Source organism: Cajanus cajan, chromosome 7 (genome assembly GCF_000230855.2).
Source record: "Cajanus cajan strain Asha chromosome 7, NIPB_CcT2T_4, whole genome shotgun sequence".
Taxonomy (NCBI): Eukaryota; Viridiplantae; Streptophyta; class Magnoliopsida; order Fabales; family Fabaceae; genus Cajanus; species Cajanus cajan.
Window position 1 is genome coordinate 16,800,395 of NC_138523.1, and position 124,573 is coordinate 16,924,967.

Genomic DNA, 124,573 nt, shown 5'->3' on the forward strand with positions numbered 1-124,573 from the left:
ATAGCCACTAAGGCGGTGTTGTTATTTCCGCTATGCGGTGCTGTTATAGCCACTAGAGTGGTGTGTTATTGCTGCTATGCAGTGCTAGAATTGCTGCTTTGCGGTGCTGATATTGCTGAATTGTTGTGGTGTTGTATAAGCTGTGCTGATGTACTGATAATTGTAGCTGTTTACCATTCATATTGTTATATATGTATGTTGACTTCTTTTCACTAGCTTACCCTTTGTTGTTTCCATGGTGTTTGGACTGCAATGATCATACTATGTATGAGAACAGAGCAGAGATAGGTTGGTGGCTAGTGGCAGAACTATAGATGGCAGATAGGGCTGATTTTCTATTGATCTTTTGTTGTGTTAGCTACCTGATGTAGTAGCTTTTGATGTATTTTGTACACTTTAACTCTATCCAGATTTGGATCTTGTATATGTATATATTCTAGACCCTATATGTATACACTTGTTCCTTTCTGTGTGGTGTTTCTAGTGTGTTGTGCAGTGTGTAGTGACCAGCTGGGTCGTTACACTTTAGTGGTATCAGAGCGTGGTTCGAGTCTAGTGGACACTGTGTGGGGGTGGTTCCTTTAGGCTTTGTTTGTGCTGAGCTCTGTGTTGTGCTGTCTCATTGTGTTGTTTGCTGTGCTGATTGCTGTGATGTTTTACTGTGCTATTGATTGTTGTTTGGTTTAGTTATTGTATACTAAAGATGTTGTTACTTTTGTAGACAATGACTAGAACCAATGAGCAGATAGCCCGTGCCATGGAGATGATGGCTATGGCTATGCAACAGCAAAATGCTTATTTTGTTAGAGCGGAGGCTGATAGAGCTGCAGCTGGTGCAGCAAGGCCCACGGGGTCACAGGAGAGCCAGGATCCAGCTGAGTTCCGAAAATGCCATCCTCCATAGTTCGGGGAGATGCAGATCCAGAGGTAGCTGACCACTAGGTTTGCGAGCTGGAGAAAATCTTTACAGTGCTGGGATGTTCGCAGGAGAGGAGGCTGGCATATGCTGTGTACATGCTGGTTGGGGAGGTTGAGCATTGGTGGAGAGGTACCCATCACATGCTGACCGCCAGAGGGGTGGTTGTTGACTGCGAGTGCTTCAAGAGGATGTTCCTGGAGAAGTACTTCCCTGAGAACGTGAGGCACGCCAAGGAAGCTGAGTTTATGCGGTTACACCAGGGAGGGATGACAGTTTCTGAGTATGCGATGAAATTTGAGCACCTGGCTCGTTTCTATTCGCAGGGGATAGTTGAGGCCTGGAAATGTAGGAAGTTTGCTGAAGGTCTGAAATATGAGCTGAAGAGAGTGGTGGTGCCTATGGCCATCACTGAGTTTCTGGCCTTAGTGGAGAAGGCGAAGGTTGTTGAGAGGTTGGAAGGTGATAACCGTGTGGTGAAGGCTGCTGAGGGACCAGCTGGGTCCAAGAGAGGTGGAAATCAGAGGAAGCCATATGATAGGCCCCAACCGCAGCAAGGGGGTCCTGTCATTAGGCAACCTTCTAGTGCTGCTGGTGGAGGTAGACAGGGTGAAGGTGCCACTCTGAGATGTTACAGGTGTGCTGGGCCCCATTTTGTCAAGGATTGTCCACACACGGAGAGCCGGTGCTTCAAGTGCCATCAGATGGGTCATGAGTCGGCCAATTGTCCTACTAGAAGCAGACCAGAGAGGGGTGATGCTCAGAGGGGTGGTACCTAGAGAGGTGATGCTCAGAGGGGTGAAAGACCCACTACAGTTGGTAGAGTATTCACTTTGACTGGGGCTGAAGCTTCTACTTCTTCAGATCTTGTGAAGGGGAAGGGTAGAGCTGCTAGTAAGGATGTGATGATCCTTTTTGATTCTGGTGCTTCTCACTCATTTATATCTTATGCTTGTGCTGCTATGCTGGGTGTGCCTGTGTGTGATTTGGGGTTGAGACTGCTAGTGTTGACGCCCGCTTCTGCTTTAGTAGTTGCTTCCGAGCTGTGTGCTGGTTGTCCGATTGAGGTGAATGAGAAGAAGTATAAGGTGAACTTGATTTGTTTACCTCTGGTGGATATTGACATAATCTTCGGGATGGATTGGTTGTCTGCCAATCACATTCTTATAGATTGTGCCAATAGGCGGTTGATTTTTCCTCAGGTGGAGGATGAGCTGTTGATTTCAGCTGGCCAAGCTGAATCATTGCTGAGAGATGGAGCAGAGTGCTGTCTTCTAATGCTGCTTTGAGTGTGGAGACCGAGAGGGTCATTGCTGAAATAGACGTGGTGAGAGACTTTGTTGAGGTGTTCCCTAGTGAGGTGTCGGGGTTGCCTCCTATTAAGGAGATGGAGTTTAGCATTGACTTGGTTCTAGGTGCGAGGCTAGTGTCGGTGGCTCCCTATAAGATGGCTCCTGCTGAGTTGGTTGAGCTGAAAGGTCAGTTGGAGGACCTACTGGAGAAACAGTTGGTGCGGCCAAGCGTATCGCTGTGGGGTGCTCCTGTGTTGTTGGTGAAAAAGAAGGATGGCGGTAGTCGACTTTGTGTTGATTATTGGCAGTTGAACAAGTTGACAATTAAGAATAAGTATCCACTTCCTCGGATAGATGACTTAATGGATCAACTGAGGGGAGCATCCATTTTCTCGAAGATTGACTTGAGGTCAGGATATCACTAGATCAGGGTGACATACCGAAGACTGCTTTCAGGACTAGGTATGGTCACTACGAGTACATTGTGATGCTGTTTGGTGTGACCAACGCCCCAGCTGTGTTCATGGATTACATGAACATGATCTTCCAGCCGTTCTTGGATAAGTTTGTTGTGGTGTTCATTGATGACATCTTGATTTATTCAAGGACCCGGGAAGAGCATGGAGAGCACTTGAGGGTGGTGCTGGAGATTTTGAAGGCGAAGCAGCTGTACGCTAAGCTTTCAAAATGTGAGTTCTGGTTGGATGAGGTGAAGTTCTTGGGACATGTGATCTCAGCTGAGGGGATTGTTGTTGATCCGGCTAAGGTGGAGTCGGTGTTGCAGTGGGAGCGTCCCAGAACTGTCACTGATATTAGGAGTTTTGTGGGTTTGGCGGGTTACTATAGGAGATTCATTGAGGGATTCTCCAAGATAGTGGCCCCTTTAACCCAGCTGACAAGGAAGGAGCAGCCGTTCATTTGGACAGATGTCTGTGAGCGGAGTTTTGATGAGCTGAAGAGGAGGTTGACTACTTCTCCTGTGCTGGTGTTGCCGGACTCTGGTGAGCCCTTTAATGTGTATTGTGATGCTTCTCACCAGGGTCTGGGGTGTGTGCTGATGAAAAACAGGAAAGTAGTGGCATATGCTTCAAGGCAATTGAAGACCCATGAGAGGAATTATCCCACTCATGACTTGGAGTTGGCAGCTGTGGTGTTTGCCTTGAAGATATGGAGGCATTACTTGTATGGTGCTCGGTTCAGTGTCTTCAGTGATCACAAGAGTCTGAAGTACTTGTTTGATCAGAAGGAGCTGAACATGAGGCAGAGGCGGTGGATAGAGTTTCTGAAAGATTATGATTTCCAGTTGATGTATCATCCTGGCAAGGCCAATGTTGTGGCAGATGCACTGAGTAGGAAATCCATCCATATGTCTGGTATGATGGTGAGGGAGCTGGAACTGGTTGAGGAGTTCAGAGATCTAAATCTCCATGTGGAGTTAGCTTAGGATCACATTAGTTGTGGGATGATTACCATAACTAATGAGTTCTTGAGGCAGGTTGGACTTAAGCAGTTACAAGATGTTGAGCTGGTGAAGCTTCTTGGTTTGTTGGGTACCGAGAAGGCTGTTGGTTTTGAGCTGGGAGAAGATGGAATCTTGAGGTTCAAGGGCAGAATTTGCCTACCTCAGGATGCTGAGTTGAAGAGAGCTGTATTGGAGGAAGGCCACAAGAGCAGACTTAGCATACATCTAGGTATGACTAAGATGTACCAGGACCTCTAGAAGACTTTCTGGTGGTCTGGTATGAAGAGAGGGAGATAGCTGAATAATTAGCAGCCTGTCTGACCTGTCAGAAGGCGAAGGTTGAGCATCAGAAGCCGAGTGGGTTGATGCAGCAGATTGAGATTCCAGAGTGGAAGTGGGATAACATTACTATGGATTTCATTGTGGGGTTACCTAGGTCAGCTAGGAATAATGATGCTATCTGGGTGATTGTTGATCGGTTGAACAAGTGTGCGCATTTCTTGCCTGTCAACATCAAGTGGTCCTTGGAGAAGCTGACACAATTGTATGTGAGGGAGATAGTACGGTTGCACGGGGTGCCTTCCAGTATTATTTCCGACCAAGATCCGAGGTTCACTTCCAGATTTTGGCAGAGTCTACATCAAGCCCTAGGCACGAAGCTAAAGCTGAGTTCTGCTTATCATCCGCAAACGGATGGTCAGTCAGAGAGGACAATCCAGTCCTTGGAGGATTTGCTGAGGGCTTGTGTGTTAGACCACTTGGGTAGCTGGGAGGAGGTCCTACCGCTGGTGGAGTTTACTTACAATAATAGCTTTCATGCTAGCATTGGGATGGCGCCGTTTGAAGCCTTGTATGGCAGGAGATGTAGGACCCCTCTGTGCTGGTATCAAGATGGTGAGTCAATGGTTGTGGGACCAGAGCTAATCCTACAAACTACTGAAAAGGTGAAGCTGATTCAGGAGAGGATGAAGACTGCTTAGAGTAGGCAGAAATCTTATGCTGACAAAAGGCGTAAGCCTTTGGAGTTTGCTGAAGGGGAGCATGTGTTTCTGAAGGTGACTCTGACTTCTGGTGTGGGCAGAGCGCTGAAGGCAAAGAAGTTGACACCGAGGTTTGTGGGTCCCTATTAGATCATATAGCATGTGGGTCCGGTTGCATATCGGTTGGCCTTGCCACCGTCTCTTTCAAACCTACACGATGTATTTCATGTATCCCAGTTGAGGAAGTATGTTCATGACCCTGGTCATGTGGTGGAGCTGGATGATGTGCAAGTGAAGGAGAACCTAACGTTTGAGAAGTTGCCAGTAGCTGTGGTTGATCATAAGCTGAAGGAGCTGAGGGGCAAGTCCATTACTCTGGTGAAGGTGTTGTGGGATGCAGCTACTGGTGAGGCTACTTGGGAAGGGAAGCAGCAGTGCAGGGAGCGGTATCCGTTTCTCTTCCCAAGTAAGTCTGTTTTCGGGGACGAAAATTCCTGTTGTTGGGGAGGTTGTGAGACCCGCTGTTCTTTTTCTCTTTCACTATCTTCTCCCTCACTCCATATCACTTTCTTCTTAATTCTCTTTGCCTCCTTCATTGATTTCCTTTATTCCTTGCTACCTCAAGGTGCTGATTCTTAGAGGTTGGACTTGCTGAGGTGTGGGCATTTCTTTTCTTCTCTTCCCCCGTTCAAGCTCTTCTCCATTTTTCTTCTCCGTTCCCCTTCCCAGAAGCTCGGATTCTCGCACCGAGGTAAGGGAAGTTAGGTTTTCGTTGTTTCTGGTTGTGGATGAGTCTTAGAAACTCATTAGATGCTTGTTGATGGCTGATTCGTGGTTGTGATGGAAGAGAACTTGTTTTCGGGAAGTTTTTGAAGAAATTTGGGTTTTCTTTGATTTGAGGTTGCATGCGGAAAAGATAGTGTTTTTCTTGATGATTGATGAAAATGTGGTATTTTGGTAACATTGCATGTGGGTTTTTCTGGCTGTTTTTGCAGGATTTGGTGAAGTTTTTCGAAAATGGAGTGTTACTACTGAACTTCGCGCTGGGCATAGTTCTTCGCGCCGGGCGTGGGACCACCTGGAGGCTCCTTTTAGGCAAGCCGCCGGGCGCAAAGGTGCAAGCGCCGGGCGAGCTTGAGAAGGAGAGCCTCTGGATGGCCCACGCCAGGCGTGATGGGGACAGCGTCGGGCGCGATATCAGTTGTGCCATGTTTTGGGTTTTCTGGTGCTGTGTTGGGCGCCACCATTGTCGCGCTGGGCGCGGAGGCTCCTTGGGAGTCTCTCCCAAGAGGGCGCTGGGCGCAATACGAATTGCGCCGGGCACGAGACCTTGGTAGGTCTCTGCCTTCCCCACGCTGGGCGCGGGTTAGGCCATGCTGGGCGCATGAGACTCCTTGGAGTCTCTGCCTGGGCATGCGCTGGGCGCAAAGCTGAATTGCGCCAGGCGCGTGAGAGCCTTGGGCTCTCTGGTTGGGTCACGCCGGGCGCGAGCACTCTTGTGTCGGGCACGCTGGCCCTTGGTGCTCTCTGGTTGTGCCACGTCGGGTGCGACCATGAGTGCACCGGGCGCGTGTGATGATGATGACTTATATGCGGATAGCTGTTAAATTTTGCTGAAATTGTTGATAGATGTTGTTTAATGCTGAACTAAGCTGTAATTGATGAATATGCTGTGCTGACTAGATGTTAATGCTGAAAAATGATGTTAAGCTGTAATGGATATATATTGCCGTGCTAAGCTGAGCTGTTATTGATGATTTACGATGCTGACTTATATTATTGTTATACTATAGAATGATGAGCTGAGTTGTGAGTAATAAGCTATGTTGAATACTACTTAGCTGTGCTGTATGTTGATTTGTTGTGCTGTGCTGTGAGCTGATTGGCTGTGTTGTATATTGCTGAGCTGTATGCTGTGTATGGCCACTATTGTTGTGTTGTTCTAGCCGCTATGTTCGGTGTTGTTATTAGCTACTATTGTGGTGCTGTTATAGCCGCTAAGGCAGTGCTGTTATTGTCGCTATGCGGTGCTGTTATAGCCACTAGAGCGGTGCTGTTATTGCTACTATGCAGTGCTGGAATTGCCGCTTTGCGGTGCTGATATTGCTGAATTGTTGTGGTGTAGTATAAGTTGTGCTGATGTACTGATAGTTGTAGCTGTTTACCATTCATATTGTTATATATGTATGTTGACTTCTTTTCACTAGCTTACCCTTTGTTGTTTCTATGGTGTTTGGACTGCAATTATCATACTATGTATGGGAGCAGAGCAGGGATAGGTTGGTGGCTAGTGGCAGAACTGTAATGGCAGATAGGGCTAATTTTCTGTTGATCTTTTGTTGTGTTAGCTACCTGATGTAGTAGCTTTTGATGTATTTTGTACACTTTAACTCTATCAAGATTTGGACCTTGTATATGTATATATTCTGGACCCTATATGTATACACTTGTTCCTTTCTGTATGATATTTCTAGTGTGCTGTGCAGTGTGTAGTGACCAGTTGGATCGTTACATCTAGAGGCCAAAATCATTTTTTTTTTAATTTATCTTCTCAGGCCGGGTTGAATTTGACTGACTATACAAGAAATTTCCTGCGTTTTGGCCGCATAATTCATAATTTTTAATTTAATTTTTAACAAATAAAATAAATTTGTATTGTTTTTTTTTATTAATATAACTATTACAAATAAATAACCATCCCCTCTACCAAAGAGTGGTGACATGGAGGTTTAGGATTTGTGGGGGAGGGGAGAAAGATTGGAATACATGTATAAAAAGTTTTATTTTTACTTTTATGAGGCCATCTTAATAATATTTCTCCTGGATAATTTTTTTTTATTTTTATAACTACATGCATCTTTTATTAGATATAATATTGTTTGAGTTAAATAAAATTATTTAATGCAAAAAAATACTCATCGACTAGATATATTTGTAAAATGACTTAACATCATTTTAAATTTTGGTAAAATTTATTTTAAGAAAATTAATTTGTGTTTGTTAACGTGTGTATGATATTTTAAAAGTGGATGGAGAAGGATTGATTTTATAAGAAAGAAAAAACTATTTTTCTGTAATAAAATTTATTCTACATAATTAATTTTCTCAAGATACAAAAAATCTAAACATATTATCAATCTCTCTCAAAATACCACCGAACATGTAATGAATGATTATTCAAAGTTTAATTAAAGTATACTAGTGTATTAAATACTCGAAAAGAAAGATTTATTGTTTATATTAATCTTACTCAACTCAAACATAATTATCTTTATAAAAGAAATACTTATAATTTAGGAAAAAAGAATCTCTCAAAATTGATTTTAATGCTCCTAAAATTGATTAGGAGAGGAAATTAACTAAACAAAGGCAAATGCTGAGTAGGTAAGATTTCCCCACCTTATGTTTGTTTTTTCCCGTCTCTTGAATAATAAACTTCGAATCATGGACAGTTAATGCAAAAGAAACCTTCAAATGCCTTTCTGCTTACGCTGATTGAAAGGTTTGAAAACTGAAATGCTAATACTAATAATCTTACCGTAAAAGGGTTATTTCCTTTCTTGGCTTATCTCCTTAACTCCATTCGTGATACTTTCCCTCTCTCTCTCGTTAGGTTTAAGCAAAAGAGAAATGATTATTGAGTACAAAATTAGGATAACATTTTACTATTTTGTAATTTTACCATATATTTTAAGATGTGTATATAGAAATCAATAAATTGCATACAATATTGTGCATTTTTTTATTTGGTTCTGTAAAATAGGGAGGTTTGTTTTAGAGAATAAACTAACATCATAATCTATGATTACAAAATTAATAATCAGGAATTGTTATAAAATCAAATAAATAGTTGCCAAAATTTAAAATTAATTATAATTACTATATCAATCATTAATTTTTTAATTTATAATTAGATAGTGTTTGAAAAAATTCGTAAATTCTTATATAAAATAAGATTAAGAAAATCATCTCAAATTTAAAATTAACTTTTTTAGAAAAGCTAAAATCATTTCACCTTTTTCAAAAATAAATTATTTTGACAAATAAATAAGTTAATTTCTAGTTTAGGAAAAAAGTTGATTTCACTATAAAAAATTATTTTATTTTTATTTTATTAACGCATATGATCGTAAAAAGAATATTTCTAAGGTAAAACTTAGATATAAAATTATAAATATTATTGAAATCTCCTTTAAATATAAATACATTCTATAAATTCTATTAGTTTAAGATATGATATTGAATTTTATATTTTAATTAATAGGATACTATTAATATAGTAAATTTTAATTATTCATGGATGTATTAGAAAAATGTGACGCGCTTACAAGTTGCATCCTTCACCGGTTCAACCCATCCACGTCAGCCTAAACCCAACGTTGACTTCTAAGCACTCTCTGTGTCTACGCGGTAGTAGTTGAACGAAATTGAATCCATAATAACCCCTCAGAATCACAATTCCCAATTCACAATTCACTACTCCTCTTAACTCATCGTTCAATCTCTGAAAGCCACAAATGAACGACCTAATCTCGGGTTCCTTCTCGCGCTTCCGCGGCGAGCAGGCCTCGCCGGAGCACCACCAGCACGTGGTGGAGATGTCGGGCATCGGGCGGCGCGGCGGGGAGGTGAACCTGGACAAGTTCTTCGAGGACGTGGAGGGCGTGAAGGAGGAGCTGAAGGAGCTGGAGGAGCTGGCGCGGAGCCTCAAGAGCGGCCACGAGCAGAGCAAGACGCTGCACAACGCCAAGGCCGTCAAGGACCTCCGCTCGCGCATGGACGCCGACGTTGCGCTCGCCCTCAAGAAGGCCAAGCTCATCAAGCTCAAGCTCGAGGCCCTCGACCGCTCCAACGCCGCCAACCGCAACTTGCCTGGCTGCGGACCCGGTTCCTCCTCCGACCGGACCCGCACCTCCGTCGTCAACGGCTTGAAGAAGAAGCTCAAGGACTCCATGGAGTCCTTCAACGAGATTCGCCACCTTGTGTCGTCCGAGTACCGGGAGACCGTGCAACGACGCTACTTCACCGTCACCGGCGAGAATCCTGATGACAACACCCTCGATCGCTTGATCTCCACTGGTTAGCTTTTGCTTTCTCCTAATTTCTTCTCATTTCCCCAAAATTCCTGGGTCAAAGACTAATCCTTATTTTCTATATTTATTTGCGGGAAAATAATGTTTGATTACCAAAACTCATATCTGATCTGGTGAGCGGTTAATTAGTCCTTAATTGTTAATTTTGAGATAGTGATTAGACTATGTTTATAAAATAAAACAAAGAGACTAATTCATTACTATAGAGGGGTTATTTTAGTTAGAATTTATTCAAAATTACACTATGTTGTCATGTGGATCTACTTAATGTGGGGTTATTTTAGCTTAACTATTGAGGGATTGATTTAGTTTAACTAATTGTCTCGAATTTAAGTGTTAAGTATGCTATTGTAATCAATATTCCGAAGAATAATTTTGTTTTGTATAATGATTCTTTCGGGCTCTAATAGGATTCTCTCCTGAAATATACCTTCGGTGTGATTTCTTCGTGATTTTTTGAAGCGAAATCCTAAAAAATACTTAAGGTGTGATTTCGTCATCTTTGTTTGAAGATCAATTATGTTTGGACTCTTTTGTACAAGACAAGGAGATAGAGATAAAAAAATAGAATAGTTTGAGATAAGGATGATTGATGTGATAACGGGGTAAATAAAAAAACATAATGTTGAAGAAGCTTGGTTCGTTAGGCAAGTTCTCAGCTTAGACTCTTCCGTTGTCTGCTGCTGCTCAATTCTATTTTATTTGGCACTCAAAGTGGATTTTGGATTTAGATATTAAAAAATGGAAATAAACTATTAAATTTAAATTAAAAATATGAGAATTTTTACTTGTAGGAAAATTGATCTTTCAAATTCTAGTGTGCTAGGACATAGTCATGATTAATTTCTCATTTTCTCCATCACTGTTTCAATTGAAGAACAAATAGAACTTAATGGAATTAGTGGATAGTTTATTGAAATTCGAAGTGCTCTTCCAAATTCACGTCTGTGAAGCACTATTCTGTCCTCGTGATTTTAAGTTTGGGTTCAATTTTGTCTAGATTTTATTTGATGCAAGTTTAGGAGGTCCTATAATAATCTGTGTTTTTCACTTTTACGCAGGTGAGAGTGAGACCTTCCTTCAGAAGGCCATTCAAGAGCAAGGCAGGGGTAGAATTCTGGACACCATCAATGAGATTCAAGAGAGGCATGATGCTGTCAAAGATTTGGAGAAGAGTCTCAAGGAGTTGCACCAGGTGTTCCTTGACATGACAGTGTTGGTGCAACATCAAGGTGAGCAATTGGATGATATTGAGAGCCATGTGGCAAGAGCTCATTCGTTTGTGCGCACTGGAGCTGAGCAGTTGCAGACTGCACGGAAGCACCAGAAAAACACCAGGAAATGGACCTGTTATTGTATCATACTTCTTCTGGTGATCATCTTGCTTGTGGTGCTCTTCACTGTGAGGCCGTGGAAACATAGCAGTAGTGGCGGCAGTGATGGTAGTCAACCTGCACCAGCTCAAACACCACCTCCACCCCCTGTTAATGCTTAACCTTTGGGGTTAGGAGTCTATATAATTCACAAAGCATGCTGGTTTCTATTATATTTATTTGAAGATTGAGCTATTTTATTTTGGGATCTAGCAAGGGTGAGAGAAACATGGATTGGCTTATGATTTGAAAGGGAATCTGGTGGGGCGTACAACAGTATTATTTCAATCCATGGAAAGGTTGGATGATTAATCTGACTGTAGAATCTGGGAAGGAAATGGTTGATGGTTCCATTGAGGTAGATTTTTGGAGATTGTTATTTTGAGCTTCATATTCTTTTTCTGTAAGTAGCTTATCTGTTTGAACATTGTTTACTGATGTTTTATATATGTATACGGGATCTTTCCCTAAATATAATGTACAGTATCTTACTCTTCCCTTGTGCTATCTTACTATTCCCTTTCTCATTTCTCTTCTCTTGGCGAGGGTCCATTGAACTTAGAGGCAGATTTGTAGCAAGTATTCCAACAGATGAATATGTTATTGCTAATTATCTACTTGAAAAGCTGTATCTGCAGCTGCAAGTATAAAGCAAAATCTCAACTTCGTTTAAACCGAATCCGGTGATATTATATAATACACAAGTTTATATTGTCCACTCTTCTAGTAGTTTTGGAACTACAAGATAGAAATTATTTAATTCAACAAATTATGAGGGGTATCAATGTACATCTCCATAATTTGTCATCGGTAGAGCAGATAAAAACAAGTTGGTGGGGATTGGAGAATGATAATGGTGGTAAAGTGCATATTCATGAAATTATCTGTAGGGTTTTTATTTGCTTATTTATAATTCACTTTAGACAAACAAGCAGTAAATTCTTATTTTTAGTGTCCCTGAGGATGATTTTTTTATAGGCAATTAGTGAAACGAACCTTGGGAATTTGTAGCATTGTAGACTTTCAGTGCAATTCTGTTCTGCTTTTGATCTGTCATGGTCATAGGGATGAAACTTCTATTAGTATATGTTAAAATTCTTGATTGACTTATTGACATTTTTTAGTCTTTCCTTATTGTTCTGGAAACCTATCCAAAGCCCCATTGGCTACAAGGAAATTACATTCGAAACTTCCGTTCTTGTCACATCAGTACAGTAGGGACTGCTTGACCATTCTCAAGTGGACCCGCCAGCTCAATTCACCAAAATAATCCCCACCTTTGTATGGAAATCCACTTGTCCAGTTAGGTGTATTATTAAATTTTAGGGTAACATTTAGTAACATCGCTTGAGATTTTTATTCATTCAGTTAATTGTTTTTTTCAAAACATGGTCGACCTTTCTCTCCTTTTCTAACCTCACACTTGCATTCCTCAATTATATATCATTAAAATCTTTTAAAATTTATAAGACTTTTTCATATTAAAATAATATTTTAGAGAATCTCAATTTAATACATCGATATTGATGGAAATATGCCAAAGTCAAGGAATTCAAAAGGTGATACATTAAAGGAATCAAGAGGAATGAGATGACTTTGAAGACCTTTTCATATGTCTGTAAATATAGTAGTTACTTGTATAGGTTTATTTTGCCTTTGTATTTATGAGACACTTTATTTTCTTTTTATAGATCATTGTATAGGGAATTTAGAGTAGGTTCTTTGGAGACTTTTACTCCATTTGACCTTGTAGTAAAGGTCATTTATTTTTACTTTTTCAGTAGTAGAAATAGGGTGACAATTAGCAAGGCATAAGGGTGTGACTAGCAATTGGGCCAGAGTTGGGCCTAGGTCAAATTTTACATATTGGACTTCTTTTGTTCCATATTTTTCAAGGAATTGATTTAGCTAGGTCTCACCATCATCGAGTGAACCTATCTAAACCAATTTCAAATTATTTGGATTGGATCCATAGAGAAAAACAAACCAAGGCCGCCCACTCTCTCCTTTGGCCAAATTGGCTTCTTAGCCTTGGTGCCTTGAGAAGCTTGTGCTACAAGCTTCTAACTTAGCTTGCTTCCCAAGCAAGCTAAGATAGAAGTTTGCTCCACAAGCCTCCTAAACTAAGGTGGACGGTCAAGACTAAGCCAACCATGATTCTCTTGAACCATGGTTAAGCTTAGCTTCCTCCACAAGCTACCTACTTTTATATATTTCTAAACCTTTCATTTGTACACACTTTTGGATGTTAATGAACAAAATTTTCACTCAAAATTCTCTCTTCCAAGAGTCAAAACCGTGGAGAAACTCTTTCCCTTAGGAACCTTCACAAAGGACTTTCTCCTTTGTGCCTTGGTTTCTCACTTCTTCTTCTTCTTTGAGAAGAACCAAACCACTAAGTGGCTTCTACAAGCTTTGAGGCTTGTCTTGCTTCCGCCATTTTCAACCATTGATGAACCTCCAAGAGCTAGATTGGACAATGGATGGAGCTTGAGGAAGAACAACAATCACTTCTCCAAGTCACTTCCATCAGATCTTTATCTCCTTTAACCTCACGCTTGCATTCCTCAATTATATATCATTATATTTTACAAAATCTCTTGAAATTTATAAGACTTTTTTCATGTTAAAATAATCTTTCATAAAATTTTGATTTAATATAATTCTTAAGATTTATCTAAAATTAAATACACTCACACTCCCAATTTGGAACGGGTCGTTCCAAGTTCCTAAAAGGGCCAATAACCTTAATTTGGAACGGGCCGTTCCAAGATTGGAACAGGCCATTCCAAACTCTTCAAAAGAGGGCTAAAGCTTTAATCGGAACGGGCCGTTCCTAAAATGGAACGGGTCGTTCCAAGTTATAAAAAGAGCCTAAAGATCCTTGTTTGGAACGCCCGTTCCAGTATACCAAATGATGTGTTAATCTTATCTCTGGAACGGGCCGTTCCAATTTCAGAACGGGCCGTTCCAGTTACAAAATTTACACGTAACGGCCATATCCAGAACGGGTCGTTCCGATTTTGGAACAGGCCGTTCTGGACCCTTTCTAAAATCTATAAATAGACAGCTTGGGCTCATTTCTCGGGACTCCAAAATTTCGTTCAGACTCCTTAGAGCACGAAATTTCTCTCTTTTTTCTCTCTCTTTCTCTCTCTTTTGTATTTCTTGAGATTTTGTGAGGCATTGTAGTGTGAAAGGTTGCCACATAGCACCTAAAATCTTCCTATTTTGAAGATTCAATAGAGCTCATTCAAGAGGTATTTCAATTAAACTCTTTCTCTTTTTTATTTTTTATCTATAATTGTTCTTACCGGAAATCTGTTGTAGAGCTGATCCGCCAGGTAAGATCGGTGAGCCTCTTTCACTGGTACGCTGGTGCTCCAAGATGGGGGTGGTACCTGCAAAAGAGACTCTGATGCTAAAGTTAGGGTTTGTATGAGTATATGTCTCGTATAAGTAATGCACGTACCTTGGTATGATTTTGGGTTGTCTTGGGCCTTGGGCCTGAGATAAGATATAACATGATTAGCTAACGGATCTTGTCCGGGGCGAGATCCTCGAGAATCAGTTGTGATTCACTTAAATGCTGAGCTGACGGCACGCGGTGCGCGTCCGAGGTCGGCTTGCGTTGTGGTGCCGAGCTTGGAGCTCAGCTTCGCAGTATGGATAGTACACTAGTCCCCTGAGCTCCGAAGACCGCAGGTCGAGGAGTTAAGACCAAGCTCGCTGGGGGGAGGTGACCTTTCGCGTACGCCTGCCTGTTGAGATGCAATGTGTTGTAACTGTTCATTTCCCGAAATCGTGCAAGTGGCGCGTTAATGGGAGTGACGGTTATGTAATGATGGTTTGCCTTTGTCATGATGGTTTTCAATTAATGTGTCGCCAGGCGTGTCCCCTGGCCGACACGTGGCGTGGCGGTTTTGAAATGTGGGAAAAACCCTTTTCTTATTCTCTCCCGCGTCTCTTCCCACTCACTCCACTTTCTTCTACTCTTTGGCTTCTTGGGTACGATAGTCCTCTGTGCCTTCTCGTTCCTAGATTTCTCACTTCCGTTCGTCTTTCGTCTTCGTTTTCATAGTCTTTCTTTGAGTCTTCTTGATGGATGGTGGTCGTGGCGCCGGTTCTTCTACGCCTACCAGGGGCAAGGCGCGCGGCAAGGCAGTGGCTACCGGGAAAGGCGCCGCCGAGAGGAAAGACCCGCTCCCGCCTAAGGACCTGGAGCCGGGTGTTCCTGGTTACGACTGGGTCAAGCGCGAGATGGGAGGCATCCAAAGTGTGTTCAGGTCGCGCCTGGAGGTCGATGCAGTTTGGGAGACGCACCAGATTTGCGACCCCACCATTTTGTGGATGATTCGGCTCGAGCCTTGTCCGACTGGTGAGGGTGTGTTCATGGGGAAGTCAATCGACCCCCCCACTTCTATGTCTATCAGAGTTTCTTCAGGGACCTGGGCGTTTGTCTTCCTTTCACTCAGTTTGAGTGTGATTTCTTGAACTACAACAATGCGGCCCCTTGCCAGCTGCACCCCAATAACTGGGGTTTTTTGAGGGCGTTTCGGGTCCTGTGTGCGGTCCTAGGGCTGGAGTTGTCCCTTCACATTTTCCTTCATTTCTACCAGTTGAAGCTGGGCGTTCCGCCGTATGGCATTCTTTCTTTGAACGGGAGTAAAGAAGGGGGTTTATTCACTCTTTACTCCCAATCTTATAAGAACTTCAAATTCGAGTTTTTCCGGGTAGTCCTCGTGGACGTCGACCCTTTGGAAGATGGGGATTTCTACTTTGGTGGACTTCCGAAGTTCCCCTTTTACTGGTGCCCTAAACCGTCTAGGTTTCACGGGGTGAACCCTTTGGAGTTGACGGCTTCAGAGGCTTCCGTCGTTAAGAATCTCTCGGCTTTGCCTCGCCCGTTGGATTGCAAGTCGATCTTGTCGCTTGCGAACTCGGCGCACAGGGAGAGGGTCCTGGAGGGTGAGTATTTTGCATCTTGGTAGTTTGTTGAGGTTTGTGTAATTCTTCTTTGCTGATGTGCCTTATTTTCTGTCTGTAGGCCTTATAGGAAAAGACTTGTGACTTGAGGTGAAGCCCTGCTTTAACGTGACCGAGCTCGAGGTTTCCGAGCTTCTAGAGGAAGAGGTTCCCCCTCTGAAAATCAACCGAAAATGAAAGAGGGGTGGGAGAGAGATCAGGGGGACTTCTGCCCCTCGTGAGATAGGGGAGGGTGCCTCCCAGGTTGTTGAAGCTGGGGCGGTGGACCTTGCTGGGAGTCTGCCATCGGAGGGGATCGACCGTGTGGCTACCGAAGGGGTGGCGTCGACTGCTGAGCCAGTCGTTCAGCCCAGCGACGTGCCGGCTCAAGCTGTTGAGTGGGTTGCCGTGGTGAGTATTTTTCTTTTCGTAGTCTTGTTTCTATTTTCTTCATTTTTTTTCACCTTTTGACTTGAGGTTGTTTTCTATAGGCAGGGGATGCTGCTGAGGAAGTGGTCCTTGTTGCCTGGCGGGCCACCTCGGTCGCTGAGGAAGTGATCCGGGGTGCAGTACCTGCTGCTCCGGTTGGAGAGGTAAGTCGTTGGCCCTTCTGTGGTATTTGGCATTTTACCCTTCTGTTTACTTTTGTTCTTAGAAGAGTGTCCTTGCTTTTTGCAGGCGGGGAGCGGCACTGGGGTATCTGTGCCTACTTCCGCCGAGGTCCGTAGGGAGGGGTCGAGCTCCAGGCTCCCTACCCCTGGTCCGGTGCCGAGGCCAAAGCGGCCGTACCTTGCGTATCACTATGCGCAAGAGGGCGCGCCCATGCGGCTGGAGCACTTGAGTGCGTCAGAGGAGGTCGACTCTCTGTGGAGCGCCACGGTGACTCCGAAGAAGTTTTTCCCAAAGGGGTCGTTGAGCACGGCTGATCAGGCGATGATCGAGTCGGCCGGGCCAATGGGAAGTTTGGATGCCGCCCAGATCTTCCTTCAGCGAGGAACAACCATTGTGGATTACTGGAAACACAAGTGGTTGAGGTAGCAGGAGGACATGGCGAAGCTGAGGAGCCTTGTTCAGCCTCTGAAGGATGAGAATAAAGTCCTGAAGGAGGAGAACGGGTTCTGACTGCCGCCCTTGGTGAAGCGAAGATGCAGGGGGCCGAGCTCCAGGCGACGAGGGAGGGCCTTGCCAGGGCCCAGAAGTCCTTGGAGATCGTCCTTCGCTCCAACGAAGAGTATGCTTCTCGGGTGGGTGAGCTGCAAGGGCTAGTTACCTCGCCCCGGGGTGAGGTGATGTCTTCTCGGGAACAGGTTCGCTCTCTAGAAGATGAAGTCGCATTTTTGAAGGGCGAGCTAGTGTCGGTAACCGAGGAGCATCTCCGCGATGAGGTCATTATTGGTAGCAAAGAGCAGGAGATTGCTGCCCAGAGAGTAGACCTTTCGTCGCTGGAGGCCGAGAAGGCGGCGTTGCAGAGGAGACTTGAGGAGGTTGAGCGCTCCATCGTGGTGGAGCATAAGAGGGGCTTCCTCAAGGCTACTCGTCAGGCCAGGCTCCTTGCGCCAGGGTTTGACTTCTCCGGCATGCATGTGGAGAAGGTCGTTCGCTTTGGGAAACTGGTTAAGGAGGACGACGTTGAGGATAGCTCTAGCGATAATGCCTCTGTGTAGGCCGATTTTGTAATCGTAATTTATTTCTGTTTTGAACTCAAGTGTTGAATCCTGGGAACTTTGCTTGTATATATATATATTTTTTACGTGAAGGTTTAAATTTTACCGTAATAAAACCGAGGTTCGAACTCGACCTTAGCTTTTCGTGATGGTTCAAACTTGACTGTAGATTTTTGTGAAGGTTCAAACTTGACCTTAATCTTGCCGAGGTTCGAATTTGACCTCGGACTTGGAGTGATACATTTCATCAAGGTTTGAATTCGACCTCGGATAAGTGGTTCGTGTTCGACCTCAGATTTGGAGTGATATGTGTTTCATCAAGGTTCGAATTCGACCTCGGATAAGTGGTTCGTGCTCGACCTCAGATTTGGAGTGAGATGTGTTTCATCAAGGTTCGAATTCGACCTCGGATAAGTGGTTCATGCTCGACCCCATATTTGGAGTGATATGTGTTTCATCAAGGTTCGAATTCGACCTCGGATAAGTGGTTCGTGCTCGACCTCAGATTTGGAGTGATATGTGTTTCATCAAGGTTCGAATTCGACCTCGGATAAGTGGTTCGTGCTCGACCTCAGATTTGGAGTGATATGTGTTTCATCAAGGTTCAAATTCGACCTCGGATAAGTGTGTTAAACATAGGGCATTTTGTAGGAAGACGGTGAAGGTAAAAGAGTGCGAATAAAAGGGAATGAGTTATTTTATTGATGGAAAAATGTGCCTCGTTAAAAACCTCTCAGCTAAAACCCATCTTTCAGTTTTTTGGGACAAAAGACTGAGGCGGGAAAAGAGTGCACAACTCTTTCGTACAAAGTTCAACTGAAGTAAAACTTGAGATGCGTAGCATTCCAAGTTCGCGGTATAGGTTTCCCGCTGAGTTCTTCCAGTCTATACGCTCCATTTCCCAAGTCTTCTATGACTCGGAAGGGGCCACCCCAAGTGGGTGCGAGTTTCCCCTCTGACGTGTCTTTTCTTGTTTCGCCTAGTAATCGCCATACTAGGTCACCTACTCGGAAAGAGCGAGGTTTTACTCTGGTGTTGTATCTTTGGGATGCTCGGAGCTTGCAGGCTTCCTCATGGATTTGAGCTTCGTCTGTAAGTTCGTTCACTAAATTGAGGTCAGCTGCAAGTTTTCGGGCATTCTGTTCGTTGTTGAAAACTTGGCGTCTGTGGGATGTTTCTCCGACTTCTACTAGGATCATTGCGTCAGCTCCGTAGGTCAGCCTATAGGGCGTCTCTTGCGTGGTTGACTGGGGAGTGCAATGATATGCCCAGAGGATGCTGGGGAGTTCATCAGGCCATTGTCCTTTGGCATTTCCTAGTCGCTTCTTGAGTTCCCTAAGGATGACCTTGTTGGCAGCTTCGGCTTGGCCATTGGTCTGGGGGTGTTCCATCGAGGTCGGAAGGTGTTTTATTCCGAGTTTGTGGAGGAAGTCCTCAAATTCCTGTGCGATGAATTGTCGGCCGTTGTCAGTAACGAGGGCGTGAGGGATTCCGAACCTGCATACGATATTCTTCCAGGTGAACTTCCGCACGTTCTCAGTGGTGATTTTGGCGAGTGGGCACGCTTCGATCCACTTGGTGAAGTAGTCGATCACCACCAGGAGGAACTTCAGTTGGCCTTTCGTAGGGGGGAATGGCCCGAGGATGTCCATTCCCCATTGGGAGAAAGGCCACGCCGACATCATGTGGTGGAGAGTTTCGGGCGGTTGTCGGTGTGCGTTGCCGAACTGCTGGCATTCTTTGCATTTTTGGATGTGGTTTGGCAATCCGACTTCAGAGTGGGCCAGTAGTATCCAGCTCGGAGTACTCTGGTCGCCATTGAGTGCGCCCCGGAATGCATGCCGCATATTCCCTGGTGAATTTCCCTGATGACATAGGCTGCCTGAGACGCAGTCAAGCATTTGAGCAGTGGAGAGGAAACGCCGCGCTTGAATAACTCATCTCCGATGATGATGAACTTAGCTGATCTCATCCTTATCTTCCGAGCTTCGTCTTTGTCCTCGGGTAGGGTTCCTTCTTTCAAGTAGCCCCAGATGCCTGCCATCCATCCCAGGTCTTCGTTGTCGCTGACATTGATGACTTTGTCCTCTAAGCTGGGTGAGTGCAAGGTTTCCTGGATGATGGTTCGGTGCTGTCCAGGCCTTTTGGTGCTGGCGAGCTTTGACAGGAGGTCAACGCGGACGTTTTGTTCTCGTGGCACGTGCTTTATGGTGAATTCGTCGAAGGACGAGATTTGGTGGGACGTAGTGTGAAAGTACCGCTGCAGCAGGGTGTCCTTTGCTTGGTACGTCCCGCTAAGCTGCTCCACCATGAGTTTTGAGTCGTTGTTCACCTTTCGAGCTCCGAGGTCGCGAGCTAGCCTTAGTCTAGCGAGAAGTGCCTCGTACTCCGCCTGGTTGTTGGTCTCTTTGAAGCCAAATTTGAGGGATTGCTCTAGGGTGACTTGGTTTGGTCCTTCCAATATGATGCCTGCGCCACCACCCTTAGAGTTGGAGGATCCGTCAACATGTAAAGTCCATACCTGGGGTTCCTCGATAGAAGTAGGCGTGAGCTCGGCTACGAAGTCGGTCAGGCATTGGGCTTTCAGGGGTCCGCGACTTTCGTACTGGATGCCGAACTCAGATAAGTCTACTGACCATGCAATCATCCGTCCGACGAGCTCAGGCTTTCGCAGAATTTGCTTGATGGGATAGTTAGTTTTCACTACCACCTGGTGGCTCTGGAAGTAAGGTCGGAGACGTCGAGCTGCGGTGACAAGTGCTAGTGCCAGCTTCTCGATCATCTGATATAGCTTCTCCGCATCTTGGAGGACTCGGCTGATGAAGTAGATTGGTGTCTGCGCTTTCTGGTGCTCTTGTACTATTACCGCGCTAATAGCGCCTTCTGCTACGACCAAGTAAAGGAGGAGGTCAGTTTTGTGATCCGGTCTCTGTAAGATCGGCGGGGTTGTGAGGAAGGTTTTGAAGCTTCGGAAAGCTTCTTCGCACTGATCCGTCCACCAGAAATCTTTGGGTTTTCGCAGCAGGGTGAAGATGGGTCCTGCCTTTTCCGCGAGTCTGGGGATAAAATGGGATAATGAGACCAATCGTCCAGCTAGGCGTTGGACCTCTTTTACCGTTTGTGGGTTCTGCATCTAGATGATCGCTTGACACTTCTCAGGGTTGGCCTCAATTCCTCTGCTGGTGATCATGAAACCGAGGAATTTGCCTCCTTGGACGCCGAAGACACATTTCTCCGGGTTGAGGCGCATGTTGTGATTTCTGACCTGGGCGAATACTTCGGCAAGGTCGGCAACATGGTCTGTCACCGAGGTAGTCTTGACTATCATGTCGTCGACGTAGACTTCCATGTTCCTCCCGATCTGTTGGTGGAAGACCTTATCCATCAGTCGCTGATAGGTTGCGCCTGCATTTTTGAGGTTGAAGGGCATCACCGGATAGCAGTAGTTGGCGTGGTCGGTGATGAAGGATGTATGCACTTCGTCAGGCGGGTACATCATTATCTAATTGTACTCGGAGTAGGCATCGAGGAAACTGAGGAGGGCGTGTCCGGAGGCTCCGTCGACCAACCTGTCAATGCTCGGCAAGGGGTATGAGTCCTTGGGGCATGCTTTGTTCAAATCAGTGTAGTCGACGCACATACGCCACTTCCCCGAGTTCTTCTTTACCAGGACCACGTTCGCCAGCCATGTGGTGTACCTGACCTCACGGATGAAGCCAGCATTCAGTAGTTTTTGTGTTTCGGTGATGATGGCCTCTCGCCTTTCGCCGCCGACCTTTCTTTTCCTCTGGGCGACTGGTTTTGCTTCCTTGTGTATTGCTAGCCTGTGGCAGATGAAATCAGCATCTATGCCTGGCATGTTGGCGCTGGACCAGGCGAAGAGGTCGGCGTTTCTGAGGATTTCCGCTTCGAGCTGCTGTCGCAATTCTGGAGTCAATTGTCTGCTGATTTTTATGGATTGCCCGGGGAGTTTCCCGATCTGGAGGTCATCGAGCTCGTCGACGGGGCTAGGCCGTTCGTTGTGAGAGTTGGATCTTGGATCGAGATCGGCGATTTCTTCGTGATCGGTGTGAGCCACGGTGGGAGGGTCGTTCTTGCACTGTTCGCCGAATGAGGCGACTTTTAGGCTTTCGGTGTAGCATTGCCGTGCTGTCTTCTGGTTTGCCTTGACGGAGATGATCTTCCCATCATGCCCCGGGAATTTTATGGTGAGGTTTGGAGTGGACACTACTGCATTGAGTTAGTTCAAAGTCGGCCTCCCGATGATTATGTTGTAGGAGGTGTCGGCTTCCACGAGGAGGTATCGAACCATGACCCACCTTGTGGCCGGAGGTGCTCCCAAAGTCGTCAGTAGGTCCACGTACCCCCGAGTGTGAATGCTTCTTCCTGCAAAATCAACTAGGGGCTCTGTGTGAGGTTGTATGAGAGAGTGGGGGACGTCTAACCTGAGGAACGTTGGCCAATATAGGATGTCGGCCGAGCTCCCTTGGTCGATCAGTGTCTTGTGAACCTCCCAATTAGCTAGCGCCACGGCTATGACCATAGGATCATCCTGGTTGGGATTGATCCTAGCATAGTCGTCGTCGGTGAAAGTGATCGTCGGCGAGCTCTGGTGCGAAGCCGAGGTGGTGAAGTGTGTGTGGTTGACGTTACCTAGGTGTTTTTTCTGGGCCAAACTACTGGCGCCCCCTCCTGCGAAACCTCCTACGATCGTACTGATTATTCCCTATGGGGGAGTTGACCCTGTTTCCTGGCTTTCCTTGGCTCGTATTGCTCCACCGGGTTGGAGTTGAGAGCCGGGGGGATGATTAGAGTGTCGCCGCTGGAGTTGAGCGTAAATCCTCTTGTTTTCCACGCACAGAGCCGCTAGGTCAGCCTCATTAGCGGCCCGTACTGCGGCTAGGTTGGTTTCGTGCTTGGCACGCATGTCCTGCATATCGGCGTCGTGCTGTTGTCGCGTCAGTTCGACCTGATCAATCAGCCTCCTTATTGCTGCTCTGCTACTCGTGGTAGGTGGACGATCTGGATCGTCTGTCGTGCGTCTATTATGGCTTCAGGTGAATACCATGAGCGTGGCCGATAAGAGCTGTCTTGATCAGCCCCACGGTGGGCGCCAAATGTTCTTACCGAAAATCTGCTGTAGAGCTGATCCGTCAGGTAAGATCGGTGAGCCTCTTTCACTGGTACGCTGGTGCTCCAAGATGGGGGTGGTACCTGCAAAAGAGACTCCGATGCTAAAGTTAGGATTTGTATGAGTATATGTCTCGTATAAGTAATGCACGTACCTTGGTATGATTTTGGGTTGCCTTGGGCCTTGGGCCTGAGATAAGATATAACATGATTAGCTAACGGATCTTGTCCGGGGCGAGATCCTTGATAGCTCAGTCGTATCACTATCAAACAATTCTAGGTTCCTCAACAAATTTCTGTAATATAGAGGACTTAACCTAGGTCATCTCTCAAGGACACAAGCACATTATATTTTGAATTTAATCATGTATGTAAATCAATTTAGAACTCAGGGGGAAAAGATTTTCCAGCAAACAATTAGAGCAAAGCATTAAGAAAGCAAAGAAATCAAATCAACACAAAATTTCAGTAGTATAGAAATTCGGTTCAAGGTTTCAATTCCTACGGTATAATCATCATTGTTCACAACAAATACGAATTATTAATCCATCTAATTCAATCCGAAATTAATCCAAACAGTAATCTAAATCTAGATTGTGAATTTTATTAAAACAGAAACTACAATCGCACATTCCAAATTTCAACAAAATTCAAGAAAGTAACCGATTGAATTAGGGATTTAGGTTATTTCTAATTAGAAAATACTTCTTCTCATTTTCATTTAGGGTTCAAAACAGAGATTCAATATCATGAAAAAACAGAATTTACACTAAACAAAAAAAAAGAGAAGAAGAAAGAATTCGTTCGGTAAAAATTAGAAACTCAAATTTACCGTAGTTCTTGAAACCTTAACCCGATTAAGGAATTAGCCGTGCCTCATTATCATGTTGCAGCAAATTCCAATTGAGAGAAGAAATTCAGTGAGACAGAAAAGGATTCGTGTAAAGAGAGAGTGAGAGAGAAGATGAGAAGTTTCTAAAGAGAGAAGAGAGACTTTTGAGAGAAACTTCTTGAGGAAGTTATCTCAAATCTGAAAATCTAAAAAAATGAATTGTCCAAGACCCAACTCCTGAGTCATTACATGCTTTTAAAGACAAAATAATGGGCCTAAAACCAAAGGTCCAGTCCACTAATTACAATTCAAAAGCCTAATTAACTAAACAAAACAGTTTCATGACAAGCTGAACAATCAAGTGCAGCGCCGCGACCTTAAAGCACAATTTTGGGTCTGAAAATGTCCAAACTGGGCTTTTCGTCCAACATGTGAATTGTAGATCTCCGTCTTATCTTTACAGGGACACCAAGTTTGCCAAATTCCGAGTTGAATAGCTCTAGATATGGCTTGTACAAGAAACTGTGTCAAAACAGGAAATTCTTACGGAAAATTAGTAAAATTTATAACTAATTCCTAAATGATTCACTAATGCAAATCTGAACTAAAACATGAATAAAGGCTACTAAAAAGAATCAAACAAGGTAAAATCACATAAAGAAAGATATACTAAAATATGACTATCAAATACCCCCACACTTAATCTTTTGCACTCCGGGGCAAAACTAAAAATCAATCTAATTCAACTTTTCTAAAACTTTATCAAAGAATGAGCAAAACTTCTTAAAATTTTCTAATGAATTCACAAATGTATAAGAAGAAAGAAAGAATACAACATTCAAGCATCAAGGTAAAACAACAATCCATGAACACAAATGCAACATTAAAAGCTAGCAAGGTGATAAGCTCAATTAAAGAATGATTCAAAAATAATAGAACCCTCACAAGGAAGTGTTTACACTCATCACTCAAGTGTTTAAGTTTGTTTTTACACTCAAATGCATCATGTAGAACTAGCACACCCAAGCTTTGACAAACCTCTAAATTTCACAACTTGAATCACATGCAATTAAAGATCAATAGGACTTTTATTAGGTTGTAACTTGGCCAAGGTAAAGGTTAGATGAGAAAAGAAAAAAAAATGTCATTTAAGCTTTATAACCAAAGAGAAAAGAGGAGCAATGGGGAATAGGTTCAATAAGCATAAAGATTACCCCTAGAAGAAACTCCTATAAATTGTTATGCTATCCATTTTCATATGTATTTATTTATTTATTATTATTTTTATTTTTTTTTCAGTTTTGAATTTTGAATTTTTTTTTTTCTTTTCCCTTTTTTTTTTTTTTTTTCCCTCTTTTTTTTAAAGTGCCAAATAACTCAATATCAACAATATAGAAGCATTCCCTAAAAGCACCCCCACACTTATAAAGAACCCATTCCCAAAACAATTCCAAAGCTCCTTTAATCCCTAAGGTTATGGGATATCATGGTTTTTCACTTTTGGCTTATAATGAGCTAAAATCAAGGAAGGGATATAAAGGCTCAAAGAGGGAAACTAAGGAAAAAAAATTGTGAGGTAGGCTATTTGGCTAGTAGTTTAAGAAACAAATGCCTAAATGCCTAAATCATATCAATAGAGCATGTGAACAAGAAGCTTCAAAAGAGTTAAGGCAAAACCTAGAGTAATCTAGCAATCATGAGCAAATTCACACAAGAAAGAAATTGGAATGGAGTGATGTATTCCATCCATCAATATAGGCTCAAATCTCACAAGGTTAAAATTCTATTATCAAAGAATCAAACTTTAATTTTTCAAATCAACTAACAAAACTAAAAATGCACAAATGGTTTTCACTTCATGATGTTCAACCAATCAACAAAAATGATGCAACTTTCTAAATCCATACATCTACAAATCCAAAGAAAAAAATAAGAATTTTTTTTTTTCATTCTATTTTCTATTACAAAACAACAAAACAGCAAAACAACAAAAACAGAAAATAAAGACAGAAAATAAAACAAAAATAGAATACAGAATACAGAAAACAATACAAAATAGAATACAGAAATGCAAAAACAGAATATAGAAAACAGAAATAAAATGCAGAATCAGAATGCAGAAAACAGAGGGTTGTATCTGTTGAGCGTCAGCAGGGAATCACGGGCGTGATTGGAAATCAAGGCCGTGATTCTCTTTGTGAGTTTTCAAAAATTCAAACAGAGGAGATCACGCCCGTGATTTATAATCACGGTCATGATTCTCTCTGGGTTTTTTTTCAAAAATTTTCCAGAGAAGATCACGCCCGTGATTTAGAATCACGGTCGTGATTCTCTCTGGGGTTTTTTTTCAAAAATTTTCCAGAGAAGATCACGCCCGTGATTTAGAATCACGGTCGTGATTCTCTCTGAAACTCTGAATTTTTATTTTTATTATTTTTTTTTATGCAAACAACTCCCCCTACACTTGAAACACACATTGTCCTCAATGAAACAAATAATGCAATCAATAAAGACAATTGCAAATTATAAGATAAGGGGTAGAACTCCCTCAAGGTCCAAGAGTTGGCTCTTCTAATGAAATGTCCTCCACATCTTTGTCCTCCAACTTTGGACTTTGATGAAATTCCTTAAGTTGATGCCCATTCACTTTGAAGGTTTTGCCGGTAACTTCATTTTTAATTTCTACTGCACCATGGGAAAACACATTAGTAATAACAAAAGGACCATCCCACCTTGATCTAAGTTTACCGGCAATGAGCTTTAGGCGAGAATTGAACAATAATACTTGTTGGCCCACTTTAAACTCCTTTCTTAAAAGATGACTATCATGAAAGCGCTTGACTTTCTCTTTATAAATCTTGGAGTTTTCATAGGCTTCCAACCGAAGCTCCTCAAGTTGCTGCAACTGAAGCTTCCTTTGCATACCAGCTTGGTCAAATGCCAAGTTACAATTCTTCACTGCCCAATATGCTCTATGCTCAACCTCAACAGGTAGATGACATGCTTTACCAAACACAATCCTATAAGGAGACATCCCAATAGGTGTCCGGTAAGCTGTCCTATGTGCCCACAGAGCATCCTCCAAAAGCTTGCTCCAATCCTTCCTATTGGGGTGCACTATTTTCTGCAAAATTTGCTTGATTTCCCTGTTAAAAACTTCAGCTTGCCCATTAGTTTGAGGATGATAAGCTGTAGACACTCTATGCACCACCCCATACTTATGAAGCAAAGCCTGCATGCTCCTATTACAGAAATGGCTCCCCCTATCACTGATGATGGCTTTAGGCACACCAAACCTGCAAAAAATATTGGATCTAACAAAATCCACAACAACTTTAGAATCATTAGTTTTTGTGGCCTTAGCCTCCACCCATTTTGAAACATAATCAACAGCTAATAAAATATAAGTGTAACCAAAAGATGGAGGAAATGGACCCATAAAATCAATACCCCAAACATCAAAAACCTCACAGAAAATGATAGGATGTTGGGGCATCTCATGCCTGCGTGTAATGGCCATCCCTGCTCTCTCACACTGCTCACAGGTGCTGAATAAAACCCACTGTCCAACACCTTCCTAGCTGTCCTGTATGAACCATAATGCCCTCCAACAGGTGAAGCATGACAAAATTGAAGCACAGACTGGATCTCATGATCTGGAATACACCTGCGGATCACCTGGTCACTGCAAAATCTCCACAAATAAGGGTCATCCCAAACATAATATTTAGCTTCACTTTTCAGTTTAGCTATTTGTGATCTAGATAAATCCAGGGGAAGAACACCTGCAACCAAATAATTTACAATGTCAGCAAACCAAGGAGCAGTATCATGTAAGTGCATCAACTGCTCATCAGGAAAATCATCTCTAATAGGCAGGGGATCAATACGCCCCCCCTCAATCCTGCTCAAATGGTCTGCTACCAAATTCTCTGCACCACTCCTATCTCTGATCTCAATATCAAATTCCTGAAGAAGAAGCATCCACCTGATCAATCTGGGTTTAGCATCAGGCTTCTTCAACAGGAATCTCAAAGCTGCATGGTCAGAAAACACAATAATCTTGGAGCCAAGCAAATATGAACGAAATTTATCTAAAGCAAATGCAATAGCTAAAAGCTCCTTCTCAGTGGTGGTGTAATTGACTTGAGCTGCATCCAATGTGCGAGAGGCATAAGCAATGACATGCGAAAGCCTCCCAACCCGCTGAGCTAAAACAGCCCCAAGTGCAAAGTTGGATGCATCGCACATGAGCTCAAATGGAAGCTCCCAATCAGGCGGCTGTACAATAGGTGTGGTGGTAAGCCGCTTCCTCAACTCCTTAAAGGCTAGTTGACAAGGCTGGTCAAAAATGAACTCCACCTCTTTTTGTAGAAGCTTGGACAGTGGCAGTGCAATCTTGCTAAAGTCTTGGATGAACCTCCTGTAAAAACCTGCATGTCCAAGAAAAGAACGTACTTCCCGCACAGAAGCGGGGTAAGGTAAAGAAGCAATGATATCTATCTTAGCCTTATCAACCTCAATGCCTCTACTAGAGACTAAGTGACCCAAAACTATACCATGTGTGACCATAAAATGACATTTTTCAAAATTTAACACAAGGTTAGTTTGGATACACCTATCTAATACCCTAGATAGACTCTCTAAGCATGCATCAAATGAAGAACCATAAACTATAAAATCATCCATAAACACCTCCATGCAACTCTCCAATAGATCAGAAAATATACTTACCATACACCTCTGAAAAGTGGCCGGAGCGTTGCATAGACCAAATGGCATCCTAGTGTAAGCAAATGTGCCAAATGGACAGGTGAATGTGGTCTTGTGTTGGTCCTCTGGTGCAATATGAATCTGCATGTACCCTGAAAATCCATCTAAGAAGCAATAATGTGATTTACCTGCCAACCTCTCCAACACCTGATCGATGAATGGAAGAGGGAAGTGGTCTTTGCGAGTTGCCTGATTAAGTCTTCTATAGTCCACACAAACTCGCCAACTATTTTGAACTCTGGTTGGAACCAACTCAGCATCCTGGTTCCTCACCACAGTCATCCCAGTCTTCTTGGGAACGACCTGCACAGGACTAACCCACTTACTATCAGAAATAGGATATATTATACCTGCCGCCAATAATTTTGTGACCTCTTTCTTCACCACATCTAAAATAGTAGGATTAAGTCTTCTCTGTGGCTGCCTCACAGGTCGGAACTCATCCTCAAGTAGAATCCGGTGCATGCATATGGCAGGACTAATCCCAGGAAGGTCAGCAAGAGTCCAACCAATGGCTTTCCTATGATTTCTCAAAACCTGCAACAGTCTCTCCTCCTGATCAGATTCAAGAATGCTAGCTATAATGACAGGAAGCCCTTGATTATCCTCTAAATAAGCATACTTCAAATGTGCAGGTAAAGGCTTTAACTCTACTGATGGTGCCTGCACAGTGGATGGTACTGGCAATGAAGGTAAAGATGGAGATAATGTCTCAGATGCTGGTGGTGGAACATCTATTGATGTGGCTAAATCTGCTACACCTGAAATAGCAACACTAATTTATGCACAAATAGCACACATAGATGAATCATCATCACAAGTACATAATGGGTCAGTAAAATCAGAAAAATCAGCAAGTAGATCATCATCAAAATCTGTGCAATCATCAACTAATAAATCAATAACATCCAAACTAAAAACAGAATGGTTTTCTATTGGATGTCTCATAGCCTCAAAAATATTAAATTGCACCAGATTATCTCCAAACTCCATAGAAAGAGTCCCTGCATGCACATCTATCTTTGTCCTTGCTGTCCTTAGGAATGGTCTCCCAAGGATCAATGTAGCATGACTGGATGACTCATCCTCCATCTCAAGAATGTAGAAATCTGCAGGGAAGAGAAGATCTTCTACTTTGACCAGCACATCCTCTACTACTCCAAGTGGCTGCACAATGCTCCTGTTTGCCAGCTGAATGCTCACACCTGTAGGAATCAAGTCTCCAATCTGCAATGATCTAAAAACAGATGCAGGCATAACATTTATTGAATCACCTAGATCCAGCATAGCATTAGTAAAAATTTCTTCCCCTATAGTACAAGGGATAGTAAAAGTTCCTGGATCTTTGCATTTTTGTGGCAAATCTGGAAGTAGATCATGTGGAATAATGGCAGACACATTTTTCTTCTGGAGTAATGCAGAACCATTTCGCCCCATGTTCACTCTCTCATCACCCTTCAACTTTCTCTTATTAGTACATAATTCCTTAAGGAACTTTGCATATTTTGGAATTTGTCGGATGGCATCGAGGAGAGGAATGTTGACTTCCACCTTACTAAACATATCCAGCAATTCAGTATCAATTTCTAATCTCTTCTTTGCTGGTCTATTTGGAAAGGGGAGTGGAATCTCTGATCTCCTCTTTGCTGCATCATTATTTTCAGCTGCACCTGCAAAGGAAGAATCACATTCCACTGGTGCTACAACTGATTGTTGCTGCACTGGTGGTAACTCTTTTCCACTTCTCAAAGTAATGGCACTCACATTCCCCTTTGGATTTAAAACTGTTTGGGAGGGAAGTTTGCCAGAACCTTGAGATTGAAACTGATTTACCTGAGATGCTAACTGGCCAATTTGAGTCTTTAAATCTTGGACAGTGGCATCCATATTTCTCTGAAACTGCAAATTTTGTGCAGCCATCTGTTGCATCATCTCCTCGAATGAAGGTCCACTCTTTTGTGCAGGAGGAGGTGTAGGTGCTGGTGGTTGTTGTTGCTGATGCTTGAATGGAGGCTGATATTTTCCAAAAGGTTGGAATGAAGGTTGTTGTTGTTGTTGCCCCCATTTCAGATTTGGATGATCTTTCCAACCTGGGTTGTATGTTTGGGAGTATGGATTGTAATTTTGTTGCTGTTGTGGCCTATATTGTTGTTGCTGGTTGGTGTAAATTCCAGAAACATTTGCATCTGTTTCTTGTAGAGTGGGACATGAATGTGTATAGTGCTCCTCTGAAGAACAAATGCCACAAACTGTTGCTGGACATTCACTTGCTGCATTCGCCTGTTGTTTTTGTTCAATTGCTAAATGTCTCACCATGGTGGTCAGCTCATTAATTTTGTTTTCCAGCCTTTGATTATCTACACCACAAACAGAACTAGAACCAGCACCAATTGCCATCTCATTTACTCCCTTGACAGCTCCTCTAAATCCAAATTGCTGAGTGTTGGCTGCCATGTTCGAAATGAGTTGTCTTGCAGCATTTGGTGTCTTATCCATCAGTGCTCCTCCACTTGCTGCATCTATCATGTTCCTATCCATCAAGGTTAGTCCTTCATAAAAATATTGAATCAATAATTGCTCACTAATTTGATGTTGAGGACATGTAGCACACAGCTTGTTGAATCTCTCCCAGTATTCATACAAAGTTTCTCCATTCAGTTGCCTTATACCACAAATCTCTTTCTTAATTGCTGCTGTTCTGGATGCAGGAAAGAATTTCTCTAGAAACAATCTCTTCATTTGATTCCATGTAGTGATTGTTGCTGGTAGAAAGTAGAGCCAATCTTTTGCAACACCATCCAGAGAGAAAGGAAATGCCTTCATTTTGACATGATCTTCAGGAACTCCTTGAGGTCTCATGGTGGAACACACTACATGGAACTCCTTTAAATGCTTATGAGGATCTTCACCTGCAAGTCCATGAAACTTGGGCAACAAATGGATAAGTCCAGATTTAAGCTCATAATTTGTTTGATTATCAGGATATTGGACACACCATGGTTGATACACAACATTAGGTGTAGCCAATTCCTTCAAAGTGAGTTCACGATTATCAGCCATGATATCAAATTCAGAATCAGTTTCAGAAGAAGAGCAAGATTGAAAATTAAAAATATCACTATCTAAGCAGGATTGAGGATTAAAAGTAGAATTAATAACTACTTCAGAATCAACTACACTACTATTATTATTCTGACTAGACCTACACCTTAACCTATGATGAAGTGTTCTTTCTATCTCAGGATCAAAATCATGTAATGTACCAGGGTTGGACCTAGTCATGCAAATAAGAACACATACAAGGTTATGAAGTCAAAAGTCAACAGAAAAGTCAAAAGTCAACAAAAAAGTCAATATTTACTATATAAGCAACTATAACATGCAAAACTATACCAAATGAATTTTAAAAAATATTTCACCACCAGAACATCATTTCTCACATGATTTCCTAATTTTGAGAATTTTTTTTGTGATTTTTAAAAATATCAAAAACAGTAAAAAATTGAAAAAGTGGTCTAAATGAAGGAATTTGGCAAAAAGGACCCCCAACACCCGTAGTTATTCCATAATAGGGGTGCCTTGATGTGTGAATTTTAGCCACCTTCCTACCAATTTTCAGCCCAATCTGACAACTTTCGCAAAAAAGACCAAAATACCCCTACAAAAAATTATACAGAACTCATAGAAGATGAAGGAATTTCGTGATTTTAAGCCCAACTTACCCCCAATAGGGGGTAAGTTTGCTCAGAATCACGTTTTACCTTTGGAGACCAAGTTTCAGCTCAATCAGAGAATCTTTGAAAATTTTCGGAATGGTTTCATGGAGAGCCAAAATCAATTTCTTCAGGAAATGATTTCTACTAGTCCTCTGTTTTCAGAATGTGTTTTCCTCTGTTTTTCCTCTGTTTTCTTTCCCTGTTTTTCCAGCTAAAATACAGCACAAAGAAACCACAAAGAAACCGCAAAGAAACCACACAATATTGCTACAAAAACACTACAAATTACCTAAACAATACAATTCAAGACAAACACAATAATATTGAAAACTAAACTGCAAAAACTACAATGAATTAGAGACAGAATTAGTGATAGAATCAGACATAGAATTGAATTACAAAATACTGTACTATAAATTCAAAAACATTTCTACAAACAGTTAGTATACATGATAAAAAATCAAAACAAAATGACTTATGTCCCCGGCAACGGCGCCATTTTGATAGCTCAGTCGTATCACTATCAAACAATTCTAGGTTCCTCAACAAATTTCTGTAATATAGAGGACTTAACCTAGGTCATCTCTCAAGGACACAAGCACATTATATTTTGAATTTAATCATGTATGTAAATCAATTTAGAACTCAGGGGGAAAAGATTTTCCAGCAAACAATTAGAGCAAAGCATTAAGAAAGCAAAGAAATCAAATCAACACAAAATTTCAGTAGTATAGAAATTCGGTTCAAGGTTTCAATTCCTACGGTATAATCATCATTGTTCACAACAAATACGAATTATTAATCCATCTAATTCAATCCGAAATTAATCCAAACAGTAATCTAAATCTAGATTGTGAATTTTATTAAAACAGAAACTACAATCGCACATTCCAAATTTCAACAAAATTCAAGAAAGTAACCGATTGAATTAGGGATTTAGGTTATTTCTAATTAGAAAATACTTCTTCTCATTTTCATTTAGGGTTCAAAACAGAGATTCAATATCATGAAAAAACAGAATTTACACTAAACAAAAAAAAAGAGAAGAAGAAAGAATTCGTTCGGTAAAAATTAGAAACTCAAATTTACCGTAGTTCTTGAAACCTTAACCCGATTAAGGAATTAGCCGTGCCTCATTATCATGTTGCAGCAAATTCCAATTGAGAGAAGAAATTCCGTGAGACAGAAAAGGATTCGTGTAAAGAGAGAGTGAGAGAGAAGATGAGAAGTTTCTAAAGAGAGAAGAGAGACTTTTGAGAGAAACTTCTTGAGGAAGTTATCTCAAATCTGAAAATCTAAAAAAATGAATTGTCCAAGACCCAACTCCTGAGTCATTACATGCTTTTAAAGACAAAATAATGGGCCTAAAACCAAAGGTCCAGTCCACTAATTACAATTCAAAAGCCTAATTAACTAAACAAAACAGTTTCATGACAAGCTGAACAATCAAGTGCAGCGCCGCGACCTTAAAGCACAATTTTGGGTCTGAAAATGTCCAAACTGGGCTTTTCGTCCAACATGTGAATTGTAGATCTCCGTCTTATCTTTACAGGGACACCAAGTTTGCCAAATTCCGAGTTGAATAGCTCTAGATATGGCTTGTACAAGAAACTGTGTCAAAACAGGAAATTCTTACGGAAAATTAGTAAAATTTATAACTAATTCCTAAATGATTCACTAATGCAAATCTGAACTAAAACATGAATAAAGGCTACTAAAAAGAATCAAACAAGGTAAAATCACATAAAGAAAGATATACTAAAATATGACTATCAATCCTCGAGAATCAGTTGTGATTCACTTAAATGCCGAGCTGACGGCACGCGATGCGCGTCCGAGGTCGGCTTGCATTGTGGTGCCGAGCTTGGAGCTCGGCTTCGCAGTACGGATAGTACAATAATAAATATTGTTATAATAAAAATAATCATGTAGACATTTTAGGGTTAATTGTATAATTTAAATTTCAAGCATATAAATAATTATTAATAAAATGGGATTTAATATTTCTATTATTATCATTTATAATGCTAACTTCATCATAAGGTACCGATTAAGGGCATTGTAGGGGTGCTTAATACCTTCCCTACACGTAACCGACCCCCAAACCCAATTCTGGTTATCAAGGCCATTATTGGATTTTTAAAAACCTTTTCTTTTTCCAATATTTTTGAGTAAAATATTGGTGGCGACTCCATGAACCTATTTTCAAAACCATTAATTAAGGATTAGTCTGGTGTCCGGGCATTCCTTAATTGATGAGACTTTTAAAAGGTGTCTAAACCATTAGTCGCGAGATCGAAAATTTTCGGGTTGCGGTAGATGACGACTCTACTGGGGACGTTTAAAGAGGGTCAGACCCATTTAATTGATGAAGTTAATAAAATAAAAATAATAATTTAAATATTTTCCCCTTTACTTTATTTTTTTATTTGTTTGTCTTTAATACCTGTTTGTTTGTTTATTTAAATTCTGCACCTGTTTGAATAAAAATGTACACAATCCTTTGCACACAACAGTTCCCCCTACACTCGGGGGCATGAGGGTAATAAACATAGGGAGTGGTTGACGTACGACCGGCCCAAGTTTGGCCTTGGAGCCTGTGAGCCTTGTCGGAAATCACACTCAAGGTGATAACCGGTTACTCTAGCCCGAAATACTGTGACAGACCTTAGAGTTTGCCAGGTGACGACGACAGAGATACTGGGTCCCTATAATGGGGGCACCTTGGGGGCCTTAAGACCAGTGAGATTAGAACTGTTCGCGGGTGTACATTTGTTTGAGCATATGTGTGTTGCATTTGTTTGTGTTTATTTATTTCAAAATGGATAAGAATTACAAACAAATAGATATTAATAAAAAATATGATAAAAATTTTAACTCCCTTCTGTATACCCTAACTCTAAAGCATCATATAGGGTAGTTTATTTAAAAAATAAAAAACAAAAAATATAGCAAAAAAAAAAATCATACATCATAACCTTTAGTCAAAAACATGATATAATTTAGGTAGAAAACAAATATCATGCATCTTTTAGTTTAGCATATATATTCACTAGAAAATGGAAGGCACATAGTATGTAAAAAATTTTGAGAAAGGAGAAAATTCTAAAGTACAAGAATCGTGTGCCCTTATACTAAGGAGACCTACTAGACTTTGGACTCTCGTCATCCTTTCAACAGAAGGCAAAGTCTACATCTTCTCAGACTTCTTCCAATTTAGAAAGATTTCATTCCTCAACCCAAATAGGAGATTATTTGAAATTTTGAAAAGGAGGCACGCAAAATAGGAAATTGAAGCAAAAAGAAAAAAATAAATAAGAATTTGCTTCAAAAGAACATAGTTTGGGAAGCTAAAGAAAACTCCACTGATGAACGAGAAATCATGAACCTAGGGAGTTTAAAAAAAAAATTGATGATAAGCTCCCTTATGATAGATCATGGACCAAGGGTCCAGTCACTAGAGCTATGGCTAGAAGAATCCAAGAAGAGTTGGACCTTGTGAAGACTAGTGGACTTGTCAAGCCCAAGGTATTCTTCACTTGGAATGCTTTATCATGAAGAGAAGGCCTAGTTCTATTTGTATATATTGTATAGTTTTCAAATAGTCTTTTGTATAGGTTATTTTTGCCTTTGTATTTGTGAGGCACTTTATTTGCTTTTGTTAGTGTTTGTATATTGATTCTGAGGTAGGTTACTTGGAGAGTTTAACTCCATTTAACCTCCCTAGTTGATACATTCATTTTGTATTTTTTCAGTAGGGAAAAGGGGGTGACATTTAGCAAAGCTTGAGGGTGTGCTTAGAAATTGGGCCTGAACTGGGCCTAGGCAAAATTTTCCATATTGGACTCATTTTGCTCTTAATTTTTCATAGATTTGATTTAGCTAGGTATCATCATCATATGATGAACCTAACTAAACCAAATCAAATATTTTTGAATTAATTCATGGAGCCAAATTATCCCAAGGCCGCCTAGCCTACTACCTTTGTTCTTGGCCGAATTTCTCATGTCTACTCTTCAAGGTTTGAAGCTTGCCTTGCAAGCTTCTAAACCTTTGTAAGGTTAGCTTACCTTACCATGGTTCTTAAGTGAACCATGGTCAAGGTTGGATTCTCCTACAAGCTAGCTAAACCGTGGGGGTTAAGTGTACCTTACCATGGTTCCTAGTGAACCATGGTTAAGGTTAGCTTCTCCTACAAGCTACCTCTCCCTATATATTTGTAAATACTACTCTTGTACTCACTTTTGACAAATTTGAGAAATAAAATCTGAATTTCTCTCCCACTCAAGAGTCATAAAACCATAGAGAGTTCTCTCCTAGGTTTTTTATCCAAGGTTTTGAACCTTCACTTTGGTTCCTCAAGCTTCTACACAAAGCTAGGAGTAACCGAATTACCTTGAAGACTTCTCATCCATGGAAGGTTTCTTCGTGGAGCTTCAAAGTCTCTAAGAACACCTCAAGAGTTCACGGTCCTAAGCATGGAACTAATGGAGAACTTCAATCCTCTTCATCCTAGCTCCATTATTTTTGGTATCTAGAGCCTAGTGCTCTTGAGGTTTTGTTTCTAACTTGTTTTACTTGAATCCGTGTTGTATCTTCCACCTATTACATGTCTTCTTATGTTTGCTGAATGGATCTAGATTTTATTCACACTTTGATGGATCCAAAATGTCAAATAATAATAGTTTGATTCATATTTGCTTGTTCTTCTAATTCTTGAATCAAACCGGTTTTGTTGTGCTTTAGGTTCCTATACTTGTGGTTTTATTTTGCTTGAGTATCTCCATTCATTCACATGTGTCCGTGATTGGACAACATGCATTGAGTATAGATTTTGTTTCTTAATCAATTGTTTTGTCTTAGAAAGTCATGTATAGTCCTTTGTATGTTGAAACTTCCTAGATTAGCTTGTTTGACCTAATTTTTTTTTGTTTTGTGTTGTGTCCGAAATTTGTGTGTCTTTGCTTATTAAATCTGTACCTTACTATATGTGCTTTTGCTTTACATGTTTGAGTTCTTAATTTGCTATTAGTTCTAGCAAATTTCCTAGAGTTAGGTTTCTATTATGTCTTGTTAAAAGTTTTGCAAAAAAAAAAATTGTTAAACACTTCTCCTATTAGGTTTCCTTGTGTCTTGTGTTGTGGCTGAAACTTTGTGCAATTTTTTTAGCCTTAAAACATAGCCAAAACAGAGGTGTGAGTGTCTTAAATGCATGAGAAAAACAAAAGAATGAGTGCTTAAAAATTTGACCTAAAAATAATACAAAATAGTGAAGCACTAGTTATAACATGCATGAAAACACCTCTTGTTTTGTATGAAATTTTTTGCTGCAGTATTTTTACATTAAATTCGAGACTTCTAAGTGTTTAAAAGGCATTGAAACTCCTGAACATCAAAAGAAAAATAAGAGAAAAATATTTTGCAAAAGAAAAAGAAAGAAATAGCCAAAGAAAAAGCCAAAAAAAGGAGTGAAAATTGGTGAAGTGTTGCTCTCGGATTTGGTGTATTTTTGTTACATCTTTGCATTGGTCCAGCCACATCTTTGTGTCTTGTTTGGTTTATAATCTTAGATTTTGATTTTTGTAATCCAATTCTAGTGCCATTCATAGATTATTCTTGTGAGTGCTAGCTTTCAAAATTATCCTTAATTGTTGCTTGTCATTTGTGAAACTCTTTCTAGTCTTGTCTCATTCTTTTCTACCATTTGGTGTAGCTATTCTAAATTTTTCCTTTTCAGTTTTAGCACTAATATTCTAGTCTTGAAGGTGGTTGAGTGCTTCTTAAAAGGTGTAGGAGGCCAAGACAAAGGACATCCACTTGAAGGCTTTGGTGGTTGCTTAGGGAGTTTGTTCTCTCTTGGTGGATAGGCTCTTGAAAACACCTAGAAGTGACTAAAATCAAAGTTACTTCTAAAAAGAGGAGTGAAACACCTTGTGAGGCAGCAACTTGGTGGCTGGAGTGGAGCAAGAAGGAACTATACCATTTGTAAAATTTTTGTGAAAATTAGAGACTAATTTAGTAACGGAATTTTTGGTTCCAAAACTAGTTTTCCTCACAAAATCCGTTACTAAATTTGTTCCTAAATTAGTGGCAATTTGTTTTCTTTGAAATTAAAGTGCAGCCACTAATTTCATTTGAATGTGAATTTACATTTCATTTGGAGTGTGAATTTGCATTTCATTTGAAGAAAATTTGAATTTCATTTTCTTGTAATTTTTAATTTCCAAATTTTTGTACAAGGCCTTTATTAAGGAGTGTCTTGGAGTGGCTTTGGTGTATCTCCATCTCTCCTTAAGAATTCTTATAAATAAATTTCGTGTAGTACTTGTGAGAGTGGTCCTTGAAGGTCTTTGGTGCCTTTCAAGCTCTCACCTAGGTTTAAATTGCTTACCACGCCTAGTTTATGTTTTCTTGTCTTTAAGTTTTCAAGCACTTTATGTTTTAAGCAATTTATGTTTTCAGTCATTTAAGTTTTCAAGAAATTTATGTTTTCTTGCTCTTTATGTTTTCAAGCATCATATAAATTGTACACATAGGCACTTGTTTGTTATTTTTGAGAAAAGAACTTTGTGAAAATTGATTTGTGCAAGGCAAAAGTACAAGGGGGTTTAGAGATTTTTACTTGAAGAGACTTGGTTATTAAGTGGCTCTTTAGTAGCTCACCTCCCTCCAAAGTTCAATTTGTACTCTTAGACCTCCAAGTGCCAAGTCTAAAGCACTTCAAAAAAATATTATTTTCATAAAAACTATTTTTGTGTGAAAAATATTCTTGAATTAAAATGTCTCAAAATTCCTCCCATAGTGAAAGTGATGGCTCTCCAAAAAGTCTTTCATATATCACTAAAGAGCTCAAATCACTTAAACTATGGAAAAAGCAAGAGTCCATTCAAAGAGAGAAGGAAAAGATTGAAAGAGAAGGACAACTTGCTTATTTAGAGGAAGAATTGAGGATTTTTAGACAAGAAGAAGAAAAATTGAAAGAAGATATGAAGAAACATAGGAAAAAGAGTAGGAGCTCACATTCCCGATATACATCCCCTAATGAAAGCATGAATCAAGGGGATCACTACCAACACACTCCTAGAAGGTCCATAAGACCTAGGGAAGTCAAAGTTGACCTTCCACAATTCTTTGGTAAAGATGATGTGGAAGTATACTTAGATTGGGAGATGAAAGTTGAGCAACTCTTTGCTTGCCACAGGGTAGGTGAAGAGAGAAAAGTCCCTCTGGCTACCCTTAGCTTCCAAGGGCATGCCATGTATTGGTGGACTGCTCTAGAGAGAGAGAGACGCCTCCACAATGATCCTCCAATTCAATATTGCAATGATCTCAAAAGTGCTATGAGGAGGAGGCACATTCCCACCTATTATGGAAGGGAGCTTATGAATAGGCTCCAAAGGCTCCAACAAAGAGACATGTCTGTAGAACAGTACAGGCAACAAATGGAGCTTTTAATGATGAGGACATGCATTAGGGAAGAGGAAGCTACAACTGTAGCTAGATTCTTAAGTGGTCTTAATTTAGAAATAAGAGACCAAGTGGAGCTACTACCCTACAGGGACCTAAATGACTTGGTCCAACTTTGTGTAAGGGTAGAACAACAAAGAATGAGAAAATCTTACAAAAAAGATAGCTCCCACTCTTCATTTCTAAAGAAAGATTCCAAGAAGGAGGGAAAGACTTTTGAAAAGAAGAAAACTTTTGAACCCTCCAAGAATCAAGCTACAGAAAAAGATAAAGGAAAGGGAAAGGACACTACACACACTAGTTCTAGGACTAGTGACATTAAGTGCTTTAAATGTTTAGGGAGGGGTCACATTGCCTCCCAATGCCCCACAAAGAAGGTCATGATCATGAGGGGGCATGACATTTATAGTAGCCAAGATGAGGCTACTACTTCCTCTAGTAATAGTGAGGAAGAAGCAAGTGAGCAAGAAGAAGGTGTAGAGTCTACTTTTCCTTATGAAGGGGAGCTCTTAATGATTAGGAGACTCCTCAACAACCAACCTAGTGATACTCTATCACAAAGGGAGAACATCTTTCACACTAGATGCAAAGTTTCAAACAATGCATGTTCTGTCATTGTTGATAGTGGTTCTTGGTGCAACTGTTGTAGCACTAGGCTGGTTGAGAAGTTGGGATTAACTACTAGTCCCCATCCTAAACCTTATCAACTCCATTGGATTAATGAGGATGGTGACCTAGCAGTTGACCAACAAGTAAAGGTCAAGCTTTCTATTGGGAACTATGAAGATGAGGTGCTATGTGATGTAGTACCAATGGAAGCTTGTCATATCTTATTAGGAAGGCCATGGCAATTTGATAAGAAAACCATGCACAATGGCCTTACTAACGAGATTACCTTTACTCATAGGGAAAAGAAATTTGTGCTTCATCCTCTTACTCCTCAACAGGTGGGTGAGGATCAAGCACAAATGAAACTCAAAAGAGATAGAGAAAAAAGATTTTAAAAAAAGAGGAAAATAGAGAAAAAAAAAAGTCCGTGAAAACTAAGGATAGAGAGGAATCTAGGGAGAAAGGAGTTCCCTCTCTAGAAGTTGTTACTCAAGAGAATGTAATTTCCAAACAAACCCTCTTGATTCAACAACCCTCTTATATCCTTCTCTGTAAAGGAACTCTATCTTGCACTGCCACATCTAGTGGACATGAGACTTTACCTAAGGGGGTAAAAACACTCTTAATGGAATTTGATGATCTATTTCCTCCCGAGGGTCCAATGGGCCTTCCTCCTTCTAGAGGAATAGAACATCAAATTGATTTGGTGCCTGGGGCTAGCTTACCTAATAGGCCTGCCTATAGGACCAACCCCCAAGAAACAAAAGAAATTGAGTCTCAAGTCCAAGAGTTGTTGGAGAAGGGCTGGGTTCGAAAGAGCTTAAGTCCTTGTGTTGTTCCAGTGTTGTTGGTTCCCAAGAAGGATGGCAAGTGGAGAATGTGTTGTGATAGTAGAGCCATCAACAACATCACTGTGAAATATAGGCATCCTATCCCTAGACTTGATGACATGCTAGATGAGCTTCATGGATCCATCATATTTTCCAAAGTTGATCTTAAAAGTGGTTATAATCAAATAAGAATTAAAAAGGGTGATGAATGGAAAACCGCTTTCAAGACCAAGTTTGGATTGTATGAATGGTTGGTGATGCCTTTTGGGCTAACCAATGCTCCTAGTACCTTTATGCGTCTCATGAATCATGTTCTAAGGGATTGTATAGGTAAATTTGTAGTAGTTTATTTTGATGACATTCTCATATATAGTAGGTGCCTAAGTGATCACATAGGACACTTAAGGCAAGTTTTTGATATTCTTAGGAAAAACCAACTTTTTGGAAATTTAGAAAAATGTACTTTTTGTGTAGTGTTGTTTTCTTAGGGTTTATCATTAGTAAAAAAAAGGGTTCATGTGGACCCCGAGAAAATCAAGGCCATCCAAGAATGGCCCACTCCTAAGAATGTTGAAGATATTAGGAGCTTCCATGGTTTGGCAAGCTTCTATAGGAGGTTTGTTCCTAATTTCTCCACACTTGCCTCCCCATTAAATGACTTAGTCAAGAAAAATGTGGAATTTATATGGGGAGAGAAACAAGAAAATGCCTTCACAACCTTAAAGCATAAGCTTACTCATGCACCACTTCTAGCTCTACCTGATTTTTCAAAAACTTTTGAGTTAGAATGTGATGCCTCTGGAGTTGGCATAGGGGCGGTTTTGTTACAGGGTGGGCACCCTATTGCATATTTCAGTGAGAAACTCAAGGGTGCCTCTCTTAACTATCCTACCTATGACAAAGAGCTCTATGCTTTGGTTAGGGCCCTTCAAACTTGGGAACACTACCTTATTCACAAAGAGTTTGTCATTCATAGTGACCATGAGTCACTTAAATATTTGAGGGGCCAAGGCAAACTAAATAAAAGGCATGCTAAGTGGGTAGAGTTCTTAGAACAATTCCCATATGTGATTAAATACAAGAAATGGAAAAATAATGTTGTGGCTGATGCCCTTTCTAGGAGACACACTTTGTTAGTCTCCCTTGGATCTCAAATCTTGGGATTTAATCACATTAAGGAGTTGTATACTAATGATCTCGAATTCAAAGAAAATTATACCCAATGTTTAGCAAAGCCTCAAGGAGGTTTCTATATTTCTGAGGGGTATTTGTATAAAGAAGGAAGAATTTGTATACCCCAAGGATCTATAAGAAAACTCCTTGTTAAAGAAAGTCATGAGGGTGGTCTAATGGGGCACTTTGGAGTTGAAAAGACTCTAAGCTTTCTAAAAGAAAAATTCTTTTGCCCCCATATGAGAAGGGATGTTGAGAGGTTTTGCTCTAGATGTATAACTTGTTTACAAGCAAAGTCTAAAGTAATGCCTCATGGCATCTATACACCCTTACCTGTTGCTAACTCTCCATGGGTTGATATCAGTATGAACTTTATTTTGGGCTTGCCCAAGACCAAGAGAGGCATGGATTCGATTTTTGTGGTAATGGACAGATTTAGTAAAATGGCCCACTTTATACCCTGCCACAAAATAGATGATGCAAGCAACATAGCAAGACTCTTCTTCAAGGAAGTGGTTAGACTTCATGGTCTACCCAAAACCATTGTCTCAGATAGGGATACTAAGTTCCTTAGCCATTTCTGGAAAACTCTTTGGAGTAGGCTAGGAACTAAATTGCTTTTCTCTACTACTTGTCACCCACAAACTGATGGGCAAACAGAAGTAGTTAATAGATCCCTATCTACAATGTTAAGGGCAGTCCTTAAGGGTAACCAAAAGTCTTGGGATGAGTACTTGCCCCACATTGAATTTGCTTACAACAGGGTAGTTCATAAGACTACCAAAATCTCACCTTTTGAGGTTGTGTATGGTTTTAACCCTCTTACTCCTTTAGACCTAATACCCCTACCAGATTCTTCTCATTACTTTCATAAAGAAGGGGTATCTAGGGCTGAATTTGTTAAGAAATTACATGAGAAGGTTAAAACTCATATACAACAACAAAATGAGAGAACTGCTTTAGATAGAAGCAAGGGTAAGAAAACCCTCATTTTTTAGGAAGGGGATTGGGTTTGGCTTCATTTGAGAAAGGAAAGGTTTCCTTCTCAAAGGAAGTCTAAACTCAACCCAAGAGGAGATGGTCCCTTCCAAGTCCTCCAAAGAATCAATGATAATGCTTACAGGTTAGAGCTTCCCAGTGATTATGGAGTAAGCAACACTTTTAATGTGAGTGATCTTATTCCCTTTGCAGGTTATGATGAGGAAGATGAACCTACAGATTTGAGGACAAATCTTTCTCAAGAAGGAGGGGATGATAGACCATGGACCAAGGGTCCAGTCACTAGAGCTATGGCTAGAAGAATCCAAGAAGAGTTGGACCTTGTGAAGACTAGTGGACTTGTCAAGCCCAACGTATTCTTCACTTGGAATGCTCTATCATGAAGAGAAGGCCTAGTTCTATTTGTATATATTGTATAGTTTTCAAATAGTCTTTTGTATAGGTTATTTTTTTCTTTGTATTTGTGAGGCACTTTATTTGCTTTTGTTAGTGTTTGTATATTGATTCTGAGGTAGGTTACTTTGAAAGTTTAACTCCATTTAACCTCCCTAGTTGATACATTCATTTTGTATTTTTTCAGTAGGGAAAAGGGGGTAACATTTAGCAAAGCTTGAGGGTGTGCTTAGAAATTAGGCCTGAACTGGGCCTAGGCAAAATTTTGCATATTGGACTCATTTTGCTCCTAATTTTTCATAGATTTGATTTAGCTAGGTCTCATCATCATATGATGAACCTGATAGACCATGGGCCAATGGCCCAGTGACCAGAGCTATGGCTAGGAGGATACAGGAAGAGCTGGATATTGAGAAGACTAATGGGCTTGTCAGGCCCAAGGTAATCTTCACTTGGAATGCTCTATCATGAAGAGAAGGCCTTAGTTCTATTTGTTTATATTGTACAGTTTATGCATAGTATTTTGTATAGGTTATTTTGCCTTTGTATTTGTGAGGCACTTTACTTGCTTTTTCCTAGTGATTGTATATTGTTTTTAAGGTAGGCTACTTGGAGAGTTTAGCTCCATTTAACCTCCCTAGTTGATACTTTCATTTTGTATTTTTTCAGTAGGGAAAAGGGGGTGACATTTAGCAATGCTTGAGGGTGTGCTCAGAAATTAGGCCTGAGTTGGGCCTAGGCAAAATTTTACATATTGGACTCATTTTGCTCCTAATTTTTCATAGATTTGATTTAGCTAGGTTTCATCATCAAATGATGAACCTAACTAAACCAAATCAAAGATTTTCAAATCAATTCAAGGAGCATTTTGAACCATGGGCCGCCTAGCTTGTTCCTTCTCCTTGGCCGAATTTCTCAAGCATTCCTTCTTGAGTTTGAAGCTTGTCTTGCAAGCTTCTAAACTCAAGCAAGGTTAGCTTACCTTACCATGGTTCCTAAGTGAACCATGGTCAAGGTTAGCTTCTCCTAGAAGCTAGCTAAACCGTGGGAGTTTAAGATAACCCTACCATGGTTCCTAGTGAACCATGGTTAAGGTTAGCTTCTCCTACAAGCTACCTTACCCTATATATTTGATTTTCCTACACTTGTACTCACTTTTGACAAATTTGAGAAATAAAATCTGAATTTCTCTCCCACTCAAGAGTCATAAAACCGTAGAGAGTTCTCTCCTAGGTTTTCTAGCAAAGTTCTCCAACTTTGCTTTGGTTCCTCAAGCTTCCTTCACAAGCTTTAGGAAGTGGCCGAACCTCCTCTTCAAGGCCTTTCCTCCATGGAAGCTTCTTTCATGGAGATTCAAGCTTCTCCAAAGGATTAACCTCAAGAACATTCTGTCCAAGCATGGAGGAGTTGAAGTTCATCAATCTTCTTCAACTTAGCTCCATCATTTTTGGTATCTAGAGCCTAGTGCTCTTGAGGTTTTGTTTCCAAACTTTTTCTACTTGAATCCGTGTTGTTCCTTCCTTATTTTTGTCTAAACTTGTGTTTGCTGAATGGATCTATGTCTTCTAAAATTTTTGATGGATCCTATATGTCTAATATGAAGTAATTGATTCATGTTTGCTTGTTCCTATTCTTGTGAATCAATTTCGGTTTTGTGCTTTAGGTACTCTTGTGCTTGTGCTTTTGGTTTTTGCTTGAGTCTTCTCCATTCATTCACATGTGTCCGTGATTGGACAACATTCATTGAGCATAGATTTTGTTTTTGAATCTCTTGTTTTGTCCTAGAAAGTCATGTGTAGTCTTTGTATGTTGAAACTTCCTAGACTAGCTTGTTTGACCTAATTTTTGTTTAGCATTTTTGTGTCCGAATTTGTTGTGTCTTTTCTTATTAAATCTGTACCTTACTATATGTGCTTTTGTTTTACATGATTGAGTTCCTAATTTGCTATTAGTTCTAGCAAATTTCCTAGAGTTAGGTTTCTATTATGTCTTGTTAAAAGTTTGTCAAAGAAAAGTTCATAAACACTTTCCAATTAGGTCTCCTTGTGTCTTGTGTTGTGGTTGAAACTTTGTGCAATTTTTTTTTTAACCTTAAAACAGAACCAAAACAGAGGTGTGAGTGTCTTAAATGCATGAGAAAAACAAAAGAATGAGTGCTTAAAAATTTTCTCTCAAAATAATACAAAATAGTGAAGCACTAGTTACAAAATGCATGTGAACACCTCTTGTTTTGTGTGAAATTTTTGCTGCAGTATTTTTACACTAAATCCGAGACTTCTAAGTGTTTAAAAGGCATTGAAACTCCTGAACATCAAAATAAAATTAAGAGAAAAATATTTTGCAAAAGAAAAAGAAAGAAAATAGCAAAAGAAAAAGCCATAGGAGTGAAAATTTGGTGTTGTGTGCTCTCGGATTTGGAAAATTCTTGTGACATGTTTGCATTGGTCCAGCCATATATTTGAGTCTTATTTTGTTTTCTAATCTTAGCTTTTGATTTGTTAATTCATTCTAGTACCATTCCTAGGTTATTCTTTTGTGTGCTAGCTTTCTAAATTTGCCTTAATTTTTGCTTGTCAATTTTTGTGGAATTCTTTCTAGTCTTGTCTCATTTGTTTTCCACCAATTGGTGTAGCTATTCTAAATTGTTCTTTTTCAGTTTTACACTAATATTCTAGTCTTGAAGGTGGTTGAGTGCTTCTTAAAAGGTGTAGGAGGCCAAGGCAAAGGACATCCACTTGAAGGCTTTGGTGGTTGCTTAGGGAGTTTGTTCTCTCTTGGTGGCTAGGCTCTTGAAAACACCTAGAAGTGACCAAAGTCAAGGTTGCTTCTAAGAGAGGAGTGAAACACCTTGTGAGGCTGCAACTTGGTGGCTGAATTGGAGCAAGAAGGAAGAAAGCTAGTTGTGAAAATTTTTGTGAAAATTAGTGACAAATTTTAGTGACGGAATTTTTGGTTTCTAAAATTTGTTTTCTTTACAAAATCCGTCTCTAAATTTGTTTCTCAATTAGTGGCTAATTTGTTTTCCTTGAAATTAAGTGCAGCCACTAATTTCATTTGAAAGTGAATTTACATTTCATTTGGAGTGTGAATTTGCATTTCATTTGAAGCAAATTTGAATTTCATTTTCCTTGTAATTTTTGTTTTCTAAATTTTTGTACAAGGCCTTTATTAAGGAGTGTCTTGGAGTGCCTTTGGTGTATCTCCATCTCTCCTTAAGAATTTTCATAGTAAATATCGTGTAGTACTTGTGAGAGTGGTCCTTGAAGGTCTTTGGTGCCTTTCAAGCTCTCACTTAGGTTTAATTGCTTTCAACGCCTAGTTTATGTTTTCAAGTCATTTATGTTTTAAGCAATTTATGTTTTAAGTCATTTAAGTTTTCAAGCAATTTATGTTTTCTTGCTCTTTATGATTTCAAGCATCATATAAATTGTACACATAGGCACTTGTTTGTTATTTTTCTTTAAGAAAAGATCTTTGTGCAAGACAAAAGTACAAAGGGGTTTAGAGATTTTTACTTGAAGAGGCTTGGTTATTAAGTGGCTCTTTAGTAGCTCACCTCCCTCCAAAGTTCAATTTGTACTCTTAGACCTCCAAGTGCCAAGTCTAAGCACTTAAAAAAAAATCTTATTTTCATAAAAACTATTTTTGTGTGGAAAAATCTCTTGAATTAAAATGTCTCAAAATTCCTCCAATAGTGAAAGTGATGGCTCTCCAAAAAGTCTTTCTTACATCACTAAAGGGCTCAAATCACTTAAACTATGGAAAAAGCAAGAGTCCATTCAAAGAGAGAAGGAAAGAATTGAAAGAGAAGGACAACTTGCTTATTTAGAGGAAGAATTGAGAATTTTAAGGCAAAAGGAAGAAAAATTGAAAGAAGATATGAAGAAACATAGGAAAAAGAGTAGGAGCTCACATTCTCAATATACATCCCCTAATGAAAGCATGAATCAAGGGGATCACTACCAACATACTCCTAGGAGAACTACTAGGCCAAGGGAAGTCAAGGTTGACCTCCCACAATTCTTTGGCAAAGATGATGTGGAGTCTTATCTAGATTGGGAAATGAAGGTTGAGCAACTCTTTGCTTGCCATAGGGTAAGTGAAGAGAGGAAAGTCCCTTTGGCTGCCCTTAGCTTCCAAGGGCATGCCATGTATTGGTGGACAGCCCTAGAGAGAGAGAGACGCCTCCACAATGATCCTCCAATTCAATATTGGAATGATCTTAAAAGTGCAATGAGGAGGAGGCACATTCCCACCTACTATGGGAGGGAGCTTATGAATAAGCTCCAAAGGCTCCAACAAAGAGACATGTCTGTAGAACAGTACAGGCAACAAATGGAGCTATTAATGATGAGGGCTTGTATTAGGGAAGAGGAAGCTACAACTGTAGCTAGATTCTTAAGTGGTCTTAATTTAGAAATAAGAGACCAAGTGGAGCTACTACCCTACAGGGACCTAAATGACTTGGTCCAACTTTGTGTAAGGGTAGAACAACAAAGAATGAGGAAATCTTACAAAATTAGCTCCAACTCTTCATTTCTAAAGAAAGATTCCAAGAAAGAGGGAAAAACTTTTGAAAAGAAGAAAACTTTTGAACCCTCCAAGAATCTAGCCACAGAAAAAGAAAAAGGAAAAGGAAAGGACACTACACACACTAGTTCTAGGACTAGCGACATTAAGTGCTTTAAATGTTTAGGGAGAGGCCACATTGTCGCCCAATGCCCCACAAAGAAGGTCATGATCATGAGGGGGCATGACATTTATAGTAGCCAAGATGAGGCTACTACTTCCTCTAGTAATAGTGAGGAAGAAGCAAGTGATCAAGAGAAATGTGTAGAGTCTACTTTTCCTTATGAAGGGGAGCTCTTAATGATTAGGAGACTCCTCAACAACCAACCTAGTGATACTCTATCACAAAGAGAGAACATTTTTCATACTAGATGCAAAGTTTCAAACAATGCATGTTCTCTCATTGTTGATAGTGGTTCATGGTGCAACTGTTGTAGTACTAGGCTGGTTGAGAAGTTGGGCTTAACTACTAGTCCCCATCCTAAGCCTTATCAACTCCATTGGATTAATGAGGATGGTGACTTAGCAGTTGACCAACAAGTAAAGGTCAAGCTTTCTATTGGGAACTATGAAGATGAAGTGCTATGTGATGTAATACCAATGGAAGCTTGTCATATCTTATTAGGAAGGCCATGGCAATTTGATAAGAAAACCATGCATAATGGCCTTACTAACGAGATTACCTTTACTCATAGGGAAAAGAAATTTGTGCTTCATCCTCTTTCTCCTCAACAGGTGGCTGAGGATCAAGCACAAATGAAACTAAAAAGAGATAGTGAGAAAAGGTTTAAAAAAAAAGAAGAAAATAGTGAAAAAAAAAGTCTGTGAAACATAAGGATAGAGAGGAATCTAGGGAAAAAGGAGTTCCCTCCCTAGAGGTTGTTGCTCAAGAAAATAATTCTTCAAAAAAAAACCTCTTGATTCAACAACCCTCTTATATCCTTCTCTGTAAAGGAACTCTTTCTTGCACTGCCACATCTAGTGGACATGAGACTTTACCTAAGGGGGTAAAAACACTTTTAAAAGAATTTGATGATCTATTTCCTCCCGAGGGTCCAATGGGCCTTCCTCCTTCTAGAGGAATAGAACATCAAATTGATTTGGTGCCTGGGGCTAGCCTACCTAATAGGCCTGCCTATAGGACCAACCCCCAAGAAACTAAAGAAATTGAGTCTCAGGTCCAAGAGTTGTTGGAGAAGGGCTGGGTTCGAAAGAGCTTAAGTCCTTGTGCTGTTCCAGTGTTGTTGGTTCCAAAGAAAGATGGCAAGTGGAGAATGTGTTGTGATAGTAGAGCCATCAACAACATCACTGTGAAGTATAGACATCCCATTCCTAGGCTTGATGACATGTTAGATGAGCTTCATGGAGCCATCATATTTTCTAAAGTTGATCTTAAAAGCGGATACAATCAAATTAGAATCAAAGAAGGAGATGAATGGAAAACCGCTTTCAAGACCAAGTTTGGATTATATGAGTGGTTGTCGCCACCCGCCGAAACGGACCTTGGTATTCGCGACGATGGTTGGACTCTTTTTAAGTTTGAAAAATGGTGGATTGTTAGAACGACTTATTCTCAAACTGAGACCTCATCGAACTAACAATTTTATTAAATGATTCACCAATCCATGTTAATCCCAAGCGGGACCCTCCATGGATTAGTGGTTTTTGCAAAAAGAAGGGTTCTTGGAGTCGCCACCAATGTTTTACTCAAAACATTGGAAAAAGATATAAGGCAATTGATTTTCGCAAATCAACTTTGGCCATTACAACCAGAGTCGGGTAAGGGAGTCGGTTACGTGCGAGGAAGGTGTTAGCACCCCACAACGCCCCTTTCGGGTTCCCTATGACGGATTATTTCATGAATAATAGTGTAAAGTTACTAAATTACCCCTATTTATTAGAAACGATTATTAGTAAAATATTTACATTATGAAAATTCTAAACATGCAATGCAGCAATCAAAAAAATAAATAAAAGCGATAAAAGAAAGGATTTGGGAGAAAACCTTCGAAGCGGGCTTTTATATATTCAGAACGAAGTTTTGGGAGGCTTTTTGGCGCTCCTTCTCACTACACGGCCGCTCGCTTCTTTCCCCTTAAGATAGTTTTTACTACGGAAATCAAAGAGATTTCCCTTCGACTTGTTCGAGTCTCAAGCTAATGGCTCATGACTCAAGAACTTCGTCGGATCGGCTCTCGGAGAGACTTCTAGGGCAGAGAATAGCTCAAAAACCCAAGAATACTCAGCACGAGGGTCTTAAAATGTGGAAAAAGTGTGGGAGGACGTGCCAATGACGTCCTATTTATAGGATTGAGGCGCAATACGGCCTGGGAGGTCAATACGGCCCGTACTGGGTTTTTGAACTACAGTACGGCCGTATTGAATTTGGTACGGCCCGTACTGAAGTTTTTTGAACTACAGTACGGCCGTATTGAATTTGGTACGACCGTACTGAAGTTCAAAAACTTCAGTACGGCCGTATTGAGTTCACTACGGCCGTATTGCAGTTCAAATGGCTCAGTACGGCCGTACTGAACCTCTGGGAGGGTGTATTGAGCTCCAATCCTCGCACACCCTTATTCTAAGCTATTCTAAGACTTCTAGACCTACAAAGAATCATCCTAGGGTCTTCCAGGAGTCCTTCCGGCTGACTTTCCTTCGGTCTTCGAGAGTCTTTGAGTCTTATTTCCGACCCGGACAATTTTAGGGGTCTACAGCTGCCCCCCCTTTACTTAGTCGAACGGCTTTTTGGTGTACCGGTTGACAAGTAAAGGAGTTGACCCAATTGTCCGGGGAGTAAGCCATCCTTCCGACTTGTAGTGTCTTCCGGTGGGAAAATTGTTGAGTGGCCTCTCCAGGTTGAGTATTAGTCGTCGCCTCTCCAAGCTCGTGCATACCTCGGTGTTTCTGACAACCTCGGTAGCGTGAGTTTGCCCTCTCCAGGGTCTGCATACCTTGGTGTTTCTGAAAACCTTGGTAGCTGCATACCTCCGTGTTTCTGAGGACGGGGTAGCTGAGTATTAGTCGTCGCCTCTCCAGGCTCGTGCATACCTCGGTGTTTCTGACAACCTCGGTAGCGTGAGTTTGCCCTCTCCAGGGTCTGCATGCCTCCGTGTTTCTGACGACGTTGGCAGCTGCATACCTCCGTGTTTCTGACGACGTCGGTAGCTGAGTATTGGTCGTCGCCTCTCCAGGCTCGTGCATACCTCGGTGTTTTTGACAACCTTGGTAGCTGCATACCTCCGTGTTTCTGACGACGGGGTAGCTGAGTATTAGTCGTCGCCTCTCCAGGCTCGTGCATACCTCGGTGTTTCTGACAACCTCGGTAGCTGCATACCTCCGTGTTTTTGACGACGGGGTAGCTGAGTATTAGTCGTCGCCTCTCTAGGCTCGTGCATACCTCGGTGTTTCTGACAACCTCGGTAGTTGCATACCTTCGTGTTTCTAACGACGGGGTAGCTGAGTATTAGTCGTCGCCTCTCTAGGCTCGTTGCATACCTCGGTGTTTCTGACAAACTCGGTAGCTGCATACCTCCGTGTTTCTGACGACGGGGTAGCTGAGTATTAGTCGTCGCCTCTCCAGGCTCGTGCATACCTCGGTGTTTCTGACGACCTCAGTAGCGTGAGTTTGCCCTCTCCAGGGTCTACGGTTTGCCCTCCCCAGGGTTGCATACCTCCGTGCTTCTGGTCACTTTGGTAGCGTGAGTTTGCCCTCTCCAGGGATTTGTGATGATTTTGTCTCCACAGTCCACGATGCTGCTTCGACGGTTGTTTTTGATTTTGGTGCCGCTGAGGGCTGGATAGCGCAGGGATCCGTCTAGGGGATGTGCAGTTACTCATAGGTTCTTGTGTCCCAACTTTCCATTGCGTAGTTGGTGCCCACTGGGGAAATTCTGATTCCTTGGGGATGTAGACACAAAGATGCTCTTTCTGATGTGAGCGGTGCCTTATGGTTGGCTGACGTCCTTTCGACGTTGGTGGAGTATCCCGGTTATCCTTATTCGGGTGACTCTTTTGATTTTCTGGTTTTGTTGTCTCTGTGTAGGCTGTTATCCGCTGGGGGATTCTGTTGTGATGATTTTGTCTCCACAGTCCACGATGCTGCTTCGACGGTTGTTTTTGATTTTGGTGCCGCTGAGGGCTGGATAACGCAGGGATCCGTCTAGGGGATGTGCAGTTACTCATAGGTTCTTGTGTCCCAACTTTCCATTGCGTAGTTGGTGCCCACTGGGAAATTCTGATTCCGTGGGGATGCAGACACAAAGATGCTCTTCCTGAGGTGAGCGATGCCTTATGATTGGCTGACGTCCTTTCGACGTTGGTGGAGTATCCCGGTTATCCTTATTCGGGTGACTTTTTGATTTTTGGTTTTGTTGCCTCTGCATAGGCTGTTATCCGCTGGGGGATTCTGTCGTATGATTTTGATTGGCCTCTTCTGTTAGGCGGATTATCTTGACGTTCGGTGTTTGGTTGAATACCGAATTCCGCTTGGGGAATGGGTATTGATCTTTTAGGATTTTCCTTTTTTTGGAGGAGTGCCTCTGAGTAGGCGAATGGGGATTGAGGATCTTATGTATCACAGAGTATTATTTAGAAAGCCTCTGCAGGCTTAGCTTCACTTGTCGCTCGAGTTGGAAAGCTATCTTCCACTGAGGAAGTCTGAGTCCTTTGACTCGGATATTTTGTTTGGATGATCGTGCTTCCATTGGGGAATCTTGCTGATCTTCCTCTGATAGCTTTCACTGGGAATTCGGCCCAAGAGTGCAAGCTGAGATGTCTCTGGGGAGTATTATTTCGGCAAGCCTCTCCAGGCTCAGTTATTCTTCGATTTGTTGGATTTTCTGAATTTTTGCCTTTTTTGTTGATTTCGGCTTTTCCTGTTGGCTGCTGTCATACACAAGAAATTTTTCCTATTTTCTATTTTATGCGACTGCCTCATGATAAGGTCTTTGAATGTGCAACTAATGTGGTGGACGTTATGGCCAATACAGCCGTATTCATTTCAGTACGCCCGTATTGAGTTGAAAATTTGTTCATAACCCTAATTTTAGTACGGGCGTACTGAACATGGTACGGGCGCATTGTTTTTTTCTGAAGTTCATTTTTTTTTCAATAAACAGAGAATAAGTGATCTTCCAGTACACCTATCATCTGTATGCATGTATGTGGTATGATGCACCTAATTCTATTTGATTTATTTTTCAAAAGAATTAACCGATGCGTTTCTTTGCTTGGATTTTTGCCGTTCCTCTAGACGGGCTGTGCGCTGCCGATTTCTGTAACCGAGGAACGATGCGTGTTATATCGAGATTGGTGTCATTGACCCAGTGATCATTCCCTTCCTTTAGAAGATGTATTAACCTTCCTATTGACCACTATATCTCCATGTTTCCACTAGATTATTCTAAAATCGTTTGGGACAAGAGAAAAGAAGGGAAAGGTATTTTTGTTCAAAAGTTTGTGTTTTAGAGGGGATTATTTATTGTTTTGAAAACGGTTTTTTGTAAGAATGGCTGGCCAAGGTAGGCTCATGTGTTTAGGCTTGTTTGATTAAACACTTATGAAGTTAAGAAAGTCTTGTTATTGACGTTGTGATTCGACAACTTAGATAGTTTCCCTTGAACCTTTCTTTTTGAATTCAGCTCATGGTACCATCATGGATTTCTTTTGCTTTTTGATTGTCCTTATTTTTTGCCTAAAACACCCCTTTGTGGCGTCTCAGCAGACCTTTGTTTTTGTTCGTTTTGCAACCCTAACTTTTGCCTAGGTCACCCTTTCGTGGGATTCCTAGCGGGTTCTTTGCTCTTATTTTTGCGCAGCCCCCTTTTTGGGTTTCTTGCCGAGCTTTTTTGTTTTTAAAGGATTTCTTTTTTATCCATGATGGCACTTGTCGAGGCCAAGGAATGGTGCTCCAAGTTGTCATACACACTTCCACATAAAAATGATGCGGGTTTATTGTTATTAAGACAATTTTAACCTCATTCATGCTTATTCAAACAGGGTTAAAATAATGTGGTCTAGAAATTTATTGCAAGCTAGAAAAGAAGCAATAAGAAATAATAAAGAATGATTTTATTATAATTCTAGCGGAAACATGTGCCCTATCGAGGCTCGGGGGTCGGGCTGTCCCCGAGGAGTAATCTCTAACAGTCATCAGGTCTATACATCCCTATCGGAAGGAGAAGAGCACTTGATGACGACGACCGGCCTTGACGCTTGTGAACCGGCCTTCCTAAAGATCTGGCTTAAAGAACGTCGAGAAGGATCTTGGTTCCTCTTCGTCCTTTGATCTTTATCCTCAGATTCTTTATTTTCCTCGGTTTTTTTCTTTTTCTTTTTCTTTTCCTTTATTCTTGGGAGCTTTATCATGAAGATCTTCGGGAGTGTAGATCCTGCCACTCCTAGTCATGCCCCCAAGTCCAGTGATGTTAGAGATATCGCTGTCGATAGAAGAATGGATGTCGTATATCCATGGCACAGCCTTATTCGATTCGTAGGGAAAAGGTCTTGGAGCAGTGATCCTTAACGGTGTCGGACCTTCCCCTTTATTCGTCTTGATTACCAACAACGGAGTTGATGTGCGTTCGCTTGGCGCGGTTGTTGGCTTACACTTAATAACAAACGGCGTGCGATCCATTCTGAACATACGCATCGGTTAATTCTTTCTTTTTATTAATGTTTATTAATGAATTACTAGGAGGGATGTATGCAAATGAATGACTATGAAATGCAAAGGCAATTGAAAGATTTCATAGATCTCAAAAATTCGATTTATTAATCAAAGAAAGTGTACAACTCATTATACAATGTTTCGAAGCAATTTTTTACAAAATGAGAAAAGCCAATAGAAACCCACAGGCGGGTTCATGTTTCTTCTCCATTCATCTTCGGCTTCCTCTACATGACGGGCCATTGCTTCGGCTTGCGTATGGACTGCTTGGCTCATATTATCGCTAAGCTTTTGAGCGTCCTTCGCCTTTTGAATGTGGTAGTTGATCATGGCTTGCAGTTCTTTAAGCTCGTCTTCGGCTCGATCCTTCTCCTCTCGGAGCTTAGCCATCTGTGCTAATCCTTCCCTTTCCTTCTTGCGAAAATCGGAAAGGCTTGCGGTTTGTTGTTGAGCAACTTCCCGCCATTGCTGCGCATCGGATCGAGTCAAGAGTAGATCATCTTGCATGTCCTTGATCAACTGTGCCTGCCTTGCGTACTCGGCTTCAAGGTGTGCTATCTTTGCGTCAACATCTCGGAGTTGACTATTCGGTTCGACCTTTGGCATTTTGGATGCCCGAATAGCCTTCTCATTAAGGTTAGCACACTCGTCCTTGAGCCGCTCTATCTCATGGTCTTTTTTCTTGCACTGCCTTTGTAGACCGTCAATGGCGAAACTGGATTCTTCGTTTTTCTCTTCAAGAACCCTCATCTGAGCTCCCATGATTTCCAGCTTCTTGGTCAAGGCATCGACTTGTTCTTGCAGCACCCTCCTCGTGACTGCGGTCGCGCAAGAGGTGGATGGTTGGGGCACCCCCCTCTCGCTCCTCCAAATCTCGTAGTCGGTGGAGACGGATACCCGAGGCTTTCCAAGCTCTCGATCTCCCTCATAGATTGGTCTCTCCCACGCTCTAATGACAGCGTGCATGTCTCTCTGATACTCGGAATCAAAGGAGAAACGCAATCCTCCAAGCTCCTCTTTGGTAAGAACAATCTGAGTCCTCATAAGTTGCCTCATAGCCAATCTAGGTGAATAAGCTATGCAACCTCTGAGGCCCATCAAAGGTATGCTTGGGTAACTGCCGCATCTCATCAATACACTGCTCGGACAGAACCAAGGACAAACCCATGTGAAGTGCTCAATGCTCCACTGTTCCATCTCTTCCTTCCATTCGGAAGCATAGCGGCGGCATACGGGGATCTTCGAAAAGCTCCTCAACGGATCGGGCAAAGTCCCCATGTGACTAGAGGCGTAGAAGTGTGTGATGCTCCACACATATAACAAGGAGGTGCAGCATCGGATAATCTTCCCTTGCTTCTGCTGAGATATGTTCACAGAAAGCAAGGTGTCGGCAAGAATGGCAGGCACGGGACTCTTCATGTGCACGTCCCAGGCGAAGAAAGCGTCCATAGCGGCATGGTCCACTGTGTTAGCGTGAAAGGGGAATAGGACTGTCCCAAACACGGCTAACGCTAGAGTCTTGTTGAAAGCTAACCAATCTCCCTCACCAGCTAAGGAAGAAAGGTGATCCTCAATCATAGCGAGCTTCCAACCTTTGATACTGCCGTTCCCCACTAAGGCAGATGATCGTGATGGTAGTTTGACTTGAGTAGCGACCCTCTCCACGACCACATAATTACCATGAAAAACATAGACCCTTGCTGATTTGGGCCATCGCAACATGAGCTCGTACTCCTCGAGAGTAGGAACTAAGTCAAACTGGGGGAACTCGAAGCAATGCAGATCAAGACTCCAAAAGTGAACCAATGCTCTCAGAAAGGCCGGATCCACACATATCTTCATCAAATCGAGGACTCGTCCATATGATTTCTCGAACTCAACACGAGCCTCACGTGGCATCAAAGAACAGAGGTGGTCCAACCTCTCGGCACGGTATAACAAGAAGTCCACTTTCTTCAACTGCCCTTGCACTCCCCTAGATCCCTCCATGATCTACGATAAGAATGCATGATATGAGATGATGGCGTTGAATATGCATGCATTGTGTTTATTCAACTAAGCATTATCATGTTTTCGGGATGCTCCTAAGATGATGCATGATATTGCTTGGTTTGGATAAATATCTTTTTTTTGGATATTTTGTTTTTTGTATTTTTTTGGGTGAAAAGGGAAACTACCTATATGAATGTGATGAAGGTAGATGTTAACACCATGTAATGGAAGATTCTTATTCCTATTTATTCTTATTTTAAAAGGGAAAGTTGTATGTTTAAAGAATGCAATGTATGCTCAAACAATGTCACATAAACAATGCACAAACAATTCACTCATCCACGAACAGTCACGAGCGAATTACGAGGTAGGGGTATCCTGCAGAAAAGTGCATATTCAAGGAGGTTCTAACTGTTCTCACCGGTCCAAGGCCCCCAAGGTGCCCCCATTATAGGGACCCAATTCCTCTCGTCGTAAGTCGATGGAAAGCTCCAACGCACTGTCGGACTTGAGTTCATGGTTTTCACCTTGAGTGATACTTTCCGACAACGGTCTACGGGCACCTATAGACCCATTCGACAACTGGCCGTACTAGCATCCACTCCCTATGGCTTTCCACTCATGCCCCCGGGTATAGAGGGAACTGTTGTGTGCAAAGGTTTGTGTGCAATTTATATTTCAAACAATTGCGAAAATTTAAACATCCAACAGTTATTAAAGCCAATTAGGAAAACATATTATCATACAAGCGAGGGGTAACAAAGTAATTTTAAACTATTATTTTAGAAATAATCCATCACTAAATGGGACTGACTCTCGAGGCTTCCCCAGTGAAGTCGCCATCTGTCGCCACCCGCCGAAACGGACCTTGGCAATCGCGACGATGGTTGGACTCTTTTTAAGTTTGAAAAATGGTGGATTGTTAGAACGACTTATTCTCAAACTGAGACCTCATCGAACTAACAATTTTATTAAATGATTCACCAATCCATGTTAATCCCAAGCGGGACCCTCCATGGATTAGTGGTTTTTGCAAAAAGAAGGGTTCTTGGAGTCGCCACCAATGTTTTACTCAAAACATTGGAAAAAGATATAAGGCAATTGATTTTCGCAAATCAACTTTGGCCATTACAACCAGAGTCGGGTAAGGGAGTCGGTTACGTGCGAGGAAGGTGTTAGCACCCCACAACGCCCCTTTCGGGTTCCCTATGACGGATTATTTCATGAATAATAGTGTAAAGTTACTAAATTACCCCTATTTATTAGAAACGATTATTAGTAAAATATTTACATTATGAAAATTCTAAACATGCAATGCAGCAATCAAAAAAATAAATAAAAGCGATAAATGAAAGGATTTGGGAGAAAACCTTTGAAGCGGGCTTTTATATATTCAGAACGAAGTTTTAGGAGGCTTTTTGGCGCTCCTTCTCACTACACGTCCGCTCGCTTCTTTCCCCTAAAGATAATTTTTACTACGGAAATCAAAGAGATTTCCCTTCGACTTGTTTGAGTCTCAAGCTAATGGCTCATGACTCAAGAACTTCGTCGGATCGGCTCTCGGAGAGACTTCTAGGGCAGAGAATAGCTCAAAAACCCAAGAATACTCAGCACGAGGGTCCGGAAATGTGGAAAAAGTGTGGGAGGACGTGCCAATGACGTCCTATTTATAGGATTGAGGCGCAATACGGCCTGGGAGGTCAATACGGCCCGTACTGGGTTTTTGAACTATAGTACGGCCGTATTGAATTTGGTACGGCCCGTACTGAAGTTTTTTGAACTACAGTACGGCCGTATTGAATTTGATACGGCCGTACTGAAGTTCAAAAACTTCAGTACGGCCGTATTGAGTTCACTACGGCCGTATTGCAGTTCAAATGGCTCAGTACGGCCGTACTGAACCTCTGGGAGGGTGTATTGAGCTCCAATCCTCGCACACCCTTATTCTAAGCTATTCTAAGACTTCTAGACCTACAAAGAATCATCCTAGGGTCTTCCAGGAGTCCTTCCGGCTGACTTTTCTTCGGTCTTCGAGAGTCTTTGAGTCTTATTTCCGACCCGGACAATTTTAGGGGTCTACAGTGGTTAGTGATGCCTTTTGGGCTCACCAATGCTCCTAGTACATTCATGCGTCTCATGAATCATGTCCTTAGGGATTGTATAGGTAGATTTGTTGTAGTTTATTTTGATGACATCCTCATATATAGTAGGAGCCTAAGTGATCACATAGGACACTTAAGGCAAGTTTTTGATATTCTTAGGAAAAATCAACTTTTTGGAAATTTAGAAAAATGTACTTTTTGTGTAGATAGTGTTGTTTTCCTAGGGTTTATAATTAGTAAAAAAGGGGTTCATGTGGACCCCGAGAAAATCAAGGCCATCCAAGAATGTCCCACTCCTAAAAGTGTTGGAGATATTAGGAGCTTCCATGGTTTGACAAGCTTCTATAGGAGGTTTGTTCCTAATTTCTCCACACTAGCATCCCTATTGAATGATCTAGTCAAGAAGAATGTGGAATTTATATGGGGAGAGAAACAAGAAAATGCCTTCATAACCTTGAAGCATAAGCTTACCCATGCACTACTTCTAGCTCTACCAAATTTTTCAAAAACTTTTGAGTTAGAATGTGATGCCTCTGGAGTTGGCATAGGGGCGGTTTTGTTACAGGGTGGGCACCCTATTGCATATTTCAGTGAAAAACTCAAAGGTGCCTCCCTTAACTATCCTACCTATGACAAAGAGCTCTATGCTTTGGTTAGGGCCCTTCAAACTTGGGAACATTACCTTATTCCCAAAGAGTTTGTCATTCATAGTGACCATGAGTCACTTAAATATTTGAGGGGCCAAGGCAAGCTAAACAAAAGGCATGCTAAGTGGGTAGAGTTCTTAGAACAATTCCCATATGTGATTAAATACAAGAAAGGGAAAAATAATGTTGTGGCTGATGCCGTTTCTAGGAGACACACTTTGTTAGTCTCCCTTGGATCTCAAATCTTGGGATTTAATCACATTAAGGAATTGTATACTAATGATCTCGAATTCAAAGAAAATTATACCCAATGCTTAGCAAAGCCTCAAGGAGGTTTCTATATTTCTGAGGGGTATTTGTATAAAGAGGGAAGAATTTGTATACCCCAAGGATCTATAAGAAAACTCCTTGTTCAAGAAAGTCATGAGGGTGGTCTCATAGGGCACTTTGGAGTTGAAAAGACTCTAAGTTTTCTGAAAGAAAAATTCTTTTGGCCCCATATGAGAAGGGATGTTGAGAGGTTTTGCTCTAGATGTATAGCTTGTTTACAAGCAAAGTCTAAAGTAATGCCTCATGGCATCTATACACCCTTGCCTGTTGCTAACTCTCCATGGGTTGATATCAGTATGGATTTTATTTTGGGCTTGCCCAAGACCCAGAGAGGCATGGATTCTATTTTTGTGGTAGTAGACAGATTTAGTAAAATGGCCCACTTTATACCCTGCCACAAAATAGATGATGCAAGCAACATAGCAAGACTCTTCTTCAAGGAAGTGGTTAGACTTCATGGTCTACCCAAAACTATTGTTTCAGATAGGGATACTAAGTTCCTTAGCCATTTCTGGAAAACTCTTTGGAGTAGGCTAGGAACTAAATTGCTTTTCTCTACTACTTGTCACCCACAAACTGATGGGCAAACAGAAGTAGTTAATAGATCCTTATCTACAATGTTAAGGGCAGTCCTTAAGGGTAATCATAAGTCTTGGGATGAGTACTTGCCCCACATTGAATTTGCTTATAACAGGGTAGTCCATAAGACTACCAAAATCTCTCCTTTTGAGGTTGTATATGGTTTTAACCCTCTTACTCCTTTAGACCTAATACCCCTACCAGATTCTTCTCATTATTTTCATAAAGAAGGGGTATCTAGGGCTGAATTTGTTAAAAAATTGCATGAGAAGGTTAAAACTCAGATACAACAACAAAATGAGAGAATTGCTTTAGATAGAAGCAAGGGAAAGAAAGCCCTCATTTTTGAGGAAGGGGATTGGGTTTGGCTTCACTTGAGAAAGGAAAGGTTTCCTTCTCAAAGAAAGTCAAAACTCAACCCAAGAGGAGATGGTCCCTTCCAAGTCCTCCAAAGAATTAATGATAATGCTTACAGGTTAGATCTTCCCAGTGATTATGGAGTAAGTAACACTTTTAATGTAAGTGATCTTATTCCCTTTGCAGGTTATGATGAGGAAGAAGAGCCTACAGATTTGAGGACAAATCCTTCTCAAGAAGGAGGGGATGATAGACCATGGGCCAAGGGCCTAGTGACCAGAGCTATGGCTAGGAGGATACAGGAAGAGCTGGATATTGAGAAGACTAATGGGCTTGTCAGACCCAAGGTAATCTTCACATGGAATGCTCTATCATGAAGAGAAGGCCTTAGTTCTATTTGTTTATATTGTACAGTTTATGCATAGTATTTTGTATAGGTTATTTTGCCTTTGTATTTGTGAGGCACTTTACTTGCTTTTTCCTAGTGATTGTATATTGTTTTTAAGGTAGGCTACTTGGAGAGTTTAGCTCCATTTAACCTCCCTAGTTGATACTTTTATTTTGTATTTTTTCAGTAGGGAAAAGGGGGTGACATTTAGCAATGCTTGAGGGTGTGCTTAGAAATTGGGCCTGAGTTGGGCCTAGGCAAAATTTTACATATTGGACTCATTTTGCTCCTAATTTTTCATAGATTTGATTTAGCTAGGTTTCATCATCAAATGATGAACCTAACTAAACTAAATCAAAGATTTTCAAATCAATTCAAGGAGCATTTTGAACCATGGGCCGCCTAGCTTGTTCCTTCTCCTTGGCCAAATTTCTCAAGCATTCCTTCTTGAGTTTGAAGCTTGTCTTGCAAGCTTCTAAACTCAAGCAAGGTTAGCTTACCTTACCATGGTTCCTAAGTGAACCATGGTCAAGGTTAGCTTCTCCTAGAAGCTAGCTAAACCGTGGGAGTTTAAGATAACCCTACCATGGTTCCTAGTGAACCATGGTTAAGGTTAGCTTCTCCTACAAGCTACCTTACCCTATATATTTGATTTTCCTACACTTGTACTCACTTTTGACAAATTTGAGAAATAAAATCTGAATTTCTCTCCCACTCAAGAGTCATAAAACCGTAGAGAGTTCTCTCCTAGGTTTTCTAGCAAAGTTCTCCAACTTTGCTTTGGTTCCTCAAGCTTCCTTCACAAGCTTTAGGAAGTGGCCGAACCTCCTCTTCAAGGCTTCTCCTCCATGGAAGCTTCTTTCATGGAGATTCAAGCTTCTCCAAAGGATTAACCTCAAGAACATTCGGTCCAAGCATGGAGGAGTTGAAGTTCATCAATCTTCTTCAACTTAGCTCCATCAGAACCTAACTAAACCAAATCAAATATTTTTGAATTAATTCATGGAGCCAAATGATCCCAAGGCCGCCTAGCCTACTACCTTTGTTCTTGGCCGAATTTCTCATGTCTACTCTTCAAGGTTTGAAGCTTGCCTTGCAAGCTTCTAAACCTTTGTAAGGTTAGCTTACCTTACCATGGTTCTTAAGTGAACCATGGTCAAGGTTGGCTTCTCCTACAAGCTAGCTAAATCGTGGGGGTTAAGTGTACCTTACCATGATTCCTAGTGAACCATGGTTAAGGTTAGCTTCTCCTACAAGCTACCTCTCCGTATATATTTGTAAATACTACTCTTGTACTCACTTTTGACAAATTTGAGAAATAAAATCTGAATTTCTCTCCCACTCAAGAGTCATAAAACCGTAGAGAGTTCTCTCCTAGGTTTTTTATCTAAGGTTTTCAACCTTCACTTTGGTTCCTCAAGCTTCTAGACAAAGCTAGGAGTAACCGAATTACTTGAAGACTTCTCCTCCATGGAAGGTTTCTTCGTGGAGCTTCAAAGTCTCTAAGAACACCTCAAGAGTTCACGGTCCTAAGCATGGAACTAATGGAGAACTTCAATCCTCTTCATCCTAGCTCCATCACCTTACACCTCCAATTCGTTATCAAATCACTCCAAACTGCATCTTTCTTCTCTGACTCATGAACCTCATCAATAAAGATAAAAATTTTGGCAATCACCAAAATAGTGGTGAACCCGAAGATCCTATTGACGGTTACTTCTGATGGAATAACAAGAGAATCTGAGAAGAAACAAGAACTAATTGCAAATCAAAGAACGAGCAAGCATGTCTATAGGGACATCACTCCAGCATTAGCTTCTGCAGCCTGTTACAACATCGTCAAAATGCACCGAAAGATTTGTACAAAGAATGTTCTCTAAACAAACAAATCAATGAGAATGATATTTGTTGAATTTCTCAATCACCTTTGCATCTTATTTTGCACTTCATATAGATAATATGCCTTCCTTGTAAATAATAAATAAGAATAAAAAGGGAAAATTAATCCGTGCGTGTTAACCAAATAATGTGATCACTGGTAATCAAGTGCAAACTCGATACATCAAATTGGAAGCACTTAAAAACCAGTAATTGTGCAAGAAGACTGGGGGGCATAACACGCCTAAATTGACGATTCAAACACCAAGAGTTTCCCATGCGGAAACGACAATTTTCGGGATAGGAAGAATGATCAAGAATAGACGAATCCTTGCTTCTAGGGAATTACAAGACAAAACCCAACTAAAGAATAAAGGCATTGCATGATGAGGACCCGCTAGGAAGAAAACTCGCATGGGGCGTTCTAAGCAAAAATTAGGGCAAAGAAAAAAAGAATCAAAATCCCGACAGGATACATCCTATGCAAAAATTAGGGATACATAAAAATAAAAAAAAGGCAACGCCTGCTCGAGTTAAAAAAAAAATCGAAAGGCAGCTTTAGTATTCCCTTTGAGAAGCAAGAATCTATAAAGGTCTCACTTCAAATTCAAAACACCGACATTCAAGTAAGTGGGAATGTGTTCCTAAAGTAGTCCAACCAACCATCAACGATGACTCTCTAGGGGACAACCTCCGTTTATCTCTCCGTGTACGAATCACAAACTCGGGGCATGCCCGGGCCTCCGAGCTTTGCTAAAGGGGCACGTGTAAATTGGAAGTATTGTTTTAAATTCCATAACACTCCTTCATTTCTTTTCTCCCTTTTAATATTCACTTTAGGCCTCATCCATCAACCCTTAACAAAAAAAATGTATTTACGACAAAGATGTTACTCGATAATAGCACGGAAAGGATAACAAAGGAACAATCAGGAATCCAAGCATGACTAGGGTTCAATAAAAATAAGGGCGTCCCACATAGCCGCTGTAAAAATGAAAGCTTGGCAGAAACCCACTAAGGGGGCTGCACAAAATTAGGGCAAGATCTGTTAGGGGATCCACAATCAAAAAGGGTAACCTAGGAAAAAGTAAGGATCAAAAGAAAAATGTCTGCTAGGAAACACATCCTAAGTGACCTAGGAAAAAGTTAGGACGTTAAAGCAAAAACCTGAGTTGAAAACCGAAAGGCAGCTCCGGAAAATCATTCAATTAGAGCACGACCCCAAGTCATCACTTCACTTTCCAAAAAGGCTAAAACACAATGATAGCTTCCTTGTAGCAAATACGTTTTGTTTGATAACCCAAAACACCAAAGCCTACCTTGGCTAGCCATTCTTCTAAAAACCCCTTTTGAGAAAATCCCTTCTAACAACCCTTTTGAAAAAAAAAATACAAACATCCCTCCTTTCTTTTTTCTTAACCCTTATGGCATTAAAATGATACCGAAAAGATACATGGAAAATTCACAGTGAATACTCACAGAGGGAAGACAAAGATGTCCCTGAACAGAGTCTTGAGACGTTTGACCAGATAATTAAAGGAGCTACTAAGATCTTGGGTTCAAAAGAACATACCCCGACAATGATCACAAACGGCATGGATAAAAAGGAATCGTCAACATTAACCTTAACGCGCACAGGTTAATTTCCCGACATTAAATTTTTTTTTGAATTGCATGTTTAGGACTAAACACATGAGCATAAATTGCATCGCATGCATATGCGGTAGGGGCATATGGAAGGGTGTTACACAAAAAAAATGGAATAAATAAAAGAATCATTCCTGTCTTGCATTTTCATTGCATCCATGCATTCATGCATTCTACTTCCTATGGGTCAGAAGGAGTCATCAGGACGAAGCACAAACTAAACAGCCAACCATGAGCCAAGTAGTGGCAAACGACAACCCCAAGTGATTCTATGTGCCCACTAAGCAAAGACGTATCAACAGTGGAATAGAATAGAATCGACCAAACAAGCAAGTTTGTAAGCATGAAAAGGCCATCACACCTTACTCCTCAACTAAATGAAGGATGATCCAAAAATGTCAAGGCTAGGAATGACTTCCTAACCGAAGCCAGGAGTGGCTTCCAAAATAATACTCATCAATAAAGATTCAACAAATAACATCATGGGAATAGACCCCTCCACCAATGATGACAATAAAAACATGAGAAAAAGGCAAGCTTCGAAAATGATGAAAAAGTTTAAACATTTTAAAAAATAAAAAATAAAGCATAAAAGGCAAGCTTCAAACATGAAAAAGTCGAAGCTAAGAAAATAAAAAATATTCTTACCACAAGATCAGCACCTGGAGAGGCATCACGATACTCACCTTGACAAGAACAAACTCTTACCAACCATCCTATAATGAAGGCGCCTGGAGAGGCATCACAATACTCACGTGACAGGGGCAACACTGGAATCCCTGCCAACCATCCACTTCTCTGACCATCTACCTAGGGGCTGTCTTTCATCGCACAACACCATTGAGAAGACATCAAGTACAAGTACAAAGTGGGTTACCTGACCTTAGTGAAAGGGTTGCTAGATCCCCAAAACTAGTACAAAGTGGGTTACTTGACCTTAGTGAAAGGGTTGCTAGATCCCCAAAACTAGTACAAAGTGGGTTACCTGACCTTAGTGAAAGGGTTGCTAGATCCCCAAAACTAGAACAAAGTGGGTTACCTGACCTTAGAGGAGGCCGGTTGAAGCCTTAAAATATCAGTCCAGCTTGGAAAGGCTGAGCTACGAAACTACTTCAACAACAAAGTGGGTTACCTGACCATAGAGGAGGCCGGCTGAAGCCTTAAAATATCAGTCTAGCTTGGAGGGGCTGAGCTACGAAACTACTTCAACAACAAAGTGGGTTAGCTGACCTTAGAGGAGGCCGGCTGAAGCCTTAAAATATCAGTCCAGCTTGGAGAGACTGAGCTATGAAACTACTTCAACAACAAAGTGGGTTACCTGACCTTAGTGAAAGGGTTGCTAGATCCCCAAAACTAGTACAAGGTGAGTTACCTGACCTTAGTGAAAGGGTTGCTAGATCCCCAAAACTAGTACAAAGCGGGTTACCTGACCTTAGTGAAAGGGTTGCTAGATCCCCAAAACTAGTACAAAGTGGGTTACCTGACCTCAGTGAAAGGGTTGCTAGATCCCCAAAACTAGTACAAGATTGAAGAGGGTTACCTAACCTCAGAGTGAAAGAAGCTATAAATGAAGGAACACATTATCACAAGGGAAACAACACAGAAGCACCAAAGAGACGAGGAGAAGACCCGGATGGAATGTCTACGTCTTTTCTTGCCTTTGGAAAAGCAACACATTACTATTCCAAAGGACAAGTAAAGAGGGGCAGCTGTAGACATCCAATTTCGTCCGGGGGCATACAAACAAGGGAATGGACCTTTGTTATGAAGGGAAGGAGCTCCTGAAGCATGCAAACAACAAGATAGGACTTTAGAAGGACCAAAAGCCCAAATAAGTTAATTTTAGAAGACCGGAACGGGCTGTTCCAAAACTGGAACAAGCCGTTCCCAATTTGGAACGGGCCGTTCCAACTTCCTAAAAGGGCCAATAACCCTAATTTGGAACGGGCCGTTCCAAGATTGGAACGGGCCATTCCAAACTCTTCAAAAGAGGGCTAAAGCTTTAACTAGAACGGGTCGTTCCTAAAATGGAACGGGCCGTTCCAAGTTATAAAAAGAGCCTAAAGATCCTTGTTTGGAACACCCGTTTCAGTATACCAAATGATGTGTTAATCTTATCTCTGGAACGGGCCGTTCCAGTTACAAAATTTACACGTAACGGCCATATCCAGAACGAGCCGTTCCGATTTTGGAACGGGCCGTTCTGGACCCTTTCTGAAATCTATAAATAGACAGCTTGGGCTCATTTCTCGGGACTCCAAAATTTCGTTCAGACCCCTTAGAGCACGAAATTTCTCTCTTTTTTTTTCTCTCTCTCTTTTGTATTTCTTGAGATTTTGTGAGACATTGTAGTGTGAAAGGTTTCCACATAACACCTAAAATCTTCCTGTTTTGAAGATTCAATAGAGCTCATTCAAGAGGTATTTCAATTAAACTCTTTATCTTTTTTATTTCTTAAATATAATAAATATTGTTATAATAAAAATAATCATGTAGACATTTTAGGGTTAATTGTATAATTTAAATTTCAAGCATGTAAATAATTATTAATAAAAGGGGATTTAATATTTCTATTATTATCATTTATAATGCTAACTTCATCATAAGGTACCTATTAAGGGCGTTGTAGGGGTGCTTAATACTTTCCCTACACGTAACCAGCCCCCGAACCCAATTCTGGTTATCAAGGCCATTATTGGATTTTTAAAAAACCTTTTCTTTTTCCAATGTTTTTGAGTAAAATATTGGTGGCGACTTCATGAACCTATTTTCAAAACCATTAATTAAGGATTAGTCTGGTTTCCGGGCATTCCTTAATTGATGAGACTTTTAAAAGGATGTTTAAACCATTAGTCGCGAGATCGAAAATTTTCGGGTTGCGACAAGCACCTCCAGTGGGGGGTGCTTATCGTGTTGCTTAAAAATAAGAACCGGTGCTTACAAGAAACTCCCAATGGAGTCATCCTACGTGGCAAGAGGAGATCTAAATTTTTTTGCAGAGTTGCTTGTGGAAGCAACGGATCTTAACACTATGAATTGTAAAAATGAAGGCTTTTGATTAGTTCTTCCATAAAGAAAAGATTCAGCAAAATAAAAAAAACCTCTTCTTCTCCGCGATCCGACCAGCGATGAAGCGGTCTGACCAGGCACACGGTGCGTGGACCTTTGATCTGACGCACGTAAACCTCCGCGCCACGCGTTCTCCTCCACCGCTCGCGCGAAGGTCTAGGTCAAGCAACCTCCAGCCAGCCACTCAGATGCGTACACGGCTCCACCCCGATCAGACCCCCTTGGTGCATGCGGCAACGTCGACCAGACTCCCTCTAGTGCGCGCACCTGTCCGCCTGACCAGACCCCCTCCGCAAAAACCTCCGGTCGACGAAATCTCAGCCATCTCCAAGGTCTCTCATGGTGGAATTTTTGAGAGAAAGAGAGAGTGAAGAAAAAGAGAGAGTGAAGAGAAAGAGAAAGAGACGTGAGATGTGAGAGTATAGAGAAAGAGAAAGAGACGTGAGAGATGTGAGAAAAGTGAAAGTTGAATGAAAAAAAAATATTTTCATTTATGCTTATATTTATTTTCATTTTTGATTATATTTAATTTTGTTGTTATTTTTTATATTTCTTTTTTATTATGTAATTTCTTTTTATTATTATAATTTTTTATTATATAATTTCTTTTGTTAGTTATTCATATTTATATATTATCCATAATAATTAATTTTATAAAAATTTATCATAAAGTGTAGTGTGAGGTGTCAAAAAGTGTAGTATGAGTTGTAAAAAAGTAGGGATGCTTGTAAGCAATTTTTATTGGAGCAAAAGCTGTAAAAATATAATATGAGTTGCTTATGAGTGACGTGGCACAGTAGGACCCATTTAAAGTGGTTGAGAGTTGCTTATAAGCAACTCCCATTATAGATGTTCTAATTGTCTATAATCTAGCAATAAAAAAAAATTTTAAAAAAGCAACATCTTTCTAAAAATTAGTAGGACGACATATAGTGTCCAAAAATAAGGTGTCAAATTTGAAAAATAAAATATTTAGACAAAAAAAGTGTTTTGTTGTGACATCTTTTCTACTTATTGTCACAACATTGGAAGAATACACTTTTAGGGTAACCTCCATTTATATATTTTTTAAATTTAAATCCTAATCCTAATAAAGAAATAAAGCCTATTAGCATATATTCATTTTTAACGTCAATGACACATTGTATGTATTGTTACTTTAAGTATATTTGAGTAGTATATCTACCATCATTATGTTGAATTTGCAATTAAACGATTCAACAATTTCATAGCATTTTATAAATACCATGGTTATGTAGCATGCTCATAGATATTTTCACTCTCTTGAGATTATCAAATAGTAATATGCATCCTATAAGAACTCAATTTTTTAATTTATATATTAATAATATTTAGTAAATATATTTATTTTGATAATTTTGATTAAATAATAAATGTTTTGAAATTAATGAGCTAAAAAATTAAAATAAAATGTTGATTTTAGTTAAATAATAATGTAATAAGTTGATGTGTTTTCTTTAAAAAACAAGGGTTGGGCTTTGGACTTCTTGAGCCCAAACTATCTCTAGAGTAGTTAGGGTTTTATGACCTAATTTCTTCATATAGCATACATGTTTGCCTTTTCCTCTTAGAAACATGTGTCATTAGAGCTGCAAGTAGAGGATCAAGATGTTTGAGAAGAAGATCGTTGTTGCACAATTGTCGTTGTGAAAATTGGTGTGAGATTTTTGTATGGTCCATCATAATCCCATGAGATCAAAGTACCTTGTAAATCGTTTTGAATCCACATTTAAAAACATTCTGTTTGCAAGTTGCTACTTATTATTTGTAAATTGTAGACACGATCTATAAGAGAAGAGATTGACTAATGGAATTGTGAAGACTTTTCAAGTTAGAATTATTTCACATAGTATATGAAAAGAATATTAATTGTTTTGGAGTAATCTCATGCTCGTAAGAAATGGAAAAACAAAAGAGCCATTTTTTGTTAATAATTTTACTTGATGTTAAGGGGTCACATGGTGAGTGTTTTCTAAGATCAAATAGAACATACTAATTTAGTTTTATCATGTTAAATCTTTATTGGAGGAAAAATAAAGCATATACGTGAAATTGAACTAGGAATAGTATTTCATTATGTCCGACTAAGAAAAGTTTCAAAGTAGAATAGGAATTATCTTGTACATGTGATTCTCAAGATAAATGCGAAGGTTAAAGGTATACAATAATTCATTTTTGTTTCAGTAAATTTATTTGATTACTTTTAAATTGTCAATGAGTCTTTGTTGAGTATATAAGTCGCTGGTAGTAACACAATGTTTAGTGGTGCAATTTTTAGATGAGTCCCTTATATGTATGAAAAACCAAGATTAATCTTAGGTGTGACTGTAACATATCCACATTTTAGGAAGACTCTAATCCTTTTATTGCTCCAATTATTTGTTTTTAGTCCTCTTTGAAGATTTTTATTAAGTACTTTCTTTACTCTATCTAATTGTTGAATGTTGGTGTTGGTAGTGGCATCCGTGGATTGGCTTTGGGTCATAAGAAACATAAAAGTTGTTTCTACTTAGGCACACTGTGAAGAACTCATCCAAAATATTTACAAAGTGCTTTAGATCCTATGAATGGACTTGTGTGCATTCAGGAATTATCAAGTACTTGGGATTGATATGTTATTGCTACTTGTCTAGAGGAATTCAATTGATTTTGTTGCATATTTTTTCCTGATGATTTACTTTGTGCTAACCATATTTCAACCAAGTATAATCTACTCAATAGAGGTGGAGTAAGTGAAGGTTAATTTTGTTAGTTTTGTTTCATGAGATAGATACAATAAGAAATTTATGACTCATTGGAAAATAGCTTTCTAATTAAGGATTGCAACAAATTTTATAACATAGGTATATAGTGAACCCCTTAAACCTTAACTATTTTTTGTTTATGCTCCATGTGCATGTATTATGGTAAACTTAAAAAAATCCCTTGTTGCTCTTCTTGTAGATAAATTATTTTCCATCTTTGTGAATGAAGGGACTTTAACATTTCTTGTTTCAAGATTATACCTCATTATAAGAAGGCTTTCTAATTTGGATGTGTTGTGTCACATATGTTTCTTAACTTTCTGAGATGTCCTTTTACATTTATTCTTATGGAATGTTATCATACCCTCTCATGAGCATGTTTCAATATCTTTATTTTCTTATAGACCAAATTTGAGTTTCTTTCTCAAACCTTCAAGTTTCATGCTCTAAGGGTGTGTGTGAAAGCCATGATTTTACTTTGATTAGTTCCTACATCCATCCATAGACCTTCATACAACTAATAAAGAAAAGACATAACAAAGTGAAATTGCCTTAGTTTTCTTTTTAATGGACATTTATTTTGGAACTAATATGTTCCATGTGCTCATAATGTAAAAGAATTGATGATGCATAACGATGATGACTTCATTAATTACTTCTTGTTGACAAAATATATGCAGATAATGACATTGAGGATGCCTATCCCTTGTCATGGTTATGCCAAAAAAAAATGAAAAATTAGGTACATTTTATCATTATGTATATGGGTGGAGTGTGATGATCAAAATTGGAGAATATAGACCTTACCTAAAATGCATGAATCATACTCTTATACAAATCTTTTTACTTTACCCCCAATAAAATCGAGTGCATCTTCCAATTCTCTTAACTTCTCACTTTCTCAATATAATACTTAGTCATCTCTTTTTCCCTTTAACCCTTAGTTTATTCTTTCATTACATTTAATTTTCTAGTATAATCTAATTATTACAAGACGGGAATTTTTTCTTCTTCAATTAATTACCTATTAAAACATTACTAGTAGTAGTATTGATACTAGTAGGTAGGCACATTACCTTTATTTATGTATTTCTTTAATTTTGTGATCATGCTTTGTTGTAGTTAACTTTTTGACATAGTATAAGTTTTAGTTAAATATTATTTTATTTGTATAATTTTTTTATTTTATAGCCTAAAAATGAATTGGTCCAAAGGTATGAGAACACTCATAATAATTGTTGATCCAAATTCATTTTTGTCTTTTGTCTTTAATGTTTATTCTTTTTTTCTCCTCCAAGTTCATTGCTAATTCATCTAATTTTAAGTTTCACCGTTACAAGCTCACATAAGATGCAACTAGGTTTTGAAAGAGAATTTTATTTGGATTTTTGGTATTGAGTAAATCATATGCATGTGATGAATGTGAAGTTATTCAATCAAGATCAATAGGTAAACAACTTATAAATGGTCAAATAAACAATTTGATTAGATTATAATTGGTATGGATAATTAACAACATTTTGGGATAGAGTTTATGCATTACATGTACTATTTGAAATTTTAATAAGTATTTATTTTAGAAATACTTAACAAAATTTGATTACAAGGTTACAATCAAACTCAAACAAAACTAGATAGGCTATACTTATGTGCTTATTTATATTTCAATATTCAATCTATCTATATTTGTATCCATACTCGACATGATTAAAAGGAATATTTAATCCAAAGTTAACGTGCCTATATTTATTCATGTACTTGCTTTAAAAATTAATTCACATTTGACAACTTCTATATTTTAGTTTTAATATAGAAGTTTATGATAAAAATATAAAAAGTTATAACTTTCTTTGAGATATAGTTTATATTTAATGATTATGAATAAAAATATTATGTTTACTATTATTTATTTAACTCACTAGTACCTTTTGTGCTGTTGTGGTAGATGTTCATTGGAGCTTTTGTACCTTAAATTTATTACAATCCCTCTCTATATAAAAAAAAATAGATGTTGCAAATGGGAAATGGAAAAAAAGTAGAAAAAGGTCTACAAATTAGGCATTCTCACAAACAGGTGTCTGGGAAGAGGAGCACTTGTATATTTTGGGAAGACAACGACAACAAATTCCCCAAAAACAAATTTGGTCATGAATAAGTTCCACCTTCCTTTCAATCAAATCCATCTATGAGGTCGGGAATGCATATGTACGACTTATTCTAGATAAAAGGAAGAAAAAGAAAGAAGGTATGAGTGCTTCAAAGGGTGGCCTTTGCCAGTTACAAGATGAAGAAGTTATCAATGACACACCCACTATCATTGATTTCACACAAGGGTGTGGTAGCATCGCTGATACTCCCCCACTAGTTCCCCAGGTGATGGAAGAGCATGGGCTAAAGGCCCAACCACTAGAGCTATGGCCAGGAGATTACTTGAAGACTTGACTGCTTCAGAGCTTAGTGGGCCTAGGGTGCTTCTCACTTGGACCTTACTTGAATAAACACCATGTTTTATTGCATTTTCTTAGCATAGGAAGTTACTTTGATTGTTGGTCTTGTATTTTGACCATTGATTAGGGTTTATGTTTTTGGGCTTGTATTTGGGCTTCTTAGGCTTTGGGCTTTTGATACCCAATATTAGGCTCATTCTTCTTCTTGTAATTTTTCCTATTCATTGTATTTCTTTGACCAATGTATTTCGGTCATTAGATTAGGTTTATATGAAGTATACATTAATAGGTGCATTAGGATTCATTTTTATGTCATTTAGAAGTAATTTGATTTGAATTTGAGTCACATGGATTGCATGGTGAGGATCCGGCCATGTGAGCTCTAAATTCACATCAAATAACTTCCAAATGACATTAGGATGAAGGTGCCATCCGGATTAGTCACATGGTTGGCTAAAGTTTGAATTTCAAATTCAAATTTGAAATTCAAACTTGGCGCCAACTATGCTTACTCGGATTGGCGCCAATTTGCCTTAGTCTCCCACCTATAAATGTATTTCCCATGCCTTGTACTAGCACTTTTGAATATATTGAATTTCTGATTGAATCTTCAGCAATTCTTCAAGAGTCACCGAGTTTAGAGAGAGAGCAAGAGAGAGCCTTCAAACACCATAGGAATTTCCTAATTCCTTCTCTTTGAAGTGAGCAATCCTTTGCTCTTTAAGCTTGGATGCTTCCATCCAAGGCTTTTCCTCATTCCATCCGTGTTTCTTCATCCTTCTTTGGTTCATCACTTCGGTTTCAATTTCCTTGAAGAAGATCCGAGCTTAAGGAGAAGCTAAGGAGAGGTTCAACCATCACTTCTCTCACCTTCTCCATCAATTTTGGTATCAAGAGCAAGGTCTTCAAGGAGATAAGTGTTCTATCATTTTGTGTGTCCGTGTCTTGTGTTCTTGTGTTCTTCTTGTCCTATTTGAGTTTCTTTTTGGATCTACTTGATTTGAATCAACTTGTGTTCCATAGATCCATTGCTTGATTGTTTTTGAATTTCTTCCACAATCAACATGTTTTAGGACCTTTTTGCTTGTGCTTAATTTTGATTTTCTTTGAGTCTCTCCATTCTTGTATGTGTCCGTGATTGGACCTCATGCATTTGCATTAGATTTTGGTTTTGAATCTATTTTGTATTAGAGTTTGTGTTTAGTCATTATGTGTTACAAAATTCCTTGAATAGCATGTTGACCTAATTTTTCTTTGAGTGCATTGTTCATATTTTGGGTCTCGGTTTGCTTTCATTTTTGCGTACCTATATGTGCTTTTTATTTTGCCTTATTGAGTTCATAATTTTCTATTAGTTCTAGCAAATTTCTTTAGAGTTAGGTTTCCATTGTGTACTTAAGTTTTCAAATCACTTTCTATTAAATTTCTTTAAAAAAAAATTGTGTTACTCAAAATCTCAAGTGTTTAATCCTACTTCTAGTGCACTAATTCTTGTGGATTCAAATTTAAAAAAAAGAGAGTAAAGAGGCTGAAAACAGAGGAAAATACAGAGCCTAATGTTCAAAAGTTCAAAAGAAAAGTGTACAAAAAGAATCCAACACAAAACCTAAAAACTAGTGCACTAGTTTCATCATTTTTCACTTGATTTTTGACTAACTTGTAGTCTCGGTTTCTATAGCTTGGAATCTTAAAAAAATTGAAAACAAAAGGCAAATACCTTCTCTGGAATCTTATCTTGAATTTGGAAAAGGAAAGAATAAAAAAAATATAGATAAAGCAATTTAAAGAGAAAAAGCCGAGAGGTGTACAACTACAAAATTCACTTGATTCCTTAGCTTGTTTGGACTACTATTTGGTGTGTTCTTATCCAATTGCTTCTAAATTTTGTGTGTGTTGTTAATCTACTCTAGTACCTATCTAGGAACCTTCCTAACTGAGTGCTAGCCTTCTTTGGAGTCTTAATTTTCAGTTTTATTTGTTGAACCTCTTTGAGTCTTGTCATATACACATATTACTCTTCACTTTTGGTATAAGCTTTTCAAATTGTGCTTTTATTGCTTGTCTTGTTTTCTTTCATTAAACTTTCTATGCTGGAAGTGGCCTCAAATCCTTGCTTAAGGATCAAGCATTGACTCAACAAAGAGTAGGAAAAGTTTTGGACACTAAGACTACAAAATTTGACCTAATTTAGTGACCAAACTCTTCCTAAACTTCCTTCACTTGAGTGACCATTCCTTTCACCTTGTGAGCAGCCTTCTTTAACTATTTTTGTTGTGTTCATTGTGCAGGTCCAGGAGCAACCTAAATCAAGGGTTAGTGGTGGATTAAAACACTTGAACAAGTGTTAGAAAAATTGGACAACAAATCCGTCACTAATTGGTCACTAAAGCCGCCATTTATTGCTTTCTAGGCTAGTTTAAATTTTTTGCAATCTCTCTTGTATTTTAAACCAATTTGTAAAGCTTGGAGGGAGTATTAAGAAGCTGGTCAGGTATATCTAACTCTTTGGTAGCCTACTCACATGTAGTACTAGTGGAAGTGGCTTGGAAATTTCATATGTTTCAAGCTTCCACTTAGGGCAAACCGACTAGTTGCTTATCCTTGCTTCCTTTAAGTTAATTGTCCTTAATTGTGTTTACTTTGCTGCCATGAGACGTCTAGTATTGTGTAGCTTTTAATTGTTCACGTTTAGATAAGTTTCAAAAACAAATTTGTGAAAAGCATACAAAAATTTTTGTGAAAAGTTTTTGAGAATTGAAAGTACCACAAAGGAGTTTAGTGATTTCCACTTGAACCCAAAGTGAGGGAATCAAGGGTTGATCTCCCTTACTTTCATGGTAAAGAGGATGTAGATGCCTACTTGGATTGGGAGATGAAAGTGGAGCAAATCTTCACTTGTCATAAAGTAGGTGAGGAGAGAAAAGTTTCCCTAGCCACCCTAGCTTTACAAGGACAAGCTATGTATTGGTGGACATCCTTGGAGAGAGAGAGAAGACTTCACAATGACCCTCCTATTACTTATTGGAATGAGTTGAGGAGTGCTATGAGAAGAAGGCACATACCTTCTTATTATAGTAGGGAGCTTATGGATAAGTTCCAAAGACTCCAACAAAAAAACATGAGTGTGGAGGAGTATAGACAGAAAATGGAGTTGTATCTCATGAGGGCTGGGATTAGGGAAGAAGAAAGATTGACCATTGCTAGATTTTTGAGTGGTCTAAATTTTGATATTAGAGATAGAGTTGAGTTACTCCCTTATAGGGACCTTGATGATTTGGTCCAACTTTGTATAAGGGTGGAACAACAAAATTTAAGAAAAAGTTCTTTCAAAGGCAAAACTCAATCTAGCTCTTATATCAAGAAAGACTACAAGAGGGAGGGTCAATATGATTCCTCTAAGAAATTTAGCAAGGGTCAAGAAAAAGAAAAAGAAAATGAAAAAGAGAAAAATAAAAATGTTGTCACTTCTAGTAGTAAGACTAGTGACATCAAATGCTTTAAATGTCTTGGGAGAGGCCACATAGCTTCTCAATGCCCCACTAAAAAGGTGATGATTTTGAAAGGGCAAGACATTTATAGTAGTGTTGATGAATCTAGTTCTACCACTTCAAGTGATAATGAATCAAGTGAGGAAGACCATCCAATTGAAAGTGCATATCCTTATGATGGTCAACTTCTTATGATTAGAAGGCTTCTAGGAAGCCAACCTCATGAGTCTCACCTTTCACAAAGAGAGAATATTTTTCATACAAGGTGTAAAGTTTTTGATAATGCTTGTTCTCTCATTGTGGATAGTGGGTCTTGTTGCAATTGTTGTAGTACAAGGTTGGTGGAGAAGCTTGATCTTACTCCTATTCCCCATCCGAAACCATATCAACTTCATTGGATTAATGAAGATGGGGATATCAATGTAGATAAAAAAAGTGAAAGTCAAGTTCTCTATTGGTAACTATGAAGATCAAGTGGTTTGTGACATAGTTCCAATGGAAGCTTGCCATATTTTGTTGGGAAGGCCATGGCAATTTGACAAGAAAACCATGCATAATGGCCTTACCAATGAAATTACTTTCTCCCATAAAGAAAAGAAGTTTGTACTTCATCCTTTGTCTCCTTCACAAGTGATAAAGGATCAAGTACAAATGAAAATGAAAAGAGAAGAAGAAAAAAAGCTTGATAAAAAAAAAGCATAAATCATCAAAGAAGAAGAAGGAAGAGAAACCTCTTCCTATAGAAGGAATTCAACAAGAAACTTTAAAACAAACCCTATTTGTTGAAAAGTCTTCTTACTTTCTTCTTTGTAGAGGTATGCTTAATTGTCATAATTTAAGTATTGAGCCTAGTTCTCTACCTCTTGAAGTTTCTCAATTAATAAAAGAATTTGATGATATATTCCCTAGTGATGGTCCAAAGGGCCTTCCTCCTTTTAGGGGTATAGAACATCAAATTGATTTTGTGCCTGGGGCTAGTCTACCCAATAGACCAGCCTATAGGACAAATCCCCAAGAAACTAAGGAGATAGAGAACCAAGTTCAAGAATTATTGGATAAGGGGTGGGAGCAAAAGAGTTTGAGTCCCTGTGCTGTGACTGTATTGTTAGTGCCCAAGAAATATGGAAAATGGAGAATGTGTTGTGATTGTAGGGCCATTAACAATATCACAATCAAGTACAGGCACCCAATCCCTAGACTTGATGATATGCTTGATGAATTACATGGTGCTACTATATTTTCGAAAATTGATCTTCAGAGTGGTTATCACCAAATAAGAATTAAAGAAGGTGATGAGTGGAAAACTGTTTTTAAGAACAAATTTGGATTGTATGAATGGCTAGTTATGCCTTTTGGTTTAACTAATGCACCAAGTACATTCATGAGGCTTATGAATCATGTCTTGAGAGAGTGTATAGGGAAATTTGTTGTTGTTTATTTTGATGACATATTAATCTATAGTAGGTCTCAAGATGATCACTTAGGACATCTTAGACAAGTTTTGATGATCCTCAGAGAAAACCACTTATTTGCAAATATTGTAAAATGTACTTTTTGTGTGGATCATGTGGTTTTCCTAGGGTTCATTTTAAGCAAAGATGGGGTTCGTGTGGACCCCGAGAAAATCAAAGCCATTCAAGAGTGGCCAAAGCCTAAAAATGTTAGTGAAGTTAGGAGTTTTCATGGACTTGCAAGTTTTTATAGAAGATTTGTTCCTAACTTCTCTAGCATTGCTTCACCATTGAATGAGCTTGTCAAAAAAGATGTGTTATTTAAATGGACTTCAAAGCATGACCAAGCATTTCAACTTCTTAAGGACCAACTTACAAATGCACCCATACTAGCTTTGCCAAATTTTGAAAAGACTTTTGAGCTAGAATGTGATGCATCTGGAGTTGGCATAGGGGCTGTGTTATTGCAAGGAGGACACCCCATTGCATATTTTAGTGAAAAACTAAAAAGTGCCTCCCTCAATTACCCCACCTATGACAAAGAGTTATATGCCTTGGTTAGGGCTTTACAAACTTGGGAACACTACTTAGTGTCCAAAGAGTTTGTCATCCATAGTGACCATGAGTCACTTAAATATTTAAGAGGTCAAGATAAGTTAAATAAGAGGCATGCCAAATGGTTAGAGTTCCTTGAACAATTTTAATATATTATTAAATTCAAGAAAGGAAAATCAAATATTGTAGCTGATGCTTTATCTAGAAGGCATACTTTGTTTATGTCTCTAGGTACTCAAATTCTTGGATTTGATAATATTAGGGAGTTGTATGAGGAAGATCTTGATTTTGGTGATAATTATAAAAAATGCCAACAAAAAGCTTTTGATGGTTTCTATATGGCTGAGGGGTATTTGTACAAAGAATGAAGGTTATGTATACCCCAAGGATCCATTAGGAAACTATTAATTAAAGAGAGTCATGAAGGTGGGCTTATGGGGCACTTTGGTGTTGATAAAACCCTTAGTTTGCTAAAAGAAAAATTTTATTGGCCCCATATGCGAAAGGATGTCCAAAGGCATTGTTTTAGATGTTTGGCTTGTTTACAAGCCAAGTCTAAAGTAATGCCTCATGGTACATACACACCTTTACCTGTTGCTTCTTCCCCTTGGGTAGATATTAGCATGGATTTTGTGCTAGGTTTACCTAGAACCCAAAGGGGAATGGATTCTATCTTTGTGGTTGTGGACTGTTTCAGTAAAATGGCTCATTTCATTCCATGCCACAAAGTAGATGATGCAAGCAACATTGCAAAACTCTTCTTTAGAGATGTGGTTAAACTCCATGGACTTCCTAGGACAATAGTTTCAGATAGAGATACTAAGTTCCTAAGCCACTTTTGGCGTGTCTTATGGTCAAGACTAGGAACTAAACTCCTCTTTTCAACTGCTTGTCATCCCCAAACAGATGGCTAAACTGAGGTAGTGAATAGATCTCTGTCTACTATGCTTAGGGCAGTCCTAAAGGGCAATCACAAATCTTGGGATGAGTATTTGCCTCACATTGAATTTGCCTACAATAGGGTAGTTCACAAAACTACCAATATTTCTCCTTTTGAAGTTGTGTATGGGTTTAATCCTTTGACTCCTTTAGACTTGATACCTCTTCCAAATGTTGAACATTTCATTCATAAGGAAGGGGCTTCAAGAGCTGAATTTGTTAAAAAAATTCATGAAAGGATTAAAACTCATATCCAACTCCAAAATGAGAAGTATGCTCAACAAGGAAGTAAAGGCAAGAAACCTATGATCTTCGAGGAAGGTGATTGGGTTTGGCTTCATTTAAGAAAAGAACGTTTTCTAAAACAGAGGAAGTCCAAACTCAGTCCTAGAGGAGATGGTCCCTTTCAGGTCTTACAGTGTATCAATGATAACGTTTATAGACTTGATTTACCCTCTGATTATGGAGTAAGCCCTACTTTTAATGTTAGTGATCTCAAACCTTTTGTAGGTGCTAGTGATGATGAGGAAGAGTCTTCAGATTCGAGGACGAATCCTTCTCAAGAGGGAGGGAATGATGGAAGAGCATGGGCTAAAGGACCAACCACTAGAGCTATGGCCAGGAGATTACTTGAAGACTTGACTGCTTCAGAGCTTAGTGGGCCTAATGGGCTTGGTGGGCCTAGGGTGCTTCTCACTTGGACCTTACTTGAATAAACACAATGTTTTATTGCATTTTCTTAGCATAGGAAGTTACTTTGATTGTTGGTCTTGTATTTTGACCATAGATTAGGGTTTATGTTTTTGGGCTTGTATTTGGGCTTCTTAGGCTTTGGGCTTTTGATACCCAATATTAGGCTCATTCTTCTTCTTGTAATTTTTCCTATTCATTGTATTTCTTTGACCAATGTATTTCGGTCATTAGATTAGGTTTATATGAAGTATACATTAATAGGTGCATTAGGATTCATTTTTATGTCATTTAGAAGTAATTTGATTTGAATTTGAGTCACATGGATTGCATGGTGAGGATCCGACCATGTGAGCTCTAAATTCACATCAAATAACTTCCAAATGACATTAGGATGAAGGTACCATCCGGATTAGTCACATGGTTGGCTAAAGTTTGAATTTCAAATTCAAATTTGAAATTCAAACTTGGCGCCAACTATGCTTACTCGGATTGGCGCCTATTTGCCTTAGTCTCCCACCTATAAACGTATTTCCCATGCCTTGTACTAGCACTTTTGAATATATTGAATTTCTGATTGAATCTTCAGCAATTCTTCAAGAGTCACCGAGTTTAGAGAGAGAGCAAGAGAGAGCCTTCAAACACCATAGGAATTCCCTAATTCCTTCTCTTTGAAGTGAGCAATCCTTTGCTCTTTAAGCTTGGATGCTTCCATCCAAGGCTTTGCCTCATTCCATCCATGTTTCTTCATCCTTCTTTGGTTCATCACTTCGGTTTCAATTTCCTTGAAGAAGATCCGAGCTTAAGGAGAAGCTAAGGAGAGGTTCAACCATCACTTCTCTCACCTTCTCCATCACCAGGCTTTTAAAAAAAGGTTATTTATTTAAAAAAGTTGGGCTTATGCTTATAAACATGTTAGGTCTAATAGGTTAGTCTATTTATCTATATGATATAATAAAAAATAATATAAATAATATTATTAAATATTATTAAATAAATAAATTTGTAATACAAAAAAAATTAAATTATCAATATTTTTGACATTTTCACTTCTCTTCAATATTTTACGTATCTGTTCATACGAAATAAAATAAAAAAGAAAATTGAAAATTTAGCAGCCACATATCTTCACCTACTTTTTTCCTTTATTTTCATGATTGGTTATTTATAGAGGCGTTAAAACGAGTCAAACTCGATAGGCCAACCTGGCTCACCACATGTCCAAGCCAAGCTAAGTTAAGAGAAAAAAAAACTTATCAATTGTTACTTAAATTCAACTCGACTCACTTAACTCGTGAGTTAAATGGGTTTGAACCTAACCTGAGTTAGCCCATTTAACTTATTAAAATTAAAATAAAAAAAAAACAAAAACAAATAAGTTACCACCTATCTTTGATCTCCCACTCACAATACCAATAGAGTCACTTAGAAAAGAGAGTTTCATTTTTAAAAATAGAAAGGTGAAAGTGAAAACGAAAGTTATGAAGTAGAAAAAGGAGAAACTAGAAACCCTATCACCTTCGCTTATCCCTATCCGTGCAACTTCCCAACTTCCCAACTTGTTTTTCCAAATGAACAAGATTTTGTATTAGAGGAAACCTAAGGGATGAAAGATATGAATCCATATAATGTAAGTTAAATTAATTTTTAATTATTTGTATTTGCATTTGTTAATTTATTATATGATATTTCATATTTGTTAATTTATTTTATTTTTACTATAATTTCATAATAGGAACACATCAACTATGTGAGCCAAAATGTTAATATTACTAGCAAGTTTGAGTTAATTCTTTATTTGACTGAAACACCACTTGAGCCAAAGTTTTTTCCCATGTTGGATGTTTTGAGCTATTAGAAGGACCGCTAAGAATCACTACTACAGGATGTATCATCTACATCAGTTCTGTGAGGTAATCTACATCGGTTCTAAAACCGATGTAAAATAAGGCGATGTAGAAATACATACACTTCTACATCGGTTTTGAAACCGATGTAGATTTGTGCAAAATCTACATCGATTTTGCTGATAACCAATATAGATTTGTGCTAAAATCTACATCGATTCTACTGACAACCGATGTAGATTGCATTTTTTTTTAAAAAAAAATTCATTTATTTTTTTGATTCTTTCTAATTACCTGTAATAAACAAATATATATATATATATATATATATATATATATATATAAAAGAGACAACACCATCTTCTATGGAATCTTTGCAAGCACACCTAATGCAATTTCAACAAAATAATACAGGAAGAGGTTAAAATTTTCATCAAAAGAGGTCAGTTTCAAATTCAACAAAACAATAGAATAAAAGGAAAATATTTCAACAGAGAAGGAGGTATATTAAACAAGCCTTAGTGCAGGTTTGGTCACATTACTACTGCAGGGAAAAAGTAACTCTATAAGTGCCAAATCTATGCTTTAAGTATCTTTAAGAATTGATATTGAAATAATTACAATATGTGAATGATAGAAAAGATAGAGAAAAGTTTATCATTTCAGCCTAAAGCCTATTTGGACAAAACTTCTTAAGAAACATATATAGAGGAAGAAAATAAGAAAACATAATTAAACTTCTATCGCATGTTAAAATTTACATACGCAAAAGTTAAAATTCATTTTTAAAGAAGTTTCTATATAGTAGTATATGCATCTATTAGTTAATTTTAATTTACGAGAGAAACTTAGTTCATTTTACTTTTTTATTTTATTTTATTATAAGTGTCTATTGGAAAAACAGGACTGAATATAAAATAATTTCTAGTGTTGGTGAAACTCGGCGTATCAATATTCGATGTGTTAAAAAGCAAAAGAGAGAATTACCAGTTAATTCAATAATTCATTGAGGCAATCAAACTCTAGATTTGCGACTTTGCAAATGATACAAGCAAACATGCAGACAATAGTTATATGCATTATTATGTTAATCAAATAATGTACTACGAAGGCATAGATTAAAATCAATTTGACATGACACTTCTCGACATGATTTATGTAATGAGAGATAAAAATCTAACGGTGGATTTCATGAAACTTTTATCTTAAATTATGTATTCCCTATTGTCGATTGTGAATCCAAAGGCTGCCTCTAACATCCATTGGAACGGCACAACCCAAAAAAGGGTTTTTGAAAAGAAGGTTTGTTAATCTCCTAATAGTAAATAAACTTGTCCATAGTTTTCAATTTATTTTAGAAAATGACTAATAACTACCTGGGTTATTTGCCTTAAATCAAATTGTTGCCTATCCACCATTTGGTTTAAAGTTTTAAACCCCAACATATTTACAAGAGAGTTTCAGCAAGATCAATTAATAATAGAACAAACCATTGATAATCAGAAATTTTATAGACTAACTTCACCTGTCAATCGACACCACAGCTCAGAACTGAAGGAGGCAATGGAGTTGCACTTGCATACCTTGAAACATCAATAAAAGCACTAGTTGATACATTTTATCAGCAAAAATACTTATGATTTAATCAAATTAAATTCATTTTTCCTTAGTGATTAAGATGATCTAATTAAATAACAAAACAAGTTTCAAGAATCATCAACCGTGTCCTCCAAAATTTACTGCTACATGAAGAAGAAGCTGTTACTAATTCTATCATTAGAAAAATCATAAGACCCTTACCAAGGTGCACTACTTATAATACCAACACGATCAATTCTGCAAGTATCCTGAGTTGTTTGTGGTACATTTTTATAAGCCCCTCCCACACTGAGAAGATGAGCATAAATCCACACAATTGTCACTGAGAATAAAACTGCAAATCGATAAACGATAGGCTTTTCTCCTTTCATCACGTGAGGAATGTACTGTGCAAAGAAATGTCACTACTTTATAATGCAACATTTAAATTGAAGAAAGTAAAGAAAAAGAAATTAAATTTATCATAATTTTGTCTTTGGTAGGTTAGGTACTTGGGGTTATTTTTAAAGATGTACGAAATGATGCAAGGCAATTTAACATCATGAGAATCATAGATCACCTATAAAAATACAAGTAAGATTACAATTTTTGGCAGCCCAATCTCCACACATTTTGCAAGCTAAAATTCAAAATACATGATCAAGAAAGTGTGAATCATAACAGTCATATAATTCGTACATGTAGGAAAGAAATAAGGACTAGTTCTTGTTGCAGATATCAATACCACAGGAAAGCCCAACTCATAAAGTCCAAAACCTGACAGAGCAACCAAGGGAACAGCAGAGAGAGGGCTCAAGAACCTGAAAAGATATAGTAAATTACTCACCAACATGATTTTAAGAGGCTGAAAGTCTAATTAACCAAGTTCTCAATTGTGCTTCAATAGGAAGAGAAAGCAAAAGTGATCCAGACTCAGCTGTTTGTGGCTGGCATAAACACATTTTTCCACATTCATTTCACAATTCACAGATAACTAACCATTGATAATAAGAAATTTTGACACCAGCCTTGGCAACACAAGGATTAACTAGCGGAACTACATCGAATTCATTAGGCACCGTTGTCCTCAGAGACACCTCAAACACCTTCACCAACTATTTTTTAACACTCGTTAGACAATCCAATTCCTATATATAGATAGATATATTTCATTTCAAACACAAACTAAAATCAGCGTGCACAACACCACAACCACAAGTAAATGGAAATCGACAATTGCAAATTAAAATCAATGAAATGATGATTAATTGATTAATTAATTTTTAATTTGGAAATGGAAGCTCGGTGAACTCACAATATACGCCATGGAATTGGACTGTGGTTGCGGCTGTTGAATTGAAACGTTCAGAGAAACTGTTTACACAACAACAACATTGGAAACAAAACTACGTCGGGTTAGTGAATTGCGTAAAAAATGAAAAGAGAAAAAGAGAGGCGCGTTGAGAGAAGACGAACCTGAAGCAGAGAAGAAAGAGTTTGCTGAAATGGGAGCGCACGATAACGACGCAACTATGGGAGTCATCATCTAGTGAAATGGCTTCAACCTCAACCTCAATCTCCTTGAGAACCCTACCTTGTGGCACCTCCACCATCGCCTCCCTCAACCTCGGAGCGCCCCACCCCCGTCGAAGAGGATGTGACACCCTTACTACCCCAACACATACATTATAATAATCTAATTAAATTAAGAAGAATACATTTTTAAAGTTGGTAAAAGGGTTCACATGAGAAACTTTAAAAATCGTTCTCCAATAATCACAATATTAAAGATTACAAATTATTTTAAAAATGATATTTACAATTTCAAATCCATATAAAAATTTTGTCCTAAAAGTCCTCTGCCCCGATGTTACAATATCAGAGCATACCCCTAATTTAACTGTTGGCATTCTAGATGTCACTCGCAGCCGGAACTTCCTCACCTAAAACATCCACAAAATTGTACGGTGAGAAAAGAAAACATTTATATATAAAGTACATACAAACACACAATATATCATCTCATTATAACTCGATACTTAACAAAATATTCATAACCATTTCAATGTATCATAATTTATCAATCCAGCATCACGTCACAATTCGCAATCACAACAATTATCACAAATCTTGCAATCAACCCTATGCCAAGGTCACGCCTATAGCATCTCTTGCCCAAGGTCGTGCCACCCCTGACATAAGTATTAATTGTCTCACACATCCCACCCTATGCCAAGGGTACACGTCCTTGATATATCACCTACCCAGGGTTCGTATCATCCCTGATCATCTAGGAGTACGCTCGTCCCTGAAGCATCACCTACCCAGGGTTCGTATCATCCGTGATCATCTAGGAGTACGCTCGTCCCTGAAGCATCACCTACCCAGGGTTCGTATCATCCCTGATCATCTAGGAGTACGCTCGTCCCTGAAGCATCACCTACCTAGGGTTCGTATCATCCGTGATCATCTAGGAGTACGTTCGTCCCTGAAGCATCACCTACCCAGGGTTCGTATCATCCGTGATCATCCAGGAGCGCTCGTCCCTCAGCATTAGTGTGAGGAAACACATCGCAATCACATTCATAATCATGTCCATACAACATCTCATCCAATATCACGATTCCATATCACATACACAATTCCATATCACATACTCAACAGATACGTCTAACAAAATAAGGGTTTACACATTCCTCAAGCAATTCACATCTAGATTATCAATTCTTATTAAATAATATAACATTAACATTCATAAATTAATATAATACTCAACAAAATTACCAATTTAATATAATTTCAACATAACGGTAAAACCCCCAATTGTTCCAAAATCTAGCCCACATGCACTTTTCTACAGTTTCGTTCTCCCTCTCAGATCATCATTCTTACAAATTAAATATATATTTCTAGTCCTCAACACATACAGAATCTAATGGGATCCTCAATTTCTCAAACAGAAATAGTCAAATTTTTCCCAAAACTTAACTTACAGGCACTTTTCTATAATTTCGTTCTCTCTCCCAGAGCATCATTTTTACAAATAAAATATATATTCATAATCCTAAATTCATACAGAATCACACAAAACAATGAATTCTCTAAACAGAAATAATTATAAAATTAGGGTTCTTCCTCTACCCAATTCCCTCGTGTAACTCTACATATAAATAGTCCCATTTTCCCCCGTACCTGGATATGTAGAAGTTGAACCTACACAAGATTTGGTTGGTCTCCCTCGCTGGGTTCCCCTGGGTCTAAAGTAGAAAGTAGAGAGAAAAGAAGAGAGAGCAGAAGAAAAGAAATCAGAAAGTGAGAGGTGTGTCTTTTTAGAGTGGTAGAGAGCTCAATTTATAGGCCTCAGGCTTCGCCGGAACTGCCCGTTCCAAATTCGGAACGGCCCGTTCTGAACCATAAAAACATGAGTAAAAATCACACCCAGAACGGCCCGTTCTCAAACCAGAACGGCCCGTTCTAGTGTGCATTTATTACCCACAACTGCCATAGCCCGTTCCCACTTAAAGTTTAAAGCAGTTTTTAATAGTCCGGAATGGCCCGTTCCAACTTGAGAACGGCCCGTTCTAGGCTATTAACTCACCTACAATTTGGTAGTTTGGAACAACCCGTTCCAAACTACTAAATCACACACATTTTGGTAGTTTGGAACGGCCCGCTCCAATTCCGGAACAGCCCGTTCCAAGCTACTAAATCACCCATATACCTTTATAAAATTACCAGAATACCCTCAATTAAAATAAATAAAAAGTGAAATAAAACTTGGGGTGTTACAGGGGATGGCGTTGATTTCTGGAAGAGATGAAGCACGCTTGCAAAGCCTCCCAACCAAAGATGAAGCACCATAAGGGTGGAGATCGATGGCAGAGATGGGGAATCCACCATTCTCTCCTAATTAGGGTTTTGTGGCTCGAAGGTCAGCACCAAAAGAGCCCGCGAGAGTGCTGTGTCGAGACAGTTGCGTGTGTGTTGAGGGTCGTGGAAATTTTCCTTCACTTCTACATCGGTCAAGTGTAAACCTGATGTAGAATAATTTTGTAATTTCATTTCTACATTGGTCAATAATAAAATTGATGTAAAATTTTTCATATCTACATTGTTTTTCCACAAAACCGATGTAAATATGCTTACATCTTTTATTTATTTACAAAATTTCCACCGCATTTCTTATTTACGTCATTTCTATTGGAACCGATATAAATATAGCGATGTTAAACAGTGTTTTTCTAGTAGTGAATGTTATTCAAATCTTTGTAGGCTGGCATGTGATGTATTAAGCATTCCTATAACAACAATTGTGAGTCTACATTTAACATTAGTGCTTGTGTACTTAATAAGTATCATTCTTGTCTTCTTCCGACCAATGTCCAAGCATTAATTTTAACCCAAAATTAGTAAATTGGCTTTGAAGATTTGGGTAATTTATACCACTTGTTAATTGTTTGTTATTGTAATAATTAAAAAAAATCATTAATCATTACTAAAGCTACCTTCTCTTCTTTTGATGAAAACCTACCAAGGATCACTTTGGAAGTGATAAATCCAACAAGGGTGAAGGTTAGAGTCTATGATGTAGGACCATTCTTAAAGGCCATAGGACCTTTGACAAGGTCTATGGTTAGGAGGCTAGAGGAAATTACTAGAAAGGATGTGATTCTTAAACCTTTGCTTATCTTAAGCATAGAGTATGTGTTTTCCTCATAGTTGCTTAGTCTTATATTGTATATACTTTGTATAGATTGCTTTCTATTCCTCTATATGTAGTAGTTAAGTGTATAAGTTATTTTTTCCCTTATATCTAAGGGTGTATGTTTCTTTATTTTTTAGGTCATGCCTTTATGATTTATAGGCATGTTTCTTTTTAAAATGTATTCTATTTGACCTTGTATTAATGGTCACCAAATTTTAGTTTTTGGAGTTTAGTAGTTGGAATAGGAATAACCATTCTAGTGATGTGACAATAGTCATTCTAGGGAGTGCAAAAATAAAGAAGGTTGGGAAATAGGCAAAAGTGATATTAGATTTTTTTTCTTCTTATTATTTTGGTCTAAGGAATTGATTTGTCTTGGTTCAACCTTTATTTGGTTAACCAAAGCAAACCAATTCCTTAGTTTTTGGTTCCGCCAAGACAAGCCTAGGCCACCATGGGCCACCTTTTTTGGCTACTTCTTTACTTTGGAGCTACCTCTCCAAACCACCTAGAGACAAGAGAACACTTGACACTTTCTCATTGGCTCTTATAAATATAGTTGTCACCTACATGTCTTAAACATGTCCACTTGGCTTGTTTGTGATTGGTAGAAGTAGACCTAAGTGTCTCCTAATTGTCTCCTAGATGTTTAGCTTCCTCTCTAAGCTACCTAGCTTTATACATAAGAGTTTTGACCAATTTCGTACATACTTTGAGATTTTATAGTGATTTATTTGAGACTTTCTCTCCAAGTTCTCTCTCTCTAAGCTTATTTCTCACTTTGACACCTCTAATTATTTAGAACTATTCTAAATGTGATATAAGAGATATTTGAAAAGTTTTTCTTAGAAAAGATTATCTTTTATCATCACACCTATGCATGAGTGTACATGAGTTGTCCCTCTTACATTAGTTTTTTATTTTTATTTTAAACTATAAATTTTAATAAAAATATAGTAAACTATTTTTTATCATGCAAATTAAAAAAGACTTGCACATGTATTTTAAAATAAATTTGCTAGCTTATTTAAAACTAATTTTATTGACTTATTTAATGTTGTTAATGTAAAATAGAGTTTAAAATATGCTACTAGGCCAAGCCAAACTTTTAAAAAGATTAGATCAAGCTTATAAAAAATACCTATAATAGATAATAAGTTAGGTTTGAGCTTTAATTTTATAGAACAGGTCCAACTTGTATATTCAAAGCCTAACTTGGTTTTGCTTATTCCCATACTTAGTGACAATAGGTTTAAAATCAATGTTTTCAACGATTAGATTGATAGTTTTAGGCTTGGTTCTACTTGTGTAATTTTCATACATTACTTTTGCAGGTTGTCATGAACTGGTATCACGTCAGGCACAAATTATATTACATTGGGCGTTAGAGTAACAAAAAGTATGGGTTGCTCTCCATGGCTTATGCATCAGGTGTGGGGTAGTCCATGCTAGGCACAAGAACTCTAAGGGTTCCCTATGATGAATTCGTTAGGTGTGAACTAGGTCATGCTGGGTGTGGGACCTTCAAAGAGAAACATGTATTCTCTAAGTCCAAACACACACTAGATGCATAATGAGTTTCATCGAACCTTAAGAGAGGATATATTTATGTGGTTGAGAAGTAGCTTGATGATGTTTTACTTGAGAATGTTACTTCGATAACAATATGAGTATAATAAGAATCTTACTATGTTATAATTATCTGTTTAAGGTTAAAGTTAATGACTTGAATTTTTATTCTAAATGTGAATGAGATTGGCATGATAATATATGAAAGTGAATTAGTTATAATTATTTGTTTAAGGTTAAATTTGATTATTTGAATTTTTATTCTAAATATGAATGAGATTGGCATGATAATATGAGTAAGTGAATGTGATGAGAATGAGGTGAGTCAATGAGATACAATTCTGCATAGAGTATTGTACATGAAGCATGCATCATAAGCATGAGTATTTGCCTTCGGTCTATGAGTATACGCCTTTAAGATATAAATAATCACCTTTAGGCAATGAGTATTAGCCTTTAAGCCACAAGTTATGAGATCCTTAGTGCCACATGCATGTAGATCTAGATGAGTCCATGTTCATTACATTGAGTGTATGAATTGTGAATGTGAATACTTATGTTAGTGTGATGTTGATATTAATTAAAGTTATATTGTTTTTTTTTTATATTCTTAATACTCTTTTTACATGTACGTATGAATATGTTATGTTTGATGTGTGTGGATGTCCATCTATATCTCACACACCAGTAGCTAGAGTTAGAAATTTCTCACTCCTTTTTGTTTTGTTGTGTCTCTATGTGTATTTTATAGGTGAGGATAATCATGATGATGATGTTGGTGACGAGACATGAGCCTTGTGATATGTTATAGGTTGAGCTCTAATAGGATGTGACATTGGGGTTCCTAGGTTTGGATATGTAATTTGTTAGAGTTCTCTATTATGTTTATGAATTATGTTTGATCCTTTGGAATTGTAATAGTTCCTCACTAATCATGAAGTTATTTTGTTAAATTCAGTATCTCTTTTATTTAAGTATATGTATTCAAGTCTTGACAAATGTGATTTCCTCAATCTATAGAGGTGTTTTGCAAATAGTTTTCTTTTTTAAATTAAAGTTTTCTTCGAATCAAATGGAATTTATTTATGAGTATTGGTGTATGAGATAAAGGGTGTAACACCAACAGGTTAGAAAACTTCAATTCAAAGTAGTACCAAAATAATACAATTTAGTTCAATTTAGAATTTAGATTGCAATTCAATTCAAATTTTTATAGTGCAATTCATTATAGTTTAATGAAGTAAAAAATAGTTCAATTTAGTTTGTTTAAATTAATTTCCAGTTCAATTCAATTCAGATGAACTTCGTTTATTTTTTCTTTTCTTAGTTCAATGCAATTTTTATAAGTTTAACTTATTTTTCCCACCTTTAATTATGGCTAAGATTCTTCTTCAACTAGTATTGTCTTTTGAGAATGACTTATATATCAAGTTGTGATTAGGATACAAAAAGGATAGCAATGATGGTGAGACTCGTGTGCATGATTGTGAGCCAAGCAAGCCTATCATAGTGAAAATCAATTGATTTCTCCCCTTACATGCGAGATAGACATGTTTTTTTTTGCAGATTTTGTCTTTTATTGATATTTTATAAATATTTTCAAAAATCAAGGGACTACTGAAATGTAACAATTTTAACATCTTTAGAAATTAACCAAACCAATAAGGTATGTCATCACACTTTACTTTGAGCATCATCTAATGATATGTTCGATGAATATTTTCCTACAAGAAAAGTAAGGACATTTGGGAGTCTCTCATCCTCGAATATACTACTAAGGATGTGGTTAGGCAAAGGTTCATTATTGGCAACTATTACTATTGGATGATGATTGAAGAAAAATACATCAAAGTTCAAATCAACATGTACCATAAGCTCATTGAAGATTTAAAGGCTACAAATATAACCCTTCCAAACGAGTTTGTATCCAAACTGTCACTAGTGCAAAAATTGGATTTAAAATCGGAGTTTTAAGATCGGTTACAAGGTAACCGATCTTAAAAGTGATGCGATGACAATTTTGTAAATAACATGAACACTTTTAAGATCGGTTAAAATTTAACCGATCTTAAAAGTACTTTTAAGATCGGTTATTTTATGACCGATCTTAAAAGTGTTACTTTTAAAATCGGTTATTTAAAAACCGATTTTAAAAGTGCTACTTTTAAAATCAGTTATTTCAGAACCGATTTTGTATGTGGTATACAAAATCGGTTCTCAAATAACTGATTTTAAAAGTATCGTTAGAAATCTTTTATATTCCCCTCCATTTTCATTCTCTTTAATCTTTCCCTCCATTCCTTTTTTTAATCTCTGATGCTCTCATTTTCTAAAGTCTTCAATAAGGTTATAAAACAACCGATTTTAAAAGTTAACTTTTAAAATCGGTTGTTTAACCGATTTTAAAAGTCTAACTTTTAAAATCGGCTCTTTCAAAATCGGTTACGGAACCGATTTTAAAAGTCTTTTTTCCACTAGTGTATTGATTGAAAAGTTGCTCGAATCCTATACGGACTATAAACAATAGTTGAAACACAAACACAAGTAAATGTCTCTATCAGACCTGATCACTCATATCATCATAGAAGATACCAAAAGGAAAAAGTGTGCTCCTACAAGATTGAAGGCATTATCTGCAAAAGTAAATATGGTGAAAGATAAACCAACTCAGAAAAGGTATGATAAAAAAATATGATCAAATAGAAAAAAAAATATTATTAAATGTCCCACGAAATGTTTCATAACTCCTCCTTTAAGAAAAAACAAAGGAAATTTTTATGTGTGTGGAAAGTCAAGACATCATGCATCTCAATGAAAATATAGAATCACAAGAAATGACAATCTTCCTAAGCCTATGGCCAATTTGGCTGAAGGAGATGATATTATTGTTGTGATCATTTCTCAAGTAAATGTTGTGATTGATGAGGCAAGTGGGTGGTTGATTTTAGATCTACCAAACATATTTGTGCAAACAAAAATGCATTTACCTCCTACACTACTATGAGCAATGAAGAAGAAAACATATTCCTTGGTGATTCTAGTGCTACTTTAGTTTTAGGAAAAGGAGCACACCTACGAAGACACTAAATTTTAAGTCATGTGTTGCATGTGCCCACTATTAAAGCTAATATAATTTTCGTAGCACTATTAAGTAAAGTTGGAGTTAAAGTTTCTTTTGAGTCTGAAAAAATATTTATGACTAAGAATAATGTATTTGTGGGAGAGGGCTATCTTGATTAGGGACTATTTTTCTTAAACCTCTTAGAAACTATGAATGAATCTACCCCTTCTACCTATGTGATTAACTCGTATAAGATATGGCATGTTAGATTCACTACCAAAAAAAGTCAATTTAGCCACCGAAATTAGCGACCGATTTCTTTTTGTCGCTAATAATGACATAATTAGCAACCAAATATGATTTGGTTGCAAATTTTAGTTAGCGACCAATTTAGCGACCGAATTTTTTAGTGGCAAATAATCGGTCGCTAAATCGGTCACTAAAATAATAATTGTTGATTAAAATAGCGACGTAACGGGTTTCAGTCGCTAAAAAAATAAAAAAAATTATTATTTATAATAATTTTAGCGACCAAATTAAAATCGGTCGCTAAAAAAATAAAAAAAATTATTATTTATAATAATTGTAGCGACCAAATTATAATCGGTCGCTAAAAAAATAAAATATAATTATTTATAATAGTTTTAGCGGCTAAATTAAAATCGGTCGCTAAAAAAACAAAAAAAAATATTATTATTTATAATAATTTTAGCGACCAAATTGAAATCGGTCGCTAAAAAAATAAAAAAAATTATTGTTTATAAGAATTTTAGCGATCAAATTAAAATCGGTCGCTAAAAAAATAAAAAAAAAATATTATTTATAATAATTTTAGCGACCAAATTAAAATCGGTCGCTAAAAAATAAAATATTATTATTTATAATAATTTTAGCGACCAAATTAAAATCGGTCGCTAAAAAAGTAAAAGTATTATTATTTATAATAATTTTAGCGACCAAATTAAAATCGGTCGCTAAAAAAATAAAAAATATTATTATTTATAATAATTTTAGTGACCAAATTAAAATTGGTCGCTAAATGTAAAATTTTTAAAAAATTTAGAAAAATATTTCTTTTAAATGAAAGCAAATATAAAAATATATAATATTATTTTTATAATGATAAAAATATTAATGATAAGAAATAAAAATCAATACCCTCCTAATAAAATTAATTTTTTTTAAACTAATACAAATAATTTAAAATAGATAATTAATATATCATGATGTATTAAAACATGAGAAACATAATGCTATAAATGAAAATTAAATAATAATCTTTTTATTGAATCTTTTTTTAAAAAAACTTGACTAATTTAAATAATAATTTATCTAGAAAATTTATTTATTTTTCTCTTGAGAAATTTATTTCTCTTTTACCATGCTTAATATTATTACATTATCATTTTCAAAATTGACTAAAACATCTAGTTCAATTGATATAAATATGTTAGTTCCATTAAATTAAAAATAATTGGCTTATATAAGGATTAATAAAAATTTATCAAACAAATATAAAATTGATAAAATATAATTAATGTTCCATTAGTTTAATAAATAAAAATTATAAAATAAATTATATATATATATATATATAAATATATAAACCAATAACACATGAGATCAATTACTTAAAATACGTTATACCATCTATTTTCGATTATGCTCGTATTACTTTGGGGTAGATATCGCTTCTTTGAGGAGACATGATTCTATTATTATATATGAATATGATCCCACCATGGGAAACTGATTCAACAACACCATATTTTGAAATATTTTTATTTTGTTTAATGATAAATTAATTTTTAATATAAAAATATTTATTTAAAATATATCTAATTATACATATATATTTTAAAATTATATTAATTAAATATGTATATAATAGTTTATCTTAAAAATCAATTCATTTAGATATTATAAAATATTTTATTTTAAACATCAATTAAATAATACCTTGCTACTTATAATTTATTTAAATATTTATAAATGAATATTACATTAACTTCATTGATTATTTTAATCCTTGTCTTTAATTTTATTATATATAAAAATTATTTACCTAATATATTTTGAAATTATTTTCATGAATCTTATTTTATTTCAATTGTTATTTTAAAAGTTAAGCTTAATCATTCAATTCAATTGATAAAATCGTGTTAGTTTCATTGTTTAAAAGCAATTGACTTATACAAAAATTAGTAAGAATTTGTGAAACAATTATAAAATGAAATAATTTTTTAGTAATTTAAAAAAATTATTATCCTTTGATTTTAATTTACTCATAGATATTCATAGTATTTAACTTATGATATATACTCATCCTTTTTATTACAATTACACCTGCTTTGTTTAAAAAGGCTAAAATTGCTGACAATAGAGCTCGAATCCACACACATACTTACGTGGAGAAAATCTTAAGTTTTCCCCCTTAACTAATTGGGCAAACCACCCACTAGTTCTTTTTGATCAGTTTTTAATACATCACAATGTGTTTCCTTGCTTTTTTCTCTATCAAATAGAATATGTGACTGCTTTAACGAAGTTTTTTTTATTCGCACATTTATTTTAAAGTTTCATGTTGAAATAAAATTCCAACACAAATTAACATATTTTATAACTAATATCTGGTTTTAAACTTGATATGAAAATATTATGATATAACTTGATAAGATTTTAAATTAGTATTTTATTAATGGTTGATAATTAGAAAATAAAACAAGGATAAATACATTTTTTGAATTTTATATCTTAGATTTAAGATGAATAAATATATTAAGTTAATTAATAATTTATTTAAAATTTTAAAATTTAATTTATAAAAATAATATTTTAAAAGTGAAGTATTATAATAACACAAGTGTAACTTTTACTAAGTATTACATCACTCAATAACTTTATATTAAATGTGAATTTTATAAATTCAACCGTTAGATTGAAAGTTTTTTATTCTTAGATCATATATACAAAATTTTATATGAATTCAAGATGATTTGATACTTCATTCTTGTAAAATAAAATTGACGTAACATATACATTTCAAAATATATTAAAATATGGACACTTTGATTACATTCAAGTTGTTGTTCAATTTTAACAAAACTTGATATAAACATATAAAGTGATATGAACTTTCAATTTAACGGTTGGATTTACAAAATTCACATTTAATATAAAGTTATTGAACAATGTAATACTTAGTAAAAGTTATACCAGTGTTATTATAACCCTTCTCATATTAAAATATAAAAATTATTATTTAAATTTTTAAATTTATAATAGATAATTTAAATTGTATCATAATATTAATTTTAAATAGAAATAAGTAGATTGTTAATTATAAAAGTAAGTATATATAAATAAAGATTAATTAAATATAATATAATTATTATTATTGGTAATATAATTATTAAATATATTATTATATTTTTATAACGGTTCGGATACACCAAAATGAGAGGGATCCAAAGATAGTATAAGTATGAGATTGTATATTTGAGGATGACTTAAATGAATTAATTTGTACTACCTATACTGACAATATGCATATGTCTTTCTGTAGCTTATCTCATAAGAATTCCACAGTTAAGCGTGCTTGACTTGAAGTAATATAGGGATAGGTGACCTTCTGGGAAGTTTCCCAAAAATTGTGTAATTAAGGATAAAACATGCTGAAAAGTGAAGTATTGTGAAATAGAATTCTTGAGAGGCCAAATATGAGTATTTCGTAGCGACCGAATTTGCAACGTCTATAAAATTTAATAAAATAAAACATAAATCTTTAGCGACCGATTTAGCCGGTCACTAATTTGGTCCCCATACACATCAACGACCAAAATCATTGCAACCATTTTGCGACTGAAATTTTCGGTCGCTAAACAGTGACCAAAATTTTCGGTCGCTAAATAGCGACCGAAAATTTTTTGGTCGCTATATAGCTTTGCGACTACTTAAATTCGGTCGCTAAGGCAAATAGCGACCGATTTTAGCAATTTAGCGACCGATTTTGGTGGTCGCTAAATCCAATTTTTTTTGTAGTGTTAGGACATACAAATTATTTTTATATTATTAAATTGCAAAGTTTGAGCTTAATTAATTTACATGAAAAAGATATTAAAAAATGTGATATATGTGTTGAATAAAATTTAACTAAGACGCCTTGCCCTTCTATACAATGTGATATTGAATTGTTTAGTTTAACTCATTTTGATTTTTCTGATTTAAAACAAACTATGTGTAGAGGTGGTAAAAATTACTTTATAACTTTTAAGATGATTTCTCAAGATATACTAAAGTTTATCTTCTTAGACATAAAGATGAAGCTTTTAATATGTTTTTATCTCATAAAGCTAAAGTAGAAAATCAACTTAATAGAAAGATTAAAAGGATTAAGTCTGATAAGGGAGGTGAATACACTTTGTTTAATGATTTTTGTGAGAAAGAAGGTATTGTCCATGAAGTAACTCCACCTTATTCATTAAAGTCAAATAGAATAGCTGAAATGAAAAATAGAAGTCTTAAGAAAATGATGAATTTTTTGCTTATTAGTTCCTCTTCTCCTAATAACCTTTAGGGGGAAAGTCTTTTAATTGTTTGTTTCTTATATAATAGAATCCCACATAGTAAAATTGGTAAGACACCTTATGAGTTGTGGAAAAGGTACTTCCCAACTTAAAGTATTTGAGAGTGTGAGGGTGCCTAGCCAAAGTATTATTACTTGATCCTAAGAAAAGAAAAGTAGAACCTAAGACCTTTGATTAAATGTTTACTAGTTATACAACACATAATACTGCCTATAGGTTTCTTTTCCTCAAAAGTAATGCCATTGAGTGCAATACTATCTTAAAAAACAAGAATGTTGAATTCTTAGAGGGAATATTTCCTTTAATGATTAGAGCCAATGCTAGTACTAGAGAAGATCTTGATGATAGTCTGAATAACCTAGTGAAGCATGTGGTGAAGATATATGTAAAGGTGTTAGACGGAGTAAGAGACAAGTGAAAGAAAAATCTCTTGGAGATGATTTTTTTACTTATCTCGTTAATGGTGATTCTTTAAGTTATCCTAAGGCTATTACTTTTTTTAGATATATATCCTTGGAAACAAGCCATTAAGATTGAAATTGATTCTATATAAAAGAACAATAATTGGACATTAATGGATTTTCTTAAAGGAGCAAAACCAATTAGATGTTATGGATCTTTTAAAAAAAAGTATAACCTTAATGGATCTATAGACATGTATAAAGCTAGATTGGTGGCTAAAAGGTTTACTCATAAAACAAACATAGATTAGTTTGACACTTTTGCTCTAGTTACCAAGATTTCCTCTATCCGTGTTTTAATAGCCTTGGTATTTATCTATAAGTTAAGGGTTCACCAAATGAATATGAAGACAACTTTCTTAGATAGTGAGCTAGAGGAGGAGAGATATATATCCGAATTTGAAGGGTTGTGTGGTTCTTGATGTGACACCCTCTATCCCGCATACCATAACACATAAATAATAAAATATGAATAACATAATTCCTTAATAACTAAATACTAACATGTTTAGATAGAGAGCACCGCATTTGTAAACTTGAACAAAGTAACATAATTAGCAGAAATTACAAAAGAAATAAAACAAAGATTTTCCAAAATAAATTGATAGAAACAAAATCATAATCTAATCATATCTACTCCCCGATGTCACATGTCCTATCAAAGCAAAGCCCAATACTAAATCCTAAGCTTCATCACCAACATCCTCAGCCTTATGCTGATAATTACCTACATAGTAACCAAGGGAAACAACACAAAAAGAAAGGGGGTGAGAAACATCTCACCCTGGCTCACGGTGTAGGAATGAACATCGGATAGCCAAACACAAACAAGACATGTATATATATATATATATATATACATACATAACATACACAAGTTAATAAGGATATCACACTTTTAGTAACAATATCACACTTCATTCATCCATGACATCAAAATCAATTAACACATAACATTAAAATGTATATGCAATGGACACGGACTACATGTTATCATGCATGTGGTGCCGGTAAAATTGAAGTTAGTAGAAAAACACATAGAAGAGGGTTTGAATATGTGTGTGTGTACGAAGGAATTTTCAAATCATTTTTGCATGAGTAATGTTCTTCGTCCGATGCACTTTTAATCGTTAGACTGTTAAGTTGTTTAACATAAGGTCAATGCATCTTAAGGGTTTATCGTATGCTAAGAAAAATGTTTCATAATGATAATTATTGAAGTTCTTACATTTTTCTTTTCAAGATAGTTTCGTTTAAAGACAAACAATAGATAAAGCTTTTCAGTGTAATACATTTATTAAACGAACTTGCGTCTTCTTCTGAAAATTGGTTTTAACTGTATGTAAATATTGGACGTAGTTTTTCACAAAGATTTACTCAGTAAGGAAGATTTGTTCCTAATTAAACAGGAAAAGTAATGCAATCATTTTATACTGGTTCGCTCAACTGAGCTACGTCCAGTCTCCTTCAATTGAAGGGTTCCACTAGATATCAAAATGAAGAACATTGAGTATTATCGTCCACTCCTGGGCTTCACTCACCAATTCTAGTATTCTTAAACCACTTCTGGTTCTCCAAGTATTCTCGACCACTCTTGGCCTGCCAGCTTCACTCACCAGCGCTAGTATTCTTAAACTACTTCTGGTTCTCCAAGTATTCTAGACCACTCCTAGCCCACTAGCTTCACTCACCAGCGCTAGTATTCTTAAACCACTTCTGGTTCTCCAAGTATTCTCAACCACTCCTGGCTTGTCGGCTTCACTCACCAATGCTAGTATTTTCTTATCAGCCACTTCTGGCTAGAAGTGAGTATCCTTTGACAAGCCCCTCTAGGATTTACAAGTATTCTTTTCCTAGCCTCTTCAGGCTTTACACATGATAGATGTGTAGTCGGGTTTGCGTGTTTTGGGTTATTCTCACAGAGAGGATACATATATGATCTACACTCACTAAGGTTTCACTACCTTAGTCTTACAGAGATTCTGAGTGTGTGATTTACTCTTTTTCAAAGAGGATATATACGATTACTACACTCACTAAGGTTTCCTTCCTAAGATACACTTGAAACCCCTTAAACTACAGAGACGAATACAATGATACATTGTATGTTTGACTATGAAGAACTGATCTCTAATCTCTCTGTTTTTCCTTTGGGCTTATTATTACTTTTGGTCCCTAACATTCAGAGCCCAGGGCAACGCCATCCTTTTCGGTTTGAGGTTATTGCATACTTATAGGCCTGTAAAATTTTCCCGTTGCATATGTCCGTTGAAGCTAATGTAGTCGTTCATGACTAGTTTGATCCTTTCATTTAATGCATTTGGTCTTGCATTAAATGTTGCTTCTTGTTCTTAGACATTGCGTGTATTCTTCTCTATCTTGTTGCCAGCAGTGTTTGACTTTATCTAAGACCTAGAAATTATTTGTCTTTTTATGGTCATGCTGCAATATAGCCGTTGTCCTTTTTTGAAAAAGTAATACTTTTTCTGACACATGCATGCTCTACTTTTGCGTGCTTCTCTTCTTCTTTGTTCATTCATTTAGATCACACGTTTTACGTTGAAAACACGTATGTGATCGTAGACAATGCTTTGAGTAATCTTTTGAGACTTGATAAGTGCTTGCACAATAGTCTTCGTCTGCATCTATTAATCTCATGTGTCTCACGTCTTGTTCTCCATCTGAGTATTTTGACGTTGGTGCTTTAGCATCTTATATGGTCTGGTCAACATTATAGACAGACTTGTCTTAACTATTCCTCATAGGCTTCATTTGATACTTCAGTGTCTTATTCTGGTGGTAGTCCTCTTCCGTTCGTGAGCAGACTTCATTTTTATGCTTGACTAGCCATCATTTGATTTTCTCATGTAGTTTGTACAATCTTCATGGATTGTTGCATTTAATGCCTTTGATTTTGCATTAAATGTTTGCTTGCTGAATCTACGCTTCATGAGATCTTTTGTATTGTATGTTTGTTTTTTTGACTGGCATTAAGATATCTCTGTACTTTCTTGATATTGCAGCGATGGAGGTGTTGTCCTTTGCTGACTGGTTGTCCTTTGTTGACTGGTAGGTGTACTTGCTCTCACACACGCAATTTTGATTTGTAGATAAGCGCTCGCCCATTTTTTTTTTCTTCCTTCTTCTATTTTGATGTCTTCATGTGTTCTTCTGAGAATATGTATGCTAGGTAGTTCGTCTCGTTGTGTCTTCAGAACGCAATCCATTTTTCTTTATCTTTGTCTGTATCCGAGTCTCCGTCTTTTGGTTCTAAGAATATTTTTATTTATTTTGTCCATCATCTTGGTTACTCATGTCCTTTTCCTTTATTTCTTTTGTGTCTGTGTTTGTGACTGTCTTCGTCCAGTGCTTGGCTCATGTCTCTTTGTCCTAGTATGGATGCATATCAACTTGCTTGTACTTATATATGAAACACTAGCACACTTGTTAAAAATAATAATACATATTATATTTGTCTCATTCAAAACCTTGCTAGGAATTGTTTCTGTCTTCGTCTGACTTAACAAAAACATCACAATGCATTGTTGCTAACAACACACATAGAGTAGTCTAAGAGTACATGCCAGGTCACACCCTCTACGCACTCTCACTAGAAGGACATACTACTAGGATTTGGTCGGGATAGCTAAGACACGCAAGATACATCCCATGCACACAATGGGCAAGACTGGGACTTACAAATCGAGCTATCCCCAAGGACTAATCCCCAAGCTTTTACACAAGGGGGCCTTCCCTGACGGTGTATTCCATATTATACCCTTAAAAAATTTATGCAAATGATGAATGTAAATCAAGACTTTATGCATTATCATACCACATTATCACGTCTCATTATCATATAACATTATCATGTCGTTTCAATCCTATGAATTTATCTCACATCGTATAATTATCCAATATATTCATTTAAGGTTAACATTGAATAACAAAATAGTTTCATGTCACTGCCAATCGTAGATCACAAGTGAGAAGTAACATACGATTTACATTGCACAAATAGAATTCATCAAATAGAGAAGAAAGAAAGCACAACAGGGTAACTAGCGCTTAGCCCCAAACTGGGTGCTCAACGCAGGGCTTCTAAAGAGTGACTTGAACTCTCTGGTTGAGCCACGCATAACATGAGGGTTATAAAGAGCACTACCAGCTCTTTGTCACCTTGACGCTTAGTGCCAGAACTGACGCTCAACGTGGTTTCTACGATCAAAACTCTACATATCTATGATTTTTTGCATTCTACATCCAAATCATGAATCTCTTCATAAAATAGGTAAAAGTGTTCTAAATCATGCAATAAACATAAAAAATAGTACAATTTACTCAAACAATTACATTTCTCAATCATCTTCTCTTACAACTACCAATGCATTCCCTTAGGGTTTCCCATAAGAACCCATAGGAACACTGAGATCTACAATTTACTATTCATACATACATATTAATTACACCAATTAGAATATCTGAAGAGACATAGAGCTGAAAAAGACACATTTGAGGAAAACCCCTCACACATAGGCATATAATAGAGACAGGATTGGGGGCCAATCCAACTTCCCAATATACATTCCCACACCCAGAGTGAGGTTTCTCACCCCCTTACCTCGATGAGCAAAAGAAGATGGGTGATCGACTCTAGGGTAGTTTCCTCCTCTAGATTCTATAAGCTTTAAAGCGTAAACGCGTATGTGAAAAGAAGCGTAAAAATGTAAAAAGAAATATGATAAGTTCTCTTTTCTTTTTAAAACTTAACCCTGCCTTTAACCCTTTAGTTAAAAATGTTAACCATAGTTATTTCAAAAATCCATTCCCTCATTTAATAAGTAATTAAATAATATAACCTTTAATTATAAAACCTCACAATATATTCATATACAAATAATTACTAAAACTAACATATTTAATTATTACCAAATATAATAATTAATAATAAATTAAACATTAATAAGCTTCTCATATATAAAAATAAAATACCAAAATTTTTAATAAAATACCTATATTACATTTTATGTAAAATGAGGTGTTACACCTAGTGATAAAAAAAAGCGAGAAAACTTCTTAAATCTCGTTATCATCTAAAACAAACACCAAAACAATGGCTTGAAAAGTTTAATAATGTTGTACTAAGTGATGGTTTTAAAACTAGTACTGTTGTTGATAGACACATGTACAGAAAACATGTAATGATGATTGTGCTATAATATGTCTATATGTGGATGTCATGTTGATTTTTGTTACATGCATTGATATAGTTTTAAGAACTAAATATTTTTTTGCATCTAATTTTGATATGAAAGACATAGTAGAAATAAATGTAATCTTACACTACAAGAAAATTCGCTATTACACACGGCCAGAATCCGTGGGAAATGCCAAAAATCCGTGGGTAATAGTGCATTTCCAACGGATTACCGACGGACACTAATCCGTTAGTAAATTGCTCGTCTGAAATATTTACTGAAGGATTTTTATCCGTGGGTAACTTTCCGACGGATTTTCCCACGGATTTATCCGTGGGTAATTACCCACAGATTTACCCACGAATATATCTGTGGGAAACTTCCCAGAAGGTCACCGATCCCTGTACTACTCCAGGTCAAGCATGCTTAACTGTGAAGTTCTGATGAGTAGGCTACCGAAATGTATATGTATGTTGTCAGTATAACTTGTACAAATTAATTCATTTAAGTCATCCTCAAATATACAATCTCATATTTGTACTGTAATAATAATATATAATAATTTTATATTACAAATAATAATAATTAATAATAATAATATATTTAATTATTATTTATTTATATGTACTTACTTTTATAATTAACATCTACTTATTTTTATTTAAAATTATAATTTAAATTATTTAATTTTATAATTTATAATGATAATATAATTTATAAAATTATAAATATTTATTTATTACATACTTATAAATTAAATTTTAATATTTTAAATAAATTATTAATTAATTTAATACATTTATTTACCTTAAATCAAACATATAAAATTTAAAAAATGTATTTATCCTTGTTTTTTTCCTAATTATCAACTATTAATAAAATACTAACTTAAAATCTTATCTAATTATATATAATATTCTCATATCAAATTTAAAAATAGATATTAGTTATACAAAAATATTAAGATCATATAGTAAATTGTCAATAAGATTTTAGTTAAATAATTTAAAATAATTAATGTTTCAATTATATTTTTAATTAGCAAATAATTTATTCAAAAACTAATTAATTTTTTATATTAATTATTAATAAAATTTAATCTTTTAATTTAACAATTAATTGGATCGATAAAATTCAAAACACGCCATGAGTTATTGAGTGGAATAACTTTACCAAGAGTTATTTTGTAAGTTATCTTTAATCAAACATATAAAATTCAAAAAATGTATTTATCCTTGTTTTATTTTTTAATTATCAACCATTAACAAAATACTAACTTAAAATCTTATCTAATAATATCATAATATTTTCATATCAAATTTAAAACTAGTTCTTACATTTTCGACAAATATAAATTTGTCTGAAATATTTCATCAATAATATAGCTTTTCCTACAAAAATTTTCTCATCGAAAATATAAATTTTTCGACAGATTTAATTTTGTTTTATAAGAAATCATCTTTGATTAATATAACATTTTGTATATATGATTTAAGAGTAAAATATTTTTAATTTAACGGTTGAATTTACAAAATCCACATTTAATATAAAGTTATACGTAATCTTGTAACTGATTTTGTCTAAAAAGTAATAGATAATCATACCCTTAACTGATTTTTATTTTATATATTCTAATTTTATTTGTAATAATATGATTATATATTTAAATAGTTTAATTTTAATAATTTTTTAAGTATATTTTTGTCTTTTCACTTAAAATATTTGAATTTCTATATTTTAATTTGAATTATTTTTTAAGTATATTTTTGTCTTTTTGTCTTAAATTTTTGAATTTCTATATTATAATTTTAATAATTTTTTATTTCTATTATTTATTAATTCTTTTCTTTTTAATGTTTTATAACATTATTAAAATTTTATAATTTTAATCTCTATAATTTTATCTTACTTTTTATTTTATAAATATAATTTGGATTATTCATTTTATAATTAAATTAATTTTTTTAAATTTTTTTATGAGTCTTTAATTCTACTGATCGTTGTAACGACCCAGTACACCTGAAAACCGGACAGAAAGGAATAAGTGCATACATATAGTGTCTAGAATATACATATTACTTAAATTTTGCTATATGTTGTACAACATAATCAGCAATAAGCACACAATGCGTCGTCACACATATCAACTCAGAGATCTTATACAACAAATCAGCCTTACGGCCTACAACAACTCAGCCTTACGGCCTACAACAACTCAGCCTTTCGGCTTACAACAACTCAGCCATTACGGCCTACAACAACTCAGCCATTACGGCCTACAGCAACTCATCCATTACGGCCTACAACAACTCAGCTATCACGGCCTACAGCATCTCAGCCAACATACAACACAACACAACTTTACAGCACAACACATCATCTTACAACACATCAACACATCTTTACAACAATATTCATCTGATACAGTTCAACATCATCAACAACATTATCTACTAGTCATCACATCATATTCATCCATTTCAACTCAACTCAGCATAAAACAACATTAACCAGCATATAGTAAAATCTCATCTCCGCGCTCGACGTCCTCATGGTTGCGTCGAGCGCGGTACAACCAAAGAGCACTAGGGGGCCAACGCGCCCAGCGCAAGCATGCCCGTGCCCGACGGGACCCAGCCAGAGAGCCCAAGGCTCACCCGTGCCTGGCGCAATACCAATTGCGCCCAGTGCATGCCAGGTAGAGACTCCATGGAGTCTCACGCGCCCAGCGTGCCCAAACCCACGCCCAGCGCGAGGAAGGCAGAGACCTACCAAGGTCTCGCGCCTAGCGCAATTTAAATTGCGCCTGACGCCCCCCATGGCAGAGACTCCCAAGGAGTCCCCGCGCCCAGCGCAACCAAGATCGCGCTCAGCGCCATGCTAGAACCCCAAAAACAAGCCACAACTAATATCGCGCCTAACGCGGTTCAAGTCCCGCCCGGCGTGGGCCATCCAGAGGCTAACATCCTCAAGCACGCCCGGCGCACACATCTTTGCGCCCAGCAGCTTGCCTAAATGCTGCCCTCAGGTGGCCACGCGCCCAGTGCGAAGAACTGCGTTTAGCGCGAGCTCAGCAACAAACCCCATACTTTCGAAAATCTCTTCAAAACCTGCAAAATAACCAGGAAACTCCACATGCAATCCATCCAAGATACTACATTTTCATTCAAGAGTTCAAAAACCACCTTTTTTTACACATGCAATCACCATCAAGAAAACCTCATGATTTTCATCAAAACCCCGGAAACCCGGAAACCCGTTTTCATCAAAACAGCTCAATATTATACAAAATGTGTGACACCCTTACTACCCCAACACATATATTGTAATAAATCTTTCAATTACAGTAAAAGGGTTCACATGAGAAACTTCGAACAACCACATTAATAGAAATATAAAACATAACACACAAGAGTTTTTACAAATTGTTTTCAAAATAATATTACAGTACCAAATTCACACGAATATTTCGTCCTAAACATCCTTTGCCCCGATGTCACAATATCAGAGCATTTCCCAAAATAAAACTGTTGGCATCCTATATGCCACTTGCAGCCGGATCCTCTCCACCTAAAATATCCACAATTTATACGGTGAGAAAAGAAGATATCTATATGCAAAGTACATCCAAACACACCATGTTAAAATCTCATCATATTTCTTTATTTAATAAAATATTTACGAGCATGTATCATAATTTATCAATCCATCACAATCCATTTAGATTTTATAATTAACATTATCATTTTTACCTTTCCTCATTCACATCAATATAACAATTATCTCAACATCTATAATTCATGCCAATTTCACAATTAACACTATGCCAAGACCTCGCCATATCTGACACAAGTGATACAGGTTAATTGCCTCACTCAACCCACACCAGACCAGGGTCATGCCCTCCCTGTAGCATCACTTACTCAGGGGCCATGCCATCCCTAGTCATTTGGTGTGAGGAAACACAATCACATTACAATCAATACAATCTCTTGCAATTAACCCTATGTCAGGGCTGCCATAAACGACATAAGTGGTGTGTGTTAATTGTCTTACTCATCCCACACCATGCTAGGGTCACGCCCTCCCTGTAGCACCACATACCCAGGGGCCGTGCCATCCCTAGTCATCGATGTGAGGCACCACAATCACAGTCAAAATCACATTCATACATCATCTCATCTTATAACTCAAATTCATATCACGTACGCAATTCCATATCACATACATAACAGATAAGCTCAATAAAATAGGGTTTACATACCCCTCAAGCAATTCACATCAATATCATTAATTCTTAACAAGTAATATAACAATAACTTTCATTAATATAATAATCAATAGAATAATTAATATAAACAGTAAAACCCCTCATTATTCCAAAATCTAGCTCACCGCATTTTCCTTACAATTCATTCTTCTTCACAGATCATCATTCCTACACTTAGACATATTTATAAACCTCAACACAGATAATTTTAATAGAACCAATAATTCTCCAAATCAAATAATTGTAAAATCAATCATAACCCTAGGAAATTCTTCCTCTACCCAATTCCCTCATGTACTCTACATATAAATAATTCTCTTTTCCCCCGTACCTGGATAGATAGGAACTTGGGCAGAACCTCCTCCTCTCTTTCCTTAAACAGTAACTGGAACTAGGGCAGAACCTCCACTTCTCTCCTTAAACAATAACCGGAACTAGAACAGAATCTCCTCCTCAAGATTCCTCTTTCTCTCACTCCTTTTTCTCTCTCTCTCTCTCTAAAATTTTTTACCCTTCACAGTTATAATTTTTCACCCCCCATGCCTCCTATTTATAGGCAATCTGGGTTACCCGGAACGGCCTGTACTAATTTCGGAACGGCCCGTTTTGGAACCTTCGAATCTGTGCAAAATTTTCAACTGGAACGGCCCGTTCTAAAATTGGAACGGCCCGTTTTCAAAAAGCAGAACGGCCCGTTTCCAAAAAGCAGAACGGCCCGTTCTAAAACCAGAACGGCCCGTTCTCACTCTCAGCAGAACGGCCCGTTCTCCCTCCGGAACGGCCCGTTCTAGGCCCGTTCCCAACTTAAAATTTCAGTATCCTTTTATTGCTTGGAACGGCCCGTTCCAACTTTGGAACAGCCCGTTCCAAGTTACCCATTTACCCCTCAAACTTTAATAAAACTGCAAAAATGCCATTAATATTTACAAAAATACCCCTAAAACTTAATAAATTTACGAAAAGACTCAATAATAATATTAAAATAACAGGGTGTTACAAAATGACTTAAATATCATGGTTCAGCATGAACATTCCACAACACAACTCATCATTAATCAGCTCAACAACAAAATTCAGCATTAGCATCATACAGTACGGCTCAGCGTTACATCATTAACAACATAAACAACATACTTCACAACTCAACTTTTCATCATACAACATTAACAACATTAATCAGCATAATCAACCACTTTACAACATAAACATGTCCACACCTATAGTAACTTATCAACTTAACTTCAACTAGCTTCCCTTACCTGAAGATTGGATCATAATAGCCAAGAAGCGGAATCCCTTTTCCGAAGCTCAGCCTGGAACTTCAATCCCTCAAAAGTCAGCTTTCCAGTCCAGAGCTCTTCTCTCTAGAACTTCTCTCTAAAAACCTCCTCCCCTCAACTGCCCACAGCCCCTATTTATAGACATTCTGGAGTGTCCAAAATGGCCTGTACAAAAACCGGAACGGCCCGTTCTGCACCCCCTCAACACATACAAAAATTACATGCAGAACGGCCCGTTCTGAAATCAGAACGGCCCGTTCTGGAACTCATCCAGAACGGCCCGTACTCCCTTCCAGAACGGCCCGTTCTCCCTCCGGAACGACCGTTCTCCCTCCAGAACGGCCCGTTCTCAGCTACGATTTACTGTCCATTTTAATAGCTTGGAACGACCCGTTCTAGATTGGGAACGGCCCGTTCTGGGCTACTAAAACACCAACTTGCTACGTCACAATCGTACTATATGTTATTTTTAAATTTGAACTCCTAAACTTTATTTGTTATGTATGACATTTTATTTTGTATGAATGAACGTGTTTTAATTTACATAATTATGATTGATTTAATATCTTTAAATAGGATAATTATTTAATACAATTCTGAATTTAAAAAAAAAATTTACAGAATTTCCCATGGATTTCCCGCGGATTTATCCGTGGGTAATTTCCCACGGACTAATCCGTGGGTAATTTCCCACGGATTTGTGCGTGGGAAATTACCCACGGATTAGTCTGTGGGAAATTACCCATGGACAAATCCGTAGGAAATTACCCACGTATTAGTCCGTGGGAAATTACCCACGGATAAATCCGTGGGAAATCTATGGGAAATTCTATGAAAAATTATCTTTTTTTTTAATTAAAATTTGTATTAAATAATTATCCTATTTAAAGATATTAAATCAATCATAATTATGTAAATTAAAAAAAGTTCATTCATACAAAATAAAATATCAAACATAACAAATAAAGTATAGGAGTTCAAATTTAAAGATAACATATAGTACGATTAGTAGAATTATAACATAATGTCTAATAATCAGAATATCCATGCTGTTGTTATCTAATAATCAAAGATTGAGGAGTTTCAATACATTCTTAGTATAATGTAAACTCATAAAAATTTAAAAAAATTAATTTAATTATAAAATGAATAATCCAAATTATATTTATAAAATAAAAAGTAAGATAAAATTATAGAGATTAAAATTATAAAATTTTAATAATGTTATAAAACATTAAAAAAGAAAAGAATTAATAAATAATAGAAATAAAAAATTATTAAAATTAAAATATAGAAATTCAAAAATTTAAGACAAAAAGACAAAAATATACTTAAAAAATAATTCAAATTAAAATGTAGAAATTCAAATATTTTAAGTGAAAAGACAAAAATATACTTAAAAAATTATTAAAATTAAACTATTTAAATATATAATCATATTATTACAAATAAAATTAGAATATATAAAATAAACATCAGTTAAGGGTATGATTACTATTATTTTTTAGACAAAATCAGTTACAAGATGACGTATATTTCCTTTTATCTATTATTATAGATAATCAAACAACTATATATTTAACTATTTTTCTTCCATTCATTTTCTCTGTCTTTATCTCTACTTTCTATATATAGATTCATTGAAGTTTTAAATACTCATATTTATACTTGTTACTTTGTATTTTACTGATTTACTTAAATATAAAATTCAGAAATCAATAAAATGTAAATTTAAGAAATTACTACAACTTAAAGAGATATTTTTAAATCAATCAGTTATTAGGAACAAAAATAATTATTTAGTGTAATTATTTTAACTTTAATGTTTTAAGTTTTAAATAAAGAAGATTTAATCTAGAAAAAATTTCATTAACCCCTACTTAAAGTTTTTCTCAATAACATCATACGTATATCTCTTCTCAAATTTTTAAGTGAGTATTAATTTTCTTATTTATTTATTTAAGTGGCACATACAACTACTTATATAAGATAATACTATTTATATATTATTAAGAGAAAATAATTTATTAATACAAATATCAATAATTAAATGAGATTTGATCTTTTATTTCATTATTTCAACTTTTTTGAAATTTATTTTAAATATCATGCACACTGTGATTTAAAAAATATATTAAATTTAAGTAATAATTTTAAAAATGAATTGAAAAAAATATTATTTTCAAAATTGAAGATCAATGAAAGTTTTCATGAAAATAACATAGTATTGGATGTAATTTAGAAATAAATGATAGATACATATATATGATTTGCATAACATAATTTAACTTTTTTTACCCCTTATTTAATTAATAACGTTATTGTCAAAGAGATGAGTGATTTTTAAAAATTAAAGAAAAGATATGTTATTCTTAAATTTGGACGTCATGTGTTGGTATTTTTCAGATAAGTAAAAAAAACACATTTACGCTAATTAGTTTATAATTTATAATAACCTAATTAAACATATAATTATATATAGGTAAGTCATACCTCACTCACTCTGATTTATATTTATCTTATTCATTACAATATATTTATATTTTGAAAACACCCATATAATAATGAAAATATTATATAGTGCATTGTTGTGTGTATCGATGAGATCAGGATTGCTTGCATTTGAAAAATAATTGGCTTATATTTTATTTAATAATTTCAGACGGATTTAAATTCGTGGGAAATTCTGTCGAAAATTTCAGACAGATTTAAATCCGTGGGAAATTCCGCCAAAAATTTCAAACAGATTTAAATCCGTCAGAAATTCCGTCGGATCTAAATCCGTGGGAAATTTCTGACAGATTTTTGTCCGTGAAAAATTATCCGTAGGAAATTTAACTTTTTCTTGTAGTGTTAGGAGTCAAAATCATAGAGAGGATATTATATTACTATACCAGGACATTATGTTGAGAAACTTCGTAAGAAGTTTCCTTATTATGACTCTAAGTCAATGAGTACCCCTTATGATACTAACTCTCATTTGAAGAAAAACAAAGGTGACTCTATTATTCAATCTCAATATGCCCAAATCATTGGGAGACAGCTATATCTTATGAATTTCTCTAGGCACGATGTTGCATATGTAGTAGTCGTAGGTAGACTAAGAAGATATACTTAAAATCCTAATCAAGATCATTAGTGTACACTTACAAGACCGATGATATATTTGAAAGGTACCATGGATTATGGTATTGAATATAGTGGATTTCCCTTTGTACTAGAATGGTATAGTAATACTAATTGAATATGTGATTCAAATGAGACAAAATCTACTAGTGGTTATGTGCAGTGACGGATCTAGAAAATTTAGATAGTGAGAGCAATATTTATTCAAATATTTGTAATATATAGGATAATTATTTTTTAAAAGCTTTTATATCTACAATTACGATTAACGATGAAAATAAATCAGGTCAGATTAGGTTATATGATAATTTAATAAATTTGAATCTAATTTTTTTAAAAAAATATATGTCCTAAATATGATTTATTTATCAGTCATAAATATTTTTTTAAATATTTGGTTAGAACTACAATCCTAAAGACATATTTATAATAATTTAACACTAATAAAAACATAAAAAAAAAATATGTTAAATTATATAAAAATAAAGTTTAATTTATTTATGATATAAACATGTTTTTAATATCTAATATAAATTTTTAGATGATAATTTATTTTAAAACATATTTTATAATAAAAAATTTAAATAGAACATAAATCATCCAATCTTTCCTATTTTGATTTTTTTAATCAACGTATACAATCTTACAATCTTTACTATTTTGATTTTTGTAATCAATGTATACAATAAATAGAAAGTACAAAAGGTAAACATGTATATTGCAAATTTTATTTTATCAAAATTTAATTTTTATAATATATTACATTATATATGTGAGCATTAATATATATATATATATATATATATATTATAATTATAATTGTTTTTAAAAAATTAATTCATTTTTAAGGAGTATTCTTTATCACATATGAGAGTTAATCTCCTTCGCAAGTTTAAAAAATTTCAAATAAATAAACATTTCTTCTAAATTTATATTTTATACATATGATAATTTAAATATATATATATATATATATATATATATATTAGAATATAATTTTTATTTTTTAAAATATATTATTTTTTGATAAAAAAATATGTATGTGTAAAATGGTAGTGGGGGCAAGTGCTACTATCCTCAATGTACATCTGTCATTGGTTATGTGTTTAAACTTGGTGGAGGAGCAATTACCTATAGATCATCCAAACAAACTAAAATTGCCGTATTTATAGTGTAATTAGAGTGCGTTGCTCTAGAAATAGCTAGAATTGAGACTGAATGGTTGAAAACTTCTTAACAAATATTCCTTTGGGAATGAAATCAACACCATTAGTGTCTGTGCATTGTGATTGCCAATTGACAATAACTAATGTTAAGGAAAAAAAAACTTACAATGGGAAAAATAAACATATACAATTGATATATAATGTGATAAAGTAGTTGCTAAAGGATGAAACAATCTCCATTGATTATGTGAAGTCAAAAGGAAATTTAGTAGATCTTTTGACAAAACTCCTAGGAAAGAAAATGATTTTAGAAATATCAAAAGGAATCAAACTTAAGCCACTTGAAAACAAATAATGATGGTAACCCAATGTTTATGATTGGAGATCTCGTGAAGAAGGTTCAGTGAGAAAAAAACAAGTCATTTGTTAGTTCTTTTAACACTAAAATTGATTAGAAATCAATTTTGGTCCCTCCAAATGACATCAAAAAGTTCTAGATACTGTATTATTTGAAAGGATAAGTTTTATAGTTAAACTTCATAGGGTTATTAGCAAGCTTAACAAAATAAAACATTTAGTGAATTTCATACTCCTAGGTAGTGTATGATTTGCAACATACACATGATGAAGTGACCTATATGAGTGTCGAGTGGGGTTGTCTATAAGGATGGCAAATATACCCGTACCTGCAGGTAATACCCGAACCCGTCCCGACTTCGATGGAAAATACCCGGTTTGACCAGGTACGGGTACGGGTATGGGTAAAACCCGATATATTAAATCGGGTACGGGTATGTACTTACCCGCCCCGTACCCGTACCCATACTCGTCCTCGTTCCCATTTATAATTTAATACTCCATTTCAATTTAATTATATTAAGGAATTTTAATATTTTTTATGTGTGATTATTTATTATAATATGAGGTAGAGAAATAATCTAATTATTATTATAATATAATTAAAAAATAATTTAAAAATATCATATTTTTTTATTAAAAAAATGACGTGTACAGATACGGGTACGGGTATACCCGAGACTGATACTCGACGAGGACGGGGATGAGAATGAAAATCACATACCTGATGGGTACTGTAACATCCCAAATTTTTCTACTAATACTACAAATAATTATTATTTATTTTTGTATTTATGAAGATTATTTCCTTATAATTATTTTGATTAATTAAATGAGTTTGATTGAATTTTTAAAGGTTTTTATTAATAATCATTTATGAAAATTATTTTGTATAATATTATTAATTATGATATTTTGTTATAATTATTATTTAAAGAAAATCATGTTTTAAATTGTATTGATATGTTATTTTAATTTGATATATATATATATAAGTATTTATTTATTTATTAATTAAAAATTCTGGATTTTCATGGTCCCGGAACGGGCCGTTCCATTTTGGGAACGGGCCGTTCCAATTCGAGCAAACATAGGTAAAATTTTAACCCAGAACGAGTCGTTCCACTTTGGGAACGGGCCGTTCCGGATGTGTTTTTAAAGGACAAAGTCTTGACTCAGAACGGACCGTTCTGGTTTGGAACGGGCCGTTCTGGGAAAGATTTTTGTACATGTTCTATGTGCTCAGAACGGGCTGTTCCACCTTGAAACGGGCCGTTCCGAAAACCCCAGAACGGGCCGTTCTGTTTTGGAACGGGCCGTTCTTGGAGAGGTTTTTAGACATGTTTTATTTGTCCAGAACGGGCCGTTCCAGATTCGGAACAGGTCGTTCTGGCCGCGACCTGATGCTTATAAATAGAACATTTTTCACTTTCTAAAACTCATTTTTTCATTTTCTAATCTTCTTCCTCCTTTCTCTCTGAAGACGAAGGGGAACCTAGAGGGGGCGACCAACAAGATTCGGCTCCTGCTTATCGAGGTAAGGGGGAGTGAGAAACCTCGCTCTGGGTGTGGGATTGTATGCTGGGTAATGGGATTGGCCCCCAATCCTGTGTTTGTTGCATTTTTTGTATGCTTATGTATGAGGGGTTTTTCCCTATTGTATCTGTTTTGCCTATTGTTTTCTTATATGTAATTAATCGTATGAATTGAGATTTTTATGGGTTCCTATGGGAAACCCTAAGGGAATGCATTGATAATGTAAGAGGCAAATTTTAAATGTTTTCTGTTTTACCTTCTGAGTTTTCTGTTGTGTTTCTTGATATTTGCTGAGTGTAAATATGTATATAATCTTGAAAATAAACAAGTTTTGATATGAATTAGAGTGCATATTTTAATAATTATATAGAAATATTATTTTGTACGTTTTAAATAATTATTATTTTGGACAATTATTTTGTACATATTAAATAAATATTTTTATTAGTATTTTTAAATAAATATTTATATGTTTTAAGAGAAGGTTGATTTTATATGATATTTTGTTATTGAAATTTATTATTATATTTTGGGTCAGAAATATATTATTATTATAGAGGAAAAATATTTTATAATATACATGTATTTATTTTATTTAATTATTTTGAGGAGAAAGAGAAGTGTGTTAGAAGAGAAAGAAAATGGGTTGGGTTGACCCAGCCCAATAGATTAATTTTAAGAAAGGAATCAGGTAGTGTTAACCCTATTTGCCTCATTTGCATTCTGAGGGGTTAGAAAAAAAAAAAAAGAGAAGAAACAAAGAGCTCTAAGGAAGAGTACTCAGGAACGATCTTAGATCACACCAAGACCATCCGTCTTCTGCTCATCCAGGTAAGGGGGGGAGTGAGAAATTTGATTTTTAATGATGAAATTTTTTTTTTATATTTTTTATAATTACTGTATATGTATGTTGGGGTAGAGGGTGTCACATTAAGTGGTATCAGAGCAGGTCGATCCAATCGACCGTGTGTGTTATGTGCTTATCACGACTCTTTTGTGTGCTCTGAATGTGTCTTGTTTGTTGTGTACTATGATGATGTTTTTCTTTGATGATGATGATGTTCTTCTTGTGTTGATATTGTTGAGTTTGATATTGTTAAGTTATTTTGTAATTAGAAGAATGATAGTCATGATAGTGTTAGCTAATACCATTATGACCGCTTTTCTTCATTCTTATAATTTCTTATTTGTTTGATACTTCTTGCTTACGTAAAAAGTAGTGGTTGAGTGATATCGCTTGTGTTGCAAGCATATGTGCGAATAGTGATAGACGAGATATTGTGCTAATATTTTAGGAACTATTGAGGCCTTAGCTTTGGTTAAGACATTAATTTTTTTTTTTAGTGTATTAAGAGTTTACGATTGGTGGAATTTTTGAAAGCTATAGTTGTAGCGATTGAATCCAAGGATGATGTATGTTGAGAATTGGAGTTTTGGTATTCTTAAGGAGAGATTGAAGTGTTGATGATTTCTAGAGTTTGATGGTTGTATGTTGACCTTTTATGGTTTAGGTAGTATGTGAATTTTATTTTCTAAGTCTTTTGTACTGAATATGTGAGTTGTTTGGTTTAGATTTGTAGTGGGAAACTTTGATATGAAGATGAGGTGTGAGTTTGGAAGGGTTGAGGTATTTTTGTGGCCTTAGATATATTGATACACTAATGCTGTTTGGTGTAGAGGATATTTTCGCTGCAGTTTTGTTGTGCCAGTATGAGTACCATATTGACAGATTTAGATTTTATGGTCTTCACAAAAGTTGTAGCCTTGGACGTTATCTTTCCAATGGAATTGGAATCAGGTAAAACTGAGGTCTAGAACTCTAGTTATAGCTACTTTGGTGATCAAAGGTCTAGCTGTAAGCGCTGAATATATCTGCTGCGATTTTTGAAATTTTTAGCTAAGAAGATGATCTTTTTAGAATCTTATGTCTTCGTAGGAGTTGTATCTTATTCTTTTAGCTTTCTTTTTAGAGAGGTTTGAGATCATTTGGATGAGTATAAATATCTAGGTATCATTTTCTTTGATCGTTGTTGAAGGGATATGTATGATGTCATGATATTTTTGAACCGTTAGGCAATGCAAGGATAAGAATTGATTTTGTTAAGATGTTTTGAGGTGTTTTCATGTGGATTGAGAGGTTGTTTAAGATTGTATGATGCTATGTGGTAAGGGTTGTTCATGTACATGCTTATGGATGGTATATTTGAAGGTTTAAAGTAGGTATCCTAATATGATTTAATATGCATGTATGCTGATATGTGGATAGATGACCTTAGGAATCAATTGGTGAATGTCGTGTGGTTAGTGAGATTGATCTTAGGGTGTGATATGATCATATTGTAGTTGAGGGTGGAGATATATCCAAGACGGTTGTATGTTAAGTTATCTAAGTATTACTATTTTATTTTATCTTATTTTATTTTATTTTATTTTTTGATTGTATGAGATAAGTTTTCTAGTTCTTGTAAATTCCAGTTGAGGTAAACATGGATCTGTCTCAGGTAGAAGTTATGTTTAAGTGGGGAGATATCTAAGCCAGTTAGTGAGATAAGAGTTTTATGAGGTTAGCTTATTATTATTGGAGATTTATTGAAGAAATTTCTAAGATAGCATTGCCCTTAACTACATTCACTAGGAGAGGAATATTATCTTTATGTGGGATAGTAAGTATTAGAGTAATTCCAACTCTTAAGGCAAGATTGACTAGTGTTAATATTATTGGATTTTAGTAAGCCTTTTGTGGTATATAGTAGTACTTATAAGATGAATTTGGATGCATTGTTGATGCAAGAAGGAAAGGTAGTAGCTTATGTTTCTAGGCAATTGAAAATTCATGAGAGGAACTACCTTATCTATGAGTTAGTGGTTATGATATTACATTAAGATTTGGAGACACTACTTATATGATTCTAAGCTTGAGGTATTTAGCGATTGTTAGAGTCTTAAATATCTTTTGACCAAAGGAGATAGTTGGAATTTCTTAAGGACTAGGATTTTAATCTCAGTTGCTATCTGGGTAAAGGCAATATGGTGACAGATGCCTTGAGTAGGATGATTTTTCATCTATCGTTTTGATAATTTAAAGGTTAAATTTGATTGAAGAGTTTAGAGATTTAAGCTTGATTTGTGAGCTTACCCTTTGAAGCATTGAATTGAGTATGTCGAAGGTGACTAGTGAATTAATGGATGAGATTAGAGGAGCCTAAGAGTTAGATCCTTTCTTAGTAAACCAAGTGGAGAAGATTGGTAAAGGTATAGATAACCCTTTTTCGAGTGGAAGTTGATGGTGTTTTGTGGTTTTAGGGTAGAATCTATGTGCCTAAGAATCTAAAATTAAGGAAGATGATCTTAGAAGAAGGCAATAAGAGTACTTTTAGTATTCACTTAGGAGCTATTAGATGGATTAGGACCTTAGGAGGATGTATGAGAGTGGCGTAGCGGAAGCGTGGTGGTCTAAGGTGAAGAGAGGAGTAGAGGAAGTTGTGGACTTGTGTGTAGTATTCCAAAAGTCTAAAGTGGAACATTAGAAAGTCTAAGGCAAGAGACATATCCATTTTTATTTGCTTTAGGTAATTTCGGGGACGAAATTTTTAAAAGGAGGAGAGAATTGTAACATCCCAAATTTTTTTACTAATACTACAAATAATTATTATTTATTTTTGTGTTTATGAAGATTATTTCCTTATAATTATTTTGATTAATTAAATGAGTTTGATTGAATTTTTAAAGGTTTTTATTAATAATCATTTATGAAAATTATTTTGTATAATATTATTAATTATGATATTTTGTTATAATTATTATTTAAAGAAAATCATGTTTTAAATTGTATTGATATGTTATTTTAATTTGATATATATATATATATATATATATATATAAGTATTTATTTATTTATTATTTAAAAATTCTGGATTTTCATGGTCCCGGAACGGGTCGTTCCACTTTGGGAACGGGCCGTTCCAATTCGAGCAAACATAAGTAAAATTTTAACCCAAAACGGGCCGTTCCACTTTGGGAACGGGCCGTTCCAGATGTGTTTTTAAAGGACAAAGTCTTGACTCAGAACGGACCGTTCTGGTTTGGAACGGGCCGTTCTGGGAAAGATTTTTGTACATGTTCTATGTGCTCAGAACGGGCTGTTCCACCATGAAACGGGCCGTTCCGAAAACCCCAGAACGGGCCGTTCTGTTTTGGAACGGGCCGTTCTTGGAGAAGTTTTTAGACATGTTTTATTTGTCCAGAACGGGCCGTTCCAGATTCGGAACAGGTCGTTCTGGCCGCGACCTGATGCTTATAAATAGAACATTTTTCACTCTCTAAAACTCATTTTTTCATTTTCTAATCTTCTTCCTCCTTTCTCTCTGAAGACGAAGGGGAACCTAGAGGGGGCGACCAACAAGATTCGGCTCCTGCTTATCGAGGTAAGGGGGGAGTGAGAAACCTCGCTCTGGGTGTGGGATTGTATGCTGGGTAATGGGATTGGCCCCCAATCCTGTGTTTGTTGCATTTTTTGTATGCTTATGTATGAGGGGTTTTTCCCAATTGTATCTGTTTTGCCTATTGTTTTCTTATATGTAATTAATCGTATGAATTGAGATTTCTATGGGTTCCTATGGGAAACCCTAAGGGAATGCATTGATAATGTAAGAGGCAAATTTTAAATGTTTTCTGTTTTACCTTCTGAGTTTTCTGTTGTGTTTCTTGATATTTGCTGAGTGTAAATATGTATATAATCTTGAAAATAAACAAGTTTTGATATGAATTAGAGTGCTCTGTGGGTTCCTGTGGGAACCCTATGAGAAACAGGCAAAATATGCATGTTTTCTATTTTGCTTTCTGATTGTTCTGATGTATTCCTTGTTGAATGAGATGTATAAATATGTGTTTATTTTTGAAAATAGATCAGTTTTGATATGATTTTGAGTGCTCTGTAGACACCATGTGAATATGATGAGATGATGTGAAAAATGATGATTATGTGAATATGATGAGATGATGTGAAAAGTGATGATTATGTGAATATGATGAGATGATGTGAAAAGTGATAATGAGACATGATAATGTGATATGGGAATGAGAAATGATAATGTGATATGGGAATGAGAAATGATAATGTGATATGAGAATGCATAGAGTCTTGATTGACATGCATCATTTGCATAAGTGTTTTAAGGGTATGATATGGAATACACCGCCAGAGAAGGCCCCCTAGTGTAAAAGCTTTGGGGATTAGTCCTTGGGGATAGCTCGGTTTGGAAGTCTCAGTCTCGCCCATTGTGTGCATGGGATGTATCTTGCGCGGCTTAGCTATCCCGACGAGACTCTAGTAGTATGTCCTTCTAGTGAGAGTGCGCAGAGGGTGTGACCCGGCATGTACTCCTAGGCTACTCTTCGTGTATTGCTAGCGGCAATATGCCATGTGATGTTTTACTGGCGCCACATGCATGATAATATGTAGTCCGTGTCCATACTTATACATTTTTAATGTTATATGATAAAGTTATGGTTTATGTCTTGGATGAGTGTGATGTTATTATTAATATATCCATGTTATACTTGTTTTGTTTGTGTTTGGCTATTCGGCGTATATTTCTACACTGTGAGCCAGAGTGAGATATTTCTCACTCCCTTTTCTCGTGTTGTTTTGTTTTGACTGTTATACAGGTGATCATCAGCATGAGGTTGAGGATGTTGGTGATGAAGCTTAGGCTTCTATGTTGGGTTTTGCTCTGATAGGACATGTGACATCGGGACATAGATAGGATTAGTTTAAGATGTTCTTATTAAAGTATTTTGGAAAATTCAATTTTATTTCTTTGTAATTTTACCGACATGTTATTTGGATTAAGTTTATGAATGTGAACTCTTTACCCTTACGTGGTTGGAAATTTGATGTTTATTGATGAAAAATTTTATTTTTTTTATAATTAATATATATGTATGTTGGGGTAAAGGGTGTCACAGGTACGGGTACGGCGATGGGAATGGGTTTGACTCGCGAGGAAGGGGACGAGTATCATGAAACCTGTACCCGACTCGCCCCATTGTCATCCTAGTTTCCTGTATGTAATGGAAGTTGCTGTGAATCTTCAGCTTGACTTTATTATTTATGAAAACAGTCATTATATAGAATGATCGTAACAGAATTACAATCAAATAAAACAAATTCTAACAAATCAATCTTATTAGTAAAATTAACTAACAAACTATTTGTTATCAAATTAACAATATCAAAACAGATGCCCAACTTAGACAATAAAAATTGAAACTGTTTTCTATCGAGAGCTTTAGTTAGAATATCTGCAGGTTGGGAATCAGTCCGAATGTGTTGTGTGGAATTTTTGGACATCACATGTTCTCAAACAAAATGACAGTCGAGTTCAATGTGTTCTGTCCTTTCATGAAAAACTGGATTAGAAGCAATATGAATAGCAGATTGACTATCACAATATAGTGTCATTGGCATGGAATGAGAGACACCAAGATCTTGCAAAAAAGCTTTGATCCATAGTAGTTCAGAAGTGGCAGCTGTCATGGAACGTTATTCGGCTTTAGTAGAGGAACGAGAAATGGTGTGTTACTTCTTAGATTTCCATGAAATAGGGGATTGACCGAGTGTGATAAAGTAGCCAGTGATGGATCGTCGAGTAATAGGACAACTTGCCCAATCAGAATCACAATATGCACGAAGATGAAGATCACAAGTGGAACGGATAAGTAGTCCTTGACCTGGATTACCCTTGATATAACGCAGGACTCGCAACACTGCATCATAATGTTCTTAGAGTGGATGTTGAAGAAATTGAGAAAGTGTATGTACAGCATAACTCAACTCAGGTCGAGTAATGGTAAGATAAAGAAGGCAACCTACAAGACGTCGATAACGTGTGGCATCATCGTAAGCTGGACCATCTGCAAGGGCCAATTTATGATTCTGATCCATGGGAAAATCATATGGTTTACACCCAAGTAATCCGCATTCATGCAAGATATCCATAGCAAATTTGCGTTGACTCAGAAATATACCAGAGGAGCTACGAGCAAATTCAATACCAAGAAAATATTTAAGTTTTCCAAGATCCTTGATTTTGAAACAAGAGCTAAGATGAATCTTAACTTGATCACAAGCAGATTTGTTGTTTCCGGCCAAAAGGATATCATCAACATATATAAGAATCGCAACGAAATCCTGATCTCTTGTGAAGGTGAACAACGTGTAATCAGCTTTGGATTGCTGAAATCCGAAATTAAGAAGAGAGTCACGAAGTTTAGCAAACCAATTTCGCGGTGACTGCTTGAGACCGTAAAGGGAACATTGTAATTTGCATGCAGAGCCAGGAGAACCAACAGAAAAACCAAGAGGAAAATGCATATACACTTCTTCTTCAAGATCTCCGTGGAGAAAAGCATTATGAACATCCAATTGATAAATATCCCATCCTTTTGCAACAACTACAGAAAGAAAAGTGCGTACACTCACCATTTTTGCAACAGGAGCAAAGGTTTCATTATAATCTTCTCCTTTAATTTGGTTATTACCTGCAATAACTAATCTAGCTTTGTATCTTTCTATAGAGCCGTCAGAATGATACTTGATTCGAAAAATCCACTTACAAGGAATTGCTTTCTTTCCTGGAGGGAGAGAAGTGACAACCCAAGTGTGGTTATCCTCAAGAGCCTGAATTTCAAGTTTCATAGCTTGTTGCCAAAGTGGATCCTTCATGGCTTCTTTAAACAAACGTGGCTCAATGGTGTTACTAACAGCCGCTAAGAATTTTTGGTGTTGTGAGGAAAAATTATGATTAGTAACAAAGTGCTCAATAGGATAAAGAATACCTGAGGGAACGCTAGATAGAGTGTTAGCAGAAGAGGGTGTATTAGCATTGCGACAATAATAGTCTTTAAGATGTGCCGGTGGTCGATGAGATCTACTAGTACGTCGAAGAGGCATGGAAGATGGAGATGAAGTATCAACAGAACTCCCCCTTTCAACAGACTCTGGATCAGGTAAAGGTGCAACATCTGAAGAGGAAGTACGAGTATCATGTGGTTCATACAAAATCATAGATGTGGAAGTAGGATGTATGGGAGCTGGAGGAATGTCCGTGGTAGGTGATGCAAATGGAAATTCATCCTCAAAAAATTTAACATCACGAGAGACAAAAATCTCCTTTGTATCTAAATTAAACACCTTCCAACCCTTTTTGTTAGATGGGTAGCCTACAAAAACACATTTTTGTGAGCGTGCAGCAAACTTATCAAACGGTTTAGGCAAAGCTGTAGCATAACACAAACAACCAAGGACCCTAATATGGTCATAACTGGGTGGAGTATCATGAAGTACTTCATAGGGACATTTTCCATTGAGCAATTTAGTGGGAGTTCGATTAATCAAATGAGTAGTTGAGAGAATTCATTCACCCCACAAGTCAATAGGAAGATGTCCATCAAATCGCAAGGCACGAGCCACATTAAGAATATGACGATGACGTCGTTTGACTCTACCATTCTGTTGTGGAGTATATGTACATGATAATTGTTGAATAATGCCACGGTTTTCAAAGAAAGAACGCAGATGGGTAGAAACAAATTCAGTCCCATTATCAGATTGAACCCTTTTAACCATGGAATTAAATTGAGTTTGCACCGTTGTAATAAATTTTATTAACGTAGAACATGCCTCATGCTTGTCACGTAAAAGATAGACCCATACATGACAACTGAAATCATCCAAAATAGTTAGAAAGTAACGAGCACCAGATGCAGAAAGAATTCTATATGGTCCTCATAAATCACAATGGATTAAATCAAAGGAGTGCAAACTATGCTTTTTATTGATAGGGAATGAATAGCGTGTTTGTTTGGCTCTACAACACACATCGCAGGAAACTATTTTATTTGAACTAGAAACAAATGGCAGCAAATCCAAATACTGTTGAGAAGGATGTCCCAAGCGTCGATGCCACAAATTGAAAGAAGAGGAACCATGAGTCGCATTTACAAAAACTGATTGGCAAAGTACATACACCCCTTTCATGCTCAACATCCTGTCCAATCGTCCTCCTCGTCTGTAGGTCCGGTAAAAAACAATTAGAATTATTAAATACATTCACGCAGTTATTGGAGCGTAGCATTTGAGAGATAGAAATCAGGTTGCACGTAAGAGATGGCACGTAAAGAACATTGGTAAGTAGCAACAAAGATGTAAGCCTACATCCCCGCATTGAATTGCAAGAGTACGATCACCATTGGGTAAGCCTATTGAACAAGGAGGGATGGTGCATATGTTAGAGAGAAGAGAGACAGTACCAGTCATATGTTGGGAAGCCCCACTGTCAAGAAGCCAAGAGTGTTTGGAAGATACTGTACCACATAATTTTTCAGTGGGCGTTTTGGAGGAAACAGCGATTGACATCAACCGTTGAAGCATTTCAGGAGTAAAATCAGTAATTGATAAAGGTTTGGAGGGGCCACTATCATAGGAAGATACACCAGATTGAGTGGCATGAGCAGAAGCAGAAGCAGAGCGTCCTGTCGAAGTGCGACCACATCCACGGCCGCGACCAACAGGAGGGCGATCGGGGTAGCCATGGAGTTTGT

The 124,573-nt window shown here is 37.2% G+C and overlaps 3 protein-coding genes and 1 non-coding gene across 11 annotated transcripts; 3 read left to right on the top strand and 1 right to left on the bottom strand.

The window, feature by feature from the left end:
* Positions 1-1,014: 1,014 nt before the first annotated feature.
* On the top strand, positions 1,015-2,205 carry LOC145949864 (uncharacterized). Its single transcript, XM_083060766.1, has 4 exons — positions 1,015-1,282; positions 1,346-1,687; positions 1,781-2,004; positions 2,119-2,205. Exons 1-4 carry the CDS (start codon positions 1,015-1,017, stop codon positions 2,203-2,205), a joined length of 921 nt encoding a protein of 306 aa, XP_082916892.1.
* Positions 2,206-9,086: 6,881 nt separating this feature from the next.
* Positions 9,087-11,623, top strand: LOC109803575 (syntaxin-121). Its single transcript, XM_029272384.2, has 2 exons — positions 9,087-9,729; positions 10,805-11,623. Exons 1-2 carry the CDS (start codon positions 9,168-9,170, stop codon positions 11,236-11,238), a joined length of 996 nt encoding a protein of 331 aa, XP_029128217.1. The 5' UTR covers positions 9,087-9,167; the 3' UTR covers positions 11,239-11,623.
* Positions 11,624-31,064: 19,441 nt separating this feature from the next.
* Positions 31,065-31,169, top strand: LOC145950187 (small nucleolar RNA R71). The gene has a single exon (XR_014428294.1). It is a non-coding gene; the product is annotated as a small nucleolar RNA R71 (small nucleolar RNA).
* A 1,697-nt stretch (positions 31,170-32,866) lies between these two features.
* On the bottom strand, positions 32,867-85,364 carry LOC109815891 (nucleobase-ascorbate transporter 6). 8 transcript variants are annotated; one of them, XM_083061237.1, is made up of 7 exons: positions 85,132-85,363; positions 84,971-85,029; positions 84,655-84,770; positions 84,355-84,476; positions 83,878-83,998; positions 83,603-83,660; positions 32,867-33,807 (listed from the first exon to the last, which is right to left on the bottom strand). In XM_083061237.1, exons 1-6 carry the CDS (start codon positions 85,199-85,201, stop codon positions 83,606-83,608), a joined length of 543 nt encoding a protein of 180 aa, XP_082917363.1. In that variant the 5' UTR covers positions 85,202-85,363; the 3' UTR covers positions 32,867-33,807; positions 83,603-83,605. The 8 variants fall into 8 exon arrangements, 3 of the variants coding, with proteins under 3 accessions (XP_082917363.1, XP_082917364.1, XP_082917365.1); XM_083061238.1 differs by lacking the exon at positions 32,867-33,807 and adding an exon at positions 82,369-82,463; XM_083061239.1 differs by lacking the exon at positions 32,867-33,807 and adding an exon at positions 82,532-82,621 and having other exon boundaries at positions 85,132-85,364.
* Between the last annotated feature and the right edge of the window lie 39,209 nt (positions 85,365-124,573).

Bases quoted from the DNA above. Each gene is read 5' to 3' on its own strand.
- LOC145949864 (XM_083060766.1), top strand. From the start codon at position 1,015: ATGCTGGTTGGGGAGGTTGAGCATTGGTGGAGAGGTACCCATCACATG. The intron at 1,283-1,345 runs GTCTGAAATATG...TTCTGGCCTTAG, and splicing joins ATGTAGGAAGTTTGCTGAAG to TGGAGAAGGCGAAGGTTGTT. The intron at 2,005-2,118 runs GTGAACTTGATT...ATTTTTCCTCAG, and splicing joins TGAATGAGAAGAAGTATAAG to GTGGAGGATGAGCTGTTGAT.
- LOC109803575 (XM_029272384.2), top strand. From the start codon at position 9,168: ATGAACGACCTAATCTCGGGTTCCTTCTCGCGCTTCCGCGGCGAGCAG. The intron at 9,730-10,804 runs GTTAGCTTTTGC...ACTTTTACGCAG, and splicing joins CGATCGCTTGATCTCCACTG to GTGAGAGTGAGACCTTCCTT.
- LOC109815891 (XM_083061237.1), bottom strand. From the start codon at position 85,201: ATGATGACTCCCATAGTTGCGTCGTTATCGTGCGCTCCCATTTCAGCA. The intron at 85,030-85,131 runs GTTCGTCTTCTC...TTGTGTAAACAG, and splicing joins CTCTTTCTTCTCTGCTTCAG to TTTCTCTGAACGTTTCAATT. The intron at 84,477-84,654 runs GTTAGTTATCTG...ATATCTTTTCAG, and splicing joins AAAATTTCTTATTATCAATG to GTTCTTGAGCCCTCTCTCTG.